The sequence below is a fragment of the Coregonus lavaretus genome, assembly GCF_964263955.1.
Source record: "Coregonus lavaretus genome assembly, chromosome: 10".
Taxonomy (NCBI): domain Eukaryota; kingdom Metazoa; phylum Chordata; class Actinopteri; order Salmoniformes; family Salmonidae; genus Coregonus; species Coregonus lavaretus.
Window position 1 is genome coordinate 47,429,975 of NC_139997.1, and position 122,656 is coordinate 47,552,630.

The 122,656-nt window shown below is 43.2% G+C and overlaps 3 protein-coding genes across 3 annotated transcripts; all 3 read right to left on the bottom strand.

Annotated features, from left to right (window-relative positions):
• Positions 1–289: 289 nt before the first annotated feature.
• Positions 290–24,931, bottom strand: LOC311136592 (nuclear pore complex protein Nup155-like). The gene is made up of 34 exons (XM_084170781.1): positions 24,845–24,931; positions 19,257–19,428; positions 18,931–19,068; positions 18,552–18,648; positions 18,395–18,465; positions 18,190–18,282; positions 17,733–17,996; positions 17,555–17,628; positions 17,294–17,385; positions 17,067–17,164; positions 16,805–16,972; positions 16,054–16,154; positions 15,707–15,877; positions 15,451–15,561; positions 15,134–15,314; positions 14,866–14,931; positions 14,285–14,423; positions 13,767–13,833; positions 13,568–13,683; positions 13,332–13,429; positions 13,025–13,158; positions 12,550–12,741; positions 12,208–12,346; positions 6,695–6,830; positions 6,424–6,577; positions 6,204–6,308; positions 5,893–6,047; positions 5,470–5,599; positions 5,213–5,326; positions 5,011–5,131; positions 4,555–4,665; positions 2,498–2,634; positions 1,842–1,948; positions 290–1,666 (listed from the first exon to the last, which is right to left on the bottom strand). The coding sequence occupies exons 2-34, from the start codon at positions 19,396–19,398 to the stop codon at positions 1,528–1,530; spliced, it is 4,161 nt and encodes a 1,386-aa protein (XP_084026907.1). The 5' UTR covers positions 19,399–19,428; positions 24,845–24,931; the 3' UTR covers positions 290–1,527.
• Positions 24,932–26,935: 2,004 nt separating this feature from the next.
• Positions 26,936–92,824, bottom strand: LOC311136713 (nipped-B-like protein B). Its single transcript, XM_084170961.1, has 47 exons — positions 92,506–92,824; positions 83,585–83,734; positions 79,099–79,264; positions 78,868–78,968; positions 58,297–58,408; positions 58,004–58,158; positions 57,647–57,736; positions 57,098–57,243; positions 56,824–56,914; positions 56,134–56,658; positions 54,682–55,992; positions 54,138–54,260; positions 53,820–53,975; positions 51,586–51,657; positions 51,402–51,491; positions 51,097–51,197; positions 50,927–51,013; positions 50,399–50,630; positions 49,939–50,090; positions 49,749–49,829; positions 49,392–49,492; positions 39,551–39,680; positions 39,361–39,443; positions 39,084–39,216; positions 38,801–38,944; positions 38,593–38,679; positions 37,672–37,895; positions 37,440–37,542; positions 37,171–37,269; positions 36,915–37,061; positions 36,058–36,192; positions 35,845–35,943; positions 35,653–35,706; positions 35,243–35,351; positions 34,943–35,079; positions 34,521–34,661; positions 34,154–34,402; positions 33,937–34,027; positions 33,598–33,771; positions 33,130–33,320; positions 30,593–30,700; positions 30,254–30,454; positions 29,977–30,123; positions 29,371–29,729; positions 28,650–28,824; positions 28,192–28,407; positions 26,936–28,043 (listed from the first exon to the last, which is right to left on the bottom strand). The coding sequence occupies exons 2-47, from the start codon at positions 83,646–83,648 to the stop codon at positions 27,681–27,683; spliced, it is 8,055 nt and encodes a 2,684-aa protein (XP_084027087.1). The 5' UTR covers positions 83,649–83,734; positions 92,506–92,824; the 3' UTR covers positions 26,936–27,680.
• A 6,707-nt stretch (positions 92,825–99,531) lies between these two features.
• On the bottom strand, positions 99,532–117,335 carry LOC311136371 (excitatory amino acid transporter 1-like; the record flags this gene model as incomplete). Its single annotated transcript, XM_084170474.1, has 7 exons — positions 99,532–100,978; positions 101,706–101,840; positions 102,137–102,331; positions 102,628–102,861; positions 103,567–103,838; positions 116,967–117,009; positions 117,133–117,335. The coding sequence occupies 7 exons, from the start codon at positions 117,333–117,335 to the stop codon at positions 100,774–100,776; spliced, it is 1,287 nt and encodes a 428-aa protein (XP_084026600.1). The 3' UTR covers positions 99,532–100,773.
• Between the last annotated feature and the right edge of the window lie 5,321 nt (positions 117,336–122,656).

A 122,656-nucleotide genomic window follows, 5' to 3' on the forward strand; every position in this document is an offset into this window, starting at 1 on the left:
CCCGTTTGGCAGTGCGTCGCCCATATCGCCCTATTGAACAAGCCGTCCCTGTTGCAGTGACAGCAACCAGCCCTGAGGTACAATTATCCTCAATTAAGGGTAATTATGTAAACAAAAACAGCAGGGACACAAAGAATGAACCTTTAAACTGGGGAACTTTGTAATTTGTCAACACGTAGTGCTATAACATTGGGTCCTGCAGTGACGTCACTACAGGTACCATAAATGGATCTCTGAAGATTTGGTTGTGCAAAAAGAGAAGGGTTGTTTTTTTTATATACTGAACAGGTTGCAAGTTTTATACTTTATTTTTTTCTTTATACAAAAATTGTAATGATTCCATTTATGTAAAATATAAAAATTGCATGCCTAAGTTGTCTGAGTAAAGCTATTTGAACAGCACCCTTATACAAGGCATGGATCACAGACTTCTGGCTTAACCACGAAATCTCAGTTGAGTACAAGATACATAATCAGACAAACACTCATACAGTCAAATAAATGCTACTTAACTAGTCAGCCAAAAGCACACAGACTGTTCAAGGTGTTCGGTCATTCAGAAAAAGAAGAAATACAAACAAAACATGTAAAAAGAAAGGTTTAGTTGTCATTGTTGTTATAAACCTTTGGCAGAACATTCCCCTTTGTATTACAGATAGAGGTTGATAGGTACAGACAAACCCAAATACAATAAGCTTAACAACGTCTTCTTGACATCTGGGGGGGATTAAAAAGGGGCTTAAATGAGCGGAGTGATTAAGACAGTGTCCTCAAATCACAATATCCATGTAACAAATTGCAATACTTATGACTGAATCATGGCATGTAGAGGAAAAGACACTGTCAGGAATGACATCAGCAGGATTTCCAGCAAGTGGATTTAAGTTTAAACAAAATGACCAAGCCATCAGAGCAATCATGTAAGTGCATTTCTCCTCAACATACGTACATTCTAGATTTGACCCACATGAGAAGTGCAGTAACTCCATGATGTGGGTTTAAATGAAGATCCCATCCCTGTAAAGTATTGTACTCTCCCAGTCGGTGTCTGAACAACAGTTCATGTTTGCCCAACATACATTTTTGTGAGACCAATACAATTCACTCAGACACCAATAAGTGTCCTCACCTCTTTTTAACATAACTTCTAGGATTATTGTTCACAAAACAAAATGCATACTGTACTTATAAAATAAGTTAAAAACAGGATGTAAAACATCTGAAGATAGGGGTGTAGAGCGAGCTGGTCAATACCCCCCTCTTCATGAGAAATGCGGGGGTGTTAGTCCTTTGAGACGTAACTGCAGACATAGACCAAACTGTATTCTCAATGTCACTCCACTATCAGAAATCAGCCACAACAGAAGATCTACAAAGAGAGGAAGGGAATCGTTCAAATCATGTTATTTAGAACTGTAAACCTCTATCAATCTTGAGGTCTCTGTATTTAGCACTCCAATAGTAGCAGTCTCATTCTGTTCCTTTAATCGCGGATCCTCCTGTGACCCCTGACCCTTGGAGACCTCCTCAGTGAACTTTCTCCAGCTTGGCCTGCAGGGCCTTGAAGTTGCCGATGGTGAGCTGCAGGGCAGAGTTGGGACTCAGGGACTGCAGCTCCACCAGGTAACCACAGATGTTATCCAGACACACATTAGTGAACCGCCGTCTGACAGCGAGAGAAAGAAATACGAGTAAGACTGTGCGTATTAGATCAATTAGATGCATTTTACAAACAATTACATTCTCATTACTATGTAAACAGGTTGATATGTTACCAAATAAATAGTATTTCTATTGGAAACAGCAGCAAAGGTTAACACACTTGGTGGTTGTTTAGTTACCGGTCATATGTTGGTACTTTGCTGGGATCCTCTACGTATCCTGACAGCAGCACATGGATACACTCTACCAGGTGGAGAGGCTTCTTCAGACGCTGCCAACACGGATCCTGGGAGACACACATCCAGAGTTCGAGACATTCAGTATTAAGTGTACAGCACCATTCCTTATTGATTAAATAATGCTCAAGTTAAACAGGTGCAAAATCTGAAATTCATAATAACCCTTTATTATTAAGGGTATCTTTATCTATTTGTATCCACAGAGAGAGGGGGGGGGTAGCATATGAACACATCATAAGCCATGATTATTATTTTTTTATTACAGGAAATGACCTTTAAAAACGGCAAGATTCTCTCTCAGCCTCATGGCAAAATGTGTAGAATAGCAGGAAATTAGCTCTAAAATAGCAACATTTTCTCCCAGACTCATGGCAAAATGTGTAATATAGCATGAGATATGCTATAAAACTGCAAATGTTTCTCTCTGCCCCAAGGCAACAAAATTATCAAAAAATAAAATAATTGGGGGTTGGGGGGAGCCTTGCTCAGACCTTGCGGGGGGCCCCACGAAACTGCGCTACGCCACTGTTCGTATCCTATGCCTGCCAGCAGTAATTGCCCCTCAGGGATGAATAACATTTAATTGAGAGATATACCCGTGTCTTGAAGAGTTGGTCGTAGACCTCCAGCAGACGGGGCAGCTGTACGCCGATCTCCTGCATGGTGAACGTGACGAAGCCCACGTCCCAGTTCAGACGACACACCTCCTGTTCCAAAAACTTCACAAGGAATTCTGGATGCACAAGACAGTGAAGAGCAATCAGTACTTTACATTAAACTAGCTACATTAAACAATTTGCACATGCAACAGATCTCTGTAGTCCAATGGTAGACAAGCTACGACAGGCCACAGCGTTGGTGGACAATTAGGCAATTACAGATTATACTTCCAGTCCTTACAGACACATACAGTGGGGAGAACAAGTATTTGATACACTGCCGATTTTGCAGGTTTTCCTACTTACAAAGCATGTAGAGGTCTGTAATTTTTATCATAGGTACACTTCAACTGTGAGAGACGGAATCTAAAACAAAAATCCAGAAAATCACATTGTATGATTTTTAAGTAATTAATTTGCATTTTATTGCATGACATAAGTATTTGATACATCAGAAAAGCAGAACTTAATATTTGGTACAGGAACCTTTGTTTGCAATTACAGAGATCATACGTTTCCTGTAGGTCTTGACCAGGTTTGCACACACTGCAGCAGGGATTTTGGCCCACTCCTCCATACAGACCTTCTCCAGATCCTTCAGGTTTCGGGGCTGTCGCTGGGCAATACGGACTTTCAGCTCCCTCCAAAGATTTTCTATTGGGTTCAGGTCTGGAGACTGGCTAGGCCACTCCAGGACCTTGAGATGCTTCTTACGGAGCCACTCCTTAGTTGCCCTGGCTGTGTGTTTCGGGTCGTTGTCATGCTGGAAGACCCAGCCACGACCCATCTTCAATGCTCTCACTGAGGGAAGGAGGTTGTTGGCCAAGATCTCGCGATACATGGCCCCATCCATCCTCCCCTCAATACGGTGCAGTCGTCCTGTCCCCTTTGCAGAAAAGCATCCCCAAAGAATGATGTTTCCACCTCCATGCTTCACGGTTGGGATGGTGTTCTTGGGGTTGTACTCATCCTTCTTCTTCCTCCAAACACGGCGAGTGGAGTTTAGACCAAAAAGCTCTATTTTTGTCTCATCAGACCACATGACCTTCTCCCATTCCTCCTCTGGATCATCCAGATGGTCATTGGCAAACTTCAGACGGGCCTGGACATGCGCTGGCTTGAGCAGGAGGACCTTGCGTGCGCTGCAGGATTTTAATCCATGACGGCGTAGTGTGTTACTAATGGTTTTCTTTGAGACTGTGGTCCCAGCTCTCTTCAGGTCATTGACCAGGTCCTGCCGTGTAGTTCTGGGCTGATCCCTCACCTTCCTCATGATCATTGATGCCCCACGAGGTGAGATCTTGCATGGAGCCCCAGACCGAGGGTGATTGACCGTCATCTTGAACTTCTTCCATTTTCTAATAATTGCGCCAACAGTTGTTGCCTTCTCACCAAGCTGCTTGCCTATTGTCCTGTAGCCCATCCCAGCCTTGTGCAGGTCTACAATTTTATCCCTGATGTCCTTACACAGCTCTCTGGTCTTGGCCATTGTGGAGAGGTTGGAGTCTGTTTGATTGAGTGTGTGGACAGGTGTCTTTTATACAGGTAACAAGTTCAAAACAGGTGCAGTTAATACAGCTATTGAGTGGAGAACAGGAGGGCTTCTTAAAGAAAAACTAACAGGTCTGTGAGAGCCGGAATTCTTACTGGTTGGTAGGTGATCAAATACTTATGTCATGCAATAAAATGCAAATTAATTACTTAAAAATCATACAATGTGATTTTCTGGATTTTTGTTTTAGATTCCGTCTCTCACAGTTGAAGTGTACCTATGATAATAATTACAGACCTCTACATGCTTTGTAAGTAGGAAAACCTGCAAAATCGGCAGTGTATCAAATACTTGTTCTCCCCACTGTACCTTAGAGAAATACTGTGCATGTTGACTTCATGAACTGCTAATGTAATTACACTAAGTGGGGATGTTTTACATAGAGGAAAATCTGCAGAGAAATTATGGGGTGAACAGATGGAAAGTAGACCTGTGGTTTTACCTAGAGGGAAGTATCTGGGTGTTCCAGCATAGATCTTTCCCAGAGACACCAGTTTGAGACTCAGAGCTCTCATCCTGTCGGCTGGACTCATGGCCACACCGTCACCCAGCTCTGGAACAAATGGAAAATAACAGTTATTTTGGGTATTTGGAAATGGAAGCCTTTTATCTACTTCCCCAGAGTCCAATTAACATGTGGATACCATTTTTATGGTTTACAGAAACAGCTAGCATTCTGCAATTGCACTAACGCTAGTTAGCAACTTCAATCAAACTGCACGCAGAGACATAAATATGATATCTATGAGTTCAACTGACTGGGGAAGTTGACAAAATTCCAAATGATCCCTTTAAGAAATAGTTCAGAATTCAATAAAAAGCTCTAAGGGACCAAAGCATCAGACACAAATGCGTGGAATGACATCAGGTGCTACCATGTGTATTTGTCTGTACACACCCGTCTCCATGATCTCCTGCCACAGAGAGTGCACCAGGATGGGGTCAGAATGACCCGCACAGTGGATGATGGCCAGCTTGCATTCAGACAAACGGAAGTGATCTGCAAACTCCCCATACAGCTAGATAGGATGACAAATGACGGGGTATTAAAAAAAAACTATTGGAGTCAAGGATAATGTTAGAGATTCATGCACTGTTACCTTGGTGATGTCCATAAGCTCTGAATCTAGTTGTGACACAGCTCCCTGTACAGAGGGATGCTTGGAGTACTGTCTGCTCAGAGTATCCTGGATCTGGACCTGAATACGGACCACCTGGGAGGGATGAACAAACCATATTAGCTTTAGTTAAAATAGACATCTAAGCTATATCAAAGGGTGCAAAATCTAAAAACCTAATAAATCAGTGAGTAGTTATTTCAGGATGAGGGCTAGAATCTCCCCTCCCCTCTCCGTACCTCCATCTTCTCCTCCAGTTCGTGCAGGAACTCCCCCTCAGCTCCCTGGGCAGAGATGCAGGAGGAGCTCTTGGCTGACAGGATGGCCCTGGAGATGTACTCCAGCCTCTGCTTCAGAGAGATCTCAGTACTGCACAAACAGAAAGACACCTTTATATGTTCATACTCATATTTAACATTGCTCAGAATCAACATGAATGAGGACATTTTCATATGATTGTTGGAGAGGATAAAAAAATACAGCCATTTAGCCGACACTTTTATCCAAAGCGACTTATAGTCATGAGTTTCTACATGTTTTGTATGGGTGGCCCCAGCGGGAATCAATCCTTAGCACCATGCTCTACCAACTGAGCCACACAGGACCATTGTGTGTAAATGGCCCATCATGTATAAAGACTCATAGCCTGTTAGGTCTTTTACCTGAGCATGTCAGCGAGCCTGGCCAGGACGTGAGCTGCCTTGCCAAAGCTGCGGCTCTTCTCATAGTATCTCCACAGCAGGTCCATGTTCCGCACCTTACTCTGCTCCTGTTTGATCATGTGCATCAGGTGTTCCTCCAGGTAAGGAGAGTTCACCTGGATAGACCACAGAGAGCGAGAAGGGAGGATAATATTAAACCACCAGGCCACACAATGAAAGATCAGTTAAATGCAATTATACTTATCCAACATACAAGTTCAGAACCAGGCATCTCAGGCTGTGATTGTGGGACAATGCCAGAAGGTTCTTACCTCCAGAAGCTTGTCAGTGAGGTCAGCCTGTATCAGCCAGTTATAGAGGGCTATGTGGAAGAGTTCATCCTGTGACTTCTGGGCCAGACCAATAATCTGCTCAAACTACCAGGGAGAACGAGAAGAACATCATGACAACAGCTTATTCATTAATTGAAACAAACAAAAACAAAATCTTGCTATTGCCATTGGGGACAAGTCTCCTTCCTGCAGCACTCACGTGGGCGGTAGCGTCCTCGTTGCTCAGCATGTTGGGGTCAGAGGTCATGACAGGGGGTCCTGGCTGCTTAGGGACGCTGGGAGACTGAGGAGCAGCTTTACTCTGGTTCACCAGCTCCTGCATGGTATCTGTGATGCACTTATAACATGACAACCTAAAGGGGGGGGTCAATCGATGTCAGCACAAGGGAGAAAATAAAGGGCCCGGACATCCCTTAGCAGATATCTATTACCACAGTCTTATGATCAATGTAAAACAGGTAGTTGGTTACCTCTCCTGAAAGGCCAGTGCTCCAGCCTGGTCCTCCTCTGGCTCTCCGTTCTTATAGAAGTGAGGTCCCAGCCTCTGAGGATCCTTCTTATCCGCTGCAGTCAGGCACAGCTCCAGCACCCCCTCATAGAAACGCACTGAGAGGGAGAGAAACATCGTTAGCATCCACCCACACACTAAGCATTAACAGACGGGGACATTTCAAATAGTATTAGCAGGGTCCAATGTTGAACTTTATGTTAACCTCTGCGGGATCGGTGTTTCGTATACGGGACGGTTGAGCTAACGTGCGCTAATGTGATTAGCATGACTGTTGTAAGTAACATCAAACTATCCAGGACATAGACATGTCTTATACGGACAGAAAGTTTACATTCTTGTTAATCCAATGGCACTGTCCAATTTACAGTAGCTATTACAGTGATAAAATACCATGTTATTGTTTGAGGAGAGTGCACAACAAAAAACGTTTCACGGCAACTGGTTTGATACATTCACCTCTGAAGGTAAATAGTGTACTTACATTCAGTAATCTTGTGCTGATTTGTCATCCTAAGGGTCCCAGAGATAAAATGTAGCATAGTTTTGTTTGATAAAATCCATTTTTATATTCAAATGTAGGAACTGGTTTCTACAGTTTAAACCCCTGCTGTCTCTGGGTCCACATCCACCCTGCCCGGCCATCTAGTAAGTGTATAAGCTAATGATCCATCATGTATGACATTCCTGGGAGTGTGTAAACTTACATTTTGTATTACCATATCATTTGTGTATGTTCTCTATAGTTATGTACTTGAAAATGTATCAATTGACCAATTCAGCACATTTGGACAGACTTGATACAAAATAGTCCAGTATTGCAATGCTTCACTGGATCAATCTGAAACTTTGCACACACACACACACACTACTAAATTGCGCCTAAACTGCAATATATTGTGGCCTTTCTCTTGCATTTAAAAAGATGGAACAAAAAAAATAGAAACGCATGTTTTTTTGTTTGTATTATCTTTTACCAGATCTAATGTGTTATATTCTCCTACATTTATTTCACATTTCCACAGACTTCAAAGTGTTTCCTTTCAAATGGTATCAAGAGTGGTGCAGTGGTCTAAGGCACTGCATCGCAGTGCTAACTGTGCCACTAGAGATCCTGGTTCGAATCCAGGCTCTGTCGCAGCCGGCCGCGACCGGGAGACTCATGGGCGGCGCACAATTGGCACAGCGTCGTCCAGGGTAGGGGAGGGAATGGCCGGCAGGGATGTAGCTCAGTTGATAGAGCATGGCGTTTGCAACGCCAGGGTTGTGGGTTCGATTCCCACGGGGGGCCAGTATAAAAATATTATGTAATCACTAACTGTAAGTCGCTCTGGATAAGAGCGTCTGCTAAATGACAAAAATGTAAATGTAAATGAATATGCATACCTTTGCTTCAGGTCCTGAGCTACAGGCAGTTAGATTTCGGTATGTCATTTTGGGCGAAAATTGAAAAAAAGGGTCAGATCCTCCGAGGTTAATCATCTCCAACACCACCCTAATGTCAACATATGTGAAAATGGCACATTTCTATGTTGTGTGGAAAAAAAGATAGAGGAAGATACAGTTGATGTCGGAAGTTTACATACACCTTAGCCAAATACATTTAAACTCAGTTTAACAATTCCTGACATTTAATCCTAGTAAAAATTCACTGTCTTAGGTCAGTTAAGATCACCACTTTATTTTATTTTAAGAATGTGAAATGTCAGAATAATAGTAGAGAGAATGATTTATTTCAGCTTTAATTTATTTCATCACATTCCCAGTGGATCAGAAGTTTACACACACTCAATTAGTATTTGGTAGCATTGCCTTTAAATTGTTTAACTTGGGTCAAATGTTTCGGGTAGCCTTCCACAAGCTTCCCACAATAAGTTGGGTGAATTTTGGCCCATTCCTCCTGACAGAGCTGGTGTAACGGAGTCAGGTTTGTAGGCCTCCTTGCTCGCACACGCTTTTTCAGTTCTGCCCACACATTTTCTATAGGATTGAGGTCAGGGCTTTGTGATGGCCACTCCAATACCTTGACTTTGTTGTCCTTAAGCCATTTTGCCACAACTTTGGAAGTATGCTTGGGGTCATTGTCCATTTGGAAGACCCATTTGCGACCAAGCTTTAACTTCCTGACTGATGTCTTGAGATGTTGCTTCAATATATCCACATAATTTTCCTTCCTCATGATGCCATCTATTTTGTGAAGTGCACCAGTCCCTCCTGCAGCAAAGCACCCCCACAGCATGATGCTGCCACCCCCGTGCTTCACGGTTGGAATGGTGTTCTTTGGCTTGTAAGCCATCCCCTTTTTCCTCCAAACATAACGATGGTCATTATGGCCGAACAGTTCTATTTTTGTTTCATCAGACCAGAGGACATTTCTCCAAAAAGTACGATCTTTGTCCCCATGTGCAGTTGCAAACTGTAGTCTGGGTTTTATATGGCGGCTTTGGAGCAGTGGCTTCTTCCTTGCTAAGCAGCCTTTCAGGTTATGTCGATATAGGACTTGTTTTACTGTGGATATAGATACTTTTGTACCGGTTTCCTCCAGCATCTTCACAAGGTCCTTTGCTGTTGTTCTGGGATTGATTTGCACTTTTCGCACCAAAGTACGTTAATCTCTAGGAGACAGAACGCGTCTCCCTCCTGAGCGGTATGACGGCTGCGTGGTCCCATGGTGTTTATACTTGCGTACTATTGTTTGTACAGATGAACGTGGTACCTTCAGGCATTTGGAAATTGCTCCCAAGGATGAACCAGACTTGTGGAGGTCTACAATTTATTTTCTGAGGTCTTGGCTGATTTCTTTTGATTTTCCCATGATGTCAAGCAAAGAGGCACTGAGTTTGAAGGTAGGCCTTGAAATACATCCACAGGTACACTTCTAATTGACTCAAATGATGTCAATTAGCCTATCAGAAGCTTCTAAAGACATGACATAATTTTCTGGAATTTTCCAAGCTGTTTAAATGGCACAGTCAACTTAGTGTATGGAAACGTCTGACCCACTGTAATTGTGATACAGTGAATTATAAGTGAAATAATCTGTCTGTAAACAATTGTTGGAAAAATGAATTGTGTCATGCACAAAGGAGATGTCCTAACCGACTTGCCAAAACTATGGTTTGTTAACAAGACATTTGTGGAGTGGTTGAAAAACTAGTTTTAATTACTCCAATTTAAGTGTATGTAAACTTCCGACTTCAACTGTAAGTGTTTCCAATGACATCAGTGTGCATCATGTGATTTTAAGCAATGATGTCATTGGAAACACTTATCTTCCTCTATCCTTTCGACTACAAAACATAGAAATATGCTATTTTCACATATGTTGATGTTGGGGTGGTGCAGGAGATTATGACTATGAAGTTGAAAAATCGTAAAATTTCCCTTTAACTTATTTTCTTACTGGCCCAAAAATAATGTGTACTGCCCCGGACATGGTGTAGTTTTTAAATACATTGGGGTCATGCAAGGCCTATAGGTTGGCATGCTTTCTCTCTATATTCAGCTATTATTGGCTACATTTGGTTATTATGATATGTATCAGAGCATATGAGCGGAGTGGAGCGGTGAGAATCTCAGCTCCTCGCTCACGGAGCTGTTCACCCCTCCGCTCCCCCCGCTCAAAGCCACATCAGGCCAGTCCGCTCATTATCGCTCAGCGCTCAACGCAGTTTGCATCGCGCTCCACTCAAATCGCCCCCCGCTCACTCCAAAAAAGGAACAAAATCTGCATGTATTTCACTTTTAGCTTAAACCACAGCCTTACTTTATCTCCCCAAATTTGTTGCATACAGACTCATCTCGGATTATCCATTCTGTCTTGAAACGGGGATCTAACACTGACGCTAAAATGAGATGTTAATCAGTATAGTATATTCCATAGCGAATTGACACGTTGTTTGCCAATGTTTCTGCAAAAGCAGCGATGCCCATTGGAAGTGCAGCGTGAGTGTAATCGGTGAGCAGGGATTTGATTTCTGTGACAGCAGGGAGGATCATCCCCAGGTTCCCCAGCTCCTTCTGCATTTTGTCTGTGAGGTCTGCTAGTGGTGTCAGCACACTGACAAGATGCGTCAGCTGCCGTACTTGATTCAGGGTGATGTTAGCAACATTAGACTTGAGTTTGTTTTACCATAACGGGTCTTTTTGGAACAACCGGATGAACGACTGAATCATCCGCAGCTGGCTGCTCCATCGAATGGCGCAGGCATTTGTGGGGCGGACACCTAATTGGTCGGTTTCCTCTGTGCTCTTGCGTACACTTTTCACCAGGTGCCCGACTTTCACTAACAGCCTATTAATGTTGTCGTGCTTGTTAACGGCGTTTTTGATCGCCAGCTGAAGCATGTGAATGGGGCATCTCAGATGTAAATTTGACAAAGTAAAGTACTGATTTATCATAGTTTCTTGGGGGAGTGTAGCCCGGTTGAGCTGCGCTGGCGAAGTGTTGCATCCCTTCGCGTTCTCCTTTACTCAGCGGTTCATAGTCCATGAAAATCATTTCAAAAAATGCTACATCCAGCTCTCTTTTTCTCTCCCTTGTTATGGTTGGGCCTTTGCGTGCAGTGAATAAACTTTTGAATTCCTCAACCCTTTTCTCTTGTTGCTGCTGCTGCTCCTCTCGCTCTATAAAATACAAATTAATGGACGACACAAATTAAATTAAACAGATTGATTCTGGGTCAGGCTTGAGCATGCTTCAGACTCGTGGTGTGAGCGAGCGAAATTGGAGCGGGACATAGGGCGACGCTCCGTCCTTTTAAAAATGCCGCTCTGCGCTCTGTTCAAAATCCGTCCGCTCACGCTCCACGCTCGCTCCCGCTCCACTCCGCTCATATGCTCTGATATGTATTAAAGATCTGTGTAATATAATTTAGCAACGCAAGTCATTACTGGATTCTTTAGAATTGCATTGTATTAATTGCATTCATTTTTGTTTCTAAAGTGTCATTTCGAGATTATTTTTTTATACATCTCAAAATAGGACGCTGCCCCTTTAAGACAACTGTGTTCCAAAAAAGATCTAGACCTAGCTACAGTAGGCTAGCCGAGACAAATGCTAGATGTCTTTTTGCAGCTTTCTTTTGCAGACTATCACCAGTAGGCAGCATATTGCTAGTATGTTCACTATTAAAGGTTTACTTTTGTAAATCACGTTCCAAAGCTAAAATAAATAAGCTGAGCGAGTAGATTGACGGCATCAACTCATGTACGTCTCGAGTAGTTGTGACTCGCGGGAGCATGGCGGTGCTTGAATGAACGGCCAATCATATTGCTCAAATACAAATAGCTTGACTTTTCCGCGTGTAATCTTCAATGGTTTTCAAAGGCAGACTGCAACAGAGCAGGTAAATGTTGAACTGGATCGCAAAAATGCACTGACAAGTTACTGGCCTGGTCGGGCCAGTGACAGACGAGATCCAATGGCCCGACATGTTTTTACTGGCTCCAGGCCAGTGTGATGGGCAGCCTTACCCTGTCTGTACTGGGAGCAGACCAGTGGCAGGTCTGTGTGCTGGCTGATCAGCTGGTAGAGCTGTAGTGACTCTCTCAGTGTTCTCTCCTTATCTGTCCTAGTCTGGATCTGTCTGGAGCCCTGCAGCAACTCATTAGCCTGGGAGGGAGAGAGACATTCAGTTATCTCAGATACTGTTATACAGGGAGAAAAGAGGGCAGTGGATGCTATCAAAGTTTACCCATGGACTGCAGATAAGAATGAGCTTTGTAGCCAAAATCTGATGCAATGTCTGTTGTACATCGTCCCTGTCATATAGACAAATAAAAAACTATGTGTCAGTGTGTGTGAGTATACTCTACCTTTGAGCAGACGCTGTCGTCATTGCTGTACAGTAGGGGGCAGATGTCTCTGAGGTGGGTGCTAATGGAATCTACAGAGGCAGAGTCTTTGATGTAGACGTTGATGAGGGCTGTGATCAGGGCTCCGGACAGCTCCCGACCCCGGATCACCACGTCCTTAAAACTCACCCCCTTCACCTGATCCTGGAACTCCTAGAACACAAGTTACACAGGGGTTATAAACAGGATACAAGAGAGACATCTTTGACAAAAGACTTCACAAATATACATTGGATGATTAAACAAATGGGATGAATCAGTCAGTGATTGACAGCACAATGTATTCCTGCCCATCCTGAATATCCAGCGCTGGTTTCCCGGGCACAGATTAAAGCCTGGTCCTAGATAAAAAAAATCAGTCCCAATGGAGAATGGACTAGGGTTAATCTGTGTCCGGGAAACCAGTCGCCAGAGAGGTCATGGATCTGGAGATGACCTTGGGTAGTTCAGAGATGACGTGGCTGAACTGGTGGTCACACAGCAGCTTCCACAGAGCCAGGGTCTGACAGGAGCGATGCACCAGCTGCTGGATACACTGCAGGGACATCTTCTCATAGACCTGAGCCTCGGCTGGGGACGGGGCAGGAGGGGATAGAAATAAGGTTTAGACAGTCACAGAGACCACAAAATAATTCAAGAACAGTGTGTTCTTACTAGTGTTATGATGATCCTCAGATCCTGCGGTAATTCTGGTTGCTCCTTGATTTGGAAGTCAGTTTACCGAACACCCACACATTACTTACTGTGGTACTTCCTCTGGAGTTCCTGCTGAGAACTGGCTCCTCCATCAGGCCGCATGAAACCTAGCAGCCGCTGCTGCAGATTGGCTGGGGAGCTGAAACTGTAGAGCATAACTTTCTATTCAAACTGTATTTATTTCACCCGATGACCATAGAAGTGTAGCTATATTTCCTATAAACTAGCCGGCCCAGGGTTTGGCCACACACGGGGAGAAGCAGGGCCCAAGGGTCTGTCTTACCTGGCTGCACCCAGAGATGAGGGGCTGAACTGGGAGTTCTTATCCAGGAAGTCCTTCAGACCACGGAGCTCCAGAAGAACTGACTCCAGATCAGATGAGCAGGCTGTGCTCTCCAACTGGGAGAGAGATTGATTATCATCTTCATCCTCAAATTAATTTGCAAAGGAAGACTGTAATTTGCTGTTTATGTAATACTCACAATACTGACAGCCTGGTTTCCTTTAATGATTATCTTCTCAACAGCAAGACTCCCGTCCCAGATATTACTGTTAATCAATAATGATAAGTTAACTTAGTGAAGTCACTCAAGCCATGACATAACAAACATATGAGTCCAGTATAAAGTTAAAGCGATAGTTCACCCAAATTTAAAAAATGCTAATATTAGTCACATGACTTGAATGGGATTTGTGCCTACTAAACCAAAACATGGATTGATGTCATACCTTTTCCAAAGACTGCTTACAGGGTAAGGAAACCAATGTCATTTTGTAATTTGGGTGAACTATCCCTTTAAACACCATGCCAGAAAATTGCATTTCCCCAGTATGGAGGTGAGGCCTGAGTACCGTACGTTGTCCAGGTGAGGTGACTCACCCCAGTATGGAGGTGAGGCCTGAGTACCGTACAGTACGTTGTCTAGGTGAGGTGACTCACCCCAGTATGGAGGTGAGGCCTGAGTACCGCACAGTACGTTGTCTAGGTGAGGTGACTCACCCCAGTATGCGTGTGAAGTAGACACTGATGCCATTGTGTTTCCCTGAGAAGACCACCTCTGGCCCAGAGGACATGCCAGTGATTGGGGCGGAGGGCAAGGGTGGTACATAGGGCGTAGACACACTCTGGGGCATCATACCTGAGAGATTGTTGTCAATGGTAAACACACACACTGACATTAAAACACTCAAATGTTCTTAAGTAATTTACATTTAAGTCATTTAGCAGACGCTCTTATCCAGAGCGACTTACAGGAGCAATTAAGGTTAAGTGCCTTGCTTAAGGGCACAGACAGATTTTTCACCTAGTCGGCTCGGGGATTAGAACCAGCGACCTTTCGGTTACTGGCACAACGCTCTTACCCACTAAGCTACCTGAGTAATCACTAAATGTTGCCAATATTCAGAGAGGACGGCTCATAATAATTGCTGGAATGGAGTGGTATCAAACACATTCCATTGACTCCATTCCAGCCATTATTATGAGCCATCCTCCCCTCAGCAGCCTCCAATGATGTGTGTTGAGTACTGTTGACTGCATGGCACTCGGCAAACATATGGAGGGAAAGGAGGGTTGTGTACCTGGAGCCGGCGTAGCTAGGAAACTAGGGTTAGGCATGGGGCTGCTACCAACAGGCATAGGGGAACCTATAAGAACAGGCAGGGAGTGAGACAAGTGATGCAGACAGACAACTTCTCATTCATCAGCAGTCTAATGGCACTGCACTCTGTATAACTTACACAAGGGATTTCCAATACGACATTATTGCCACTGGTATGTTACAACGAATGGGAATTCGTATGATGCTAAAATGCTGCAAGCAGAAATCCTTCCTCAGATGCCCCTCACCTGGTACAGGAGAGCCGAAAAGCGCTCCAACGTTGCTAGGAGCAGAATGAGACGAGGGGAACCTCATCTGAGCCTCTCCTCCATATCTAAAGAAGGCTCTGGTGGCCCACTGTGACACCTCTCTGTCACTGGCAGCACTGGAGCAGGACAGAATCAGAGCAGTGGCACATGCCTGCTCCTCCTGAGGGGAGCAGGGAGGATTAGATCAATAAACAGAGAGAAATAGAGAGAGAGACAGAGACAGAGAGAGAGTGAGAGAGTGTGTGTAGGGGAGCTTGCACTAACAAGACCGGGAGTAATGAGAGAGAGATTTATACCCTGTGCAGTTTGAAGAAGCGTTCGACTTCTTCACTCTCTCCACCAGCACTGCTCACCAGTAGGTGGCGCAGCTGGTCCACCGGCCGCAACTTGTGGAAGATGTGACTTCCCTGGAAAACCATGATTAACAACACATTTATAGATTTGTGCCTTTGGTCACTAAATTACAGACAGGACTGAAAAAGTTTTATCGACTGGGTGAATGTACAGTGCCATTCACACAGTACAAACTAAGCTGTAAAATCTTGACTGTACCTTGGCAGAAAGAAGGACAAACTTCTGTGGAGGGACATTGTGTTGCTGCACCACGACAGGAGAGGCAGTGAGGGGAACCTGATCATTATTCAGGGGGGTAGAGATTTTAGGTGCTTTCTCCTCCTCGATGGCACATAGCGCCCAGGAGTGGCCATCTACATTGGACATCATCTGCAATGATATACACAGACAATGAGCTACAACATTCTTTGAAGTCAAACAAATGCAAAAAAAGACAAATCAAAATCATAGCGTATGCATTGCAAAGTAAGCTGGGTTTTGACAGGACATCAAAGTGGATCCTGTGTAATATTTCTAACTATGATCCTAACTCCATCAGCTCCCACCTGGGCCTCCATCAGGGGTTTCTTAAAGGGAAAGGAGTCATGGTTGATACACCACAGGATGTCACTGTCCTCAGTCTCAGACGCTGTCATCAGGAGAACTCCTGTAGGGATCAACACATGAGTAAACCTTTAAAGGGGCAATCTGCAATTGAATCACTAACAAAGCATCCACCCCGCCTCCGCTTTGGTAAAATTCTAAGGGATGGGCTTGGAGAAATGTAACCACTCAAATTAATAGACAGCGCTATGGATGCAAGGACTGACCATCCATGATATTACAAGTATAGTTTTAAGCATGTTTTGAGGCTATACAGTGTTTACATTTACATTGTTTACAATCAGTGGAGAAAAAAACAAGGTTATATTTTGGGTTCTGATTGGGTATGACAGTTGAACTAAGTTCATGAGGCATTTATAGGTTATATTCTTTAAGAATCAGTTGGTATATTATACATTTTTAAGTCCCAAAATGTATGTAGCAACAGCAGATTGACCCTTTAACTTATAGGGTGATGCTTGAGGACCAATTATAACAGGATAGCAGTGGAGGCTGATGGGAGGAGCTATAGAAGGATGGGCTCATTGTAATGGCTGGAATGGAATTAATGGAACTGAGTCAAACATGTGGTTTTCATATGTTTGATGGGTTTAATGCTGTTCCATTCCAGCCATTACAATGACCCTGTCCTCCTATAGCTCCTCCCACCAGCCTCCACTGCAGGATAGCATATAGACTTCAGAGTGGCTTTACCTTTGCTGTACAGAGCCTTGTGGACCTTGGCAGGCTTCTGCAGGGTGGAGGAGGCAGAGAAGCCTGGAGGCAGGCGGACATGGACCAGAGCTAGCAGATTAGGGCGTGCCACTGGGTGCTTGGCATGTGGTGGGGCGAAGGGAGTAGTGCTGAAGTAGAGACGCACTCCTACAAGCAGAGATAGAGCGCTACAGTAAGGTCTTCATTAGGTCTTTGCAGACACTTATCCTGTAATGAAAATAATGTCAGTCCGTCTCCTTACCTGCGTGAGTGACAGCCAGCAGGTGGCAGTCGGAGGACTCAAATCTGTCTATCACAGAGATCTGTACGATGGGTTTAAACACAGAGCGATCTATGGTCCTATAGGGAGAGATACAAAATAACAAAGAGATTAATTTGACCTGTTCTCGAGCAGTGATAACCTTTGACCATTTGAACCACTCACTGGCCCTCTGGATATTAACCAGAGGTGAGGAGTAGCAGACAGACCTGGCAATGTTTCCTGCTGCAGCTGCGATAGAACTCTGTGACATGGCCGCCACACGGCTCATACCCTGCCCATCTGTACCCAGGTCATACACCTGGAACACGCAACATCAGCTTTAAACTCAAGGTCCTATTTAGAAGAACCTTTTCAAATGTCTGACAAAGTTCTAACCAATGCAATGTCCTATTCCGCAAATCCTCAAACATATGGATATTTACTACAGTGCTACCATTCCAATTGTTAAACTCTTATGGGTTGTATACCTGTATAACCCCCTTCTCTGAGCGGGTGAAGAGAGTGTTACGAGAGTTGTCAATGGCAATCTGCACAACCGGGTCTGTGGAGCACAAAGATAATAAAGTGATGTCAAATTTAATTTAAGAACTAGAGCATAACAAAAGAAAGTTCCAACTCCACAAGGTGCCTGCAAACTATCCTTACCGTCCTCAGAGAAGGAGAACTGGAGCAGAGAGGGGACGAGGAAGGACAGGCTGCTTTTGGAGTGGTTAATCTTCCTGCAGCGTTGGCTGAACCAGCCTGCCTCGGCCTGGTAGGCTACCTCATACAGGCAGCCATCTTTCCCTGCCAGGAAGATGCGTCCCAGATCGGTGGAGGTGATGGCCAGGTGGTAGGTGTTGTCTGTGGGGATGGAGTACAGCGGGTCTGGGAGCAACTGCATCCCTCCAGACATGCTGTCATTCAACCCTGAGAGAGAGAGAGGAATAGAGGAAAGAGAGATTAGATGACAGATTTCTGAAGTAGCCCATGGTAGGTTAATACTAATACCAACAACACAACCAAATCAACCAATTTCATAACTGTATGCTGAATTGATGACACCAGGGGTATTGTATTGTGTATAGTGTGTGGTTCAGGTATAAGGGTCATCATTACTCACCTGCCTGAGCTTTAGGGAAGCTGAGCCCCAGGATCACCACATCCACAGGAGTGGCTAGGACCAACAGGAAGTGGATGTGTGGCTGGAAAATCCCTGTGGGAAAAATGTGATTCTGTTGGTTAAGTTAAGCCAAACACCTACAAAGCTGATGTGACTTTGAATATAGGAAAAATAGCTCAGGTAAAAAAGAGTCATGCAATTTGACCTGCTTTAGGTTTGACCAGCCCCACGGACAGGATGGTTTCACTGAGGCCGTCAAAATATGCAACGTCCCCCCTGTAGCACAGACAAGAGACAGGGAAAATGGGTCCATGTTTACTGCTCCTGCATAAAGTGACTATTTCAGAGCGCTTGGTACTCACCCATCCTCATAATTCCACATGAAGATATCGTTGTCAATGGTGAGCCACGCCCGACAGATTTCAGGAAAAACTCCCATCATACAATTGCACTGCATATCTGTTAGGGGGAGGTTAAGGGCTAGGCAACTTGTTTGAAGTGGTGGTTAGTTTTACATAGACACAGTTCATATAACCCTGCACCGGCACTTCTGAGTTCTACGGGTGAGACCTAGGGAGAATGTCAATTGCATACTCATCGCGTCCTCGCCTCTTTCTCAAAACCCTGGCTTTCTAGTCCAATGGGTTTTGAGAAGGAGACAAGGAGAGAGGACGCAAGGAGTATGCAATTGAGATCTTTCCCTAGACACAGTTCCCTCTGTGTATTCTCTGAAAAGGATACGGCTGAATTGCTCCACCAGCTCAGGAGGTAGGGGAACCCTGCGGACTGCACTGAGCTCAGGGAGGTTTGGCACACTGAGCAGCCCAGGTTCCTGAAGAGGGTAGTCCATGTCCGACCCCCCAGACAAAGATGGCATGTCTGCAACACAGAGGGGGAAATCACCTTAGCACAATTTGGAAAGTGAAGTAAGCCCCGAGACGTGGCTGTAGTCTCCCTAGACACAGTAAGAAGGCTACAGCCAAGTATTATGAATAGAGTGACCTGTGAGATAAATATATTTGACAAACTTGAACATACAAACTTATACCACTGATCACTTGACCTACTGTGAGAGGGGACATTAAGAAGCTCTGAGAGGTCAGGGAAGCAGCGGTCTTCCTGAAGGTGTTGGTCTATGATCCGACCAGAGCTCTCCAGCGCTTCGGCCAGGGCAGCAGCAGGAGTGCTGGGTCCCATGGCGGACGGCATCTCTGACACTGAGGGACTGATGAGATTCGCCTGAGAAGATGGAAAGAAGATTTCAGCACCGCGCTGTGACGTCACCCGTGGCCAAAATCCAACCACATAAAAAAATTTAAATCCACAGCATAGTCATAGCAGGTGCAACATTACGGACAGACATGTCCCTTATGCTTGAAAGATACAGTGCACTCGGAAAGTATTCAGACCCCCTTGACTTTTCCCACATTTTGTTATGTTACAGCCTTATTCTAAAATTGATTAAATTGTGTTTTCCCCCCCTCAATCTACACACAATACCCCATAATGACAAAGCAAAAACAAATCTGCACGGCACCTTCAGCATTCAAATGCTAAACTCTCATCTGGCTATACCTGCTGAATGGGGCTTACAATAGAATGTATTATGATTGCTCAGGTTCACCATCAGCAATAACGTTGGTAGTTTTGATTAAAAACAATCAGTGTATATGGTCATTTTTAGAAATACATGGTAAAGTTGATAATTTCATAACGAGGACAGCAATCACTTTTGCAAGGCACACACTGCATGGCCGAAGATCACAAAAATAAAAACTTCCAAACCATCAAAATGAGTGGGTGATGGTGATTTCAGAACCAAAGTGGGAGGACAAAAGACATGGGCTACATTTCCCCCCCTAATCTGATAGTGGTAGATGCTTAGTTTCCCTTATGGTACATCACAGGTGCCTACACAGTACATACATCATTCACACACGTCAGCTCAGACAGATCCAGCTCATGAGCTCCATCAGCAGCAGATTTTAATTAGAATGAAATGAATGTGTTAATGCAACATGTTAGTACATCGAATTGTATCGATTAGTTCTTTAATCAAACCGAATAGATTCAAACTAAAGCGTATCGTTCCTGTATCGTATCCCATGTATCTAGAAACGGATCGAATAGTCTTTAAAGGGAAAAGATGCACATCCCTATTTGTCACATGCTTCGTAAACAACAGGTGTAAGCTAACAGTGAAATGCTGACTTCCCAACAACTTAGAGAAAAAATAGAAAAATAATAAGGAATAAACACACAATGAGTAACGATGACTTGGCTATATGCAGGAGTACGAGGTAGTTAAGGTAGATACGTACATATAGGTAGGGATAAAGTGACTAGGCAAAAGGATAGATAATAAACAATAACAGCAGCGTATGTGATGATTCAAAGGAGTTAGTGAAAAAAAAAAAAAAAGGGTAAACACAGATAGTTAAATAGTTAACCAATAGCTACCCAGACTAACTATTTAGTAGTCTTATGGCTTGGGGATAGAAGCTGTTCAGGGTCCTGTTGGTTCCAGACTTGGTGCTTTGGTAACGATCAATGATGGGATTCTATTAATCTGGTAGGCTTGTTTTGCACCGCGTGAGAGTTGATTGCATTCGTATTGGAACCAGGCTGCCTCCCCTGTTCAAAGCCCAATGCGAAGTTGGCACAAAACAAAAAAGTGACGTAATTAAAGGGATACTTAAGGAGTCAGATGAGTATATAATTTGTAGGTCTCTGTGTCCAGTATGAAGGAAGTTAAGAGGTAGTTTCGCGAGCCAATGCTAACTAGCTGGAAGTCTATGGTATCTTCTAGCATTGTGCTAATGCTAGTTAGCAATTGCACCTTCCTTCAAACTGCACGCGGAAAGACATTTTATCCACGAATTCATCTGACTCTGGGGAAGTACACTACCAGTCAAAGGTCTGAACATACCTACTCATTCAAGGGGTTCTTTATTTTTACATTGTATAATAATAGTGAAGACATCAAAACAGTGAAATAACACATATGGAATCATGTAGTCACCAAAAAAATAAGTGTTAAATCAAAATATATTTTAGATTCTTCAAATAGCCACCCTTTGCCTTGATGACAGCTTTGCACACGCTTGGCATTCTCTCAACCAGCTTCACCTGGAATGCTTTTCCAACAGTCTTGGAGTTCCCACATATGGTGAGCACTTCTTGGCTGCTTTTCCATCACCCTGCGGTCCGACTCATCCCAAACCATCTCTTGGTAAAATAGCCTTTACACAGCCTGGAGGTGTGTTGGGTCATTGTCCGGTTGAAAAACAAATTATAGTGCCACTAAGCCCAAACCCGATGGGATGGCGTATCGCTGCAGAATGCTGTGGTAGCAATGCTGGTTAAGTGTGCCTTGAATTCTAAATAAATCACAGACAGTGTCACAAGCAAAGCACCCCCACAGCATAACACCTCCTCCTCCATGCTTTACAGTGGGAACTACACATGTGGAGATCATCCGTACAAAAGACACGGCGGTTGGAACCAAAAATCTCCAATTTGGACTCCAGACCAAAGAACACATTTCCACCGGTCTAATGTCCATTGCTCGTGTTTCTTGGCCCAAGCAGGTCTCTTCTTCTTATCGGTGTCCTTTAGTAGTGGTTTCTTTGCAGCAATTCGATCATGAAGGCCTGAGTCACACAGTCCCCTCTGAACAGTTGATGTTGAGATGTGTCTGTTACTTGAACTCTGTGAAGCATTTACTTGGGCTGCAATTTCTGAAGCTGGTAACTCTAATGAACTTATCCTCTGCAGCAGAGGTAACTCTGGGTCTTCCATTCCTGTGGCGGTCCTCATGAGTGCCAGTTTCATCATAGCGCTTGATGGTTTTTGAGACTGCACTTGAAGAAACATTCAATGTTCTTCATGTTTTAAAGTAATGATGGACTTTGGTTTTTCTTTGCTTATTTGAGCTGTTCTTGCCATAATATGGACTTGGTCTTTTACCAAATAGGGCTACCTTCTGTATACCCCCCCTACCTTGTCACAACACAACTGATTGGCTCAAACTCATTAAGGAAAGAAATTCTACAAATTAACTTTTAAAAAGGCACACCTGTTAATTGAAATGCATTCCAGGTGACTACCTCATGAAGCTGGTTGAGAGAATGCCAAGAGTGTGCAAAGCTGTCATCAAGGCAAAGGGTGGCTATTTGAAGAATCTCAAATATAAATGTTGATTTGTTTAACACTTTTGTGGTTACTACATGAATTCCAACTGTGTTATTTCATAGTTTTGAGGTCTTCGCTATTATTCTACAAATGTAGAAAATAGTACAAATAAAGAAAAACCTTGAATGAGTAGGTGTGTCCAAACTTTTGACTGGTACTGTATATCGACATCCCTGTTAGTTAACATTTCTCTTTTGCCAAGATAATCCATCAACCTGACAGGTGTGGCATATCAAGAAACTGATTAAACAGTATGATCATTACACAGGTGCACCGTGTGCTGGGGAGAATAAAAGGACACTAAAATGTGAAGTTTTGTCACATAACACAATGCCACAGATGTCAAGTTGAGGGAGCGTGCAATTTGCATGCTACCTGCAGGAATGTCCACCAGAGCTGTTGCCAAATAATTGTATGTTAATTTCTCTACCATAAGCCTTGTTTTAGAGAATTTGGGAGTATGTCCAACCAGCCTCACAACCGCAGACCACATGTAACCAACGCCAGCCCAGGACCTCCACATCCGGCTTCTTCACCTGCGGGATTGTCTGAGACCAGCCACCCAGACAGCTGATGAAACTGTGGGTTTGCACAACCAAATAATTTCTGCACAAACTGTGAGAAACCGTCTCAGGGAAGCTCATCTGCGTGCTCGTTGTCCTCACCAGGGTCTTGACCTGACAGCAGTTCGGTGTTGTAACCGACTTCAGTGGGAAAATGCTCACCTTCGATGGCCACTGGCACACTGGAGAAGTGTTATCTTCACGGATTAATCCCGGTTTCAACTGTCCCGTGCCGATGGCAGACGTCGTGTGTATGGCGTCGTGTGGGCGAGCGTTGTGAACAGAGTACCCCATGGTGGTGGGGTTATGGTATGGGCAGGCAGGCATAAGCTGCGGACAACGAAAACAATTGCATTTTATCGATGGCAATTTGAAAGCACAGAGATACCGTGATGAGATCCTGAGGCCCATTGTCGTGCCATTCATCTGCCACCATCACCTCATGTTTCAGCATGATAATGCAGGGCCCCATGTCGCAAGGATCTGTACACAATTCCTGGAAGCTGAAAATGTCTCAGTTCTTCCATGGCCTGCATACTCACCAGACATGTCACCCATAGAGCATGTTTGGGATGCTCTGGATCGCAGTGAACAACAGCATGTTCTAGTTCCCACCAACATCCAGCAACTTAGCACAGCCATTGAAGAGGAGTGGGACAACATTCCACAGGCCACAATCAACAGCCTGATCAACTCTATGCTAAGGAGATGTGAAGCGCTGTATGAGGCAAATGGTGGTCACACCATATACTGACTGGTTTTCTGATCCACGCCCCTACTTTTCTCAAAAGGTATATGTGACCAATAGATGAATATCTGTATTCACAGTCATGTGAAATCCATAGATTAGGGCCTAATGAATTGATTTCAATTGACTGATTTTATTATTTGAAACGTCCTTATATAACTCAGTAAAATCTTTGAAATTGTTGCATTTTGCGTTAATATTTTTGTTCAGTATAATAACGCCCATCAGTCACCTGGAACAGCGTAATGGTCTTACCAGGCAATATTTTTAATAGCTACCAATACACCAACATTCCATACAAACAATGCAGTCAATCCACAGCCATACACTGGCAGAAATTAGTTGATAGGACTTTGAAAAGTTGTAAATGCAACAAGTACTGATATTGTATCATATTATAACGCTCATAACTTTCCAAGAAAACAAACATTGAGATATTTATGGTCTGTTTACATATATTTTAGAGGCTATTTATACAGAACATTTGTATAAAACCTGTGTAAACTATAATTCTATGACAATATTTTAGGTTGATAATTATATTACACAATTTCTGATCCATCACATGCCTTACTTTTATTTTCATGCATAAGTAAAAATAGGAAATGCATCACATCCGGCTCTACTGCCATTCATTCCAATTAAACCGGTTTAGATTTCTCTCTGACCAATGGCTGCCATTTTCACCCCATTCTGGAACTTGGCTAGGCTGATTCCATAGCCAACTAGCTAGCCCCAGTTAGCTAGGTTTGGAAAGGCTGAGTTTACTCAACTTGGAAGATATCCATATTACAAGGACAAACTAGAGTTAGTCCAAACCCGTCTCTACGGACTGTCTGCAGACAGTGATTCAGTAAAGTTAGCTAGCTAACTAAAGCAATAACAACACGTTTCTGTTTATCAAAATAAATCGGTTGGAAGTTATACAAGTTCGTTTGGTGGCAAACTTGTGAAAACTATGTAACGAGATGTTTTATATGAACCGGCTAGGTAAATAGCTAGTAGGTTAATAGGCAAGACACTAGCACCTCTTGGTAAGCTAGCTAAAAACGCGGGCTAATTGCTGTGTATGCTAGCTAGCTTGGTAACTAATGAGATTTATTGAATAACGTTCCCTACTTTTCATACTCGCAACAAAATGTAATCTTACCCTATAGAAAGCAAAATATGATCCAGTAGTCTTCAGTGTAAACAAACGTTGCTGCTAGCCCGCCAGCCTCATGCCACTTTTGAACAGATCGAGGTGTGAAAGGTTATAGGAAGTACTTCCGGTTTAGGTTCAAGCGAGAATTAGTAATGGCGTCTTTTTGTAGGCAAAAAATCCGTAATGATTCGTTGGCCTTTTTGTAAGGTTTTTAGATGAATAAATAAAAACGAAAATAATGTCTGTGGTAAACACATGCTAAGGAGATCCTATACGTTTTGTTCTATGATATAATATTCATCCGCTAACGTCACTTTTTGTGATTTTTTAAGTATTCATGTAATCAAAAAAGCACAGAAAGCACAAAGGCTAGATAATTCATGAAGTTCATGTTAACTGACTGATATTAGCTCATATAACACAACGTATAAGATCTCCTAAACCTGTGTTAACTTCAGAACTTATTTTCGGCGTTTATCCCAAAACCCTATTATTTTCCTATACCTCAGTGTTCTTTCCCCATTCATTTTCCCCATTGGAATGGCTGAACGGAGGTAACTCATTTCCAGTTCTTATTACTACAAACTGGCGAGCTCTATACCCTTTAGAGGCGAATTTCTACAACGATCTTTAACCGAATAGCGTTTTCTTTCTTCTTTTATTTTTTTTCGTTCCGCAGATTAACACGACATAATCTCTATATAGCATCACTGACACTGTAATGTCTAGTTCTGTCCACTAAGTGGTGCTAGAGTTGTAGCTATAATTATGTACATGGTCAATAATGTGCAGCCAGAGTGAAACAGGCGAAACGAGAGCAAAGATGTTTAACCTACCCAAGATAGACCACAGCCTGTCGTTTCCAATTGGAGCAAATAAATCATAGTGGGCAGAACAAGCAAGGAAGTGGGTAGAGCCAAGCACAAGCTAGCGAGAATTGGCACATTCTAGCATGTATTTGAATATTTCTGTTAGGGAACGCCTACTATGTGACTTGTGCGTGCGGAATAACGCAATTCGCCCTTGCACACCTTCTAAACAACGCGATTTTTTGGAAACTTTGGCAAAGGGTAGAGTATACAAAACATAGTCCACTCTGTTCGTAACAGATTCTAGTTTTGGGAAGAGAAAACTGTATTGAGATCAAATGTTTAATTGATGACAAAATAAGCAGAATTTCAGCCAAAATAAATGTCGCTCATCTTCTCCCACTGCCGGCCACTGGGCTTCCTCATCTTATTTGGTGGTGAGTGGAAATGCCAACCAGATGCTTCTGATTTATACTTCCGGTGAAACATCTGGCTCATTGTTCTGTGGCAAGAGGGTCCACTCCCGTCAAAATCTGTCCACGTGGGAATACAGCAATAAGCAGACAAATAAGCAGACCGCCTGCCTTCCCGCCTTTGTGACAACTGCGATTGTTAAAGGGGAGACCATCTTGTCATTATATACAGTATCTCTGGTGCAGCTCGTGTGTCAAATGTCAGAACGCCTCTCATTTCCTGGTACTGAGTTAGTCCGAGGACCTTGTTTAAACCTGAAACCAAAATGGCAGCTAGCCATATTGGTCTTTAGCATCCGACAGATGCACCATAAACCCATTTATTTATGGCACCGTGGGGCTAGAACCACATATGTCAATTTTTGGGATTTTTTTTTTTCCTTGTGTATTTCCTCCATCAAGTTCATACAGTACCTGGTTTTACCTTACTCAATCCAGTTCATGACAGAAACTGGCAGTGGCATACAGAAACAAGATACCAGAGGGATTCACCCCTGCATTTTGCAAGGCCCTCTCTGAAACGGAGTTGATGAGTCATGGATTTTAGATTTTTCTGAGTTGCAGGCACCTAGATAATCAAACATGGTGGATTCCTAAACTACCACATTCAACCTAAGACAAAATGGACCATATTGCAATTCTACTACTAGGGATTCAAAATACTGTGGCCTTTACCATCATCCTTGACCTTCCACGTCTTACAGCTAAAAATAAAACAAAAATTACAAACAAATTACAAGTTGACAAGAGATACTGCATGGTGGCGCACCATCCCCATTAAAAAATAAAATAAAGTCAATTGCAAACGAGACAAGTAACAAAGAGAAGTAAAAAATATTTATTGCAATATTTGCTCCGCCAGAAGTGCTGGGGATCCCTTTTCTCTCTCGGGTGACCTTTGACCTAATACATCAAATTCTACATTTACAAAAAACTCCCCTGCATGTAGGCCACAGATACTGCACGCTTCGCTTTCAACAGAATAAATTATATCCAAGAGACTCCATTGTACAGCATGGGTAAACAAATAAAGGGAATAAAACATAAAAGAAAAGGTAAAGGTTTTAAAAGTAGCTTCCCTGGAAACTGAGCTAAGCTAAAGAAATCCAACCGGTGCTAGGTTAAACTCCAAGAACACTTTATTTAGAACATTAACAGACTAATTTCCAACATTCACTTTGTTTATTTTTTTTAAACAGAATTTTTGTCAGAGATAAACATTGTCGTTTTTTTTGTGTGTTAAACTTTGATACAGTGGGAAAATCAAACAACCGAGTTGCTGCACAACAGCGAAGGAGCTTCCACGCAATGTTATCCAAACATTTCCTTCTGGTGTTTTTTCTGTTTAACTTAAACATATCCTGGATCCAGATTAAAATGTTCATCACAGACCAAAAGTTCACAATACCTGCTCTCCTCTCTCTCTGCTATCTCGTGCTTACATTTATGTTTTGCATGTCTGTAGTATATTTGTATTTTCTGTATTAGAAAAACGTTGTATCCCCATAGTAGAGTTTGGCTGCAAAGAGTTTGTCTGTCTGAGAATAACCGTATAGTCGATTAGGAAGTTCCCTCCTTCGCTGAGTACAGTGACCGTAAAGTCTGCACCACTCTGTTCGTCAGCTTGTGTGCACTCGTCAAGGCGATTTTCTTGTAAATAATGTCAGACTCCTTGATAGTGTCCACCCAAGGCACCGTTTTGCGTCCGTCCCGTTTCTTAGCCTCGCCCCAGACTCCAGAGTAGGAGCCAGCCATCCATTGCACTCTGTAGCCCGTGTTGGTCTTCTGGATGACGCGGGCAATCTGCGGCCGGTCCTTGTACTTGGGGCAGCAGAGGGCGATGACATCCCTGGCAGCCAACGTCTCGTTCATGTGACCTGATGCCTCTGCAGAGTCGCCGTGCTTCCTGGACCGTCGTGATGACTGGGGAGAGAAACAGCAGTGTTACAACTCACATAGAGAGTCCATAGGTTTATGTAGCCAACATGGCAGTCATCAGTCTTCTAAGACATCATTAACAGGGACAATAACAGCTGTATGACAGTGCAATAATAGGCTGCTCAGGGCTCACCACTGGGGTTTTCTCATCTCCGTCACTCTCGTCGTCGTCCGTCTCTATAGGAGCCTGGTGGTGGTTCTTCTGGTCCTGGTGGTGGTTCTTGTGGTCCTGGTGGCTGGGCCCTCCCAGCAATGAAGTGATGGCTTTGTTTCTGGCGTTGGCGCTGGCCGACGCCTCACCTTCCTCATCCTCTTCATCAGGGTCCAAATGCTCCATCAGTAACTTGAACTGAGAGAGACCAGAATGTTAACCAGTCTGCTGTGCTCAGACAATGCTAGTTCACCTTTCTGCATACACCTTTTTACAAAGTACAAAAAGGAACTCCATCTGGTTCAATTCCGTTTAAATTCAGGAAGTAAATTGGAAATTCCAATCCCAATTTTCCTGAACTCCATTATAGGACCCAAAACTAAACGTCTCAAGACTTTCAGAAAAAAGGAAATGTGGTCAGAGTGAGAGTGAGCTCTTACATCTAGGTACTGTTTGACGATCCTCCTCTTGATGTCGTAGGTGAGTTCTACGTTGGCCAGGTCAGAGGTCAGGAAGTCCAGTGTTTGGTGAGGGCTGAAGTGCACGTGACCCTTCCTGTTCACTGCCTTCTCGTACACCTTGGCCGATTCCGTCGGAGAGTACTTTTGGATTTTACTACAGTGGGTGGAGGAAGAAGTTGAGTTTAGGTTATTTCTTCATTAAAGTGTCAATATGTAACTTTTTGTGCGACCTGACCAAATTAACATAGAAATGTCAGTTATAGATCTATCATTCTAATTGAAAGCAAGTAAAGAAGCGGTAGATCTGTTCTATGTGCACTATTTCTATGCTTCCCGTTCTTAAGTTTTGTTTTTGCATCTTTTACTTTCAGTTTTTTACACCAGCTTCAAACAGCTGAAACAACAATATTTTTTGTTATGGAAAATATATTTCACAGCGCTTTGGATGGTACAATGATTCTCTACACTATACTAGCTTATTTTGTCACAAACTGAAATTAGGCGAACTATTAGAGTTTTAGCAACCAGGAAATGGCGGAGCGATTTCTGCATAGTGCAACTTTAACTGAGAAATTGTCATGGCAACATAAAAAAACAAGACATATCAGTATATTGTGATCTTCCTAGCTCTGTCTTTCATGTCAAGTGAGGCGGTAAGGTGAGATGTTATGTGGTTGTGTTCCTCCTGGCACTGACGTACCTGTCCGAGAAGCCGTAGAGGTTCTTGAGATGCTGCTTTAGAACCAGCAGTAGTAGTATTCCCTGTGAGGCGTTGGCAAAGTCCAACAGGGGGATGGGGTTGTCAGGCAGACGCTGCATCACCTTGTCCAAGTCCTCCATCTCCAGGTTAGAGTCAGAGTCTGACTCCACGGGGGCATGGGCCCGGTGTTTGGCCTTCTTGGGCCTGTGGACCACCTCGTCGTCCTCGTCACTACTGTTGGAGCTGCTGCTGGGACGGTGACGTTCCTCCTCCGATGACGACGACGAGTTCTCCTCCTCTGACTGGTACTTCCTCTCTTTCGGCTTCTTCTCCCGCCGCCTTGGCTCTTTGAGAAGAGACTGCAGAGAGAACAGAGGAGTGAGTCAGCCTTTGTTAGGTTGTGAATTACTATTGTTGGGGATTGTTATAGGATATAAAACCCACAACAGCTTGTAAAAGTCTATAAAAGTCACATTATAGGTAGTGTTTTCACGAGCCTGAGCACTTGTGGATACGTGTGATCTTTGAAGTACTATGGCAAGGCTGCTGACAGACACTACATAGTGACGTTGACAGACACTACATAGTGACGTGTGTATCACCTACCTCCTTGAAGGACTGCAGCAGGTTGCTGCCGGACACAGACAGGGTGATGTCAATGTGGTGCATGATAAAGAGAGGCTCTTCCTGGATCTGGTAGGGGAAACAGGCTAGGTTGTCTGCCATGTACAGGAGCATGTTGACCTCCATCTTCTGCAGGGGGAAAGTCACAATTACAACCAAACGGTTCATTTTGTCTATAAAAATAAGGATTGTATATTAATGTTTACTGCTATAATACTGATTATTCTCAGTGCGTGTCTAGGGGGAAGGAGGGACTCACCGAGCTGTCATCAAACAGGTTGAGCAGTGAGATGATGAAGGCTCGTCGGTGCTGCCGGTTGGATCGGACCATGGAGAAGAGGTGGGCACAGAGGGCGGAGGTGGTCTCGTCCTGCCGGTAACCCCGGATCACCGTACCTTTAGCTGACCAGATAGCCTGCTGCACCTGGTAGGACATCTTCATCCCCGCCACGGCCTTCATCTGGACACACACACACACAACCAAACACGTTAAATACATTGATAACATACTGTACAATAGATGATCACATTACCAGCCTGTTGAGAGGCCAGACTACTCTTCCTACCATAAGACCAGCCTACAGACAGAAACACTCACATGGATGAAGCCGCTGTATTTCTTATCAATCTCCACCAGCTGCTGGTCAGCCTTGTTCCTCATGGTGGGCTCTGGGTCCGTTCCCATGGCAATCAGGTAGGGCACACACTGAAACAAAACAGGAGGTTGGGTCAAGAGGGATTACAAAGCTGTGGAAACATGTGGTTGTATACTGGTACTTAACCCATAATAATAACACTTACAGTGGGGGAAAAAAGTATTTAGTCAGCCACCAATTGTGCAAGTTCTCCCACTTAAAAGATGAGAGGCCTGTAATTTTCATCATAGGTACACGTCAACTATGACAGACAAATTGAGATTTTTTTTCTCCAGAAAATCACATTGTAGGATTTTTTATGAATTTATTTGCAAATTATGGTGGAAAATAAGTATTTGGTCACCTACAAACAAGCAAGATTTCTGGCTCTCACAGACCTGTAACCCTTCCCTGTCCTCCACTCGTTACCTGTATTAATGGCACCTGTTTGAACTTGTTATCAGTATAAAAGACACCTGTCCACAACCTCAAACAGTCACACTCCAAACTCCACTATGGCCAAGACCAAAGAGCTGTCAAAGGACACCAGAAACAAAATTGTAGTCCTGCACCAGGCTGGGAAGACTGAATCTGCAATAGGTAAGCAGCTTGGTTTGAAGAAATCAACTGTGGGAGCAATTATTATGAAATGGAAGACATACAAGACCACTGATAATCTCCCTCGATCTGGGGCTCCACGCAAGATCTCACCCCGTGGGGTCAAAATGATCACAAGAACGGTGAGCAAAAATCCCAGAACCACACGGGGGGACCTAGTGAATGACCTGCAGAGAGCTGGGACCAAAGTAACAAAGCCTACCATCAGTAACACACTACGCCGCCAGGGACTCAAATCCTGCAGTGCCAGACGTGTCCCCCTGCTTAAGCCAGTACATGTCCAGGCCCGTCTGAAGTTTGCTAGAGTGCATTTGGATGATCCAGAAGAGGATTGGGAGAATGTCATATGGTCAGATGAAATCAAAATACCAAAAAACTCAACTCGTCGTGTTTGGAGGACAAAGAATGCTGAGTTGCATCCAAAGAACACCATACCTACTGTGAAGCATGGGGGTGGAAACATCATGCTTTGGGGCTGTTTTTCTGCAAAGGGACCAGGACGACTGATCCGTGTAAAGGAAAATGAATGTATCGAGATTTAGAGTGAAAACCTCCTTCCATCAGCAAGGGCATTGAAGATGAAACGTGGCTGGGTCTTTCAGCATGACAATGATCCCAAACACACCACCCGGGCAACGAAGGAGAGGCTTTGTAAGAAGCATTTCAAGGTCCTGGAGTGGCCTAGCCAGTCTCCAGATCTCAACCCCATAGAAAATCTTTGGAGGGAGTTGAAAGTCTGTGTTGCCCAGCGACAGCCCCAAAACATCACTGCTCTAGGAGATCTGCATGGAGGATGGGCCAAAATTACATTTGACATTTTAGTCATTTAGCAGACGCTCTTATCCAGAGCGACTTACAGTTAGTGAATACATATTTTTTTATACTGGCCCCCCGTGGGAATCGAACCCACAACCCTGGCGTTGCAAACGCCATGCTCTATCAACTGAGCTACATCCCTGCCGGCCATTCCCTCCCCTACCCTGGACGACGCTGGGCCAATTGTGAGTCTCCCGGTCGCGGCCGGCTGCGACAGAGCCTGGATTCGAACCAGGATCTCTAGTGGCACAGTTAGCACTGCGATGCAGTGCCTTAGACCACTGCATCACAATACCAGCAACAGTGTGTGAAAACCTTGTGAAGACTTACAGAAAACGTTTGACCTGTGTCATTGTCAACAAAGGGTATATAACAAAGTATTGAGAAACTTTTGTTATTGACCAAATACTTATTTTCCACCATAATTTGCAAATAAATTCATTAAAAATCCTACAATGTGATTTTCTGGATTTTTTTTTCTCATTTTGTCTGTCATAGTTGATGTGTACCTATGATGAAAATTACAGGCCTCTCTCATCTTTTTAAGTGGGAGAACTTGCACAATTGGTGGCTGACTAAATACTTTTTTCCTCCACTGTATTTATTCCAGTGCCAAATTAAGTAAAAACCCTGTGCACAGCATTATGTGTAGTTACACCTATTAAAAGGTCCAATGCAACCGTTTTTATCTCAATATCAAATCATTTCTGGGGTAACAATTTAGTACCCTACTGTGATTGTTTTCAATTCAAATGGTCAAAAAATAAAAATCTTAACAAAGAAGCTATTTTTCAAGCAAGAATTTAGCTAGGACTGTCTGGGAGTGGTCTGAGTGGACAGTTAAAACTAGCTGTTATTGGCAGAGAGATTTAGAACGCTTTCTTATTGGTCTATTAACTAATTTACCGCCTGGTGATGTGCATCGGAGGCAGCGGCCTAGACCACTACACCACCCCTAGGCCAGAGCCTTTTCTAATTCTTTACCTGACCAGAGTTTATGCATGCCTTGTCTGAGAAGAGTAGCCCAGTGGTGTGTACTGTCTAAGTGTCTGAGGTGGAAGCATACCTGTACAGGATGGATGAGGCCCTGGTTGAGCGTCAGGGCGATGACGTTGAGGGCAAAGTGTCGTACGTTGGACTGTGTATGGAAGAAGGCCTCCAGCACCTGCTTCAGGTACAGCTGCATGATGGAGCTGCTCATACCTGATGAGATGTCCCCCATCTCCTTCAGGTCCTCCTGCTTCGACAGCTTCTTCCCTGCAGACGCACAAAGACAAGAGCCATTTAGGAAACTAACCACTAGACAACAACATCATGGAGGCATGCCCTAACTAACACACCCAATATCCTTAGCCCCATTCTATCAACTTGAAGATATTGCTGTGCTTGTGTGGAGTTATTTTCTACCTGTATTGATATGAATAAATGAGCTAGGGCCACCAATACAAAAATGTATGCACTCCATTTTGTAAGTCACTTTGGATAAGTAAATAGCATATATATTATATTGAATGGACACAGAGGCGAGACTCACAATGTTGGTCGGCCTCCTGCATGCGCGAGTCTTCCTCCTGCAGGTATGTCTGCAGGTTCTTCAGCACCTGGATCTTCAGGTTGACAGAGCTCTTCCTGTCCGACAGGATGCCGTTGTACAGACTCATCACATCCTGCATGAACATCAGCCCTGGGTATTGGATGAACTGGAAGCCTGGAGAACAGAGAATAGGAAGAAAGAGGAATATCAGCACAAGCACTGAGGGACCAGGGAAACAAGCCATTGGTGGTGGATAACAGAAGTTTGAAAGGTGCTGCAATACAGAAGGGTCATTGTTAGAGCAACACATGGTCTGTGGTAGGGTGAGCTGAACTTTACCTAGACCAATGATGGCCTTGGTCTGGACTTCCTCATCTTCATGCTTAGTGAAGTACAGCAGAAGCTCCATCACTTTGTCCTTTATCACAACCTACAACACACAAAGGGAAAAGCAACATCAAGTTCTTATTCCTGTCTTTCATAAAAGTATTGTATATAAAAATTAAAAAAAGTTGGTCACAACAATGTTAAGAAAAATGAGTCTTCCTGGACCGACCTTTGTGGGGCCCTTGAATTCCTCCTCGTCAAAGTCAAAGTGGCGACAGAGTGCCCCCACAGTGAACAGCGAGCGCAGCAAGGCCGGTTTGTTAGCAGCCAGAACAGGGTTGTTGGAGTCCTCAGAGTGCTGGGTCTTCAGCTTGGTCAGGGCACCATAGTAACGGTTGAAACAAGCCCAAACAAACTTGTAGTTGCGAGTGACCCTGTTCACCACAGCTCCAAGACAGCTCACACAGTGTTGCACAACCTGAGAAACAAGATTACAGAATAACTAAAAACAGCATTTTAACTCCTTTTATTTGTTCCTTCGCGGTTATTTTAGTATTGAACCTGGGTACACGCTGTAGCCTTTACTAGAGACTTACTGTCATGCCGTATTTGATGATGAGCTTCATCAGGTCTTCCTCTATGGTGGTGAGGAAGGTCTCAGAGGGGTGCTCCATCAGAGGTATCACCAGCTCCAGGATCTTGGCCACGTTACAGATCACCATGAAGTCACTCTGGGTCTGGAAACACAAGAGAAATCCATATTGATACAGCCAGAGAGATTTCTATGTTGTGAGACACAGTTTGACCCCGTTGGTCACGTTGTTGTATACAACTTGTACCGACAATGATCAACCACTAGATGGCCCTAGAATTCTATGTAAAATCAAGTGGACACTTTTTGTCCCTTGAACTTTCTTACACCTGGCTCAATATTCAATTCCTTCTTTTATAAAAAAACATCACAATAACTACAGTACATATCTACAAATTGAGGAGAGAAAGTTTGCCGTGTCCTTACGTTGCACTTGGTGGTGAGATAAGGCTGGATGGTCATGGCATGTTTGACCATTAGCTGGGATCGGATTTTACTGAACAGAAAGAGGGTGGTGATGCAGGACACCAGACGGTTGGAGTTCACCCCCTTGTTCTCAATGTCTGAAACACCAACAGAAACACAGATCATTCCTTCAGACTCAACTGGACTTTCTTTCTCACAGTCCATGAGAGTTTATCATATCCTAATCAACAGTACATTAATGTGTCAGTATAAATGGCAATTTGAAATCAAGTACACCAAAGATAGCTGTGAGCTCCATACCAGTGAGAGACTCTTCATATTTGAGGATGTGTTCCACTAGATTGTCCACCAGCTGAACGCAGGCCTTTCTGGCTGGCTTATATGCGGCATCTTCCTCGGTCTTCAGCAGCTGAACAGAGATAGAGTACGGGGAGGTTGTGAGATGAGGCACACAACATAACAGGTCTGTCTTGAACTCATTTGCAACAGCTCTCATTAGAGAAAACTGACAAATAAGTCACAGTACAGACGTCTCAAGGACAACCTGAAGTAAACACTATTACTTCCTGTGCTTGATACTCTCATTAACCATAAATAGGCCTAAATGTGACAATCAATGAAACTGAGCCAATGCAAAAAAAAAAAGTTAGGAACAAAACTCCAGGTCAACTATTACCATGAAATACAAAGACACAATTCAAAATACTCACGTTTTGAAGCAGCTGCTCAAACCAGTCATAGCCTGTATCTTTGCATGCGGACACCTAAGAAAGATGATGTCATCAGGTCAAGACATGTTGAACAGTCACGCCTCAAATACAGTGACACAGACCGAGATGTATATTGGAAAGGTATTTGTCTGTTTGGTAGTTCTGTGCTCAGCTTTGAGCCCTGGAACTCACCACGTCTGTGATGTTGAGGATTTTACGGGTCATGGCGTCTTTATCGTTATTGGGTGTAGGGGTGAACCAGAGTTTCTGGAAGGTCTCATTCACAAGTTTCTGAAGAAGAACGTGGTGCAACATTTTGAAATATGCACACAAAGACAGGTAACTTTATGCAGCCCTGTGACATATCCATTCACACATGAAACACAGACATTTACAGATGCAGACCTTGATGCCCTCCTCGTCATTGACCCTGCGGATCATCTTGACACACATCTCAGTGATCTTGTTGAAGGTGGGTTGCTCCAGACAGATGTCTCTAAGAATCTTAATCACCCTCTTCCTCACACTGATACCCGTGTCCTGGAAAAAGAGGGGCAGAATGAATACATTTACATTTTAGTCATTTAGCAGACGCTCTTATCCATAGCGACTTGAGTGTATACAATTTTGTACTTTTTCGTACTGATCCCCCGTGGGAATCCAAACCACAACCATGGCGTTGTCAGCACCATGCTCTATCAACTGAGCCACACAGGACCCAGATGCAACTTCCACCATATTTACACATTGTTACTCCAGGGTTACTTACCCCTGCATTTTCAAAATTATATTACAAGCGATCATAATATATATTATCCAAAATAAGTTAAACATTAAATATATCATGTCATATTAACAAAATGATAATCGGAGTAACTCTTGTTGAGTAGAGCCGAAATGATAGCCGCTCATCTGGACTTCGTTTTTCATTTGAGGAGCCTGCAGTTCTCCAGCAGAGCCATAGGTGGCAGTGTGGAAAAAAGGATATTACCTTAAGTGAACTTTTACACTTGGAATGAACCCTCAGCTAGGTGACCAGCGACATGGGCCCAGTTCCATTACTCACTGCTCTGTGTGAGCTGATGCCTTCTCATTCTCCTACAGCCCACAGAAAGGGCTCTGAGGCATGTTATCCTATCTGACACTTCACAGCTGTGTTTAGGGTGAGTGTCCCGCTGTGTCTCTGTCTGTGTATAAAGATGTGCGTTAGCCTGCTTGTTGAGGTGTGTATTATGGTGTGTATTATGGTGTGTGTTCGTTACCAGTATCCTCTCAATCAGCATGTCGTAGTACTGCTCTGTGAGCTGGGGTCTGCTCAGCACAAAGCGTCCCAGCAGCTCCACAGCAGCCTCGCGTACACTGGTGGAGTTGTCCATCAGACGACCATGGACCCCGCGCTGCATGTCCAACTGATGAGAGGAGGAGAGGATGAGGACTGAGGAGACACTTATGCACAGACAAACAGGCTCTGAGTATATTTAGGTGGATCAGGTTTAATGTTGGGTAGAGCAGACTCACCCTGGCCAGAATACTGGGGTCTACAGCCACCACCTCAGACAAACACTTCATGGCTTTAGTTCTGACAGCTATGGCACTCTCCCCCAGCACTCTCAAGATCTGTTGAAGAGGAGAGAGAGAGAGAGAGAGAGAGATAAAGAGAGAGAGAGAGAGAGAGAGAACAAGGACCCATTATTTACAAGCCATTCACACAGAGCACCAAATTAACCACACTGGTTCACAATACACACATGAAGGAACTTAACCAAATCACTCTTGCATGCTTTTACCTGTGTTAAATAAATATCGAAGCTCTGCGCGAACGGCCTCATAGAGGCCAAATATCTGACAATCAGGCAGGAGTCGTCATAGTCCACAGTGTCAGAGTTCATCCTGTGGGGGAAGAGAGGAAGAGAATAATGCATTTTTTAAAAAAAATAGACACAGGCAAACATTGAGGTTGAAGCACATGACAGTACTGTGATGTGTACTGACAGTGGGACAGTGAGGGTTGAGTCCTACCTCAGTGTGCTGAACTGCGAGGGCGCGGTCTTGATGATGTTGCGGAGGTACTTCTTGCGTGCCTCGGCTCTCTGCATGATCTCTCCGGTGGTCTCGATGTCCTTGGCGTGGTGCTGGCCTTCAGAAGAGTCCTCATCCCCTCGCTGGTTCTGAGACTTCATGGCCTTCTCCATCTCTGTCAAAGTGTCCCTGAACCACTGAGCGATGTAGAACTTCCTGGCAAACTGAAGGCAGCAGCAGAAATCAACAGTTACATCTCAAACCTGATATGTGAATAATAGCAGTGGTGGAAAAAGTACTCAATTGTCATACTTGAGTAAAAGTAAAGATACCTTAATAGAAAATGACTCAAGTAAAAGTCACCCAATAAAATATTACTTGAGTAATAGTCTAGAAGTATTTGGTTTTAAATATAGTTAAGTATCACATGTAAATTAAGTTGCTAAAATATATTTAGGTATCAAAAGTAAAAGTATAAATAATTTCTAATTCCTTATATTAAGCAAACCAGACGGCACCATTTTCTTGTTTTTAAAATGTACGGATAGCCAGGGGCACGTTCCAACACTCATTTACATCATTTACAAACAAAGCATGCCTGTTTAGTGAGTCTGCCAGATCAGAGGCAGTAGGGATGACCAGAGATCTCTTGATAAGTGTGTGAATGGGCATTTTCCTGTCCTGCTAAGCATTCAAAATGTAACGAGTACTTTTGGGTGTCAGAGAAAATGTATGGAGTAAAAAGTACACTATTTTCTTTAGGAATGTAGTAAAGTAAAAGTAGTCAAAAATATAAATAGTAAAGTAAAGTACAGATACCCCAAAAAAGTTGTACTTTAAAGTATTTTTACTTGGCTAAGTACTTTACACCACTGAATAATGGGTAGCTATAACTACGGTATGTGCAGTAAATACACTCACAACTAGAGACGGATCCGTCTCTGCGTTCTCATCCATGTAGTCCAACAGGGCCTTCTGCAGCTGCTGGGTCTCATCATTGCCTTGAGTCTGGGTTGATGACAAAACAGCAACAACATTGTGTTAGCATTTTGCTGGGTATATCTTGAATGACAGTTGACTTTGAGGATGTGGTTGAGCATTGTTATGGTCAGACTAAACGCCTAGCTACCTCTCTGAGGATGCGGTCGATGGAGCGCTGGTCCATCTTGCTGGTGACGGCATCTTTGCGCAGGCGGGCAGCGACGGTCCCCAGGTAGTCTAGCGATGCCACCCTCAGAGCCATCTCTGTCTGCTTATTGCTAAACTGATGCACCTGGAACAGAGGATAGGGTGAAGAGTGTCATTCAGGCTGATTTTTCTTTCCAAAACAGCAAATAAGTCCCATGTGCTTTTATCAATAGCTCAACAGCTGGCCAATAACTGATTGATTTAGCTATGATGGATGGACTCACCAGTAGACGACCCAGCAGACTGAGGAGAAGCTCAGCAGCTGGCCACTCTGGTTTGTTCACCGTAGACAGCAGGTCCTGGACAAAGTTTTCAAACAGAGGGCGGTAGTCCTCCTCTCCCTGCTTACTGCCACACCTGAAACACAGACAGAGGAACACAGAGGTTTGGTCAAAGAGCTTACAGTTTCATAAACAGATATTTTACACCATTTTCTAATAACAGTTCTAATCTAGTTTGATTGTGAGAAGAATGAAAGGCTGTTTAGAGAGATCATCTTACTTCTTTAGGAAGACGGACAGGAAGTTCTGAGCTGCTCGCATGGCCGTCTCATAAGAGTTGGTGATCAGGACATCTTGGTCCACCTGGGAAAAGCACGAGCAATTGTGAATAAAAAAAAGTCCTGAACTCTTTGGCCAAGATGTCCATCAGATGATTCCTAGCCCAGTCAGCATGGCCATCCCTAACATACCTTCTTATCGTACTCCTCGTGGCTGTCCCTGTTGTTGGGGAGGTGCACCACACACTGGATAAGCTGAAGCACCAGAGCTGTGACCATCTGGATGTACATGGGCTCCCCATCCTTATCACTGCTGTTCAGCCTAGGGACGCACACATAGATAAAGACACATACAGACAATTCATTTCAAATCTCAATTGCGCTCCCCCCCCCCTCCTCCTGTACTCCGTTTACCCACGCATGACTCCAACACCATCATCAAGTTTGCTGACGACATGATAGTGGTAGGCCTGATCACCGGGGACGATGAGACAGCCTACAGGGAGGTCAGTGACCTGGGGCCTCATTTATAACTGTTGCGTAAATGTAACACTAAATATCTGCGTGCACCATTTCTGAAAACACTGCGTACGTACAAAAATAGAGATTAAAAAAATTGGCTCACGATATACATACGCATGTTTCCCGTTATAAATCAGACCCGTCCTGAAACTGTGCGTGCGTGAACGAGCATTATAACTCCACCTGAAAAACACCCATCATTCACCTTTTACGGTGACATTAACGCCCCTATTTGCTGTATACTTTGGAAGTATTGGAATTAGGCCAAGGCAGTTTCTAAAGGAAATAGCAATGGCGAACCTAATCAAATGTCTTTGGAGGTTTGATGGCAGAATGTTAAACTTTTGCAGTGACATTTGCTGTAGGCCTAGGCTAACTGACAGACAAAATGTTTCTGAAAGACAAAAACTATTGCAAATTGCTGTGGACCTGTAAACAGATCGTTTGATAATTTCTTTGGGCCTAAGGTTTTGCATTGACTTTTTCTCAAACCTATATGCTGTACTGCCTGCAAAATCTGCAACATTGTCTACTTACAGTGGGGAAAAAAAGTATTTAGTCAGCCACCAATTGTGCAAGTTCTCCCACTTAAAAAGATGAGAGAGGCCTGTAATTTTCATCATAGGTACACGTCAACTATGACAGACAAAATGAGATTTTTTTTTCCAGAAAATCACATTGTAGGATTTTTTATGAATTTATTGGCATATGATGGTGGAAAATAAGTATTTGGTCAATAACAAAAGTTTCTCAATACTTTGTTATATACTGTTTGTTGGCAATGACACAGGTCAAACGTTTTCTGTAAGTCTTCACAAGGTTTTCACACACCGTTGCTGGTATTTTGGCCCATTCCTCCATGCAGATCTCCTCTAGAGCAGTGATGTTTTGGGGCTGTCGCTGGGCAACACAGACTTTCAACTCCCTCCAAAGATTTTCTATGGGGTTGAGATCTGGAGACTGGCTAGGCCACTCCAGGACCTTGAAATGCATCTTACGAAGCCACTCCTTCGTTGCCCGGGCGGTGTGTTTGGGATCATTGTCATGCTGAAAGACCCAGCCACGTTTCATCTTCAATGCCCTTGCTGATGGAAGGAGGGTTTCACTCAAAATCTCACGATACATGGCCCCATTCATTCTTTCCTTTACACGGATCAGTCGTCCTGGTCCCTTTGCAGAAAAACAGCCCCAAAGCATGATGTTTCCAACCCCATGCTTCACAGTAGGTATGGTGTTCTTTGGATGCAACTCAGCATTCTTTGTCCTCCAAACATGACGAGTTGAGTTTTTACCAAAAAGTTATATTTTGGTTTCATCTGACCATATGACATTCTCCCAATCCTCTTCTGGATCATCCAAATGCACTTCAGACGGGCCTGGACATGTACTGGCTTAAGCAGGGGGACACGTCTCGCATTGCAGGATTTGAGTCCCTGGCGGCGTAGTGTGTTACTGATGGTTGGCTTTGTTACTTTGGTCCCAGCTCTCTGCAGGTCATTCACTAGGTCCCCCCGTGTGGTTCTGGGATTTTTGCTCACCGTTCTTGTGATCATTTTGACCCCACGGGGTGAGATCTTGCGTGGAGCCCCAGATCGAGGGAGATTATCAGTGGTCTTGTATGTCTTCCATTTCCTAATAATTGCTCCCACAGTTGATTTCTTCAAACCAAGCTGCTTACCTATTGCAGATTCAGTCTTCCCAGCCTGGTGCAGGTCTACAATTTAGTTTCTGGTGTCCTTTGACAGCTCTTTGGTCTTGGCCATTGTGAAATTTGGAGTGTGACTGTTTGAGGTTGTGGACAGGTGTCTTTTATACTGATAACAAGTTCAAACAGGTGCCATTAATACAGGTAACGAGTGGAGGACAGAGGAGCCTCTTAAAGAAGAAGTTACAGGTCTGTGAGAGCCAGAAATCTTGCTTGTTTGTAGGTGACCAAATACTTATTTTCCACCATAATTTGCAAATAAATTCATTAAAAATCCTACAATGGGATTTTCTGGATTTTCTTTTCTCAATTTGTCTGTCATAGTTGACGTGTACCTATGATGAAAATTACAGGCCTCTCTCATCTTTTTAAGTGGGAGAACTTGCACAATTGGTGGCTGACTAAATACTTTTTTTCCCCACTGTACAGTGGTAGCCATACACACTTCAATGCAAAATACCTGTTAAATTCTACTTTATGTTATAAACCAAGCTCCATATCTTACTCATAGAGCAAAATACTTGAAATAATAGCCTATAAAATAGGCCCAATTAAATGAGATGTGCATAATAATTTGTTGTAGGCTATGGCCCCAACATGGCCAGAAAATGTGAAGAATTTAATCTGCAAAGGTTATGACAATATGTATTAGGTTTACAAATGAAATACTGTCTACTCTAGAAATTAGAAATCACAGTATTCAGACGTACAGGAGTAGCCTGCAATCATCTGTTCTACCGTTAATAAAATGCGCTCCGGATCGGATGGCATAGAGCAAAATACTTGAAATAGCTTATCTAAACTCAGCAAAAAAAGAAACGTCCTCTCACTGTCAACTGCTTTTATTTTCAGCAAACTTAACATGTGTAAATATTTGTATGAACATAACAAGATTCAACAACTGAGACATAAACTGAACAAGTTCCACAGACATGTGACTAACAGAAATTGAATAATGTGTCCCTGAACAAAGGGGGGGTCAAAATCAAAAGTAACAGTCAGTATCTGGTGCGGCCACCAGCTGCATTAAGTACTGCAGTGCATCTCCTCCTCATGGACTGCACCAGATTTGCCAGTTCTTGCTGTGAGATGTTACCCCACTCTTCCACCAAGGCACCTGCAAGTTCCCAGACATTTCTGGGGGGAATGGCCCTAGCCCTTACCCTCCGATCCAACAGGTCCCAGACGTGCTCAATGGGATTGAGATCCGGGCTCTTCGCTGGCCATAGCAGAACACTGACATTCCTGTCTTGCAGGAAATCACGCACAGAATGAGCAGTATGGCTGGTGGCATTGTCATGCTGGAGGGTCATGTCAGGATGAGCCTGCAGGAAGGGTACCACATGAGGGAGGAGGATGTCTTCCCTGTAATGCACAGCGTTGAGATTGTCTGCAATGACAACAAGCTCAGTCCGATGATGCTGTGACACACCGCCCCCAGACCATGACGGACCCTCCACCTCCAAATCGATCCCGCTCCAGAGTACAGGCCTCGGTGTAACGCTCATTCATCGATGATAAACGCGAATCCGACCATCACCCCTGGTGAGACAAAACCGCGACTCGTCAGTAAAGATCACTTTTTGCCAGTCCTGTCTGGCCCAGCGACGGTTGGTTTGTGCCCATAGGCGACGTTGTTGCCGGTGATGTCTGGTGAGGACTTGCCTTACAACAGGCCTACAAGCCCTCATTCCAGCCTCTCTCAGCCTATTGCGGACAGTCTGAGCCCTGATGGAGAGATTGTGCATTCCTGGTGTAACTCGGGCAGTTGTTGTTGCCATCCTGTACCTGTCCCGCAGGTGTGATGTTCGGATGTACCGATCCTGTGCAGGTGTTGTTACACGTGGTCTGCCACTGCGAGGACGATCAGCTGTCCGTCCTGTCTCCCTGTAGCGCTGTCTTAGGCGTCTCACAGCACGGACATTGCAATTTATTGCCCTGGCCACATTTGCAGTCCTCATGTCTCCTTGCCGCATGCCTAAGGGACGTTCACGCAGATGAGCAGGGACCCTGGGCATCTTTCTTTTGTTGTTTTTCAGAGTCAGTAGAAAGGCCTCTTTCGTGTCCTAAGTTTTCATAACTGTGACCTTAATTGCCTACCGTCTGTAAACTGTTAATGTCTTAACGACCGTTCCACAGGTGCATGTTCATTAATTGTTTATGGTTAATTGAACATGCATGGGAAACAGTGTTTAAACCCTTTACAATGAAGATCTGTGAAGTTATTTGGATTTTTACGAATTATCTTTGAAAGAAAAAAAAGGGACGTTTCTTTTTATGCTGAGTTTATATACTACTGTGAAGTGGGTCCAATTAAATGAGAGACGGGGAGAATGGTATCCTAACTTGTTGTAGGCCTATAGACTACCTTGTGAGTATGAAATCATCACAGAAAATGTGAGGAATCTATTCTGCAATGATCATGGAAATGAAATAAATAATATAGTCTAAGAAATAGATGCCTATTTCTAATTATTTTAGAATGCAAAGATAAACGAAATTGATGTTTTCTCTTCTCACTAACGGCAAATGATTGCATCTTGTTATTAACCTGTTATTTGTTATGAACAAACGTGCCCATCTTATCCCCCATTTGCACAAAATACTAGGCTGCTTGCAATGCAATACTTCAAAAACAAGAAACTGTGGTCCTCTGTAGCTCAGCTGGTAGAGCACGGCGCTTGTAACGCCAGGGTAGTGGGTTCGATCCCCGGGACCACCCATACACAAAAATGTATGCACCCATGACTGTAAGTCGCTTTGGATAAAAGCGTCTGCTAAATGGCATATTATTATTTATTATTATGGTCTAAAGTTTGCGGGAAGGCGAGCACATTCTCACATCAAGTTTTATAAATGCCAACATTTGCGCGAAAACTGGCGCATGCATGTTTTGGGGTATATTTTGTACGTACGCATGGTTTATACATGAGGACCCCTGGCAGTGTGGTGTCGGGACAACAACCTCTCCCTCAACGTCAGTAAGACCAATGAGCTGATCGTGGACTACAGGAAAGGGGAGGGGGGGGGGGGGGGGGGACGACGACTCCCCCATCCACATCGATGGGGCTGCAGTGGAGCGGGTCGAGAGCTTCAAATTCCTCAGCGTCCAAATCACTAACGACTTCAAAATGGTCCACAGTCGTGAAGAAGGCATGACAGCGCCTCTTCCCCCTCAGGAGGCTGAAAAGGTTTGGCATTGGCCCTCAAATCCTCAAAAAGTTATACAGCTGCACCATTGAGAGCATCTTGACTGGCTGCTTAACTGCTTGGTATGACAACAACACCGCCCTCGATCGCATGGCGCTACAGAGGGTGGTGCGGACAGCCCAGTACATCACTGAGGCCGAGCTCCCTGACATCCAGGACCTCTATATCAGGCGGTGTGAAAGGAAGGCCCGGAAAATCGTTTAAGACTCCAGCCACCCAAGCCAGACTGTTCTCTCTGCTTTCACACAGCAAGCGGTAACAGTGCATCAAGTCTGACACCGACAGTATCCTGAACAGCGTCTATCGCTAAGCCATAAGACTGCTAAATAGCTAACAAAATGGCTACATGGACTATCTGAGTTGACCCTTGTATTTTATATTTGCACTGTCTCTATGCACACTCACAGGACTCTACACATTCACGCACTCTTGACACTCCAACACACACACTCACTTTATTTGCTCACACACACATAACATGCACACACATTTATACTGACTACACACACACTCACATACAATCATCATATACACTGCTGCTACTGTTTATCATACAGTGCCTTCATAAAGTATTCACACCCCTTGACTTTTTCCCAAAATTGTGTATTACATCCTGAATATAAAATGGATTAAATGTGGATTTTTTTTGTCACGGGCCTACACACAATACCCCATAATGTCAAAGCGGAAATGTCTTGAGTCAATAAGTATTTAAACCCTTTTTTACGGCAAGCCTAGATAAGTTAAGGAGTAAAAATGTGCAATAATAGTGTTTAACATGAATTTTGTATGACTACCTCATCTCTGTACCCCACACATACAATTATCTGTAAGGTCCCTCAGTCGAGCAGTGCATTTCAAACAGATTCAACCACAAAGACCAGGGAGGCATGGAAGTTAATAATTACACTTTGGATGGTGTATCAATACACCCAGTCACTACAAAGATACAAGCGTCCTTCCTAACTCAGTTGCCGGAGAGGAAGGAAACCGCTCAGGGATTTCACCATGAGGCCAATGGTGACTTTAAAACAGTTACAGAGTTTAATGGCTGTGATAGGAGAAAACTCAGGATGGATTAACAACATTGTAGCTACTCCACAATTCTAACCTAATTGACAGAGTAAAAAGAAGGAACCTCATCTCTGTACCCCACACATACAATTATCTGTAAGGTCCCTTTACAGAATATAAATATTCCCAAACATGCATCCCGTTAGCAACAAGGCACTAAAGTAATACTGCAAAACATTTGGCAAAGCAATTAACTTTTTGTCCTGAATACAAAGTGTTAAGTTTGGGGCCAATCCAATACAACACATTACTGAGAACCACTCTCCGTATTTTCAAGCATAGTGGTGGCTGCATCATGTTATGGGTATGCTTGTAATCGTTAAGGACTGGGGAGTTTTTCAGGGGGGGAAATGAAAAAGAATGGAGCTAAGCACAGGCAAAACCCTAGAGGAAAACCTGGTTCAGTCTGCTTTCCACAAGACACTGGGAGATGAAGTCACCTTTCAGCAGGAAAATAACCTAAAACACAAGGTCAAATCTACACTGAAGAAGCTTACCAAGAAGACAGTGAATGTTACAGAGGCCGAGTTACAGTTTTGACTTAAATCTACTTGAAAATCTATGGCAAGATCTGAAAATGGTTGTCTAGAATTTTGAAAAGAATAATGGGCAAATGTTGCACAAACCAGGTGTGGAAAGCGCTTAGAGACTTAACCAGAAAGACTTACAGATGTAATCACTGCCAAAGGTGCTTCTACAAAGTATTGACTCAGGGGTGTGAATATTTATGTAAAAACATTTTCACTATTTTTTAAAATCCATTTTAAATTAAGGATGCAACACCACAAAATGTGGAATAAGTCGAGGGGTATGAATGCTTTCTGAAGGCACTGTACAAAAGTGCCTTGCAAAAGTATTCATTCCCCTTGGCGTTTTTCCTATTTTGTTGCATTACAACCTGTAATTTAAATAGATTTTTGGGGGGATTTCATGTAATGGACATACACAAAATACACCACTAAGAATTGGGCACCACCAAGCAAGCGGCACCATGAAGACCAAGGAGCTCTCCAAACAGGTCAGGGACCAAGTTGTGGAGAAGTACAGATCAGGGTTGGGTTATAAAAAAATATCTGAAACTTTGAACATCCCACGGAGCACTATTAAATCCATTATTAAAAAATTGAAAGAATATAGCACCACAACAAACCTGTCAAGAGAGGGCCCCCACCAAAACTCACAGACCAGGCAAGGAGGGCATTAATCAGAGGCAACAAAGAGACCAAAGATAACCCTAAAGGAGCTGCAAAACTCCACAGTGGAGATTGGAGTATCTGTCCATAGGACCACTTTAAGCCGTACACTCCACAGAGCTGGGCTTTACGGAAGAGTGGCCAGAAAAAAGCCATTGCTTCAAGAAAAAAATAAGCAAACACGTTTGGTGTTCGCCAAAAGCCATGTAGGAGACCCCCCACAACCTTTTTTAAGAAGGTACTCTGGTCAGATGAGACTAAAATTGAGCTTTTTGGACATCAAGGAAAACGCTATGTCTGGCGCAAACCCAACACCTCTCATCACCCCGAGAACACCATCCCCATGTTTTTCATCGGCAGGGACCGGGAAACTGGTCAGAATTGAAGGAATGATGGATGGCGCTAAATACAGGGAAATTCTTGAGAGAAACCTGTTTCAGTATTCCAGAGATTTGAGACTGGGACGGAGGTTCACCTTCCAGCAGGACAATGACCCTAAGCATACTGCTAAAGTAACACTCAAGTGGTTTAAGGGGAAACATTTAAATGTCTTGGAATGGCCTAGTCAAAGCCCAGACCTCAATCCAATTGAGAATCTGTGATATGACTTAAAGATTGCTGTACACCAGCGGAACCCATCCAACTTGAAGGAGCTGGAGCAGTTTTGCCTTGAAGAATGGGCAAAACTCCCAGTGGCTAGATGTGCCAAGCTTATAGAGACATACCCCAAGAGACTTGCAGCTGTAATTGCTGCAAAATGTGGCTCTACAAGGTATTGACTTTGGGGGGGTGAATGGTTATGCACACTCAAGTTCTGTTTTTTGTCTTACTTCTTGTTTGTTTCACCCCCAAAAAATATTTTGCATCTTCAAAGTGGTAGGCAGGTTGTGTAAATCAAATGATACAAACCCCCAAAAAAATCAATTTTAATTCCAGGTTGTAAGGCAACAAAATAGGAAAAATGCCAAGGGGGGTGAATACTTTCGCAAGCCACTGTATGCTGATGCATAGTCACCTTATCCCTATACAGTGCATTCGGAAAGTATTCAGACCCCTTTACTTTACACATTTTGTTACGTTACAGCCTTATTCTAAAAGGGATTAATTAAAACATTTTCCTCATAAACCTACACACAATACCACATAATGACAAAGCAAAAACTGGTTTTTAGAAATTGTTGCAAATTTATAAAAAAAAGTATAAAAAATGAAATATGACATTTACATAAGTATTCAGACCCTTTGCTATGAGACTCAAAATTGAGCTCAGGTGAATCGTGTTTCATTTGATCATCCTTGAGATGTTCTACAACTTGATTGGAGTCCACCTGTGGTAAATTAAATTGACTGGACATGATTTGGAAAGGCACACACTTGTCTATATAAGGTTCCAGAGTTAAAACCTGTTTTTGCTTTGTCATTACGGGTTATTGTGTGTAGATTGATAATGGGAAAAAACGATGTAATCAATTTTAGAATAAGGCTGCAACGTAACAAAATGTGGAAAAAGTCAAGGGGTCTGAATACTTTTCGAATGATGCACTGTACATATCTAACTATAACTCCAGTATCCCTGCACATTGTATGGTATTGGAACTGACCCTGTATAAAGCTTATTTACTTTGTGTTCTTCTTATTTCTATTTGTTTTGTTGTTGGTTTTTTATCCCCTTTTTTCTCCCCAATTTCGTGATATCCAATTGCGATCCAATTACAATCTTGTCTCATTGCTGCAACTCCCCAACAGGCTCGGGAGAGGCGAAGATTGAATCATTCGTCCTCCGAAAAATGACCCGCCAAACCGCGCTTCTTGACACCCGCCCGCTTAACCCGGAAGCCAGCTGCACCAATGTGTCGGAGGAAACACTGTTCAACTGACGACCGAAGTCAGCCTGCAGGCACCCGTCCTGCCACAAGGAGTTGCTAGAGCGCAATGAGTCAAGTAAAGCCCCCCCGGCCAAACCCTCCCCTAACCTGGGCCAATTGTGCGCCGCCCTATGGGACTCCCGGTCACGGCCGGTTGTGACACAGCCTGGGATTGAACCCGGGTCTGTAGTGACGCCTCATGCAGTGCCTTAGACCGCTGTGCCACTCGCCCGTATATTCAGTACTACATCGACATTGATTACGGCATTGTTGGATTTACAGCTAGCAAGAAAGGCATTTTACTTGTGCAGGTGACATTAAAACCTGAAACTTGGTAAACATTCTGAAAATAATAAGAAAATGGTTTGAAAATATGAACTTCATAACATTATTAGCATTTCTGAAATTCTCCTTGAGAACTTATATGGTCTCTCGTGGCGCATGTTCTCTGTAGGTGCAGTTACCTGAAGTTCCTGAGGCTGCGTTTGCTGGTGGGTAGTCTGGCCAGAGAGGTGAAGATCTCTTCCAGGATGAGCTGCCTGTGTTTTTCATAGCGAGAGAACACCTGAGGGAGACCAGGAGGAAAGGCTCATCATTACAGTTACCCTGACATTGCAATACATAATACATACACAATGAAAGGGAATATAGTGTATTCTAGAACAAATCCAGAACTCCATGGGAACCCACGTTTGAGGCACCACATCATGAGCAACCCTGGCACTGCTATACAAGGGATGTATGTAATGGATGCACAATAAAAGGGAATAAATTCTAGAACAAAGGCAGAACTCCATGGAAACCCTGGTTTGGATTCTTACCGCAGTCACTAGTTTGATGGCACACAGCTGTAGCTCACTGACACTCTCCACAAAGAATGGAGTGATGCCCATGGAGGAAACCTGAGGGAAGGAGAGAGAGATTAGTTATAAGGTAAGCAAGCAGGGGTCAGAAATCAAAGGTCATGAGAGGTCATGACCCCCAGGGATAGCATTAGGGGCAGAGTCTCACCTGCAGGATGGTGGTGTCAGTCAACAGCTGTATCTCCAGGAGCTCAGAGATGTTGCTGACAATGTCACACACCTTGTTGTAGAGCATGATGATCACCCTCTGCTTGTGTGTGGAGCTTTTAGCTCTCTTAGCCCTGGAGCTCAGCAAGCCACCTGGGTGAGAGAGGGGAGGAGAGGAGAGACGATGAGTAAAACAGGAGAGCAGAGACCATTTCCTCAGTCAGTCATGACAGGGATATGCATAACAGTGGCCCAGGTAGTTCCGAGTGGACCACACTGTCTTGTATGTACACACCGTCTTTCAAATGTTCTGGGTGCTCTGGTCTTGAACAAAGCACACTCAAAGTTTGACAGAGTGTATGAAGACTGGGACTGGACATTTATGTGGCCAGTTCTCACCACATTTTGTTATTGGTTTGTTCCAATTGCTTTTGATAGTAAGGTGGGGTTAGGGTGCTGACCTCCGTGAGGGTCAACTCTGTAGACAGGGTCATACTGAGGGTAGAGGGTGTTTTGCAGGTGAAACTTGGTGTACTGTAGAACCCTCTCAATCACGTCCTCGATGTACACCGCCTTGGGCATGCGGGCCGACGTCATGATGTTGAGGGCCGTCAGACAGGCGTCAGCTGACTTGGTCACGCGCTCCATGATGAGGTCACGCCACAGTCGTTCCTCGTCTTCCGCGTCTGCGTCCTGTTCGACAGAGAGAGAAGACATTCAGACAAGTGGAATTTCTCCATGGAACATGCTTTTTAGGCATGTTGGGTGGCATGTATGGGTGGTCCTCTGTAGCTCAGCTGGTAGAGCACGGCGCTTGTAACGCCAAGGTAGTGGGTTCGATCCCCGGGACCACCCATACACAAAAAAAAAATGTATGCACGCATGACTGTAAGTCGCTTTGGATAAAAGTGTCTGCTAAATGGCGTATTATTATTTATTATTATTATTATTAATCTGGGTCTGGGAAACCATATGAGGGGGCAACTTACATGGTTCATCAGTGTGGAGAGTTTGGACCCATCCTGAATGTTTTTCTCCAGGATGTTCAGGACCTTCACCAACTTACCAGATGAAAGCTATGGATGAGACAGATGAGAAAAATATAACAGAATGCCAAAAAGATTGACATCATCCTGCATCCAGTGTTCCCCTTCCTTACCCTGAAGGTGATGCCCATGGCCTTGATCTTAGCAGATTCGCTGGCCAGTTCACTCAGCTGGTGTTTCCCCAGCAGAAGCTCCTGTGGGATCTCATCGTCATCTGTTGACGAGAGTTGTGGAGTTAGAGTTGGCAGTTCGGTCACCGTCATTTATAACTGAGCATTACTATTTACTATTACATTTGAAAATAATTCCAACAATCACAATGTTATCTTTCCCATTCTTGGTAGAAATGTAATTTAAACAGTGACTCAAACCTCCGAAGAAAATTGAAAAAAAGCTGTAAAGTATGAATAATGCATACCCATGGCATTGAAGTCAATGTCCTCCAAGCTCTCCAGAATGTTGTCCACACTGGCTGAGAACCTCTTGAATGTGGAGGAGTCCATCAGTTCTGTTGAGTAAACAACATGGAGAAAGTGAGTAACCTGCACTTATGGGACCAAAGACATACAACAAAGACATTACTGAATTTAGAGTGAAATTACCTTCTGCTGTCAGCTTGGGCTCGTACGCCTTTCTCTTCTTCTGTTTCTCCTTCTTCTTCATCTTTCTGGCAACTGGACAGGATAGATACATGTTAGGACAATGACATTGGACAGCAACACTTATCTAGTGAAATATTACTACTACTCATCCTCAGCATTTTACCCTGTATCTAATGCACAGGTATGCCATGCTGGTTTATGCTCTATAAGGGCCTTCAGAAAGTATTCATACCCCTTGAGTTAGTCCACATTTTGCTGTGTTACAGCCTGAAATCAAAAATGATTAAATATGATTTATTTTTCTAACCAAATACCTCAATGAAAATGTTTTTGTTTTTTTTGCAAATGTATAGAATAAGTGAGTAAATACATGTTAGAATCACCTTTGGAAGCGATTATAGCTGTGAGTCTATCTGGGTAAGTCTCTAAGAGATTTGCACACCTGGATTGTACAATATTTGCACATTATTCTCTTCAGAATTCTTCCAGCTCTGTCAAATTGGTTGTTGATAATTGCTAGACAGCCATTTTCAAGTCTTGCCATAGATTCTGAAGTCGATTTAAGTCAAAACTGTAACTAGGCCACTCAGGAACATTCAATGTCGTCGTGCTAAGCAACTCCAGTGTATATTTGGCCTTGTGTTTTAGGTTATTGTCCTGCTGAAAGGTACATTTGTCTCCCAGTGTCTGTTGGAAAGCAGACTGAACCAGGTTTTCCTCTAGGATTTTGCCTGTGCTCTATGTCGTTTCTTTTTATCAACAAAAAAACTTGATGACAAGTATACCCATAACATGATGCAGCCACCACCATGCTTGAAAATTTGAAGAGTGGTACTCAGTGATGTGTTGTGTTGGATTTCCCCCAAACATAACGCTTTGTTTTCAGGACATAAATGTAATTCCTTTGCCACATTTTTTGCAGCTTTACTTTAGTGCCTTATTTCAAAACAGGATGCATGTTTTGGAATATTTTTATTCTGTAAAGGGACCTTACAGATAATTATATGTGTGGGGTACAGAGATGAGGTAGCCATTCAAAAATCATGTTAAACACTATTATTGCACACAGTCTATGCAACTTATTGTGACGTGTTAAGCAACATTTTTACTCCTGAACTTATTTAGGCTTTCCATAAATAACAAAGGGGTTGAATACACAATTGACTCAAGACATTTCAGCTTTCCATTTTTAATTAATTTGTAACAAATTCTTATAACCGAATTCCACTTTGACATTATGGGGTATTATGTGTAGGCCAGTGACACACAATCTCAATTTAATCCATTTAAAATTCAGGCTGTAATGCAACAAAATGTGGAAAAGGTCAAGGGGTATGAATATTGTTTGCCAAAAGGCACCTAAAGTACTCTCAGACCATGAGAAACAAGATTCTCTGGTCTGATGAAACCAAGATTGAACTCTTTGGCCTGAATGCCAAGCGTCACGTCTGGAGGAAACCTGGCACCATCCCTACGGTGAAACATGGTGGCAGCATCCGGCTGTGGGAATTATTTTCAGCGGCAGAGACCGGGAGACAAGTCAGGATTGAGGGAAAGATGAACGGAGCAAAGTACAGAAAGATCCTTAATGAAAACCTGCTCCAGAGCACTCAGGACATCAGACTGGGGCGAAGGTTCACCTTCCAACAGGACAACGACCCTAAGCACACAGCCAAGACAACACAAGAGTGGCTTCAGGACAAGTCTCTGAATGTCCTTGAGTGGCCCAGCCAGAGCCCGAACGTGAACCCGATCAAACATCTCTGGAGAGACCTGAAAATAGCTGTGCAGCGATGCTCCCCATCCAACCTGACAGAGCTTGAGAAGATCTGCAGAGAAGAATGGGAGAAACTCCCCAAATACAGGTGTGCCAAGCTTGTAGCGTCATACCCAAGAAGGTATGAGGCTGTAATCGCTGCCAAAGATGCTTCAACAAAGTACTGAGTAAAGGGTCTGAATACTTTTGTAAATGTGATTTTTCAGTTGTTTCTTTTTTTATACATTTGCAAAGATTTCTAAAAACCTGTTTTTGCTTTGTCATTATGGGGTATTGTGTGTAGATTGATGAGGGAAAAAAAACAATTTTATCAATTAAGAATAAGGCTGTAAAGTAACAAAATATGGAAAAAGTCAAGGGGTCTGAATACTTTCCGAATGCACTGTATATAGAGAGAGAGAGAGACAACCATCGATGCTCATGCTGGATGGTCAGTTAAAGACAGTGCCAGACTTACGGTCACTCATGCTGGGTGGTGGGGACTCATTGTCTGAATCCTCTGGGCTGCGTTCACGGTGACGGCTGCCGGACCCCCTGCGCCCTGAGCCTCTCCTCTCCCGCTCATCAGGCTCCCACGTCTTTTCCCGCTCCTTCTTGTGACGCTTCCGTGTAGCTGTAGGGAGAGAGAGAAGGAGCAAAAAGTTAAAGGATGAAGCTTTGATCATAAACACCAGAGGTTTGTTATTAACCATTAGCCCGCCCCCAACTACTGGGATTGGAATGAACATTGTTTTGGATATGGCTGTGCAAAAAAAGCTATATGTGTGGTACTTACACTCCGTCACAGAGTCGTCGTCATCATCATCGGAGTTGACCTCGGCGTACTTGGGCTTCTCCTTGATGGTGCTGCGCTTGCGTTTGTTCATCTTCACCCTCTCACACAGTGGCATGGTGGACTCTATCTCAGCAATCAGATGAGGAGGCAGTTCTTTCAACACTGATTCATCAAGACCTCACAGAGAGACGTCACCCAATCATCTTTTAGCCCTTGTACGAAAGGGCTAAATACACTAACAATGACACATTATGTGCCACAACTAAAACCAATAGTATCTTGTTTTCAGGATCTTTAGCTAGGCCTCATGACCAAATCAAATAATCCCCGCAATAAATCGTAATCCTTTCAAGGGGAGTAAAATACAGTACGTGATTCTGTGCTGCTAGTGGATTAATGTGCAAAGTAATTAGAACTCTCAAAGTTCTCAAAGCAATAAGTCAAAAGCACATGTCAATACAGGTTACCATAGTTAAACCTTAAGTTCACCCACACAACAAGCTGACCCAGTCTGTCATGCAGACAGCAGGATGTCTCCGCTTACCTTTCTCAGAATTCCAATGAGAGGGCCTGCTCTTGGAGGACTTGGAACTGCTTCTATCTTTCCTCTCCCTGATGATTTTCTGCACCTCATCGATGCTGAGTTTCTGCAGCACCACAACAGGTTTGGCTGCTGTCTTCATCTTCTCTACCAGCCCCAGTCGCTCCAGCTTGACCCGGGGCTCCTTCCAGCCCTCCACTACAGACCCCAGAGAAGGCTTCCTCATCTCAGCTGCCAATACATGCCCATCCTTATCCCGCTTCACCTTGGGAATCACAAAGTTCTTAAAGCCTCCAGACTTTATGCCCCCAAGCAGGTAAGCAGGGAACTCCTGTTTGTTTTCAGCAGGCTGCTGTTGCTGCTTGGAGTCCTGTCGGTTCCTGCTGCCGTCCCCACTCCTCCTCTCCTCCCCACTCCTCTTCTCCTCCCCACTCCTCCTCTCCTCTTTATTGGGAGATTTGAGGTTTGGGCCTGGCCTGTCAGTCCTCTGGCGCCCACTGGGGTCCACCCCCACTCGGCCTTCCTGCTTAACCCGCGGGCTCTCTGGCCTGGAGCGCTGCTCTGGAGATCGTCGGTCCCGTGGTTCCCCTGCCTCTGTCCTGTGTTTCCTCTCCCTGTCCTTATCCCCCCGCACCCGGTCTCTGTCCCGTCCATGTTTGGAGTCATGTTCCCCCCTGCTGGACTTGCTGGGGGTCTCTGGCCTGCGGATGCGGGATGGGTCACTGTCCCTGGACCTGTCCTCCCTGTGACCAGAGTCTGAGCGACCCTCGTGCCGTTGTCGTGGCGTGTCAGGCGTCCTGCCCTCAGAGCGGGCCTTACTGTTGTCAGGTTTGCTATCGTGTCGGTGTTTGGACGAGTCTCGTCTGTTTTCGTGCTTGTGTTTGGGGGTCTCTGGTCGGACGTCAGGGCCCAGCTTCTTGGGGGTGTCGGCACGCTGCTTGATGAACTCTGGCCGGACATCTGCAGTCTGTAGTGTGTCTCCTTCTGTCTTGGAGTTTAGCCGCAGGACTCCAGTGGAGTCGGAGCCGTCCCCAGGACCCAGGCGTTCCTCAGGCCAGCGCTGGGCCTCCAGGGCAGGGGTGGGGGTGCCTATGTTCACCTCTGGCTGCCCGTCAGCTCTGCCTGCTTGCTGCAGGTCGATGCTGACCATTAGGGCAGGCCGGCTGGCACCATTACTGGCAGCACTAGCCTCCTGGGGTGCCAGCTTGCTGCCAGCATTGCCCCCTCCCACGCCAGGCTGAGTTGCCCCTGCTGTACCTCCAGCTCCAGGCTCTTGGGGATACGAGTCCTGCTTCCGCTTCTTCAGTGGCTTGTCTGCAGTGAGGAAACCATTGCTCAGAAAATATTCTGACATAGGACTTATTTTTATCAGCAAGTTATTTCTCCTATTTCTCAGCACACTGAAAAATATTTTTTATGATAGATTTTTAAGTGCAATAGTGAATGTAAACTCACCTTTATCCTGAACCTCTTTGGAGCAGCGCTCCCTTTCTATGAGCGTCTCCCGTTCTATCCTCTCGATCTCAGCGAGCGCGTCCATCTCAGCATCGTCGTACACAGCTCCGCTGATCACCCCTCCAGCCTGCTTAGTGTTCTGGAGCACAGGGACCTGCTGGTAGCCTGACTGCTCCCCCTGGCCTGGCCCTAACCTGTGGGCAGGGTCCTGCTGCGTCCGGGAGAACTGCAGGCTGTTGTAGGCCAGGTCAGTGTCCTGGTCCTCTGCGCCAGGTAGGAGCTCTCCGGACTGGTCCATCTCGGAGGACTTCACCCGGGACAGTTTGAGCGTCAGCTTGGTAGAGTCTTTAGAGGGAGAGCTGACGATGTCGTACATAGCAGCTTTATCCAACTGCTCCTTCTCCTCTTTAGTTAGCTTCTTCTGCTTCTTCTTGCAGTCAGGAGAGTCCAGGAGGAGGTCGGGAGCGCCTTCACGGGGGGAAGCGTAAGGGTGTGGGGACTGAAGGATGAGGCTAGGTCGTGACCCTGCAGAAACCAAAAAAATTAATACAAATAAATTGTGTGTGGTTTTTTACAAATATGAACATGAATATGATCCAGGCATGAACACTTGGCATAGAATAAGTAGGTTTACTCATGATTTCCAGTCCACAGCATGATCATGCATATTAGCGGTCTCTGTTGGTATACCTTTTGGGGTCCCTTCGCTGCCAGCAGGGGAACAAACAGACTGGGGCGAACGGAGTGCGAAGGAGGCATTTCTCATGGAAGGATCACTCTCCTGGGAAAAACATGAATCAGATATATATAACTAAAGCAGCACTGGTGGATACAACTCCACACAACAAATACATTCAGGCAGTGTACCAGCAATGAGGATCCAAGAGAGGAAATTGTATTTCATGTCAAAATGGTATCTTTGCTTGGTAGTTTCATCTTGGTATGAATAATTTCTTGTGTTTACCTCATTCCCTAGTCTATGGACTATGTTCATGTAGTCTTCATTGGAGCCATGTCTGGCATTGTGATTGGCTGAGTTGCTTGAAATTTGCCCAGAGACCTTGTTGTCGTGGATGTTCCGCATGCCGCCAGGAACCATGGGACTGGCAACTGAACAGACACCAAAATAAATCCCAGATACAATCAATCAACCTTCATTCAATTACCTTGCAGCTACGCAAAAGCCATACTAAACACTGGTTCACCTGTTAATCATCTTATTCAACAGGTAGAATGAATGCAAATAAACAAGTAATAAAACAAAAACACCAAAGAAAGGAGACCTGACAAATTATGCCAATCCACAGGAATCTTGCAGCGAGCAAGTGTGCACTGCAAACCAACACTGCATCCTCTATTGTTATAAATACAGTTTGCAATTGCATAGACAGAGCATGGATATTTTGTGATGCAAATAATACGTCACAGAGACACAAGCCGATGGGTCACAGCTTTGAGGTGATGGGGCTGGAGAGTGGATATTTGATATGATGTCCCCAGGGTTTTCCCGTACCTAAGGTTGGGGTGGAGGGGTTCTGGTGGGGGGAGGCCTGGGGCTGGGTCTGCACCTCTAGGCAGGGCTGCACAGGCCTCTGGGGGCTTCCTGAAAAAGAGGATGCAGGTGAAAGGACAGGGGAAGAATGAAGCTCTACGACCACAGAACATCAACACAACACACCTGGGTAAACTGTGTTGGTTTATAATGCATGGAGCCCTTCTGTCCATATGTACAAATTCTACACGGTCTTCAGCAGAGAATCAACATCATGACATGCATAATAGTTAGTTACAGTATGGTTATTTGAGAATCAGTTGGTAGGTTCCCCATCATGTATCATGTTCCTATACAAAAGCAGAAGTGCAGCCCCACCTTGCTGGATCTGTTGGTGCTGAGAGTAGCTGGGTGGGTGAGGGTACTGCTGCATGTAAGCAGCAGGGCTTTGGGGGGCGTAGGGGCTGGGCACAGGGCTGTTCTGCTGGGGCGTGAACCTGGCACCTGACCCCATCTGTGGAGGGGCAAAGCGACTGTAGAGGAAGAGGATGAGAAGAACATGTCAATTCCAAGGGAATCTGCAACTCTCAGAAGTTGACAGAAGTATTGAATGAACTAGCAGAGGACTCACTAACATTACAGCATATTGAATGAGCAATTTATTGTCATACCTAGAAGGGCTGTGTGAAATAGTGGTTTGCTGGTAGTTTGTCGACGCCGGACTCCCATGCATGGAATTCTGGGACATCTTGTACTGCGGCATCATTGGCTGCTGCATTATATCTTTGAGAGGAAAATAAGAGACATAATTAAGGAGGAGTAGAGAAGGCCAGTGCACAGCACCAGTACTGAGGGGCAGTTCCACAGTAACAGTGGCACAGACTCAGATTCTTCACACAAAATGTATGTCAAACAAAAAACAATGATTGCAAAGTTAAACACTCCATGGGAGTCCAGCACAAACTGTCATTCTGTTACCAAACTTCAAGTAAATGTGTTTTTGGAAAAATGTTTGTGGAAATTGTTCAAAGTAGTCCTTGTTAGGGCTGGCCAGTAAAACGTATTTTACTATTGATGCACGGACCGGTTTGGATTTTTACCTTACCTTACATAACGGTATTACAATGTTTGGTTTGTTAAATGTAATAATTGAGTGATTAAACTCTAACAATGATGGAAATCATCCGTTCTTACCGCCAGTAAAAGACTGCTAACAGCGGAGATCGTCAAGAGCTTCTAGAGCGCATTCTAGGTACTTTTTTGCCATGAATCATGCCTGTGAGGCAGTGGAGGCGCCGAAAGAGCGCACATGTAGTTTTTTGTTGTGAAACTTGCCTGTGAGGCAGCGTCGGTGTCAAAATAACCTTAGATATCTGCACACTGCTACTTGTGGCGAAAGTAAAACTGCCATTAAATGCATTGAAAATACATGGTCATTAACCAGGTTTCCATCCAACCATTTCATGTGGATGAATTACATGACGCATGAAAAAAGTCACGACTGGGCTGATGGAAACAGGATATGTCGGTACAACTTTATAAATGCCGACAGACAATTAGTTTGTTCGACATGGTGGGATCTTTTTGTTTCTGTAAAATGAATTATGCAAAAAATAGCAGCGGAAGCGCCTTTATGCAGCAAATATTCATATAATAACCATAATATTGAAGTAAACTTGGAGTCACGCGATGATATGTTGTGTGGTCCTTCCACTACGACTCGGAAAACCATGCAGTTTATTAGGCTACAGATGAAATAAGTTATGACGAACTTCACAGGGTGGTGAAAGCGCACGAGCTTGATGCTCCTTTCCAATAAATATCTTATTCTGGTGACATGATGATGCTTGGCTGCCGTTTGACCAAAAAAATAAAAATTGCTCTTATCCATAATAATCTCATTATGCAGGTAGCCTACCCGCAATGTATGCACGAGATGTTGGCTAGAGCACACGTGCCAAGACCAGAGTGGGCATGTTTGCTATATAATGCAACAGTTTGTGACAAAACCATCAGTAGAGTTGAAAATGCGATGGAAACCCATTTAACTTGTATTTTTCATTCGGTACATGGGAATTTAACCTCAAACGTTATTTTTATGTGCACTACGTCACTTTTATCCGTAATGAGTCAGTTTGATGGAAACATCTCTGGAGGGAAAATGTGCATATTGTTTTATGCAGATTTTAGAATATTCGCATGGAAATCTGTCGCAAATTGGATGGAAAACTAGCTATAGAGGAGAATAGCTATTCGGATAAAGGAACACTTAAGTGCAGGAAACGCAGTAATTGATAAAAATTCTGAAAATAATTTTTGGTTGAAGTTTGAAACAATCAGAAGAGAATTAAAACAATTTAATTAAAAAAGTATATACACTGCTCAAAAAAATAAAGGGAACACTTAAACCACACAATGTAACTCCAAGTCAATCACACTTCTGTGAAATCAAACTGTCCACTTAGGAAGCAACACTGATTGACAATACATTTCACATGCTGTTGTGCAAATGGAATTGACAACAGGTGGAAATTATAGGCAATTAGCAAGACACCCCCCAATAAAGGACTGGTTTTGCAGGTGGTGACCACAGACCACTTCTCAGTTCCTATGCTTCCTGGCTGATGTTTTGGTCACTTTTGAATGCTGGCGGTGCTTTCACTCTAGTGGTAGCATGAGACGGAGTCTACAACCCACACAAGTGGCTCAGGTAGTGCAGCTCATCCAGGATGGCACATCAATGCGAGCTGTGGCAAGAAGGTTTGCTGTGTCTGTCAGCGTAGTGTCCAGAGCATGGAGGCGCTACCAGGAGACAGGCCAGTACACCAGGAGACGTGGAGGAGGCCGTAGGAGGGCAACAACCCAGCAGCAGGACTGCTACCTCCGCCTTTGTGCAAGGAGGAGCAGGAGGAGCATGCCAGAGCCCTGCAAAATGACCTCCAGCAGGCCACAAATGTGCATGTGTCTGCTCAAACGGTCAGAAACAGACTCCATGAGGGTGGTATGAGGGCCCGACGTCCACAGGTGGGGGTTGTGCTTACAGCCCAACACCGTGCAGGATGTTTGGCATTTGCCAGAGAACACCAAGATTGGCAAATTCACCACTGGTGCCCTGTGCTCTTCACAGATGAAAGCAGGTTCACACTGAGCACGTGACAGACGTGACAGAGTCTGGAGACGCCGTGGAGAACGTTCTGCTGCCTGCAACATCCACCAGCATGACCGGTTTGACGTGGGTCAGTCATGGTGTGGGGTAGCATTTCTTTGTGGGCCGCACAGCCCTCCATGTTGATGAGATCCTCAGACCCCTTGTGAGACCATATGCTGGTGCGGTTGGCCCTGGGTTCCTCCTAATGCAAGACAATGCTAGACCTCATGTGGCTGGAGTGTGTCAGCAGTTCCTGCAAGAGGAAGGCATTGATGCTATGGACTGGCCCGCCCGTTCCCCAGACCTGAATCCAATTGAGCACATCTGGGACATCATGTCTCGCTCCATCCACCAACGCCACGTTGCACCACAGACTGTCCAGGAGTTGGCGGATGCTTTAGTCCAGGTCTGGGAGGAGATCCCTCAGGAGACCATCCGCCACCTCATCAGGAGCATGCCCAGGCGTTGTAGGGAGGTCATACAGGCACGTGGAGGCCATACACACTACTGAGTCTCATTTTGACTTGTTTTAAGGACATTACATCAAAGTTGGATCAGCCTGTAGTGTGGTTTTTCACTTTAATTTTGAGGGTGACTCCAAATCCAGACCTCCATGGGTTGATACATTTGATTTCCATTGATCATTTTTGTGTGATTTTGTTGTCAGCACATTCAACTATGTAAAGAAAAAAGTATTTAATAAGATTATTTGATTCATTCAGATCTAGGATGTGTTATTTTAGTGTTCCCTTAATTTTTTTGAGCAGTGTATATCCACCCTAGGGTCATGTACTACACATGAAGCATATTTATAACTTGTATTATTCAAAAACATAAAATACCATTAAAAAAATTGACAAATATTGTGATATGATATTTTGGCCATATCGCCCAACTCTAGTCCTTGGGCATAGAGTACTATGGTTTGTTTAACTTTGCAATCATTGGTTTTTGTTTGACATACATTTGAAAGTGAAAAATCGGACTATCAGCGTCACTCCGTTAGCATGGAATTGCCCTGAGGCAACCTCCAGACCAAGACAGAGGGGGGTCCTGTTTATGTCAGTAGGCGATAGAAGACATCACTCAGAACTATTAGGTAGGGATGTGCATCTTTCCTTTTCAAGACAATTCAATACGTATCTAAATACATTACATCCCTACCAATAGGCTATTCCAGCAGCGACACTGCATGAGATCCTTTCTGATCCTCACTCAATTATCTGAGTGGTTTGTGCCCGGAGACTTCCAGTCTTTGCTTTATGCTAATGCTAGTTAGAATTGGCTCACGAAACATCCTCTAACTTCCTTCGTACGGGAGGTAGAGACATAAAAATGGTATCCACGAGTTCATCCGACTCTGGGGAAGTAGGGCTTCATTGCCAAAACCCTGAAGTATCCCTTTAAGAGTTCAGGGGAATGCAGGAGGTTATAGTAACAGAACAGTTTTGCAGTGTACAAGAAAGTACAATTCACATATTGCTTGATTCATTGTTGAGTACAACTGCACAGCAGCAGGAGCACAGTGTCAGGCCATAGCTTGTGAGACTTTTCACTGGAGAAGATGCAAATGTCCTGGGTCATTCAGACAGAAGAGATGACACAGGATACAGGCACCAAGTCTGTCATCATCATAATACACTTAGCTTGCCTAATTATGGTCCTTAACCAAAAATCACACACACACAAATAACTGTTTGGAAAAACAGATCACGAGAGAGACAGTGATGAGCTATTTAAATTATCCCGATGATGACAAATGCAACAGAAGCTAGGGAACAGAGGTTATAAAACTAATACGCATGACTGTGGATGACAAACCGTCTCAGACATGATGAGGTGCCAAGATGCAGTAACGCCTTCAGAGGATTCAGTCTTGCTCTGTATCCCAATCTCAGCACAGTACAGTACAGTACAGGGGGATCCCTACTGGCACAGTGTTTTCCATAAGTACATGGAGTAGCCATCCAAATCAAAAAAGTAGCCAGCCAGGTAGTTCCGGGCTGGGTGCACTTAGGGTAAGGAAACCAGTGTCATTTTGTTATTTAGGTGAACTATCCCTGTAACATTTTGGCCTGTCAATCAATCACTGTCGGTGGGATTGTCAGGGGAGGGGCAGGATGTTTGTGAGTCACAGAGTCGGTAGGGTTTAAGACCTGTCAATCAATCACTGTGGAGGAACTTTGAGGGAAGGCTGTAGATAGGTAATCTAGTCAGAAAAACGAGTAGTCTACTCTTTCGATTTAATGTATTGTGGCAAAAATTAAATCTGAAACAATATATTTATCCTGTCTTCAATGAAAAGGTCATATTCAGCAATCTCTCAAAATAAATGTGATCTCTGACGAGAGACAGGCTCTCCTCCATCTTGCGTTACAAACACTACACTTGTCCATATATTAGCGGAGCAAGACTCTGTGAAGATGACATACGGCGGAATGAAATACGTCACAATGTGTACAGGGCATTAGTCGCATGTGAAATCTCAGAAAGCACTGGCCCGATTTTGCCGAAACTTGGGTGAATGATGCGTCTTGCCATAGCGATGTAGCATTTATGAAATTATATAGTATTCAGACCCCTTCCCCTTTTCCACATTTTGTTATGTTACAGCCTTATTCTAAAATGGATTTTTTAAAATCCTCATCAATCTACACACAATACCCCATAATGACAAAGCGAAAACAGGTCTTTAGAAATGTTTGTCTATATAAGGTCCCACGGGGTTGACAGTGCATGTCAGTGCAAAAACCAAGCCATGAGGTCGAAGGAATTGTCCGTAGAGCTCAGAGACAGGATTGTGTCGAGGCACAGATCTGGGGAAGGATACCAAAACATTTCTGCAGCATTGAAGGTCCCCAAGAATACAGTGGCCTCCATCATTCTTAAATGGAAGAAGTTTGGAACCACCAAGACTCTTCTTAGAGCTGGCTGCCTGGCCAAACTGAGCAATCGGGGGGGAAGAAGGGCCTTGGTCAGGGAGGTGACCAAGAACCCGATGGTCACTCTGACAGAGCTTCAGAGTTCCTTTGTGGAGATGGGAGAACCTTCCAGAAAGACAACCATCTCTGCAGCACTCCACCAAATCAGGCCTTTATGGTAGAGTGGCCAGACGGAAGCCACTCCTCAGTAAAAGACACATGACAGCCTGCTTGGAGTTTGCCAAAATGCACCTAAAGGACTCTCTGACCATGAGAAACAATGCAAAATTCACCTAAAGGACTCTCTGACCATGAGAAACAAGATTCTCTGGTCTGATGAAACCAAGATTGAACTCTTTGGCCTAATGCCAAGCGCCACGTTTGGAGGAAAGATGAACGGAGCAAAGTACAGAGAGATCCTTGCTGAAAACCTGCTCCAGAGTGCTCAGGACCTCAAACTGGGGCGAAGGTTAACCTTCCAACAGGACAACGACCCTAAGCACACAGCCAAGACAATGCAGGAGTGGCTTCAGGACAAGTCTCTGAATGTCCTTGAGTGGCCCAGCCAGAGCCCGGACTTGAACCCGATCGAACATCTCTCGAGAGACCTGAAAATAGCTGTGCAGCGACGCTCCCCATCCAACCTGACAGAGCTTGAGAGGATCTGCCGAGAAGAATGGGAGAAACTCCCCAAATACAGGTGTGCCAAGCTCGTAGTGTCATACCCAAGAAGACTCGAGGCTGTAATCGCTGCCAAATGTGCTTCAACAAAGTACTGAGTAAAGGGTCTGAATACTTATGTAAATGTGATATCAGTTTTTATTTTCAATAAATTTGCTAAAATGTCTAAAAACCAGTTTTTGCTTTGTCATTATAGGGTAGTGTGCGTAGATTGATGAGAGAAAAATTATTTAATCAATTTTAGAATAAGGCTGTAACGTAACAAAATGTGGAAAAAGTCAAGGGGTCTGAATACTTTCCGAATGCACTGTAGGTCCAAATTTGCCTCTGGGACCAATAAGGTTCGCCATGATGGATTTTCTGCTATTTTGAATTTTACGAAACACACTTAAAATGCTACACTTCTTGCACTGAATGACCGATCTGCACGAGACTTGATATGTGGCATCTATGGCCAAAGGTCTCTCTCTCTCTCAGCGCAATATTTTCCAGACTAGTACATAAAACAATATGGCCGATATTGACCAATGAACATTCACATGGGCGTGGTCTAACACATAATTGCATATAAATCAGTCAAGGACATTCGTATTGTAACAAGATTTGGTACACATTGCAAACACTGTCAAGAATCAACATATGCAAGAACAGTCATATCGACCACACGGTGGTGATATAACGGGTACATGTTTATGTCTCTTGATCTGTTTGACTCAGAGTGATTAAATTTGGCACATATACTCAGGGATGAGTATAGCTAACCCACACAATATCTCAGACACCACTGGCTCGATTTTGACGAAACTTGGGTAAATTATGAGTCTTGCCAAAGAGATCCACTGAATAGCCCAAGGGGGCGGCTGCTGCATCATTTGTGGGGAACAACATATTTACTGTTGCCTTAATTTATGAAGTGGAAAAAGTAGCTGTCTGATAATGAGTCTTATCGACAGCCGGCGCTTATGGAAAACACTGATGGCACCAGCCTCAACTGTCTGTGCAGACACCACTCCCCCCCACCCCCCACCAGCAGCAACCAGTGCAGACAACACTATTCTCCCGTAGCACCAGCAACAAGACACCAGTTTGTCACCAGATTCTCTCTCGCTCTCAGGACCACTGGTATCGCTGTCTGAAATCGCTTCTTGCACTGTCCAATAGGGTTGGGCAATATTACGATAGAATCGTAAATCAACTATGCTTGTCAGCCATCGTCAATGGTGACGACATCGTGATGTGAGAGATGATAGTTTAGCCTATTTGATCTTGACTGGCACCGTGCAGTAAAGTGCGCACAACAGGGCAGCGCAGAGCCAGACGACATACCAAATGGCCTATTCCTATTTGCCATAGCCTATTTCAATAAATATGTGGTCGATAGACTATTAACATAATGCAAGAGGACAATGTAGATCGTAGACAGAAGGGAGAGCACCAAAGCTGAAGGTCAAATAGGCCTAAAGTTTTTGGGCAATTCCACGATAACGGAATTACGCTTTGACTCAGTTTTTTCCACTTTAAAATGTATGCCAAACAAAAAACATTGATTTCAAAGTTTAACAAACCATACAACTCAATGCACAAGGACTACTTAAAACAATTTCCACAGACAAATTTACAAAAACTAATTCAGTGGAAGAACTGTGCAGATGCAAACTTTGGTAACATAATTACGGTAAAATCTCCATCAGGTTTTTATGCGACCACATTTCCCAAAAACTCTTTAAATATCTGCTCCGAATTAAGATTCAAAGATGTTTGCAGAAGGAATGGGGTTTCAGCTATGACATGGCACGTTGAGTTTGAACAAATATTTTTGTTATTGAACTACAGTAAGTGAAGTGGATTTACACCCGGTAATGGAATTACAGTACATCATGGGTCTAAACCAGGGTTCTTCAATTCCGGTCCTGGAGGGCCGAAACGCTTCTGTTTTTTTATTTCTACCTGGTAGTTAATTGCACTCACCTGGTGTCCCAGGTCTGAATTAGCCCCTGATTAGAAGGAGAGGATGAAAAACAGAGGTGTTTCGGACCGGAATTGAAGATCCCTGGTCTAAACACTAAACAGAAATGCATAATTATGGATATGAATGTCATTCTCCTCATGTTTCACAAGTTTGGACATCAGAGCAGAGTACAGTAGAGCAACGATTCTCAACTGGCGGGTCGTGACCCGAGGTCTTGAATGCATCGCGGGTGTCTGAGTAAAAAAATATATAAATATACACATATAGCTCTGGAAAAAATTAAGAGACCACTGCAAAATGATCAGTTTCTCTGGTTATACTATTTATATGTATGTGTAAAATAAACATTTTTGTTTTATTCTATAAACTACTGACAACATTTCTCCCAAATTCCAAATAAAAATAGTCATTTAGAGCATTTATTTGCAGAAAATGACAACTGGTCAAAATTACAAAAAATATGCAGTGTTGTCAGACCTCGAATAATGCAAAGAAAATAAGTTACTGATCATTTTTAAACAACACAATACTAATGTTTAATTTAGGAAGAGTTCAGAAATCAATATTTGGTGGAATAACCCTGATTTAATCACAGCTTTCATGCGTCTTGGCATGCTCTCCACCAGTCTTTCACATTGATGTTTGGTGACTTTATGCCACTCCTGGCGCAAAAACTCAAGCAGCTCGGCTTTGTTTGATGGCTTGTGACCATCAATCTTCCTCTTGATCACATTCCAGAAATGTTCAATGGGGTTCAGGTCTGGAGATTGGGCTGGTCATGACAGGGTCTTGATCTGGTGGTCCTCCATCCACCCCTTGATTGACCTGGCTGTGTGGCATGGTGCATTGTCCTGCTGGAAAAACCAATCCTCAGAGTTGGGGAACAATGTCAGAGCAAAAGGAAGCAATTTTTCTTCCAGGACAACCTTGTACGTGGATTGATTAATGCGTCCTTCACAAAGAAATCTGCCCGATTCCATCCTTGCTGAAGCACCCCCAGATTATCACCGATCCTCCACCAAATTTCACAGTGGGTGCGAGACTCTGTGGCTTGTAGGCCTCTCCAGGTCTCCGTCTAACCATTAGACAACCAGGTGTTGGGCAAAGCTGAAAATTGGACTCATCAGAGAAGATGACCTTACTCCAGTCCTCTACGGTCCAATCCTTATGGTCTTTTGCAAACCTCAGCCTGGCTCTTCTTTGCTTCTCATTGATGAAGGGCTTTTTTCTAGCTTTGCACGACTTCAGCCCTGCCCCTAGGAGCCTGTTTCGAACCGTCCTCGCCGTGCACTTCACCCCAGCTGCCGTTTGCCATTCTTTTTGTAGGTCACTTGATGTCATCCTACAGTTGTTGAGTGACATTCAAATGAGTTGGCGGTCATCCCGGTCAGTAGAGAGTCATTTTCGCCCTCTGCCGGTCTGTAGCTTTGTTGTCCCCAATGTCTGCTGCTTGACCTTGTTCTTATGAACCGCCGTCTTTGAAATTTTAAGGATGGAAGCAACCTGACGCTCACTGTATCCCTCTGCCAGTAAAGCCAGAATTGAACCCTTCTTTTTCTCACTTAAAACTTTCCTTTTCAACTCTTTTGGCATGGTCAATAGTTATTTTTGTATTAATATTACTTTTGAGGTACTTTTAGCACTGTTTTTGCCATCCAGCTGGTCCTATTGCAAGAGAATAGTGATGACCACAGCAGTGGTTTTTATACTTTTCCTCGTTAAATAAGATTTGGTTCAGGTGATCACCTAATCAGTACCTAATTCAGTAGAATGAGGTGTGCCTGTGTTGGAATTCAACAGACACTGGAATGGAATGTCTGTCATACATGTAGAGATGCTGATTTAATAAAAAATTGCAGTGGTCTCTTAATTTTTTCCAGAGCTGTATATATATATATTTTTTACAATGAATAAATACTCCAGCCTGGACTTAAATAACTTAAACCAGGTAGAAAGTGTGTTTAAATGATAATGAACTTACATTTTCAAATAATGTAATTTCTGGAGAAAAAAATATTCAATCACAGTATTTTCAAATCAAATCTAATTGTATTTGTCACATACACGTGTTTAGCAGATGTTATAGCGGGTGTAACTAAATGCTTGTGCTTCTAGCTCCGACAGTGCAGTAATATCTAACAATATCACAACATATACCCAATACACACAAAAAAGTAAGGAATGGGATTTAATAATATATACATATATAGACAAGCAATGGCAGAGCGGCATGGACTAAGATACAGAATCATATTTTAGAATAGAATGCAGTATATACAGTTGAAGTCGGAAGTTTACATACACCTTAGCCAAATACATTTAAACTCAGTTTTTCACAATTCCTGACATTTAATCCTAGTAAAAATTCCCTGTCTTAGGTCAGTTAGGATCACCATTTTATTTTAAGAATGTGAAATGTCAGAATAATAGTAGAGAGAATGATTTATTTCAGCTTTTATTTCTTTCATCACATTCCCAGTGGGTCAGAAGTTTACATACACTCAATTAGTATTTGGTAGCATTGCCTTCAAATTGTTTAACTTGGGTCAATCGTTTTGGGTAGCCTTCCACAAGCTTCCCACAATATGTTGGGTGAATTTAGGCCCATTCCTCCTGACAGAGCTGGTGTAACTGAGTCAAGTTTGTAGGCCTCCTTAATAAATAAATAAATAAATAGGTCATTTAGCAGACGCTCTTATCCAGAGTGACTTACAGGAGCAATTAGGGTTAAGTGCCTTGCTCAAGGGCACAGACAGATTTTTCACCTAGTCGGCTTGGGGATTAGAACCAGCGACCTTTCGGTTACTGGCACAACGCTCTTAACAACTAAGCTACCCGCCGCCCCATTACAAAAAGTATCTATCCTTGCTCGCACACGCTTTTTCAGTTCTGCCCACAAATTTTCTATAGGATTGAGGTCAGGGCTTTGTGGTGGCCACTCCAATACCTTGACTTTGTTGTCCTTAAGTCATTTTGCCACAACTTTGGAAGTATGCTTGGGGTCATTGTCCATTTGGAAGACCCATTTACGACCAAGCTTTAACTTCCTGACTGATGTCTTGAGATGTTGCTTCAATATATCCACATAATTTTCCTTCCTCATGATGCCATCTATTTTGTGAAGTGCACCAGTCCCTCCTGAAGCAAAGCACCCCCACAGCATGATGCTGACACCCCCGTGCATCACGGTTGGGATGGTGTTTTTCGGCTTGCAAGCTATCCCCTTTTTCCTCCAAACACAACGATGGTCATTATGGCCAAACAGTTCTATTTTTGTTTCATCAGACCAGAGGACATTCCTCCAAAAACTGCGATCTTTGTCCCCATGTGCAGTTGCAAAGCATAGTCTGGCTTTTTTATGGCGGTTTTGGAGCAGTGGCTTCTTCCTTGCTGAGCGGCCTTTCAGGTTCTGTCGATATAGGACTTGTTTTACTGTGGATATACAGTGGGGAGAACAAGTATTTGATACACTGCCGATTTTGCAGGTTTTCCTACTTACAAAGCACGTAGAGGTCTTTACTTTTTATCATAGGTACACTTCAACTGTGAGAGACTGAATCTAAAACAAAAATCCAGAAAATGACATTGTTTGATTTTTAAGTATTTAATTACCATTTTATTGCATGACATAAGTATTTGATCACCTACCAACCAGTAAGAATTCCGGATCTCACAGACCTGTTCGTTTTTCTTTAAGAAGCCCTCCTGTTCTCCACTCATTACCTGTATTAACTGCACCTGTTTGAACTCGTTACCTGTATAAAAGACACCTGTCCACACACTCAATCAAACAGACTCCAACCTCTCCACAATGGCCAAGACCAGAGAGCTGTGTAAGGACATCAGGGATAAAATTGTAGACCTGCACAAGGCTGGGATGGGCTACAGGACAATAGGCAAGCAGCCTGGTGAGAAGGCAACAACTGTTGGCGCAATTATTAGAAAATGGAAGAAGTTCAAGATGACGGTCAATCACCCTCAGTCTGGGGCTCCATGCAAGATCTCACCTCGTGGGGCATCAATGATCATGAGGATGGTGAGGGATCAGCCCAGAACTACACGGCAGGACCTGGTCAATGACCTGAAGAGAGCTGGGACCACAGTCTCAAAGAAAACCATTAGTAACACACTACGCCGTCATGGATTAAAATCCTGCAGCGCACGCAAGGTCCCCCTGCTCAAGCCAGCGCATGTCCAGGCCCGTCTGAAGTTTGCCAATGACCATCTGGATGATCCAGAGGAGGAATGGGAGAAGGTCATGTGGTCTGATGAGACAAAAATAGAGCTTTTTGGTCTAAACTCCACTCGCCGTGTTTGGAGGAAGAATAAGGATGAGTACAACCCCAAGAACACCATCCCAACCGTGAAGCATGGAGGTGGAAACATCATTCTTTGGGGATGCTTTTCTGCAAAGGGGACAGGACGACTGCACCGTATTGAGGGGAGGATGGATGGAGCCATGTGTGGCCAACAACCTCCTTCCCTCAGTAAGAGCATTGAAGATGGGTCGTGGCTGGGTCTTCCAGCATGACAACGACCCGAAACACATAGCCAGGGCAACTAAGGAGTGGCTCCGTAAGAAGCATCTCAAGGTCCTGGAGTGGCCTAGCCAGTCTCCAGACCTGAACCCAATAGAACATCTTTGGAGGGAGCTGAAAGTCTGTATTGCCCAGCGACAGCCCCGAAACCTGAAGGATCTGGAGAAGGTCTGTATGGAGGAGTGGGCCAAAATCCCTGTTCAAGACCTACAGGAAACGTATGATCTCTGTAATTGCAAACAAAGGTTTCTGTACCAAATATTAAGTTCTGCTTTTCTGATGTATCAAATACTTATGTCATGCAATAAAATGCAAATTAATTACTTATAAATCATACAATGTGATTTTCTGGATTTTTGTTTTAGATTCCGTCTCTCACAGTTTAAGTGTACCTATGATAAAAATTACAGACCTCTACATGCTTTGTAAGTAGGAAAACCTGCAAAATCGGCAGTGTATCAAATACTTGTTCTCCCCACTGTAGATACTTTTGTACCTGTTTCCTCCAGCATCTTCACAAGGTCCTTTGCTGTTGTTCTGGGATAGATTTTCACTTTTCGCACCAAAATACGTTCATCTCTAGGAGACAGAACGCGTCTCCTTCCTGAGCGGTATGACGGCTGCGTGGTCCCATGGTGTTTATACTTGCGTACTATTGTTTGTACAGATGAACGTGGTACCTTCAGGCATTTGGAAATTGCTCCCAAGGATGAACCAGACTTGTGGAGGTCTATAATTATTTTTCTGAGGTCTTGGCTGATTTCTTTTGATTTTCCCATGATGTCAAGCAAAGAGGCACTGAGTTTGAAGGTAGGCCTTGAAATAAATCCACAGATACACCTCCAATTGACTCAAATGATGTCAATTAGCCTATCAGAAGCTTCTAAAGCCATGACATTATTTTCTGGAATTTTCCAAGCTGTTTAAAGGCACAGTCAACTTAGTGTATGTAAACTTCTGACCCACTGGAATTGTGATACAGTGAATTATAAGTGAAATAATCTGTCTGTAAACAATTGTTGGAAAAATTACCTAACCGACTTGCCAAAACTATAGTTTGTTAACAAGAAATTTGTGGAGTGGTTGAAAAACAAGTTTTAATTACTCCAACCTAAGTGTATGTAAACTTTCGACTTCAACTGTACATATGAGATGAGTAGTGCAAGATATGTAAACATTATTAAAGTGACTAGTGTTCCATTTCTTAAAGTGGCCAGTGATTTCAATAGGCAGCAGCAGCCTCTAATGTGCTAGTGATGGCTATTTAACAGTCTGATGGCCTTGAGATAGAAGCTGTTTTTCATTCTCTCGGTCCCAGCTTTGATGCACCTGTACTGAGCTCGCCTTCTGGATGATAGCGGGGTGAACAGCCAGTGGCTCGGGTGGTTGATGTCCTTGATTATCTTTTTGGCCTTCCTGTGACATCGGGTGCTGTATGTGCCTTGGAGGGCGGGAAGTTTGCCCCCAGTAATGCGTTCGGCAGACCGCACCACCCTCTGGAGAGCCCTGCGGTTATGGGCGGTGCAGTTGCCGTACCAGGCGGTGATACAGCCCGACAGGATGCTCTCAATTGTGCATCTGTAAAGGTTTGTGAGGGTTTTAGGTGATAAGCCACATTTCTTCAGCCTCCTGAGGTTGAAGAGGCTCTGTTGTGCCTTCTTCACCACACTGTCTGCGTGGGTGGACCATTTCAGTTTGTCGGTGATGTGTACACCAAGGAACTTGAAGCTTTCCACCTTCTCCACTGCGGTCACGTCGATGTGGATAGGGGGGTGCACCCTCTGCTGTTTCCTGAAGTCCACAATCATCTCCTTTGTTTTGTTGATGTTGAGTGAGAGGTTATTTTCCTGGCACCACACTCCCAGAGCCCTCACCTCCTCCCTGTAGGCGGTCTCATCATTGTTGGTAATCAAGCCTACTACTGTTGTGTCGTCTGCAAACTTGATGATTGAGTTGGAGGCGTGCTTGGCCACGCAGTCATGGGTGAACAGGGAGTACAGGAGGGGGCTGAGCACGCACCCTTGTAGGGCCCCAGTGTTGAGGATCAGCGAAGTGGAGATGTTGTTTACTACCTTCACCACCTGGGGGCGGCCCGTCAGGAAGTCCAGGACCCAGTTGCACAGGGCGGGGTTCAGACCCAGGGCCTCGAGCTTAATGATGAGCTTGGATGGTACTATGGTGTTGAATGCTGAGCTATAGTCAATGAACAGCATTCTTACATAGGTATTCCTCTTGTCCAGATGGGATAGGGCAGTGTGCAGTGTGATGGCAATTGCATCGTCTGTGGATCTATTGGGGCGGTAAGCAAATTGAAGTGGGTCTAGGGTGACAGGTAAGGTAGAGGTGATATGATCCTTGACTAGTCTCTCAAAGCACTTCATGATGACAGAGGTGAGTGCTACAGGGCGATAGACATTTAGTTCAGTTACCTTTGCTTTCTTGGGTACAGGAACAATTGTGGCCATCTTGAAGCATGTGGGGACAGCAGACTGGGAAAGGGAGAGATTGAATATGTCCCTGAACACACCAGCCAGCTGGTCTGCGCATGGTCTGAGGATGCGGCTAGGGATGCCGTCTGGGCCGGCAGCCTTGCGGGGGTTAACATGATTAAATGTCTTAATCACGTCGGCCATGGAGAAGAAGAGGCCACAGTCCTTGGTAGCGGGCCTCGTCAGTGGCAGTGTTATCCTCAAAGCGGGCGAAGAAGGTGTTTCGCTTGTCTGGAAGCGAGACATCAGTGTCGGCGACGTGGCTGGTTTTCTTTTTGTAGTCCGTGATTGTCTGTAGACCCTGCCACATACGTCTCGTGTCTGAGCCGCTGAATTGCCACTCCACTTTGTCTCTATACTGATGTGTTGCCAGTTTAATTGCCTTGCGGAGTAAGTAGCTACACTGTTTGTATTCGGCCATATTCCCAGTCACCTTGCCATGGTTGAATGCAGTGGTTCGCGCTTTCAGATTTGCGCAAATGCTGGCGTCTATCCACGGTTTCTGGTTAGGGTAGGTTTTAATAGTCACAGTGGGCACAACATCACCTATACACTTCCTGATAAACTCAGTCACTGTTTCAGTGTATATGTCAAAATTATTTTCGAAAGCTACCCGGAACATATCCCAGTCCGCGTGATCAAAACAATCTTGAAGCGTGGATTCCGATTGGTCAGACCTGCGTTGAATAGTCCTTAGCACGGGTACTTCCTGTTTGAGTTTCTGCCTATAGGAAGGGAGAAGCAAAATGGAGTCGTGGTCAGATTTGCCGAAAGGAGGGCTGGGGAGTTCCTTTTAACCATCCCGGAAGTTTGAATAGCAATGGTCGAGGATTTTAGCAGCCCGAGTACAACAGTCGATATGTTGATAGAACTTCGGCAGCCTAGTCCTCAAATTTGCTTTATTAAAATCCCTGGCTACAATAAATGCAGCCTCAGGATATGTGGTTTCCAGTTTGCATAAGGTCCAGTGAAGTTCTTTGAGGGCCGTCGTGGTATCGGCTTGAGGGGGGATATACACGGCCGTGACTATAACCGAAGAAAATTCTCTTGGGAGATAATACGGTCGGCATTTGATTGTGAGATATTCTAGGTCAGGTGAACAGAAGGACTCGAGTTCCTCTATGTTACCACAATTACACCACAAGTTGTTAATCATGAAATCACACACCTCCGCCCTTCTGCTTCCCGGAGAGATATTTATTCCTGTCTGCGCAATGAACTGAGAACCCATCTGGCTGGACCGATTCCGACAGAATATCCCAAGAGAGCCATGTTTCCGTGAAACAGAGTATGTTACAGGCCTTGATGTCTCTCTGGAAAGAAATCCTTGCCCATAGTTTGTCGACTTTGTTAACCAAAGATTGAACATTAGCGAGTAGGATACTTGGAAGCGGTGGGTGGTGTGCGCGCATCCAAAGTCGGACCAGCAGGCCGCTCCGAGTGCCTCTCCTCCGCCGGCGATGTTTTGGGTCAGCCGCTGGAATCAGTTCAGTTGCCCTGGGGAGAGCAAACAAAGGATCTGCTTCGGGAAAGTCGTATTCCTGGACGTAATGCTGGTGAGTTACCGCCGCTCTGATATCCAATAGTTTTTCCCGGCTGTATGTAATGATGCAAAACACTTTGAGCTAATAATGTTAAAAAAAATACATAAAAAAACTAAATACTGCAAAGTTTCCTAAGAGCTAGTCGCGAGGCCGCCATCTTCGTCGGCGCCAGTATTGAGCTATTAGCAGTGCTATTTTTGTGGTCTCAAACCAGTGAGCTTACTAACAATTCTTCATCAAGAATATTGGCAAAATGTTATTATTGACAATGAAAGAGGTGGGAATGTTCCCTTGTCATATACAGTGGGGGAAAAAAGTATTTAGTCAGCCACCAATTGTGCAAGTTCTCCCACTTAAAAAGATGAGAGGCCTGTAATTTTCATTATAGGTACACGTCAACTATGACAGACAAATTGAGAAGAAACAAATCCAGAAAATCACATTGTAGGATTTTTAATGAATTTATTTGCAAATTATGGTGGAAAATAAGTATTTGGTCACCTACAAACAAGCAAGATTTCTGGCTCTCACAGACCTGTAACTTCTTCTTTAAGAGGCTCCTCTGTCCTCCACTCGTTACCTGTATTAATGGCACCTGTTTGAACTTGTTATCAGTATAAAAAGACACCTGTCCACAACCTCAAACAGTCACACTCCAAACTCCACTATGGCCAAGACCAAAGAGCTGTCAAAGGACACCAGAAACAAAATTGTAGACCTGCACCAGGCTGGGAAGACTGAATCTGCAATAGGTAAGCAGCTTGGTTTGAAGAAATCAACTGTGGGAGTTAGAATCACTTAATAATTCCTAAACAAAAATGATATCAGTAATCGGTAGGTCTACCATTACTTTTTACTTCATTATCCTCCCTCCTCATGAGGGAGAGAAATTAGAAAATATCTTAAAGATAAATGAATTTGGTCGGGTCACCCAAAAAGTGACATATTGCAGCTTTAAACTTACACTTAAACAATTTCTCCAAAACTAAATATGTGTTGATATTAGTTGGCAGGGGTCTTTATGTCAACATCATTGTGTTTTGATGTATTTGTGATACCTTTTAATACATTTTCTGGTAGATGTTTTCTAAGACCCCTTTTTCATCTGTTTATCCAGAAATCAAAGCCTTTACTTATGCCAAGATGGAAAATGATTAAAACATTTATCTATGCCTTAATTTCCCCAAAATATAGACTCTTAGCTTTCATTTGACACCCAATTTGGTATGCTCCTATGAACTTCACATGTTGCTGCTCATGGGTCCTTTTCGATGGAAATGCCCTTTTTTCTCTCTCGCTCTCACCTCTCCAATGTTGGACGATGACGGGCCTTTTGCAGTGGACAGTCTGTTCTCTGGCTTGTTATTTTAAAAGCTTAATTTCCCTTTTTGTCCCAAACCCCATTTGATTTGAATTGGCCAAGGAATATAGCCTACTCTTTCATGTCTAGTAGACAGAGCAGAGAATTCCACCAAAGCAGCACAAAAAAATATTGTTTCCCTCTCTAATGTTGGATGCATGGGCCTTTGCCTATAGCGTAAAGCTAGGCTATTCATTTCTTTTTTACGGACACTCCTTAACTATCTTGTGTCTAGCTGTTTAAAAAAATCGTAGGCTGATAACCTATCCTTCTACCACAGGAGGTTGGTGGCACCTTAATTGGGGAGGACGGGCTCGTGGTAATGGCTGGAGCGGAATAGGTGGAATCGTATCAAATACATCAAACATGGTTTCCATGTGTTTGATGCCATTCCATTTACGCCGTTCCGGCCAGTATTATGAGCCGTCCTCCCATCAGCAGCCTCTACTGCCTCCTACTAGGCCTATCATAAAAGCTTTAGGACAAATGAAAGTTATGAACAGTAGCCTATTACCCAAAAATTCTAATAGCCTAAGAAGGTACTGTTGTCCTAAAGTTGCCACTTTCAAAAAGAACAAGAACGAAAGTCGGAGTCTATAGGCCTAGGCTATTCTCAATCACAGCTTTATGAGAGGTAGAACAAACAATAGCACAGAGTGTGGTCAAAGACGTAGTAACTTAGTTGTAGTCGTGATCTGGTTACCTATAACTACAAACATAGTTATGTTTTTGGGTTATTCGATTTTTATTAACTTATTTCTGGATATCTTCTGAACTACCCACAATGCACTATTTTTCAACGTCATATGTTAGTTTGTATGCTAGCTTAGTAACTAGCTCAAGCTAGCTAACATTAGCATTCTCATGCTCTTCACAGACTTTGTGCCTGTGTTATCTAGTGGGAACCCGTTAGCACGGCAGGCTCTGGTGCCTTCTTGCCGTGGGCTCAAAACAAAAGAGAAAATCATACCTGCTTGCTCTAACTGTGTATGTAGTACCTCGTCTGTTTTCCTTTTTGTTTTGTCAACTTTTTGACATGTTCTCTGTGAAGTAGGCTATGCAAGTTTTGTAACATTTTCCACCTTGGCCTAGTGCGCTAGGTGACATCAAATCTATTTTGGATTTTTCTCGCTATAGCTATATGATTTATAATATAATAATAATAATATGCCATTTAGCAGACGCTTTTATCCAAAGCGACTTACAGTCATGCGTGCATAATTATTATTTTTTTGTGTATGGGTGGTCCCGGGGATCGAACCCACTACCTTGGCGTTACAAGCGCCGTGCTCTACCAGCTGAGCTACAGAGGACCACGATTTCCCTCACTGACATCACACCCTGGAAAAACATTTTCCGACATGTCTTCGGAATTCTGATCGGTTTTATGTCATAACTCGATAAATTGAAAAGTGAGGTGTAACTTTGCATTGGGACTTTTGATGTGTATACAAATACAAATCCATATGTTACGTTTATGCTACCTATCCTTTAAGAGAGGAGGATGAGGCAAATAAAGCAATTATTATCTAGATCTGAAGATGGTAGACTTTGCTTCTATCCAGCCTAAGATTTATAACCTAACTCACTACGGTAAGACAGTCCGTTCCTCATCAGTTGACTGTCACTTTGCTCCATCATGTGCCTCTGCCTTTCAACAACATTATATTTCATTATGATTCTTCCAGTTGTAGTAGTGATGGGGCAAAAAAACATTATATCAATACTGTAAAAAATAATATATATATATATATATATATATATATAAATATAATTTGTTTTACTTGGTAGCGTTAGCTAGCGCTAGTCGGCTGTACCTGCACTAAAACTATTTTTCATCCTATAGCTTTTTCTCCATCTTCTTAAAAAATGAGCCAACATGTTTTCAGGACATTAATTTCCATGACCAAAACACATTTTCTCATGCTCTCTCGTCTCTCTGCAGCAGACATATAGTTAACAATATGTTTGCAACATCAAATCACTATAAAACCGCAATACATATAGAATCATGAGAATTGCAATACATATTGGCATCTAAGTATCATGATAATATCGTGTCGTGAGGTCCCTGGCAATTCCCAGCCCTAAATAGTAGCATGCGATTTCACGCTATTAGCCCAATGGTGGTTTTAGCAGATGTTTCTTATATTTTATATACATTCTGGTTGGCCAATAGGGGGCCATACCATTGTGTATCACAATGTTTTATGAGTACATAATCACGATAGGATAAAGGTTGACATCGTCCAACCCTATTGTCCAACAGTGCTATATATCACAAAGCAATTAAATGTCTATCAAGTATACTCAAGGCAATCAAGATGCCAACTAAATCCACCACAAGCTCTTTTCAAGCTACAAGTACGGCGCCAACTAAAAAAATCATAAAGACAGCAAAGCTTGCCTTGCAACGCCTCAAGAAGCGGTTTTGACTCACAAAACGCATTAGACCCAGGAAATGTTTTTAGGACAACAAATCAAGGCCCTAAGAAGTAGGGACACAGTCAGCACTGTGTTAGGCCATACACTGTGCTCCAATACAGAGTCAGAGGCACTCTCTCCTTATCACCCTGAATCGGGCTAACTTACTTTTCTCCCTGAAGATGTTGGGGTTCCTAGACAGCACTGTCTGCAGCAGCACAGGCACGTCTCCCTCCGGGTCATCACTGCCCAGGTTGTCCTTCAGCTCTCTGCAATGGGAGGGGGGGGGGAATCAACTAATGCAACTGTGGCACATAATAAGAGAGAACTGTTCACACTCTCTCTTATCAGCTGTTGTGACCACTAGCGTTGAAAGGTGTGGGGTGGTGAGGTACTCACATGTGCTCTGTGGAAACCTGGTTGAGGCTGTGAGCCAGCTGGGACACCAGGTTCTCATCCCGGCAGGCCAGCAGACAGTTGACCTCCTCCGCGATCCTCCCATTGTACAGCAGACTCTTAGTGGTGGTGGCGGGGAGAGGGGATGGCAGGGGCAGCTGGTTTAACACTGCAAAGAGGAAGAGCAGACCGGTTAAGTGTAATTCAGAGGCCAGAGCCTTGATAGTCCGGCAGCCCATTGTGACAAAGCTCAGAGACCACCGTCCGCGTACAGCCCCCTCCGCGCACCCCCCTAAAATTCCCAACCAATGCGGCTCCGCGTACGCGGCTCCTATTGATTTGAATGTGGCGACGGTTGGAGCAATTGCTTGAGCTGTGCTGAGAATTCGAAAAGTATGAAAGCCAATGGTCCAATATTCTAGAAAACTATTGTGCAGACGCATAGATGTTTTGGACTCTGATAAGCGCTTTAGCCTGATGGGTGGCTGGGTGACTAATAAAACACCTACAGGGTTAAATCGCTGAGATGGGAAAAATAGTGGATGGATGGATCAACATCCAAGCTGCTCCCCGATATTGGCTTGAGTGACAATAAGGAAGCCTATACTGAAAAGCCTCCTTCCAAATAAAATTTCAAACACATACATTGTATAACTTAAATGCAAAGTATTAAGTTAGGGGTAAATTCAATACTACCCATCAATGCATAAAACCATCCATAGTTTTAAGCATGAACAATAATAGAGGAAATCCTGCTTCCATCTGCTAAAGACCTTACACCTGGAGAGAAATGCACCTTTTGGCAGGACAATAACCTACAAGAAGGGGTTGCGTTAACGCAGAATTATGCGTTTTTCCACGCAGAAAGAAATATATAAAAAACGCATAAGAAATATCTTGCTGTGTTTTGTAAACGTAGATCTAAAATGCTTCTTATTGTAATTTCTGCTCGACATCATACTAATTTTGTGCTTCAGTTGCACTTCTCCACACGGATGAGAATTCACGAATGGGCATTTTATTGATTTCTGAACTAACGCGACCCCTGTAAAAGTGAAATGCACATCTAGGGATTGCTTAGCAGGTGGATAGGAAATGTTGAATAATAATTCCAAAGAAAATATTTTCTCACACACTGTACTTGCAAAGTCACTTGTTTATTTTGTGCCAACGTTTCAGCCTCATGGCTCTTCGTCAGAGGTCATATTTGTATTCAAGCTACCTAAGCTATTGGATAACTAAGCTTGTTTATATTTGTGAATTGTCAAGCTCAGGATACCTGCCACAAACATTTTAAAAAACGCGCGGCACACGTGCACATGCACAGAACATTTGCCTGAAAATTGTAACCAAGACAAATTGCCAACACTTGGCCACTGTGTAATTTATTGCATTGAAAGTCCAGGCACTAAGGCAACAAAATGTGCACAGGTGGATACTTTCTACCAGCACTATACATCACATTACCCATGCAACTCTAAAGCAAAGGCTATAGAAAAGTACCATCAATAACAGTGTGTCCTAAATATCAAGACTGCAATATTCATGTAGAGTACATTCATGTTTTATTACAACAGGAAACACAGGAGCAATCAAACCAGCTCAATCTTGCCAATTTAGTAAATTAATAATCTAAATACCAAGAAATTAGCTTTGCGACTGGCAGCACTGACCATAAAGCAAGCCAAATGGTCCCAACTTTTTTTTTGAGGATTGTATACATTTTGAAAACCGCTTTGTATACTATAACTTTGCATACTATACAGGGCGGGACAAGTAAAACAAATTGTCAGACAAGAAGAATATCATTTTAAGTTGTTAGAATGGACAAGTAAAAAAAAAAATCACTAAAAGCAAAGCCGCGTGTGCACGTTGATATTCTGTGATAGAAGTGAGTTATTTTCCCAGTTCTAGCTTATTTTTGGTCAGCAGACAGAGTTCGTATGATCATGAAAATCCCGGAAAAATCATGGTGTGTGAATCTGCGTATGTGCCCGTGCCGAGGAGAGAGAGAGAGAGAGAGACATTGTAGAAACAGGTAGCCTATATAATAATAAGACAGACTAATAACAATAGATAGCCAATTCAAAACATATCATGTAGCCTGACTAGTTATCTTGGTAGGCATATTTAACCATTTAGCTATTATTAGTATCTATTAATGTCATTTTCATGTCAGATGTCCTAAAAAACCTTTCCGCAAATTGATAGACGGGTGCGTTAATTAACCACTGATAAATACGGTTGTAAAACCGCCTCTCAAATGCTCAATATTGGTAGATGAGAAAATTCTGACTGTTGGAAAACTGGGATTCCCCTCTATTCATCATTGGCCATGTCATTCTGACAACGTTAGAAATATTGTTAGAATGGTCAAATTGACTCCCATGCTGTCAATAGATCTCCCCTGAAACCAGACTATTTTAGGTTGTAGATAAACATGCCGTAGTTACCTTTGAAGTAGTGTAAGCCATGCTATACTTAAGCAATAAGGCCCGAGATGTGGTATATGGCCAATATCCCACAGCTAAGAGCTGTTCTTAGGCATGAAGCAACGCGGAGTGTCTGGACACAGCCCTTAGCCGTGGTATATTGGCCAAAAATCACAAACCCCGAGGAGCCTTATTGCTATTATAAACTGGATACCAACGTAATTAGAGCAGTAAAAATAAATATTTTGTCATTCCCGTGGTATACGGTCTGATACCACGGACAATCAGCAGTCAGGGCTCGAACCACCCAGTTTATAAATGTACTTTGCCAATGTATCATCAAAGCTTGCAGCTGGTCTAAATGTCAGTAGACTCAGTTCTGAAAAATAGCCTGGCCCCGCTATCATCTTTTCACTTGCTTTCCAGGTATCCGTAAGAAGAGCCTTTGTTAAAAATGTATTAAATGTAGCTACAGGGCATTCGGAAAGTATTCAGACCCCTTCACCTTTTCCACATTTTGTTACGTTGCAGCCTTATTCTAAAATTTATTAAATTATTTTTTCCCCTCAATCTACACATAATACCCCATAATGACAAAGCGAAACAGGTCAATTTCTTTCTCTCAAATTTATTAAAAATAAAAAACAGAAATACCTTATTTACAAAAGTATTCAGTCCTTTTGCTATGAGACTCAAAATAGAGCTCAGGTACATCCTGCTTCCATTGATCATCCTTGAGATGTTTCTACAACTTGATTGGAGTCCACCTGTGGTAAATTCAATTGATTGGACATGATTTGGAAAGGCACACACCGGTCTCACAGTTGACAGTGCATGTCAGAGCAAAGACCAAGCCATGAGGTCGAAGGAATTGTCCGTAGAGCTCCGAGACAGGATTGTGTCAAGGCACAGATCTGGGGAAGGGTACCAAAACATTTCTGCAGCATTGAAGGTCCCCAAGAACACAGTGGCCTCAATCATTCTTAAATGTAAGAAGTTTGGAACCACCAAGACTCTTCCTAGAGCTGGCCACCCGGCCAAACTGAGCAATCGGAGGAGAAGGGCCTTGGAAAGGGAGGTGACCAAGAACCCGATGGTCACTCTGACAGAGCTCTAGAGTTCCTCTGTGGAGATGGGAGAACCTTCCAGAAGGACAACCATCTCTGCAGCACTCCACCAATCAGGCCTTTATGGTAGAGTGACCAGACGGAAGCCACTCCTCAGTAAAAGGCACATGACACCCCGCTTGGAGTTTGCCAAAAGGCACCTAAAGGACTCAGCGACCATGAGAAACAAGATTATCTGGTCTGATGAAACCAAGATTGAACTCTTTGGCCTGAATGCCAAGTGTCACCTCTGGAGGACACCTGGCACCATCCCTACGGTGAAGCATGGTGGTGGCAGCATCATGCTGTGGGGATGTTTTTCAGCGGCAGGGACTGGGAGACTGACTAGTCAGGGTCGAGGGAAAGATTAACAGAGCAAAGTACAGAGAGATCCTTGCTGAAAACCTGCTGCAGAGTGCTCAGGACCTCAGACTGGGGCGAAGGTTAACCTTCCAACAGGACAACGACCCTAAGTACACAGCCAAGACAACGCAGGAGTGGCTTCGGGACAAGTCTCTGAATGTCCTTGAGTGGCCCAGCCAGAGCCCGGACTTGAACCCGATCGAACATCTCTGGAGAGACCTTAAAATAGCTGTGCAGTGACGCTCCCCATCCAATCTGACAGACCTTGAGAGGATCTGCAGAGAATAAATGGGAGAAACTCCCCAAATACAGGTGTGCCAAGCTTGTAGCGTCATACCCAAGAAGACTCAAAGCTGTAATCGCTGCAAAAGGTGCTTCAACAAAGTAAATTTTTCAAACATTTCTAAAGACCTGTTTTTGCTTTGTCATTATGGGGTATTGTGCGTAGATTGATGAGGGGAAAAAACAATTGAATACATTTTAGAATAAGGCTGTAACGTATTTTTTTTTTGGAAAAGTCAGGGGGTCTGAATACTTTCCGAATGCACTGTATATCAGTGAATGTGTGAGTGGCAGTGTAATACTTACAGTCAGTAAGGCTAGCGATCCCAGCAAGAGTAGTGATGGGAACATGAGGCATATCCCCATTCATGCTGAAGATGGGGGTGTGGGGGTCGTGTCGATGCACAGGTTGCTCAATGTCGTCGCCCTCCGACTGTTCCTCACATCTCCCAACCGCTGTAGAATAGAGAGGACTTCATTAGAACAGCCACTGGCAGTGAGAGCTGGCCTATTCAGAATATCACACGACACTCCTCAATTTGCAACACTGTGCTCAAGAGGTGCAAGAGCATGTTAAAGGGATAGTTAGCATTGGCTCACTAAACTACCTCTTAACTTCCTTCATACTGGACACAGAGACATAAAAATGGTATCCACAAGTTTATATGACTCTGGGGAAGTAGATCAAGGACTTCATTGCCAAAATCCAGAACTATCCCTTTAAACCAAAGTATTGTTGAAAACAGAATTAAGGGGCTTTCATATCAAAAACCAAAGTGATGTTGGGGAAGAATCATCAGTAATCAGAGATGAACTAATGGGTTTACATTAATTAGGTACTATAATTCAGCCAGGGCTGAGGGGATTGCACAGAGTAGAGTGGTGCAACAGCACTAGGGTAGCAACATCTGCAGAGGGTTAAACTGGTAATTACAAGGTTATTAAGCTCATGAGCTTTATTTGAATATAGCCTAGCAATTACTGACAACTTTCACACAGGCAGCACCTTGAGGTTTTTGCATGATAAACATGACCTTGCATATTCCATTATGAAGCAGGAGCAATAGAATCATTAATTCATGAAATCTCATACTGAGTAAAAAAGGCTACTTGTTGTACACATGGGGAAAGTGGTCGATGGATGGCAGAGCAAACACACTACTAGTACAGCACTTTTGCAGACATGCATGTGCATATTACTGGTGGTGCTTGCCCTGAAAAGTTCCAGGGGTGTCATCAAAGCATCCCATACGAAATACAGTCAGCTCTTTTCCTACTAATAATGCAATGGCTTTGGGACAGTTCCGAATTAATGCGCTAAACTTAACTGAAGCATGCAGATGTATGTTTTTTATCAGGACTGAACTGCAGTCCATTTAAAGAGTATGCACTTATCTTCGTGCATTTGGACTGAACACCTCATTATCATTCCCTACTATTTTCCTTGGAGCCACTGTCAGAGGAGAAGACAACCAGAGGAGTAATTCTCCCACTATAGCATGATCAACACGAGACTGACAGTAGAGACAAGGTTCGGCAACACATAGCAATAGGTACAGCTCCGTTATCAGTGGTTACTGGGGTAGTACCTTGATAATCCTAGAATGAGGTGTGTGCCCATGCGTGTTTAAATGAAAACTGCCACCCCTTTCTGGATGCAAATGCTTATGGTCACTCTGGGGCTGTGCTGGTTGGGTAAGAGGGTGGGCGAGCAAGCAGCACAAAGGATTATCTGATGGAAAGAAAGAATGCAATTCCTCTTTTAATGTGTTTCTTTCTGGTAAATAACCATCATTCAAGCAGTAACATTCAGGCATTGCCATTGTACTTTGATAGCTACTTTCATACAAATACATTTGCCATGAATATAGCAAACCTGCAGCTTGTATGTGTAGGCTAAAATGTGTTGGTCAATGACAATCCAACACGGTAAACTAATTCAGTCATATGGGATAGCCACAACATTTTCCACAGATAAATGGGCCATTTAGCTTGCTCATGCAAGCAGAAGCTAATGTACTAGCTAGCTGAATTCAATAACATTGAAAAAGTAGCTACACTGGCCATTTAACTAGCTAAAGGCAAGTCAAGCTAGGCACTGCATCTGTGCATAAAGTGCTAGCTAGTCCTCTTCCCTGTAGATACGTGGCAGCATAACAGACGGGTGATCTTTGCCATAATTTGCAATACGCTACTTAGTAAACATGTTTCATAAATAATTAGGTTGTTAATTTAGCTAACATGTGCACGCAACCTTTATTAGCCAACTACGGGGACCAGTATGAAAACGCATGCACTCACTAACTGTAAGTCGCTCTGGATAAGAGCGTCTGCTAAATGACTAAAATGTAAATGTAATAGTTGAATGGTATTTCTGCTTTATCCCATTGCTGCTCAGCCATCTAGCCAGTTAGCTAGCTAGTTACCACCTAACCTAGTCAGGTAGCTACCTCATTCACCAGCACCAATTTCAAGGGTATTGCGAAATAGTGTCTCAATCCCCCCCAAAAAACTTTGGCATGATCCTGTGAGTCGTAGTGGTATTCCAATTCAACTTTGAGCGAGTTGTAGTGCCTTTTCAGCCCACTAATTGGCCCTCTAAACGAAGCGAATCGAAATGCAGACTTTCTATTGAGTGTTTCCCAAAACTCCCATGAAGCTCTGCGACCCAACCCTGTAGAGTTGCTGGGTTGTTCCATTTCATTTCAGCATGCCATGACACCCACCATCTCAGATTGTTCTGAAATAATTTCTGTAGTTAGAAACAGATAAGATAAGCATTCCGGAAGCATTCTTTGGTAAAAATATATATTTTTTAATTGATCTCTGAGAAATTAAGCTAATTGATTGCACCCAAATTGGCCATTTTAATTTATAGGATTCATATAATATTCAATAATTATAGTACCCAACATCCGACATGGACCAAACTTTTTTTTTAACAATGAGCAAGACATGAGGAATCCAAAGAAGTGGTCAAAAGTAATCCACGGGCCACGATGAGTTTATAGTGTCAGTTCTGTTTGACAAGTAGTATGGAGTTGCAGCTCTGAGTATTGTTTCTTCATCCTATGTAATGTATTCTCAGTGAATTTGGTGATGTTTTTTTCCACCTGTTCAGAGAAATTAGTAATTGAAGTTGTTGGGTTTACGTCCCATCCTACATCATGATATTACCAGGTTCTGATCACTAAATGGTGCTATTCCTGCTATTAGGCGATTTTTTTTTTTTAATAATCTCTCCCCCCCCAGCAACCCATGCTTTGGTTTAGTTTATTTGGCCACTGTTTTAAATGTTAACTTTTTTAGCATTTGTGGCACAAATCCAATGCAAGTCAATGGTACCTAGATTAGCATTTTCGCGATTCATATCCAAATCATCTGTAAGTAACATCATTGCGTTCCACAATCCATTTTTTGATACTTTAGGATGATTTGGACACTAAGAGTGAAAATTGTAATATAGACTTGCATTTGATTTGTGACACAAATGCTAAAAAGTTAGCATTTGAAACAGTGGCCAGGTAAACCAAACCAAAGTATGGGTTGCTGTCATACCAGAGGGGTATCCTACGAAACAAGCTAGATCTACTCAGGGTTTTCTAAAGCTAACCAGCCTCACATTCCAGCTCAGGCTTCATCCACACTAGAACGGTGGATATTGCTTGTCCGCCTGCCACTAATCTAGCAGGCTTGTAACTGTGCGTGCATGTCGCACATGGCTAGTCGAACGCCAAACTCTTCATTGAGACGACGGTGCCACATTTTCATTTGTTCTGAAATCAAAACGAAAGAAAAGTTATCTTGCAAATTCAGCAGGCTGTGGTGTGAAATAGTGCTGTCTTCATTTCATTACATATCGTTAATTCCAACTTTGGCGTGCTTTTCAATGCACAACCACAAGCACCTTTTTTCCCACTCTTATTGATAAAATAATTGGATTTTGTCATACAAAAGTGTTACTGTGCGTGAAGTTTAAAATGCATTCTGTCATTACTAAATTTGTAATATGATATATTATAACATGACTATTTTTTTTACACACAAAAAAACATTTGATTAATTAAATATTTGATCAATTGTCTTCCTCAAATGAACAGGACGATGACGCAAGATGGTGGGGGGGGATCTGATTTCATTGGTCCTCAACTCGTGGCTCAGTAATTTCATTCAGGGTAAGTGGCGTAAGCCTGCCCCGGAGCAGGTTAGTTCTGAAGGATTCGTTACCATAGAAATGTTCTTCAAAAAATAATCACCTAATAACAGGAACAGCACCATCTAGGGGTCATAACCTGGTAATATCAGGATGTAGGATGGGACGTAAACCCAACAACTTCAATTACTAATTCTCTGAATGGGGGGGGAACATAAAATTCACTGAGAATACATTACATAGGATGAATACACAATACTCCGAGCCGCAGCTCCATACTACTTATGAAACATAAGAGAACTGACACTATATACTCATTATTGGGGTGGGGTGTGTATGGGTCTGTGGGTGGCTTTTGACCATTTATTTGGATTCCTCATGTCTAACCCATTGTTAGAACATTTTTGGGTCAAGATCAGATGTTAGGTACTATATTTATTAAATATGATAATAATCCTATAAATTAAAATGGCCAATTTACAGTACCAGTCAAAAGTTTGGACACACCTACTCATTCAAGGGTTTTTCTTTATTTTTACTATTTTCTACATTGTAGATTAATAGTGAAGACATCAAAACTATGAAATAACACATATGGAATCATGTAGTAACCAAAAAAGTGTTAAACAAATCAAATTGTATTTTATATTTTAGATTCTTCAAAGTAGCCACCCTTTTACCTTGATGACAACTTTGCACACTCTTGGCATTCTCTCAACTAGCTTCATGAGGTAGTCACCTGGAATGCATTTCAATTAACAGGTGTGCCTTGTTAAAAGTTAATTTGTCTAATGTCTTTCCTTCTTAATGCGTTTGAGCCAATCAGTTGTGTTGTGACAAGGTAGGGGTGGTATACAAAAGATAGCCCTATTTGGTAAAAGACCAAGTCCATATTATGGCAAGAACAGCTCAAATAAGCAAAGAGAAACAACAGTCCATCATTACTTTATGACATGAAGGTCAGTCAATCCGGAAAATGTCAAGAACTTTGAAAGTTTCTTCAAGTGCAGTCGCAAAAACCATCAAGCGCTATGATGAAACTGGCTCTCATGAGGACCGCCACAGGAAAGGAAGACCCAGAGTTACCTCTGCTGCAGAGGATAAGTTCATTAGAGTTACCAGCCTCAGAAATTGGCAATAAACTGCACCTCAGATTGCAGCCCAAATAAATGCTTCACAGAGTTCAAGTAACAGACGCATCTCAACATCAACAGTTCAGTGACTGCGTGAATCAAGCCTTCATGGTCGAATTGCTGCAAAGAAACCACTGCTAAAGGACACCAATAAGAAGAAGAGACTTGCTTGGGCCAAGAAACATGAGCAATGGACATTAGACCGGTGGAAATCTGTCCTTTGGACTTATGAGTCCAAAGTTGAGATTTTTGGTTCCAACCGCCGTGTCTTTGTGAGACTCAGAGTAGGTGAACGGATCATCTCCGCATGTGTGGTTCCTACCGTGAAGCATGGAGGAGGAGGTGTGATTGTGTGGGGGTGCTTTGCTGGTGACACTGTCAGTGATTTACTTAGAATTCAAGGCACACTTAACCAGCATGGCTACCACAGCATTCTGCAGCGATACAACATCCCATCTGGTTTGCGCTTAGTGGGACTATCATTTGTTTTTCAACAGGACAATGACCCAAAACACACCTCCAGGCTGTGTAAGGGGCTATATGACCAAGAAGGAGAGTGATGGAGTGCTGCATCAGATGACCTGGCTTCCACAATCACCCGACCTCAACCCAATTGAGATGGTTTGGGATGAGTTGAACCGCAGAGTGAAGGAAAAGCAGCCAACAAGTGCTCAGCATATGTGGAAACTCCTTCAAGACTGTTGGAAAAGCATTCCAGGCGACTACCCTGATTTGTTTAACACTTTTTTTGGTTACTACATGATTCCATATGTGTTATTTCATAGTTTTAATGTCTTCACTATTATTCTACAATGTAGAAAATAGTAAAAATAAAGACCCTTAGATGAGTAGGAGTGTCCAAACTTTTGACTGGTACTGTAGGTGCAATCAATTAGGTTATTTTCTCAGATTAAATTATATTGCAACAAAATAATGTTGTAGGAATGCAAATCTTATCTGTTTCTAACAACAGAAACGATTTCAGAACAATCAAATGGTGGGTGTCAAAATCCTCTTCCTTGTGCTTTTTGAGGTGGAATGACCCTGCTTCACAGAATAATGGCTGACAAAAATACTAGGATGGAAGCAAATGTAAGTAATTATAACTTCATAACAAATCATGCAAAACATGTACAATTCAGACGAATATGTTAGTTCATGTAGAGACAAATGATTATGCATTTTTGTTTGTCATAAAGTACATTTACGTTTATTGCTATTTAAAAAGCTATCTGACTAACTAACATTAGCCAGCTAGTTATACATTTAGCTTGCTATATGGCTGTTTGACATTTGTATGAATTGTAATTCGTGTTGATTAATGCTTTAGGGACTCCTGAGCAAACCAGGCTGTAATCTTGTGAAACCTAGTGGATGTAAAGAATCTAGCTAAAGCATTTAACTTCACTGCAAATTGAATAAACCATTTTGTAAGCTTGCCTTGCTGTTCATAAAAAATAATTTAAAATTCTGACGTGTCATTGTTCTTTATTGTAGTAGTAACGTTAGAGATTTAAGATATTTGTCATGCAATGCAGCTGAAGTAACGTAGCTAGCTAACTATTTTCTTGCTTACTGTGAGTGGAGGATAAAAAATACCTGTATGTCTATGGATGCGTAGCTATATAGCCGATCTGTGTATAGACCCAAAAACGATTGGTATAAATATTAGTTCAGAACATTGGTTTTAATGTTTAATTGCTTCCCCTGGTTAATTGCAGAAAATGACTGAGTGAAGGAAATGTGACTGTTACATGTCAAACTGCTATTATGGAAAGGAGCGTTAGGTAGCCTAAAGGTTAGAGAGGCGAGCCAGCAATTGAAGGGTTGCCAGTTCAAATCCCGGGTCCAACTGGAGAAATTGGGTGGGATGTGAGCTGGTAACCGAAGTGTAGCTGGTATCAAATCCTAGATGCCATTGTCTGCTGTTGTGCCCTTGAGCAAGGCACTTAACCCCCCACAAGAACAGGCGCCAAGTGTGGCAGCCGCCCGCACCTCTCCAAAAAACCTGTATGTGTGCCTTTCAGAGGGGATGGGTTAAAAGCGAAAGTAACATTTTGGTTGGACCTCGTGTGCAATTGACCAATAAAGTGATCTTAATCTTAAATCATGCTGCTTCAGTACTATTCCACATTGAACTACAGCCAGAGGAGGGGTACATTACTGGCACATTGTTGTTTTGCAGTTCTCATATGTTGCTCATATGGTAAGTACGTATTTGCGGCATGAGAAATATAAGTAAAGCTATTGCTGCCGCCAGTACAGGCATTGTGAAAAAACACAAGGCTTTTCGTCAATGAACTGCATGGTAGGCTATCCTTTGGTGGCTTCTGCTGTTCGTGATGTCCCATGCCATAGGGTTATTTCTCTCTCCCTACCACTAGTTGCTCCATTTGAGGGACACTCCCCCAACAAGGGGCACTCGAAAACGAGAGGGAGGGCTAAGGGGGGGTATTGGGATTGATCCAGTGAGGGCCTTCTAAGCATAATTTGCTAGCCAGGAGGCTAACCATTGTTAGCAACTGAGACTCACTCCTTGAGTAACATTAGCTAGCCCTGTACATAGTTATAGTTAGCTCATGTAGCTATACCTGGATGCCAATAATTTGCTATGATCACCCAGATTGGATGAGAACCGTTTGACGGCAAGCTGGTTTCATGATTACGGACTCTTGATTTTACTCTCTGCTGCTCTGGCTGACAACATTGCCGCACATCGGCCTCTCTCCCTCTCTGGCAACACAATAATGTTAATCAGTCAGATACAGTAGCGAGTAGGTTACTAATTGCACAGCCCAAAACCAATTAGGGTCCAATGTAATTCATCAACTTTCTTATCATCTACTAGGCAATAGTCTAACATAGCCCTGATTTATTACTGCCAAGGTTTTTTTTTTATACAAGAACCCAGTGTTGCACATCACTTTTCCTGAAGATCTTTTAAGATTTCCATGCAAGGTAGCTATATTTATTTGCTTTATCAAGTTAGATTAATATCTACATTGATATGTTGCTAATTTCCCTGTAAACAAATGAATCAACTTTGTTTGAAATAACCGATCCAGTGCAAAGGGAATAGCTATAGGTATATTTAACATGTCATCAACTAGAAAAGACATGTTAAATCTCTGTGGTGTATCTGATTCCATTTGATAAATTGTAACTAGATAACTTGGTGAATAAAGCTGCATCTATAATTGTATAAGTGAAGAGGTAAGTTATGCTGAATGTGTACAATTTGGTAGCCTCTAAACTGTGAAAAGGAAGCTTGCCCAGCTTGTTAGGCAAACGTTTCAACCAGTTTAGTTGCCATCGTTGCAAAAATATACTAGCCACTACCACTAGCTTGTGTGTAACATTAGATAACTAGCTAAAGCCTATTTCTCAGCACATCTGGCTCCACCATAAACGTCAGCAAACATTAAACTAATGAGAAAATCATGTAGTTGCATTTGTTAGTTTTGTCTAAATAGCTAACAACTAGCTAGTTAGGTTACGCACCTAGCTAGCTATAATATTCCAAACCTCGCTAGATAGCTAACAAAAGTTAGCTATCTAGCTAAGGCTAGCTAACGTTAGCTAACTACGGAGACTGCAACCGAAACCATGCTTGCTTTGACTCGCCCACACAGTCATTCCTTTGCGACGGTAAGGCCATCCCTTTTGGTTTGTTATCATGATTGTTCGTGTGGATAAGGATTTTATTTTCACCGTTTCAATGGCCTACGTCGGCCTATTAGCTTGCTAACTGAACCTCGGACTCGCCTGAGGAAGCGTAACCCCGACCCGACGCCTATGAGCGGATACAAGGCAATAAGCAAAAGAAAGGGTGCATTCCATAGCATCTAACCAGTTTCACTGAATATAAACAACACCCGTGTAGCCGATCGGAATTGTTTTTTGATGGTGCTCCTAAATCTATCTTGTACAATCATATTTACCTCTGGATGTGTTGATAAAAAGAAATGGTTGCAAAGTGGTTGGAACCGTGTCTCTAGCTCCCTCTCCGTTCTATCACTCTAACAGCTCCTCCGAGTACCAGTAATAATATAACAACAATAATCCGGGTCGGGAGGGTTCGTTCTTCTTCCTTCTCACTGCAAACATCTATGCTTAAAGGGGGCAAACGTTCCCATAACCGGTCCTTGTACCGGTTTCTCCCCAACCCCAGCAGAAAGTGAGTGCAAATTCCGACTGGTTTCGGAAAACAATCCAATGTGAAAAACAGGAACGCTATTGACGCGGTGATAAAAGGGATCCACTCAGACTATCCCCCTTCTCTCGCAGAACAAAATGCCGACCGGAAGAACTGCTGCAGGAATAACTCCCTCCACCGGCGCCAAACCAACTAGCAGCAGCAACCATAGACAGCAACACAGTTACTTCCGCCGCTTTCTGCATTGCTACCCTTTGGTATGATTTCTACTGTACACATATACCATCCACACAGCTACAGTAAATGTTTTGGAGAGGTCGAGGTCATCCGTGAGTATGCAGCCTGTAAAACAAATGTAAGTAGTTGTAGCTAGTTAATAAAATAAGATAACTAACGTTAGCATAATGATAATTCCAATACGTACATCGTTTCCATATAGTAGTCGTGTATTCTGTTATTTACTGTACATGAACATTTGGAATTTGGACTGGCATGAAAACCTATCAGTGCTTTGAGACAATTAAATAAACAATCATCAACCAGCACTCTCTCACACACACACTTTACAAAACAGTTACTTCATGGAGGTTCTTAGAAATAGAGATATGATGACCACCATGGTAACAAAGAATTCCAGATATTTTGGTGTTATCTCCTGCTGCATGCACCCACAAGCACACACTTTCACACTTGACTTTTGATTGACAGGTAAAGTTAGTTCAAGTCAGACAAACACTGCATTCTGCCTATGATAAAGAATCAACAATACCCGAGTTAATCAAAGATGTAATCAGCATAACATTAATGGAATTAATAGAAAAGGAGTAATATGTATATAAACTCTGGATTTCTGATGCTATGAATTGGCCAATGAGAGGCTTTGAAGCCACCGGTCAGCCATATTTGCACTCCCCTGTAGGAGGAGTCCCCTGTAGCTCAGTTGGTAGAGCATGGCGCTTGCAACGCCAGGGTTGTGGGTTCGTTTCCCACGGGGGGCCAGTATGAAAATGTATGCACTCACTAACTGTAAGTCGCTCTGGATAAGAGCGTCTGCTAAATGACTAAAATGTTTTTAAAAAATGAGTAGTCCTCCATAGGAATGAATAGAATTCTACAGTATTTCGATTAAATGTTTCAAGGACAAAATTACATGTATTTAAGTATTTGTTGTTATTGTAGTGGGGACAGTAACATTAGTAATCTCAAAAAAATTATACTTTAAGGAATTATATGTTAAGGAAAATGTTTTTATATATTTTTTTCCTTTTTTTATGTAGTTATTAATATACTGAACAAAAATATAAACGCAACATGTAAAGTGTTGGTCCCATGTTTCATGAGCTGAAATAAAAGATTCCAGAAATGTTCCATGCGCACAAAAAGTTCAATTTCTCTCAAATTTTGTGCACAAATTTGTTTACATTACTGTTAGTGCGCATTTCTCCTTTGCCAAGGTAATCCATCCACCTGACAGGTATGGCATATGAAGAAGCTGATTAAACAGCATGATCATTACACAGGTGCACCTTGTGCTGGGGACAATAAAAGCCAACGCTATAATTTCTCACACAACACAATGCCACAGATGTCTCAAGTTTTTAGGAAGTGTGCAGTTGGCATGCTGACTGCAGGAATGTCCACCAGAGCTGTTGCAAGAGAGTTTAATGTTAATTTCTCTACCATAAGTCGTTTTAGAGAATTTAGCAGTACGTCCAACCGGCCTCACAACCACAGACCACGTGTAACCACGCCAGTCTGAGACCAGTCACCCGGACAGCTGATGAACTGAGGAGTATTTCTGTCTGTAATAAAGCCCTTTTGTGGGGAAAAACTCATTCTGACTGGCTGGGCCTGGCTCCCTTATGCCCTCCCAGGCCCACCAATGGCTGCGCCCCTGCCCAGTCATGTGGAATCCATAGATTAGTGCCTAATTAATTTCAATTGACTGATTTAATTATATGAACTGTCGCGACCCTCATGAGGGTTGAGGGAGGATTTTAAGGGGTTGCTGGATTTGTGCAAGAATATATATTTAAATAATAATAATAATAATAATAATAATAATATTTTGAAAGGTAACCGCCGCACCTATACTTTTATTTGGAAAGGATACCGCCGCACCGCTTATTGTTGCTGACTTTACACAACCTTACCTCTACACACAGGCGTGCGTGCGCTGCACTGCTTATTGTTGCTGACTTTGCATGTGCAGCTGTGATGAAATGGCTAGCTACGTTTGGACTTAGAGGGTTTTCGCGCTGCACACACTCACTGACCAATACAATAACGATCTCGCCCCACACACACACACACTGATCCAATAACAATGTCATTCTGCAACATTGTTTTGTTTTAAATGTGACACGTCCAATCAGATAATACAGATCTCCTTCTGACAGCTAGCTTGATTGACAACTAACTATGCAGATGTGTTCTGCAGGCATTGCACAATTGGATAGTTAGCTGTCATTTAACTCATGTAGGCTAGCTGTCAGAGTAAAATCATGGACAACTTTTAAAAACGTGCAGCTCCCTCTTCATCTACTGCTGCTTCCAATGTCAACAACAAGGTAGAAAACCCGGTCCCTGTCAAGAAGAGAAAATACGACCCTGACTTCATCAAATATGGTTTTACATATATAGAATTCAGGCAGGGTGAGTGTAGACCGCTGTGCGTCCTATGCAACGAGCTGTTAGCTAATGAGAGCATGAAAAAGGCATCTGGACACCAAGCATCCATGCCACAAAGATAAGACAGCTGACATTTTAAAAAGAAAATGTCAATATCTGGAGGCCTCACAAGATTCATTGAAGAACTTATGCACCTTACAAGAAAAGGCACTTTGCGCATCACACCTTGTGGCCCAGCGCATTGTTAAGTGCAAAAAATCCCACACCAGCGCAGAGGATCTCATACTCCCTGCTGCGATTGATATGTGCACTGAAATCTTGGGAGAGTCAGCCGCCAACAAACTTAAAACCATACCCCTATCCAATGACAACATGAGGAGGAGAATCCAGGACATGTCTGAGGACATAACGCGCCAGACATCAGAGCGCATCAGTGCAAATGGCCATTACGCACTGCAGTTTGATGAATCCACAGATGTGGCTAACCATGCAATTCTAATGGTCTATGTCAGACACTTCTGATTTACCCACCAACACCACTGCAGAGGCTGTCTTTAACACAATGGATATGTACCTGGGCTCCGTGGGACTGGCCTGGGATGGATGCGTCGGTGTGACCACTGATGGGGCAGCTGCCATTAAGGGAAAACACTCCGGAGTAGTGAAGCGGATCTTGGAGAAAGCACCGAGTGCGACGTGGAACCACTGCTTCCTACACTCTCCAGGATGTGATCAAGTGTGTCAACTATATCAAAAAGAGTTCCACGAAAAGCAGGTGTTTCCAGGCCTTCTGGAGGGATATAGGGAGTGAGCACCAGCCAGTGCTTTATCATGCAGAGGTCCGCTGGATTTCCAGGGGTACATTGTTGGGTCGCTTTTATGAGCTTCAAGCGATTATGAGGAATGGCTCGTGAAGGTTGCCTAAATTCGCTCAATGTGTCAAAGCAAGGGACGGGGGCACAATCGATTTGAACAGAGGGACAAAGTGGATGCCTTCAAGATGAAGCTTACCATTTGGGAAAATCATGTTTCTAATGGGAGGATTGACATGTTTCCCAATGCTGATTTCGATATTCAGAATCTGATCAACAAAGCACAGAGCGACACACTGAAAAAAAACTGTTAAACAGCATCTTGTTAAGCTGCAGGGAAAGCTTTGTGACTACTTCCCGGAGAAGAACAGGAGACAAGACGACTGGATACAGGACCCCTTTCGAGTGGAGATGGGAAGCGTCACGTTGCCAAGCAACGAAGAGGATCAGCTGGTGGAGCTGTCATTTGATTGTGGACTGAGCATGCGCTTCCCGGAAATGGCACTGCCACAGTTCTAGTGCAGCGTAATGGGAGAGTATCCTGCTCTTGCCTGTCATGCAATCAGAATCATGCTAACGTTCAGCACTACCTATCTGTGTGAAAGTGGCTTCTCTGCTATGGTCGTGCTGAAAACTAAAAGCAGAAAGAAACTGGACAGCCAGCATGACCTCCAAGTTTCCCTGTCAACCACCCCAGACTTCAATAAACATATCAAACTGAAGAAACACCCCAGTTTTCCCACTGATAGGCCACACACACGCACACGCACACACAATAAATAAACCGGTAAATTAGTTATTGGTCAGTATGTTAATTATTATTGTTAACTAATTCTGACATCCATATTACATTTTATTGAACTGGTTAAAAACGTACACCTTTTAAAAAAACTTTTCAAGGTTGTGAAACTATTCACATGGTAATTGGTGATTACGAAATCCTAATGATTTGTTTTATTTTCTATTTTAAACACTGGTATGTGTTACTGTTCATTAACATTATTGGACTGGTTTTGATGTCATGTTCTGAGTCTGATCATTTATTACACCCCACTCCTGAACTGGTCGCCTAATTAAATAGCTTATTCTCTTGAATTGATAATAAATGTATTCTCAGTTAATATGGCTGTGTAATGACTTTCTTTAATACCATAATAGTAGCCCATTGAGACAGTCTATTTTGCAAGTGAAGCCTGCCCAAGAAGGTACGATATCGAATGTCAAACCAAATTGACCATTGTCATTACGATCGGGACGCGTGCAGCTGCGCTCGGAATTGATGATTACTTGGGTGCTGTGGGCATGTCGGCAGGCTTTAAATAAACCCAAACCAAGGAAAACTGTTACGGTACCCTTAATTCCGGGATTTACCATTCGTAATTATCTCGCAAATCTCTGTTTTGGGACGAGACTGACTTTATGACCAAAATGTATCCTATTTACACTTTGTAGTCAATTTTGACAGTAACATAAATATTTCGGACTAATATCGATGCCAGATAGGCCGTTTCCTACCAGAGAAGTTGTTTATTGCCTACAAATGGAAAAATCTGATTCTCAACGTAATTATAATATATATATATAAAACAGGCATTCAGAATAGTGATAACGGCCCACAGTAATGACTCTGTAATGTAATCAGTAAGTGAGGTTTCAGTGGATGAGAGCAGATAGTGGACCGTCAAAGAGAGATACAGTGCATTCGGAAAGTATTCCGACCGCTTGACTTTTTCCACATTTTGTTACATAAGTATTCAGACCCTTTACTCAGTACTTTGGGCCCTGTGTAGCTCAGTTGGTAGAGCATGGCGTTTGCAACGCCAGGGTTGTGGGTTCGATTGCCACGGGGGGCCAGTATGAAAGAAAATAGGAAAAAAATGTATGCACTCACTAACTGTAAGTCGCTTAGGATAAGAGCGTCTGCTAAATGACTAAAATGTAAATGTAAGGCAGCTGCAATACAACATTACAAAATGTAATCATCAACAGTCGGTCTCCCTCTTGTGGAATGATTTGAAAGTGCGCGAAGTGACGTCATTGACTGAACAGGTCTGATTTCAGAAAATCTATAAACAGTAGAAAAATACAGACTTTATTTCTGTCTTACTTTTTTTGTGTTTCTTCCTCTTGCTTGGCATCACATCAAAATGGATGGGCGTGTGTATACAGGTAATTAGCGAGCTGGCTAGCCGAGGTAGCTAGCAAACTACATTTTCCCTCAGTTTGTAACATACGTTACCGTGCGGGCTACTGTAACCGCTGAGCTCTAACGTTAGCTAGCTAAGCTAGAAAGCAAGCGGATCACGGGCTTTTATTTTTAACACAATCTAGCAAATGTAAATACCATTTGAGAGCAAGTAATTTACCCCCCAAAAATATTTGAAAGCAGATAGCTAGGTAGCTAACTCGTTCGATACCTTTTTAGGCGCTAGCTTGCCACTGTTTGTTGTCCTCAGGATAACGGCTCACACAGGATGTTGAAAAACATATAAATATATTAATTATATTTCGCGCGCTAAGGATCGTCAAGTCACATGACATCACTTTCCCAGCCTACCTACATTTTAAGTGGAGGGTCGGTCAGGTGAAAGAACAGTGAAAAATAAAACGGCAACGGTGCATGGTAAATATGGATGTTTCATGTATGGATGGTTTTACCTGATTTTACCTTCTGCAGGTGCTTGTCAGCCATAGTATCAACCAGAGTTGGGTCAACATTTTAGTAAAATACTGATGATAAAGCCCACATGCCGGTAGATACTCTTATCTTTGTTATCAGCTTGCATATAGTGCTGCTCAAGTCATACCACAAGATGGCAGCAAATGTCCACAAACGATTCAATTGCAATTCATATTTAACCAGGAAGTCACATTGAGATAAATAATATATTTGTCTTCTTACATCCATCAAAGATCTTCGCACATAACTACACAATTGTAGATTATTCAGTGTATGAAATCATTACATTATTATACATAACAATATATTACATTTGCCTTTTAAAGCCACAGTCTGTAAGTTTCCAGTAATTTAAACTAATGAAATATACCCCTTGATTTAGAAGAATGTGACTCGTAGCTCGTACCATAATGAGATGAATAGTACAACTATCTTTATTACCTTATCATAACCAGATAATAAAATAAAGACCTAGGCATATTAATTCATTATTATGGTTGTGTTGTCATATGAGACATTTTGAGACATTTGAAGGCATGTCTTATTGCACATGTATTACTTTTCATTGTGTGCTGTGTAGGCTAATACCTACATAATTATAATTGATATAACACATGTTATGTAACAGTTTATTACTCTATGTGTGTAATGGAAAACAAATCACCAAAATCAAACATTGATTCCTTTTTACATTTTATTCAAAATGTTATTCACCAAAGACAAATCTACCAGTTCATTGATTTCACCACAAATGTTGCCTTTACAGAAAGTGAACCATAATATCTCAAAACTTAAAGAAGAAAAAAATAACATTTATTTTCTAAATCCATTTGAGTTAGTTCACACATACTGTAATTATCACAAACTGTGTTCCTTGATTTTACTAACCAAGGTATTGGAGTGGCATTTAGGCCCTGAAAACGAATATCTTTCCGCATTGAGATTAAAGAAGACATATTCAAGTAAACAACTATCCATATTCTATAATTAATTTACACATATATCTATATACAATCACTCTACAAAGCCTTACAAATATTAAACACCTACTATGTTAAAATAATGATATACTAAATAGTGAAGGATATTTCAGAGACTAATTTGTCTTAGGGCCGGCTACAAAATAGTGAATATATAGTGATAACAATGGGATTGTTGGATACATCTCGTTTTAACAATATTGTCAGCATCACAGCACCACCTTCAAAAATTGTATCAATCAAAATAAAGTAAAAATTGGAGTTGAAGGCTCCAATGAAGGCATGAAAAAAGTTAATCAAATAGAAAGTGGTGTGTATTTTTTATTTAAATTACTGCTTATTTAACCCACGATAGGAAGTTGGTTGTTTTTCCACAGAAGCAGCTCATAGGGCCTCATTTCATTAGTCGTAGCAAATTAAATGTATTTGTATTTATTTATTATGGATCCCTGCCAAGGCAGCAGCTACTCTTCCTGGGGTCCAGCAAAATTAAGGCAGTTATATACAAATGTGTTCTCTGTTGCATTTTGTGAAGGATGAAGCTTGCTCATTCAAACAAACGTTGTCCTTCTATCTTTTTACAAAATTCTTACCGACATCAACACCCTCATCACTTTCCTCATTACTTATACCATATACACATTCTAGGCCATGACTTAACTCAACACAAAAATAGCCAGACAAACCACAAAACAGGTAGCCTATCTATCTCGTAGAGAGGCTGCGGATGTATGCAATTTGATTGGGCCACTTCAGGGAAAGAAACATTTAAAAAAGAGTTGGATAGTAAATAGAAAAGTGACTTTATGAATGACAAAATAACAAAGGAAAGGAAATATGGTAGAGTGACAATAACTGGACACATATGACATAGATTGAAAACAAAAATGAACCAAAACATTCCATGTGTGTGTGTGCGTGTGCGAGCATGTGCGCTATTGAGCGTTGATCTACATCTTGCTTTCAGTGTTCGGGCATTTGGCTTTTTCGTAGTCGTTTTCCTGAGAGATGAGCTGGTATGGTTTCTTCCTCTCCTCCAGCACAATGTTCCCCATCTCCACATCCTTGGCCTGCAGCTCCTGTCGAGATAGGAATTCCACAATGCCTGCTCCAATGGAGTCACCCAAGACGTTGGTTGTGGTACGCAGCCGGTCACTACAATCCAGGAATAAGGTAAGAAGAAAAAGCTTAACCAGGGTGAAGGAGTCAGAGACAGAGGTCGAGAGGAGTGGCGGGACATTCATTTTTGAAAAGAAAACCTTAGCCTATGTCCGCTTGGACGTTTGGTCATGTTATATGGAACAGCTCAAAACCTTCACCTGTTTCCTGCTGTTGATGAAAGATTAGTTTATCTTGATATTTCTCATAGTCGAAAGAATGCAGATGGGCAATAGTCCACAGCATTATCAGCAGAGACAATTCCAATCTACCGCTAAAGAGTAGTCAGAACACTCCCTATAGGCTATCTCGTTTTCTAATCACTGTGAGAAACATCCATGTTTTCATTAAATGAAGTTTTGACTCTGTCTGCACATTCCATCCCTCCTAGTTTAAGGAGAGTGATTTTTTCTCACTACCCAATTAGCTGTGTAATTTCTGGGAAGGGAATTCTAATAGAAATTATTAATTTGGGCAACCTAATTATGTTTCTATGTTAAAACTCATTGCAAAAAATATGCAATTCAAAAAAGTGGAGCAAGACCCTAGGGATAGCACAAGTGTGTCACTAGGGTTGTAGTTGATAAAAAAGGATGTTCAACCTTTTAAATTAAGCAATAAGGCATGAGGGTGTGTGGTATATGGCCAATATACCAATGGCTAAGGGCTGTTCTTAGGCATGAGGCAACCCCTCTCAATCTGAAAATGTGAAAAAATTACTCACAGGAACCAATCAACTGCAATGATGAGGGTGATGTCATCAGTGGGAAGTCCGACAGAGGTCAACACAATCACCATGGTGACCAGTCCAGCCTGTGGGATTCCAGCAGCTCCAATACTTGCTGCAGTGGCTGTGATGCTGTTTTTTAACACAAAATGATATATTATAAACTCTTATCTTGATAAATTTACATTTACATTTTGGTCATTTAGCAGACTCTCTTATCCAGAGCGACTTACAGTTAGTGAGTGCATACATTTTTCATACTGGCCCCCCATGGGAATCAAACCCACAATCCTGGCGTTGCAAGCGCCATGCTCTACCAACTGAGCTACAGGAGGCCCAAATCATGTAATGTAGTTGTAAACATATCAAGACCGTTTGATTCTGTAAACATAACCCTTAGCTTATTAACCTTAGATACTCATTCTTACCTGATTGTAATGATCTGACCTAAGTTCATGTCGATGTTGTTAACCTGGGCTATGAAGATGGCTGCCAGAGCCTCGTAAAGTGCTGTTCCATCCATGTTAATGGTGGCGCCCACTGGCAACACAAACCGCGTGATGCGCTTATCCACCTTGTTGTTCACCTCCAGACACTTGAAGGTGATGGGAAGGGTCGCTGAGCTGAGATAGAGACGGAGAGAGAAACGGATGGTGTTTGAGTGGTTGTTGTTTTAGTTTCTTTTGTATTAGATCTATTCACCATATTCTCCAGGGGGTCAACTTTAGTAACTCTACTAACAGGGATGGTGATGTCTCATAGGCAGGGCCGAGAATTTTTCCTAACCACAATCTAAACAGGAAACACTCCTGACCCTACTAATAGGCTTTGATTTATCATGAGTCAGGGCCAAGTCAGGCGAGGCTACTGGTGGGGTAGTCCGAGCAGGCCAGAAGGAGATTCATGTAAGGGGACCAACCTGGAGGAGGTTCCCAGGGCTGTGATGAGAGCCTCCACCAGCCCCATGATGAAGATGAAGGGGTTCAGCCGTGTGATGGCGAAGTACAGGCCGGGGAGGATGATGAAAGCGTGGATGGACAGGCCTATGATCACCGTGATGGTGTACATGGCCAGCTGACCACCCATCTCAGTGATGTCATCCATCTCCACGATCTTCCCCGATATGAGGAACAGGATACCGATTGGGGCATACCTGTAGAGCAGAATACGGAGAAGAGGTTATGCCGGGGAAGGATATGGTTACATAGTTAAAAGGGACTTATTTTTCTATGTAATACTGTAGGCCTGAATAGTAAAATGTTTAGTCTCTCACGGACAGACATTTGAGAAACCATCAGTGCATTCTGAGACTGCAAGCACGGGCAATGAAATTACCTTTATTCATAAACAAAACTTGGTTTAAATCTGTCAAATATCTGACTGGGAATATTTTGGATTTAATTGAGTGAACATGTCACTGGTTTGGTTACAAAGCCTTGTAATTCATCTGTGGAAGCATTTAGCATCAGGAAGCTACATGCCCTGAGGCGGTTCTATGTTGGCCAATTATGAGATTGTGGTCCTGCAATTATCTCAGTAACCCTAAAGACCTATATCAGATCATGCCTGTACATAGTTACCAGATCATTCACCGCAATACCTCAGGCAAGAGGCTAAATAAAGCTACACATAGTAACTCCCAACTCTGCAGGAGACTCTATAGGTAGACTTAGCATTCCAAAGCATAGATGTGGAGATTTCTCTGTGCCTGATCTAATCATGAACCACATGCAATGCAGGGGGTTCGCATAAACACACACACTCACCTAATGAATGTGATTATTGGACCATCATCATAACACACACACACACACACACACCATCCTTATAAACACCCATGCACACACCAACTACTCACCACATGATAATTGCCACCAGTCTCATGATAGCCTCATTGAGGCTGTCGAAGAAATCCCTGAGGGGCTGGCCCTGCTCCTTCATGTTGCCGATGATGAGGCCAAAGCACATGGAGAAGACCACCAGCCCCAGGGCATTGACCCCGTTCACCGTGCCCGGAATGGGGATCACCTCCTCCCGGGTAATCTGCTCAGTCAGGTTGGTCAGGTTGAAGACAGAGTCGTTCACTGTCACCGTTACATGGACGATTCGCTTCCCGTATTTGGTTTTGAACTGGAGGGAAAGAGCCGGTTACGTGATTGATGGGTTATCATTGTCTTGTTAAAGTGATGATAGCATGTCATTTCCTTTAGTGAAAGTGGTACTGAAATAGTATTTTTTAAAGTAATGTTACTGAATAATAACTCAGCCTCTTCATTTTGGCCTGTGCTCCAGTCTTCAAGCGGGATTTTGATGTGCATCTACTGAACATAGATAAGGTATCTAGGGATTGTTGTCAGATTTGTGCCCTTTTGATAGACAAGAGAGCAAAAAGTCTAAAGGCACCTGCTCCACTCATCTCAGCCTTATGAATTAATCAATGAGCCTCTGTATGGCTGGAGCAGTATTCTGTAAGGTCCAGCTGGCTCTCTGACGAACCTGTATGGGGAGAGGGTCCAGACCACAAAGTGTTTAGCTCCCCATGGACATGGTCTGCCCCCCCCCCCCCCCCCCAAAAAAAGCCATGGAAATGTTTTGAATGACAGGAAATTAGCTGTAAAACTGAAGAAAAAAAAATCTCTCAGCCTCATGAGAAAATTTGTAGAATAGTAGGAAATTAGTTTTAAAAATGCACAATTCTCTCAGCCTCATTGCAAAATGTGTAGAATAGCATTAGATTAGCTATCAAACTGCACATTTTTCTATCTGCTCCATGGCAATGATTAGCTATAAAACTGCAAATTTTTCTCTTTGCTCCATGGCAAAATGTGTAGAATTGTAGGAAGTTAGCTGTTTTCTCCTAAATAAATAATAAAAAAATATGTAAAAAGATGTGGGGTTGGCGGGGCTTGCTCAGACCTTGCGGGGGCCCCGCGAAACTGCGGTACGCCACTGCTACTATTGCAACACTGTCAATGCTTCATTGCAGTTCAAACCCCACTGTGTCCATCAACCATGCCGCAACATCTCCAAAACATTCAGATTAATAATGGAAGTTGGTTCTTTCTTCTCTGCGTCTGGTAATAATGTTTTATTTACACATGGCAGCAGAAGTCAGATTTAGTCATTTGTTCTTAGTGGTCAGAATTTTTCTTCCAGTGTAAGTAAAAGTCCCCCTCAGTCCTGGGTTTCTATGTCTCTTATGGTAATGATTTATCTTTGCTCAGAAATTCCAAAACCTGCAAGCTTCCTCTGGAAATGTCAATAATGTATCCATTTACAAAACGTATTTCGCAAAATATATCATTTTTCATTACCGTCATTATTTCAATGCAATCATTTCCTGTGGCAAATGTTTACTTAGGAGGTAAGCCAGCCCATTTTCCCTATCTGCTTATTGAATGACGAAACCTGTTCTACTTTATACCTTTCAGACTGTCAGTACAGTTGAAAGTATGAGTGAAGAAGACGTGCCCGCACAGTGTGAGAAGACGTGCCCGCGGTTCATATAAAACCATACATCAGACCACGCACTGTCTCTTATTTCTTCTCACAAAGTTATCTTATCTATATCAATCAATCACATTTATTTATAAAGCCCTTTTTACATCAGCAGATGTCACAAAGTGCTATACAGAAACCCAGCCTAAAACCCCAAACAGCAAACAATGCAGATGTAGAAGCACGGTGGCTAGGAAAAACTCGCTAGAAAGGCAGAAACCTAGAACGAAACCTAGAGAGGAACCAGGCTCTGAGGGGTGGCAAGTCCCCTTCTGGCTGTGCCGGGTGGAGATTATAACAGTACATGGTCATTAAGGACAGATTTGTCTCCAAGATGTTCAAACGTATTGCGCAAGTTGACTGCTCTGCTGCTCCCATTTTTCTAATTGCATCTTCCCAGGTCCCAGTAGGGCAGCGGTTCCCAAACTTTTTTGGCCAAAGACCCCATTTTGATATCTGCAAATTCTCGCTAGCCCAACTATGTGAAAAAAATGTAATTAACAGCCAATGTTAACTTTTTTATTTGGAGCTATGGCAGTCAATTGAAAAACATTCTAACAGTATTTCTGATTGTCTTCTCAACTCACCATCACATACAGTTGAAGTCGGAAGTTTACATACACCTTAGCCAAATACATTTAAACTCTGTTTTTCACAATTCCTGACATTTAATCCTAGTAAAAATTCCCTGTCTTAGGTCAGTTAGGATCACCACTTTATTTTAAGAATGTGAAATGTCAGAATAATAGTAGAGAGTGATTTATTTCAGCTTTTATTTCTTTCACCACATTCCCAGTGGGTCAGAAGTTTACATACACTCAATTAGTATTTGGTAGCATTGCCTTCAAATTGTTTAACTTGGGTCAAACGTTTTGGGTAGCCTTCCACAAGCTTCCCACAATAAGTTGGGTGAATTTTGGCCCATTCCTCCTGACAGAGCTGGTGTAACTGAGTCAGGTTTGTAGGCCTCCTTGCTCGCACACGCTTTTTCAGTTCTGCCCACAACTTTTCTATAGGATTGAGGTCAGGGCCACTCCAATACCTTGACTTTGTTGTCCTTAAGCCATTTTGCCACAACTTTGGAAGTATGCATGGGGTCATTGTCCATTTGGAAGACCCATTTGCAACCAAGCTTTAACTTCCTGACTGATGTCTTGAGATGTTGCTTCAATATATCCACATAATTTTCCTTCCTCATGATGCCATCTATTTTGTGAAGTGCACCAGTCCCTCCTGCAGCAAAGCACCCCCACAGCATGATGCTGCCACCCCGTGCTTCACGGTTGGGATGGTATTCTTCGGCTTGCAAGCTACCCCCTTTTTCCTCCAAACATAACGATGGTCATTATGGCCAAACAGTTAAATTTTTGTTTCATCAGACCAGAGGACATTTCTCCAAAAAGTAAGATCTTTGTCCCCATGTGCAGTTGCAAAACATAGTCTGTCTTTTTTATGGCGGTTTTGGAGCAGTGGCTTCTTCCTTGCTGAGCGGCCTTTCAGGTTATGTCGATATAGGACTCGTTTTACTGTGGATAGAGATACTTTTGTACCTGTTTCCTCCAGCATCTTCACAAGGTCCTTGTTGTTCTGGGATTGATTTACACTTTTCGCACCAAAGTACATTCATCTCTAGGAGACAGAACGCGTCTCCTTCCTGAGCAGTATGATGGCTGCGTGGTCCCATGGTGTTTATACTTGCATACTATTGTTTGTACAGATGAACGTGGTACTTTCAGGCGTTTGGAAATTGCTCCCAAGGATGAACCAAACTTTTTTTCTGAGGTCTTGGCTGATTTATTTAGATTTTCTCATGATGTCAAGCAAAGAGGCACTGAGTTTGAAGGTAGGCCTTGAAATACATCTACAGGTACACCTCCAATTGACTCAAATGATGTCAATTAGCCTATCAGAAGCTTCTAAAGCCATGACATCATTTTCTGGAATTTTCCAAGCTGTTTAAAGACACAGTCAACTTAGTGTATGTAAACTTCTGACCCACTGGAATTGTGATACAGTGAATTATAAGTGAAATAATCTGTCTGTTAACAATTTTTGGAAAAATTACTTGTGTCATGCACAAAGTAGATGTCCTAACCGACTTGCCAAAACTATAGTTTGTTAACAAGAAATTTGTGGAGTGGTTTGAAAACGAGTTTTAATGACTCCAACCTAACTGTATGTAAACTTCCAACTTCAACTGTACTTTTAATGTGGGGCTATGACAGTCAATTCCAAATTAGTCTGACATAATGTCTCTTGTCTCACCACCACTAATGAAATGGGTGTGCTTGATGCATGTTGCGTCAGAGCTTCTCAAAATCAGGGGGCGTGGTCGACAGTGCGCACCTCATCTCTGCTGTCACATCCAACCTGGATCAATATTTGGTTTTAATGCAGACGAGAGCACTGAATCCAGCTTCACACAGATATGAGCTGGTGAAGGGTACCATGATTTTTATGGTGCTTTCAAGACAACTTGGATCTCAGAAAAATACGAGGTAAAATCATAACGTCAGTGATCTTTAGGTCGGAAAGTCGGAGCTCTAGAAAGAGGCCAGAGTTCCCTAGTTGGAATTCCAAGTTGGATGACCGTTCAAAACAGTTTTTCCCAGTCTGAGCTCATTTTTTCCCCGAGTTCCTAGTTGTCTTGAATGCACTGAAGTCTGAAATTTCCGAGTTCCCACTTCCGAGTTCCCAGTTGTTTTGAATGTGGCATTAATGTTCAGAGGGAGACGGCAGGGTATTCCCTTTGAGTCAGGAACCAAAACTCCTCCGTAGTGACCTGTGAATGCATTCGGTCACATGACAGCTCGATTAGTTGTTCGATTTCACTTACCGGCATGTCAACTGAGCCAGGATCACAGTAAAACGGATTGGGAAGTAGGTCCCAAAGTGCTCTTCCAAGCGTTGGAGGTGAGCAGTCATCACTCGTGTAGGACACTTACATTTCTTTCCTCTGAATCCACTTATTCGGTCACTCATCTGTAGAATGTTTTTGTATTTCCCCTGCATGCTTGTGTTCAATGTGAAAAATCGTTTGAACACTCAATAACCACCAAGCCTCGGTATGAAATAGAACATTGTCATGCCTCCACATAGTTTTGTGAACAGGCGTGCACGCAGTGGATGTGGTTTGACAAAGTTTACAATTGAAGTTACCTGCTGCAGTATACAGTGGGGAAAAAAAGTATTTAGTCAGCCACCAATTGTGCAAGTTCTCCCACTTAAAAAGATGAGAGAGGCCTGTAATTTTCATCATAGGTACACGTCAACTATGACAGACAAAATGAGATTTGTTTTTCCAGAAAATCACATTGTAGGATTTTATATGAATTTATTTGCAAATTATGGTGGAAAATAAGTATCTGGTCAATAACAAAAGTTTCTCAATACTTTGTTATATACCCTTTGTTGGCAATGACACAGGTCAAACGTTTTCTGTAAGTCTTCACAAGGTTTTCACACACTGTTGCTGGTATTTTGGCCCATTCCTCCATGCAGATCTCCTCTAGAGCAGTGATGTTTTGGGGCTGTCGCTGGGCAACACAGACTTTCAACTCCCTCCAAAGATTTTCTATGGGGTTGAGATCTGGAGACTGGCTAGGCCACTCCAGGACCTTGAAATGCTTCTTACGAAGCCACTCCTTCGTTGCCCGGGCAGTGTGTTTGGGATCATTGTCATGCTGAAAGACCCAGCCACGTTTTATCTTCAATGCCCTTGCTGATGGAAGGAGGTTTTCACTCAAAATCTCACGATACATGGCCCCATTCATTCTTTCCTTTACACGGATCAGTCGTCCTGGTCCCTTTGCAGAAAAACAGCCCCAAAGCATGATGTTTCCACCCCCATGCTTCACAGTAGGTATGGTGTTCTTTGGATGCAACTCAGCATTCTTTGTCCTCCAAACACGACGAGTTGAGTTTTTACCAAAAAGTTCTATTTTGGTTTCATCTGACCATATGACATTCTCCCAATCCTCTTCTGGATCATCCAAATGCACTCTAACAAACTTCAGACGGGCCTGGACATGTACTGGCTTAAGCAGGGGGACACGTCTGGCACTGCAGGATTTGAGTCCCTGGCGGCGTAGTGTGTTACTGATGGTAGGCTTTGTTACTTTGATCCCAGCTCTCTGCAGGTCATTCACTAGGTCCCCCCGTGTGGTTCTGGGATTTTTGCTCACCGTTCTTGTGATCATTTTGACCCCACGGGGTGAGATCTTGCGTGGAGCCCCAGATCGAGGGAGATTATCAGTGGTCTTGTATGTCTTCCATTTCCTAATAATTGCTCCCACAGTTGATTTCTTCAAACCAAACTGCTTACCTATTGCAGATTCAGTCTTCCCAGACTGGTGCAGGTCTACAATTTTGTTTCTGGTGTCCTTTGACAGCTCTTTGGTCTTGGCCATAGTGGAGTTTGGAGTGTCTGTTTGAGGTTGTGGACAGGTGTCTTTTATACTGATAACAAGTTCAAACAGGTGCCATTAATACAGGTAACGAGTGGAGGACAGAGGAGCCTCTTAAAGAAGAAGTTACAGGTCTGTGAGAGCCAGAAATCTTGCTTGTTTGTAGGTGACCAAATACTTATTTTCCACCATAATTTGCAAATAAATTCATTAAAAATCCTACAATGTGATTGTCTGGATTTTTTTTCCTCAATTTGTCTGTCATAGTTGACGTGTACCTATGATGAAAATTACAGGCCTCTCTAATTTTTTTAAGTGGGAGAACTTGCACAATTGGTGGCTGACTAAATACTTTTTTTCCCCACTGTATCTCAGAGTTCTGTGCTCAGCTCTTTTGCCGCCAATTGCTCTCGGTGTATCATACAATGCGTGCATATGGCAGAGGGAGACACATTCATAACTAGAAGCAGAGGCCTGCCCGCCATAGATGGAGCCCCATCTGTGCAAAATGCATGGAATCAGTTTTTCGTCAATATAGCCACGCAGCACACTGAACATCCCATGTGCCGTTTCATGCTCGGGAATCGTGAGACAGAACAATAGGTTCTCGTGAATAGCATCCCCCGACATGTATAGAGAACAACATTTTGGTTGAATTTTCTCTTTTAGATTTGAATAATTTTCATTTAGATTTTTAAGGTTAATCCCATTACAATGATTTTGAGATACAAAGACGATATTATAATATATATATATATAATTATTATTATCATTATTATTCTTTTTTAAATCAGGATTTTGGAAATTCTCCCGCTATCCCATTTTCATATCAGGCGACCCCACATGGGGTCGCGACCCTTAGTTTGGGAACCGCTGCGGTAGGGTAAGCTAAACTCTGTGTCAGTTGTGTGTACTGACAGTCTGTCATCAACAGCCTGTGACCTGTGGGTCAAGTGCGAAATTCACCCTCCAAGGCTGTGTGACAGCTCTCTCCTACCTATCCCTTTTATATCGGTGGATATCGGGCTTCCTTGTCTTGTGCTGACATTAATGGCCCACCAGCTAGTGTGTGTGTGTTGGCTACTGTACTCCGGTGCTAAACTTGTCAAGATATCCTCCACTGCCGTGCTCGTTATCGAGGCCACTGGGCACTAGTCGTCCTTCGACTATTTAAAACTCGAACGGGTCACTTTCCCTAGATAACCACGTCTCATAGCGTGCACGCTGTCTAGGAAGATTGTTAGCCTAGCCAGCTATACGACATGAGATTCGGACTGCCTCCCCAGGCATCCCTCTCCCCTGGTATTACTAGCACGCTACAAGCTAGCTAGCTTACCAACTCCACCTAGCAGCCACTGTGTGTCGTCATCTTGGCTTACCAAACGACGGCCATTCGTGCATGTTTCTCATAAATAATCCTACGTTTAAACATGGTATCTCTCCTGCTCCAGCCCTGAGGTTGTAGCTAGGCTCTGGCAGATTATTGCAGCCCTCTACCTTTACTGTGTATTGTGGTAGCTGCTCTGTAATACAGTCTCCGGTTACTATTATATTAGTTAATTTGATTAATTAGTATATTTGCATGAGAATATATATATATATATTTTTTTTTTTCTTCACATTCTTAGCTGAGACACTGGCTGCTCCTCATTTGAAGCTGAACTACAAGTGGAAGATGGTCATGACCTGTGCCCCGCCTGCCTAAGCATTGGCCACCTGCGAGAGGCCCTCTCTGACCCCTGCATTAACTGCTCCATCCTGCCTGTGAAGGTGAGGGAAGCGCGGCTAGCCAGAGTTGAGGGCCTGGTTTTCACAGATAATTTACCAGCGTCCGGCGTTGTTCACCAGGACCCACCCGGGGCCACCAAGAGAGGGAAAGCCCACAAAACTCTATATGCAAGCCTCAGAGCACTACAGGAAGTCAGACCAGCTGTTCCTGTGCTTCGGTGGGAAGTCAAAAGGCCTTGCATTGTCCAAGCAGAGACTTTCACACTAGGTTGTGGATGTCATCGCTCAGGCCTACAAGGGTGTAGGCTGCCTGTTCCAGAGGGTGTGATATGTCACTCTACCAGAAGTGTCACCACATCCTGGGCTCCGCTGAAATGCGTCCCCCTGAATGAGATATGTGCTGCTGCTACCTGGTCGTCGCCCTGCACATTCTTAAGATTTTACAAGGACAACGTCTTATCCTGCCACACTATGGGGTCTGCCATTCTCCCAGTGACATTGGCGCATTAATCAGAGGTTAATAGTGCTATTAATCGCGACCTTTTTGTTATGAGTCATCCATACTTTCAACCGAACTGACGGTCTGAAAGGTATGAAGTAGAACAGTAACGATTGTAACTATGGTTCTACAAATACAATGGCTTGCGAAAGTATTCACCCCCCTTGGCATTCTTCCTATTTTGTTGCCTTACAACCTGGAATTAAAATGGATTTTTGGGGGGTTTGTATCATTTGATTGACACAACATGCCTACCACTTTGAAGATGCAAAATATTTTGGGGGGTGAAACTAACAAGAAATAAGACAAAATAACAGAACACTTGAGCGTGCATAACTATTCACCCCCCCAAAGTCAATACTTTGTAGAGCCACCTTTTGCAGCAATTGCAGCTGCAAGTCTCTTGGGGTATGTCTCTATAAGCTTGGCACATCTAGCCACTGGGATTTTTTCTCATTCTTCAAGGCAAAACTGCTCCAGCTCCTTCAAGTTGGATGGGTTCCGCTGGTGTACAGCAATCTTTAAGTCATACCACAGATTCTCAATTGGATTGAGGTCTGGGCTTTGACTAGGCCATTCCAAGACATTTCAATGTTTCCCCTTAAGCCACTCGAGTGTTGCTTTAGCAGTATGCTTAGGGTCATTGTCCTGCTGGAAGGTGAACCTCCGTCCCAGTCTCAAATCTCTGGAATACTGAAACAGGTTTCCCTCAAGGATTTCCCTGTATTTAGCACCATCCGTCATTCCTTCAATTCTGAGCAGTTTCCCAGTCCCTGCCGATGAAAAACATCCCACAGCATGATGCTGCCACCACCATGCTTCACTGTGGGGATGGTGTTCCCGAGGTAATGAGAGGTGTTGGGTTTGCGCCAGACATAGCGATTTTCCTTGATGGCCAAAAAGCTCAATTTTAGTCTCATCTGACCAGAGTACCTTCTTCCATATGTTTGGGGAGGCTCCCACATGCCTTTTGGCGAACACCAAACGTGTTTGCTTATTTTTTTCTTGAAGCAATGGCTTTTTTCTGGCCACTCTTCCGTAAAGCCCAGCTCTGTGGAGTGTATGGCTTAAAGTGGTCCTATGGACAGATACTCCAATCTCTGCTGTGGAGCTTTGCAGCTCCTTCAGGGTTATATTTGGTATCTTTGTTGCCTCTCTGATTAATGCCCTCCTTGCCTGGTCCGTGAGTTTTGGTGGGTGGCCCTCTCTTGGCAGGTTTGTTGTGGTGCCATATTCATTCAATTTTTTAATAATGGATTTAATGGTGCTCCGTGGGATGTTCAAAGTTTCAGATATTATTTTATAACCCAACCCTCATCTGTACTTCTCCACAACTTGGTCCCTGACCTGTTTGGAGAGCTCCTTGGTCTTCATGGTGCAGCTTGCTTGCTTGGTGGTACCCCTTGCTTAGTTGTGTTGCAGACTCTGGGGCCTTTCAGAACAGTTGGATATATACTAAGATCATGTGACACTTAGATTGCACACAGGTGTACTTTATTTAACTAATTACAGTGAGGGAAAAAAGTATTTGATCCCCTGCTGATTTTGTACGTTTGCCCACTGACAAAGAAATGATCAGTCTATAATTTTAATGGTAGGTTTCTTTGAACAGTGAGAGACAGAATAACAACCAAAAAATCCAGAAAAACGCATGTCAAAAATGTTATAAATTGATTTGCATTTTAATGAGGGAAATAAGTATTTGACCCCCTCTCAATCAGAAAGATTTCTGGCTCCCAGGTGTCTTTTATACAGGTAACGAGCTGAGATTAGGACCACACTCTTAAAGGGAGTGCTCCTAATCTCAGCTTGTTACCTGTATAAAAGACACCTGTCCACAGAAGCAATCAATCAATCAGATTCCAAACTCTCCACCATGGCCAAGACCAAAGAGCTCTCCAAGGATGTCAGGGACAAGATTGTAGACCTAAACAAGGCTAGAATGGGCTACAAGACCATCGCCAAGCAGCTTGGTGAGAAGGTGACAACAGTTGGTGCGATTATTCGCAAATGGAAGAAACACAAAATAACTGTCAATCTCCCTCAGCCTGGGGCTCCATGCAAGATCTCACCTCGTGGAGTTGCAATGATCATGAAAACGGTGAGGAATCAGCCCAGAACTACACGGGAGGATCTTGTCAATGATCTCAAGGCAGCTGGGACCATAGTCACCAAGAAAACAATTGGTAACACACTACGCCGTGAAGGACTGAAATCCTGCAACGCCCGCAAGGTCCCCATGCTCAAGAAAGCACATATACAGTGGGGAGAACAAGTATTTGATACACTGCCGATTTTGCAGGTTTTCCAGTAATTTTTATCATAGGTACACTTAAACTGTGAGAGACGGAATCTAAAACAAAAATCCAGAAAATCACATTGTATGATTTTTAAGTAATTAATTTGCATTTTATTGCATGACATAAGTATTTGATACATCAGAAAAGCAGAACTTAATATTTGGGATTTTGGCCCACTCCTCCATACAGACCTTCTCCAGATCCTTCAGGTTTCGGGGCTGTCGCTGGGCAATACGGACTATCAGCTCCCTCCAAAGATTTTCTATTGGGTTCAGGTCTGGAGACTGGCTAGGCCAATCCAGGACCTTGAGATGCTTCTTACGGAGCCACTCCTTAGTTGCCCTGGCTGTGTGTTTCAGGTCGTTGTCATGCTGGAAGACCCAGCCACGACCCATCTTCAATGCTCTTACTGAGGGAAGGAGGTTGTTGGCCAAGATCTCGCGATACATGGCCCCATCCATCCTCCCCTCAATACGGTGCAGTCATCCTGTCCCCTTTGCAGAAAAGCATCCCCAAAGAATGATGTTTCCACCTCCATGCTTCACGGTTGGGATGGTGTTCTTGGGGTTGTACTCATCCTTCTTCTTCCTCCAAACACGGCGAGTGGAGTTTAGACCAAAAAGCTCTATTTTTTTCTCATCAGACCACATGACCTTCTCCCATTCCTCCTCTGGATCATCCAGATGGTCATTGGCAAACTTCAGACGGGCCTGGACATGCGCTGGCTTGAGCAGGGGGACCTTGCGTGCGCTGCAGGATTTTAATCCATGACGGCGTAGTGTGTTACTAATGGTTTTCTTTGAGACTGTGGTCCCAGCTCTCTTCAGGTCATTGACCAGGTCTTGCCGTGTAGTTCTGGGCTGATCCCTCACCTTCCTCATGATCATTGATGCCCCACGAGGTGAGATCTTGCATGGACCCCAGACCAAGGGTGATTGACCATCATCTTGAACATTTTCTAATAATTGCGCCAACAGTTGTTGCCTTCTCACCAAGCTGCTTGCCTATTGTCCTGTAGCCCATCCCAACCTTGTGCAGGTCTACAATTTTATCCCTGATGTCCTTACACAGCTCTCTGGTCTTGGCCATTGTGGATAGGTTGGAGTCTGTTTGATTGAGTGTGTGGACAGGTGTCTTTTATACAGGTAACGAATTCAAACAGGTGCAGTTAATACAGGTAATGAGTGGAGAACAGGAGGGCTTCTTAAAGAAAAACTAACAGGTCTGTGAGAGCTGGAATTCTTACTGGTTGGTAGGTGATCAAATACTTATGTCATGCAATAAAATGTAAATTAATTACTTAAAAATCATACAATGTGATTTTCTGGATTCCGTCTCTCACAGTTGAAGTGTACCTATGATAAATATTACAGACCTCTACATGCTTTGTAAGTAGGAAAACCTGCAAAATCGGCAGTGTATCAAATACTTGTTCTCCCCACTGTACATGCCCGTCTGAAGTTTGCCAATGAACATCTGAATGATTCAGAGGAGAACTGGGTGAAAGTGTTGTGGTCAGATGAGACCAAAATCGAGCTCTTTGGCATCAACTCAACTCGCCGTGTTTGGAGGAGGAGGAATGCTGCCTATGACCCCAAGAACACCATCCCCACCGTCAAACATGGAGGTGGAAACATTATGCTTTGGGGGTGTTTTTCTGCTAAGGGGACAGGACAACTTCACCGCATCAAAGGGATGATGGACGGGGCCATGTACCGTCAAATCTTGGGTGAGAACCTCCTCCCCTCAGCCAGGGCATTGAAAATGGGTCGTGGATGGGTATTCCAGCATGACAATGACCCAAAACACACGGCCAAGGCAACAAAGGAGTGGCTCAAGAAGAAGCACATGAAGGTCCTGGAGTGGCCTAGCCAGTCTCCAGACCTTAATCCCATAGAAAATCTGTGGAGCTGAAGGTTCGAGTTGCCAAACGTCAGCCTCGAAACCTTAATGACTTGGAGAAGATCTGCAAAGAGGAGTGGGACAAAATCCCTCCTGAGATGTGTGCAAACCTGGTGGCCAACTACAAGAAACGTCTGACCTCTGTGATTGCCAACAAGGGTTTTGCCACCAAGTACTAAGTCATGTTTTGCAGAGGGGTCAAATACTTATTTCCCTCATTAAAATGCAAATCAATTTATAACATTTTTGACATGCGTTTTTCTGGATTGTTTTGTTGTTATTCTGTCTCTCACTGTTCAAATAAACCTACCATTAAAATTATAGACTGATCATTTCTTTGTCAGTGGGCAAACGTACAAAATCAGCAGGGGATCAAATTCTTTTTTCCCTCACTGTATGTGACTTCTGAAGGTAATTGGTTGCACAATATCTTATTTAGGGGCTTCATAGCAAAGGGGGTGAATACATATGTACGCACCAATTTTCCGCTATTTATTTTTTTGAATTCTTTGAAACAAGTTATTTTTTTCATTTCACTTCACCAATTTGGACTATTTTGTGTATGTCCATTACATGAAATCCAAAAAAAATCAATTTAAATTACAGGTTGTAATGCAACAAAATAGGAAAAACGCCAAGGGGGATGAATACTTTTGCAACGCACTGTACCTGGAAGACCGTCAGTACTTTCCTGTCACTCCGAATCTTTGGGCAAGAAGATTCTCCGATTTTATATGAACTGCGGGGCGCGTCCTACCACGCTGTCACGTCACCGGCGTGATTTTGTTATTATTACTCGACCTGTGCGGAGCGCGAGAGATATAATCCATAATTTCAACCGTACTGACAGTCTTCAAGGTATTCGTAGAACCATAGTTACATTCGTAGCTTACGTTTGTATTAACAAAGTCATTAGATGCTTTACCTGCTGTGTGCAGGCCTGGACCATGTTTGGTGGAAACATGTTTCTGAAATGAAAGAGCATGATCATCACAATCAAATGAACACAGGGGTACAATGGCACAAAAACAGTTCATATTTCCTCCACCAAACCCCTGACCCTCCTCCTACAGTAGTATGCAGCTAGCTACCTGATGAGATCCAAGAAGGCGTCGGCAGGGCTGATGTCCTCTATCTTCGACTGTTTCATGAACTCATCCTTAGATCCTTTCCCAGGGTGGATCATGAGCACCACAATGATGCCTATGATGACAGCGATAATGGTGGTGGTCATGTAATACACCACAGCTCGCATACCCATCTTTCCTGAAGCCTTACTGTCCAGCGCTGCCATGCCTGGTTAGGAGAGACAGAGGAGATGTTGTTTAGAAGAACAGTATTATCCCATTGTGCAACATTTCTAACATTTCTTCATAGCAGTGGCATGAAAACACTTGAAATAGCAATTGCCTGTAGCCATATTAGCCTGCATTCTGGCTAGCTCCTGAAGCTATGCTGATGTGTTGGATGGTGTTGGAGCCTGAGGGACAGAAGGGTGAGTCCTTGCTCTAGTCAAGGAAAACCCAATGCCCTGAGGCAGAGACAGGTACACTGTGAGAACTGAGGGGCCACAGAATTGTAGAGAAGTGTCTATGCCGTAACGTAGGCAATTGTTGGCTGGTATTGGAACAGCAGGGTTCTCAGATATCTCATCATCAGACAATGGGTGAAAATGAGGTTGAACTCAGTGAACTGGGACTATCAGATGGAACATCAAGAGACTAGTAGATTACCTCAGTGTGAACTAGTCTACTGCCCTGGCAGTCACTCTCCTCCTCCCCATCTCTCATTATTGTAGACAAGAGATTATCTGACCTGCTGGAGAATGCAGCCTAATACAAAGAGTCAACGGGTGTCCAGATTAATGGGCTGCCTGACAGTCATCTGACAGAAGTCATAGTGCGATTGCAAACCAGGGTAGTAGCAAAACAAACAGGCGAGCAAAAATACTGACGTTCTCCATCTGAAATTAGATAACGATTATGGTTTGCTTCTGCCTACTGACATCTCTCTGTCTAAATCTTACAAAAAGACCAAGGGTAAGAGAGCCAAACAACGAGCCATTATAGAGAAAGACCTCAACCTGACAAAGCGTTGCAATAAAGTTTGCTTTGGATTTTCCAAGGTGTCAGGGTCTGTTCTGGTGTGTTATCCCCATTCAGTGGGCTGATGGAGTAAGCATTTTTTGTGTAAGCGAGATGTCTGTGCTTTAATCCTGTTAGGGGCACTGCCATTAGACTAAACCCCCTCACCCTCCATTTAACCCTCGTTCAGCTCTCAATCTCCTTCCTTCCGCCTCCCTCTCCCACAATCACCCCTCTGCTGCCCTGTGCCTCTGCTCCTTTCTGTGTCTCTCTCTGCTCTGTGCCTTTCTTTCTTTCTTTCTTTCTTTCTTTCTTTCTTTCTTTCTTTCTTTCTTTCTTTCTTTCTTTCTTTCTTTCTTTCTTTCTTTCTTTCTTTCTTTCTTTCTTTCTTTCTTTCTTTCTTTCTTTCTTTCTTTCTTTCTTTCTTTCTTTCTTTCTTTCTGCCTTTCTGCCTTTCTTTCTTTCTTTCTTTCTTTCTTTCTTTCTTTCTTTCTTTCTTTCTTTCTGCCTTTCTTTCTTTCTGCCTTTCTTTCCCTCTCTCTCTTTCTTTCTCTATCTCTCCCTGTTTCTCCCTTTCTCTTTTTTTCTGTCTCTGCCCTCAGTCCTCAGAAACTTGTCCACTTGCCATGCCCCCATAACGACTTTGCATCTCCACATCGCCATGGAAACTGCAAACAAGCCTGTGTGACCAATTTCACAGGACTAAAGAAATGACTCATGTGGGTTCTTTTCAGGGGTTACTACAAAGAGGGAATTTTTTTTTTTAAATTACCCCACGCATACTTCTCCTTTTCTGCCTTTCACTCCACAATAAACGTTTTTTAGGGTGTTTAAAGTGGTATCAGAGAAAGTATACTTAGTAAACATTCACAGCTTCTTTCAAGTGAGTGTGAACATTCACAAATTAGGTTAGTTTAAAAGGAGGTTAGTTTAAAAAGAGGTAAGTTTAAAATTAGATACAGTACAGATCAGCTCAATCTTACTTTGAGAAATGACTAGAGATTGCTGCTGCAGGTCTAGTTTCAAGGTCACAGTAAATCCCTCAGCATTAGCATAGTGATGTCATTTATACTGCACATCATACCAAGCTAGGTCATATGGATCCTAACCTTGTGGAGGACTCAGGGAGATGTCCGCTTGTGTACCCGGGCAGTGGGCCTCTTTTCTGGGATGTAACCTCTTACCCCACCATCCTCCAAACCACTTACAGTATTGTGGTGCTAGGTGGTCATGGAATGCCACAAAACAATACAGCTGTGGAGAAAGTGGGGCACATTGTGTGCTTTTATCCATGTGAAGCGAAGCAGGAGGAAGAGGTGCAAGGGGGTGCCCATCCCAAAGCTACCCTCTCAGACCCACAGGCAGTGGGTGTCTTTTCTACTGAAGCTAGCACCACTCCCTCCATCCCTCCATCCCTCCTCCCTCATTCTCTGCACCACATTTTAATAGCAAAGGAGTACAATGAAGTGACTGTCTCCATGCCAGAACCTAGAGACCAACGGGAATCTGGAGAATAATAGATTTAACACGGATTAAGCACAAGTTACAGTACCTGTGCTTGTGCCTCAAGCTCCTTTGGCATTCCCCCTTTTCCCTTGGGCCTCCACACCTGTATTTCAAACACCACTAAATCCACCCCTCATCTGCATGTTCAAAACATCTAAACTTGCCTCTGGCGCAGGGCATCCGTATAGTGACTTGGTGTACCTGTGATTAGACTGGATACCAGCAGGGGAAGCACCAGCATCTGCAGCATCCTCATCAACAGCTCTCCAGGGAAAGAGAAGTACTTCACCTCTCGGTAGGTCATCTTATAGGGACGCAGTGCAAAGCCTAGGATTATACCTGGAGAATCAGAAGAGCTGATTAGTGTGCTTGAAACATGAACATGAAACTGCATGTAGAGCAGAGGACAATGAGAGGCTCTGTGTCTCTCAATCACATCTAGAATGAGGTATGTAGGTGAGTCCTCCCTATGGGATTTTGGATTACAATAGGAGAGCATGGGTTTCAAAGTGTGTGGGTGAGTATGTAGGACTGTTTGTGTGTACTGTGTATGTAGGCCTATGTGTGTGAGTGGAGGGGTGTGTGGCATTGAGGGGGGGGGGGGGGTTCACTCACCTACAACGACGGCTGCTACAGTAAAGAGCACGAAGGCGTGCTTCTTGAAGAAGGCCTGGACATCTTCTTTAGAGATGTCCTCCACTTTCCGTTTGGCCTTCATGGTCCTTATGTGGATGCCCTCCCGGATCCGCTGCATCCTAGTGTGGGAATCCGAAGCCGGGAGAGTGTCCTCATTACTGGTCATGACTGCAGACAGGACTAGGGGTGTCTCACACACCTCTTAGACACCCAGAGAACCTGAACCAATGGGTCGGACCGGCCCTTACCTTGGTGATAGCTAGTGGAGAAGAGATGAAATGGCACATGACAATACACGTGCAGTTGAAATGGCACATGACAATACACGTGCAGTTGAAATGGCACATGACAATACACGTGCAGTTGAAATGGCACATGACAATACACGTGCAGTTGAAATGGCACATGACAATACACGTGCAGTTGAAATGGCACATGACAATACACGTGCAGTTGAAATGGCACATGACAATACACGTGCAGTTGAAATGGCACATGACAATACACGTGCAGTTGAAATGGCACATGACAATACACGTGCAGTCGAAATGGCACATGCAGATGTTCACATTGACATTGCAATGCAGTTGATAAGAGAAAAAAGGATAGCTCTTTTTCTTATAGCAAATCTTGACCATATGGTGTGTAGTCAAAATAACAAACAACGTACATAAATTGATATTTTCATGATAAAATAGTCACACAACCTTGAGAAGAGAGCAAGTATTTTAGTCCCAACATAAAAGCCAGCAATTTTTTTCCATTATGAAACCATCCATGACAAGCGTCAAAGGACCCTGAACACAGGAAGCATGGAGCCCTGCAGGTGCAGATCTGCATCCATAATACACCATGGCAACTCATCAGTCTATCCTGGAGGATATTTATTCATACGAAAAAACTCATGCACACCTGAAAAATGGAATAACAAAAACTATCAATTGCGCTTTCTTTAAAAAAAACATTACCCTTAGAGAGAAATATGTTTGTGCCTTCATGCATTAAAGAGATGCCCCCTCATGCATTAAAGACACTTAACAGAAAGCACCTTACACCTCTGTATGTTCTCATTGGAAAGGCATCATTTGTCAATCAATTGTTTGATTGAAAATGCCAGTTGGCAACACTCTGAACAAACTTCACATTTTGATACAAAGATTTTGTTTGCATTTCAATGAATATAAATGATGTGGGCATGTTACTTTAGATAGTGTAAAATCGGAACAAAGGATGAGACCTTTCATGCATGACCACATCAACAGTATGGAGCCCTGGCATACAGATAAAAACAACACAAGTGCCACACAGACCTGGCCATTCCCTTGGACAACACTAACAACAACTCTCTCTCTGAAGCAGTTGTTAGGTGCTTCAAGAAAACTTTAAAAGTGGCAAAACAAAATGCTGACCTTTCACCAGTGTAGATGTTCCCTCTTTTGACCAACCTCCCCCTCCCCCCCCCCCCCCCCCCCCCTTCCTGACGATGCTCAGGGTTATACTCAGCCTGAGGACAGGTCAGGCAGGCAGGCAGGAGAGCAGCAGTGGAGGAGGTCAGCAGTGGGTCCGTCAAGTAGGCAGAGAAGGGAGGAGAGATAGAGACTGGGAGATGGAGTGAGAGAAAACGGGCACACAGAGAATGGTAGAATGTGCGTATATGTTCTCTGAGACAACTGAAGCAATCCCTCATACTCCCATTCTCTGAAGAGGGAGGAGACTTTAAACTCAGAGAGAGAGAGGGAGGAGGAGGCAGTGGGGGGGGGGATGGTAAGCCCTTCCTATGTATTGTTTTTCTATTACTTTTACACTGTTTCAAGTTGACACACTATCCTCTCTATGATTTGGGGATGTTATGTTATGTACCTAACTCATTCCAATGAAAGACTGCCCTCAGTGATGCTCAGAAAGCAGAAGTGAGTAAGAGTGGGACAGTAGGCTATGCTTTATACACTCTTAGAAAGAAAGAAAAGGTGCTATCTAGAACTCAAAAGGGTTGAGGGTTCTTCGGGTTGTTCCCATTAGAGAACCCTTTTGAAGAATCCTTTTGGGTTCCAGGTAGAACCATTTTGAGCTCCATGTAGAACCATTTCCACAGAGGGTTCTACTGGAGACCCAAAAGTGTATTATCTGGAACCAAAAAGAGTTCTACCTGGAACAAAAAGGGTTATCCTATTGGGATGGCCGAGAGAACCCTTTTGGAACCCTTTTTTCTAAGAGTGTAGACTAGATGCAGGTTGACCCAATTTCTGTAGAACATTCTCAGTTGCTTACTCATGCAAACTGCTGCATTTTACTCAGAAGGCATATCTTTCATCTCCACTCACCTCTCACTACTCCTCTTCTCCCTCTGCCCTGCTTTCCTCCTCCCACCTATCTTTTCCTTTCCCATCTT

What these genes read in the sequence shown, in the direction of transcription:
- LOC311136592 (XM_084170781.1), bottom strand. Translation starts at nt 19,398, where the DNA reads ATGCCGTCCGCCATGGGACCCAGCACTCCTGCTGCTGCCCTGGCCGAA. An exon ending in CAAGGCTCTGTACAGCAAAG is followed by an intron (nt 16,155 to 16,804) that starts GTAAAGCCACTC and finishes TGATCCCTACAG; the next exon opens with GAGTTCTCCTGATGACAGCG. An exon ending in AACCCCTGATGGAGGCCCAG is followed by an intron (nt 15,878 to 16,053) that starts GTGGGAGCTGAT and finishes ATATCATTGCAG; the next exon opens with ATGATGTCCAATGTAGATGG.
- LOC311136713 (XM_084170961.1), bottom strand. Translation starts at nt 83,648, where the DNA reads ATGAATGGGGATATGCCTCATGTTCCCATCACTACTCTTGCTGGGATC. An exon ending in CAACATCTTCAGGGAGAAAA is followed by an intron (nt 58,409 to 78,867) that starts GTAAGTTAGCCC and finishes TTCCTCTCAAAG; the next exon opens with ATATAATGCAGCAGCCAATG. An exon ending in ATATGAAGAGTCTCTCACTG is followed by an intron (nt 35,080 to 35,242) that starts GTATGGAGCTCA and finishes TTGGTGTTTCAG; the next exon opens with ACATTGAGAACAAGGGGGTG.